Source organism: Physella acuta, unplaced genomic scaffold (assembly GCF_028476545.2).
Source record: "Physella acuta isolate Inbredline_101_S28 unplaced genomic scaffold, ASM2847654v3 ptg001549l, whole genome shotgun sequence".
NCBI classification, from domain to species: Eukaryota; Metazoa; Mollusca; class Gastropoda; family Physidae; genus Physella; species Physella acuta.
Genome location: NW_026733064.1, coordinates 17,323 through 161,501, shown reverse-complemented (window position 1 = coordinate 161,501; position 144,179 = coordinate 17,323). Strand labels below are relative to the sequence as shown.

The following is a 144,179-nucleotide window of genomic DNA, read 5'->3' as shown; positions in this document are numbered from 1 at the left end:
AGGCAAGTCTTCACCATCCCTCCTCTTCCCAAAGAAAGTCTACTGCCCCCCCCCTTACGAAATTTATATAGAAAATACTTACTTTGACCAGTGTCCAACCAGTATCAGCCCCCACCCTCCAATATCAAGTGCCCCCCCCCACACCGGAGAAAAAAGGCTGAAAGAAACACTGCCTGTCTGCCTGCCTGCCTGCCTGTCTGCCTGTCAGTCTGTCTGTCTGTCTGTCTGTCTGTCTGTCTGTCTGTCTGTCTGTCTGTCTGTCTGTCTGTCTGTCTGTCTGTCTGTCTGTCTGTCTGTCTGTCTGTCTGTCTGTCTGTCTGTCTGTCTGTCTGTCTGTCTGTCTGTCTGTCTGTCTGTCTGTCTGTCTGTCTGTCTGTCTGTCTGTCTGTCTGTCTGTCTGTCTGTCTGTCTGTCTGTCTGTCTGTCTGTCTGTCTGTCTATTCCGGGTACCGAAAATCGTACAAAAATTAAGAGGAACTTTCTTATACAATCTAATACTTAGCTTAAATGGTAATCAAGTTATCAACTTTTGAGAGACCTGAGTCAGAGTACGTTCACTTCTGGTTACCGGAAATTGCTCTAAAATTGATAAATAACTACATATTTGATACAGTACTAATATATATGAAACTAGCTGCATACCCGTGCTCCGCCACGGTAAATCTTTTTTAAATATAACATCACGACATGTGATGTGTTTACGTTTATGGTTCCAAAATCTAAAGCGATGACGGGTGGAAGGACTGACACACTACCAGCCAGATTACATTATAGATGTGTGTAACATGACTATAGTGGTACTCAAATTTCCGTGTTTACAGACACAGACGGACAATATTGAAAAACTAAGTTTTTCCAGCTCTGGAAAGTTATAAAACGTCAAATTTACATCCCCTTTACTGTTATATAAGAATACTAGCTGACCCGCGCCGTACGCATACGCCGCTATTTTGTTGTTTTATTTTCTACTTTTTAGTAATTCATAATTTGTGAAATAGACACTACATGCTGCAACTGAAAGTATTTTATATTATATCAGTAGCTCGTGAAGGGGTATTATCCTCCCCCTCCCCCCCCCACCCTAGTTAAAGCAGCCGTCCGTGACGACAGTTTACAGACGGCAATGAAAAGATCTAGCAAAACTTGTTAATACCTCCCCTTAGTTTCAAATCGTTTAAAAACTAAATTATCTGCCCCTAATAGGGCTGGTAAGTAGGTCACCAACCAGTTCTACGGCTCAATAAATCCAGCATGAGCCGTAAAACGGGTTGGTGACCTACTTACCAGCCCTATAGCAGTCACAAGTTCGACCTGGCTCTACGATTGTAAGCACGTGGCGTAAAACACATCTCACCAGCCTGTCTGTCTGTCTGTCTGTCTGTCTGTCTGTCTGTCTGTCTGTCTGTCTGTCTGTCTGTCTGTCTGTCTGTCTGTCTGTCTGTCTGTCTGTCTGTCTGTCTGTCTGTCTGTCTGTCTGTCTGTCTGTCTGTCTGTCTGTCTGTCTGTCTGTCTGTCTGTCTGTCTGTCTGTCTGTCTGTCTGTCTGTCTGTCTGTCTGTCTGTCTGTCTGTCTGTCTGTCTGTCCTGTCTGTCCTGTCTGTCTGTCTGTCTGTCTATTTTTTAACTTCATTGCTCCGTGCTCGAACACTTTTACCGGACCGATTTATTTCAAACATTTTACGTAGGCCAAGACTCGAAGACAATGTAGTGTGATATAAAATGTTAATTAATTAGCTTTATAATTAACTCTGCGAAAAATAATACAGGTTTTCTTTATAAAGTACTAATGTTCCGCATTATTATAAACATTATTTGTTGTTCATATGAGGCGCAACTTTTTACACGATTCTATTGTACTAGGCATGCTATCCAGCTTCGCTTTGGCTTTCAAAAACATTGAGAATTTGAATGCTTAATTATTTCGCCCGAGGCTCGGTCTACGACCTCATGAGTTATGAAGAGGTTCCTACGTGGACATTTTTTTTTTCGATTTATAGCTCATATAAGGCTCCGGTCAGTCGAGGTCAGTTTTGACCCCCTCATCGTAGACTTTTCGGCCAACCGGCCCCCGTGTTCTGTCGCCCCAAGGCAAGATCCTGTCAAATTTGAAGCGCCTGCGGCGCCGGGAAGTGCCCTATCGGGCACCCGACAACTTTGCTTTATATATTATAGAGATTAGCAAATTGCATAGATAAACAAAGATTTCAATAAAATAATTAAGGCCTGAAATACTTTAGTATAGAAATGTATTATTGAATAGGTTCTAGATCTAGGTAGGGTCTACATCTGTGTAAGTCTAGTTTTTCCGTAGATCTAGATCATCTAGATCTAGATCTAGAATCTCTAGATCTAGAATCCTAATAGACTTATATTTTTTTAAGTTTAGCCCGAGCAAAATTGTATTTTATAAATTTTATAGCGTACGTTACCTAAATCAAATTTGAATGAAATAGTTCATTTCTTTTTATTCTAAACACGGCAGATGACGTCATTAGTTAATGTATAAACATTAGTGACGTCACTGTTTTATGCATTCTTTTTCACAACTATAAAACGCTTTTTCTGTTGCATAATTAAAACTGTTTCTCTACTTTTGAATATGCGTTTATTTTTTATTTTTCTTCTTTAAATAAAATTGTGGTTATACATTTAAAACATCTAACATATTATTTTCAACAAAAGTCCGTATAAAAGTATCCATATATTGCTGCCGATTCTGACGTGATATCCGGCAAAAATATTTTGCGGACAGACAGAGAGAGAGCGAGAGAGAGAGAGAGCAGTTACTCAGTGATCCTATCATTGACAGATACAGAGATAGCCATTCGCATGGGGTGCAGCGAGAGAGAGAGAGAGAGAGAGAGAGAGAGAGAGAGAGAGAGAGAGAGAGAGAAGTGCGCACATGGGCTATTATATATTAGGATTAAAAATTTAAGTATTTAAAAAATTAATTTACAAAACAGGTCTTTATCCTGAATGCACTGGGGTTACCATCCCCCATAGTGTTATATAAGTATCATGAAAAATTTAAGGAAGATCACTTCCGCTTTATTTCCCCAACTAAGGAAGTGTTTTAATTTTTTGGAGCGGTTTTAAAAAAAAAATATTACGGACTATTTGCACTTTATAAAGGAAACATCGATTCAGCAAAATTTTATGTCGCAATGAATTGTACAAAAAGGAATTGTGCATCAAATGAACGTAAACATTGGCGAATATCTGAGGGAAATATAAGTACTTTAGAAAGAAACATTAAATTGTCATCGAGTCTTGAACTACGTGAAAAGTTTCAAACAAATCAGTCGAGTGGAAATTATATTTTTTGAGAAAAAGAAAATTAAGGTTAACTTCCGGTAAAAGGAAATAACTCAAAACTTGAACAAATCAAGAGCATAAGATCTTATACCTATTTGTAAAATTTCATTCATCTAACTGAAACAGTACTTATGTTATGTTTATCTTAGAAACCGAAATTAGAGTAAAGTACAACTTCCAGATATCGGAAGCAATTTAATCTTTGAGAGTAATCCAAGTATAAAATCTTATACTTATATATGAACTTTTTTTTACCTACCTGAAACATTTTTCTCAAGTTATCGTGTTTCCAAGAAAAAAAAAGCAACATACCGATTCCGGGTACCGAAAATCGTACACAAATTGAGAGGAACCTTCACATACAATCTAATACTTATGTTTGAAAATGTGTCTACCTAGCTTTAATGGTAATCAAGTTATCAGCTTTTGAGAGACCTAAGTCAGAGTACATTTCACTTCTGGTTACCGGAAATCGCTCTAAAATGGATAGAAAACGACATATTTGATACAATATTTATATATGAAATGTGTGTAACATGACTATAATAGTACTCAAGTTTCCGTGTTTAGAGACACACGCATAGACAGACAGAATTGAAAAACTTAGTTTTTCCAGTTTTGGAAGGTTATAAAACGTCAAATTTACATCCCCCTTACTGTTGTATAAGAATACAAGCTGACCCGCTCCGTAAGCATACGCCGCTATTTAGTTGTTTTATTTTCTACTTTTCAGTAATTCATAATTTGTGAAATAGACACTACATGCTCCAACTGAAAATATTTTATATTATATCTGTAGCTCCCCCTCCCTCCCCCACCCCCCAACCCTCGTGAAAGCAGTTGTCCGTGACGACAGTTTACAGACGGCAATGAAAAGATCAAGCAGAACTTGATATTACCTCCCCTTAGTTTCAAACCGTTTAAAAACTAAATTATCTGCCCCTAATAGGGCTGGCAAGAAGGTCACCAACCAGTTCTATGGCTTATGCAGGATTTATTGAGCCGTAGAACTGGTTGGTGACCTACTTGACAGCCCTATAACTGTCACTAATTCGACCCGGCTCTACGATTGTAAGCTCATGGCGTAAAACACAGCTCGCCGGCCTGGTGAGATGGGGTGGTAGATATATGCCTCGAGAGGAAGTGGTTTCCTGCATGGTCCCCCCATGAAGGGAATTATATGTATATATATTTTATATATATATATATATATATATATATATATATATATATATATATATATATATATATATATATATATATATATATATATATATATATACGAGAAAGTTTAGTGAAGATCACTTACACTTTATTTAGTAATATGAACAAAGCTGAAACGTTGGAGAAGATTTATGAATTTTAATTGGTGTAATTCAATGCATTAGAAAACAACACAGTGAACAAAACTATATCATTTGATAAATTATTATTTTAAAACGCAGTTAACATGGAAAACAATAAATGCTTTAAAAAACTTAATTTAAAAAAAATTCTTGTTTAATATACTTAAAATGATAAATGGTTTCCATACAAACTGAGAAAAAAGCTATGAAGGTCAATACCTTGAACCATCATTTGATTTCACATTTGCATTTTAGGTTTTTTAAAAAAATAAAATTGTAATTAGACGTTTTGTATTAGAACTATGTATAAGTAAACCATCTTAAATGAATGAAAGTAGGCTACATGTAAGAAAAAAGTATTACTATTGTAAATCTGTATCAGTCCTCACAAGCCGATGATGAAAACTTAAATACTAAAACGAACAAGCAAGGCAAACCGACGCTGTAAATTACATGTCGGGTCGAAAAATATAAATATAAAATAACAGCAACAGAGATATAAAAATAAAAACTTTTATGTGAATTAAATAAGCACATGAATAAATGAAACAATATGCATATTATATATTAAAATAAACTTTAAAAAATACCTTATTAATTAATTAATTAGTATGACTTCTGAAACCACAGTTTGCTGAATTTTAAAGTGTCAAATATTTTTTTTAAAACTTTACTTATAAAATTTTATATAATCTTGATTGAAACTATTTAAAATGAACCTAAAAATTTAAAAATGAACGGACCAGACTTTGCATCTGTTAAGTTTTTGTAGTAATTAAATTTTCAAATAGTCCGAGTCCCATCCCCCCCCCTCCCCCACACAGCAATTTACTCAAACATGAAGGAGGGAAAAGTAAAGATACGCCCAACAAGTTGTAAATTTTATCAGTTTAGGTTTATACAATTTTAAAATAAAATATTTTAGTAAACATTTTTTCTCAATACATTATGCATCTTAAATATTTTTTAAAATTTAATAAATGTTCAATTTCTGATGAAAGTCGAGTTAAAAATTTTGAGTATAAATTATGTCCTGAAAATATCAATTTTTTTAGTTATTCAATTTTTTAGGTTTTGTTTCGACCCCCCCCCCCCCCCAAAAAAAAACAAAAAAAAAAACGAGGGAAATGTGCAACCCATTCATCCTAACATAGCTGACACACACACCACACAAACCACACAACAGCAGGAGAGTCCCGCGATCATGTAAGCAGCATTCGTCACCCAAAAGGCAAACAAATACAAAGTCTTATGACAGTAGTGATCAGCGTTTAAAGGGTCGTAGCTCACTTCGTCATAAATACGGTAGATGTAAACACATCCTGAAAAAAAAGAAATTTAAAATAAAGTCTGTAATAACACATTATAATACATTCTATCTAATTAGAGATTGGCGTATGTTTACGTTTTTGCCTAGAGTAAACTCTACATCTATAAAATACACTCGAACCATTTTCATTCCCTGCCTCAACCAAATGAAGTCACTGCTACAGATAACTCAAAATGTTTTGTTCTTTATCATTCGATAAAATCCCTAACAACTTAATTGAGTCGAACATTACCGTATTTCCTTCGATGAAATTCCTAAAAACTTAACTGAATCGAACATTATCGTATTTCCTTCGATAAAATTCCTAAAAACTTAACTGAATCGAAATCACCGTATTTCCTTCGATGAAATCCCTAACAACTTAACTGAATCGAACATCATCGTATTTCCTTCGATTAAACCCCTAACAACTTAACTGAATCGAACATCATCGTATTTCCTTCGATTAAACCCCTAACAACTTAACTGAATCGAACATCATCGTATTTTCTTCGATTAAACCCCTAACAACTTAACTGAATCGAACATCATCGTATTTCCTTCGATTAAACCCCTAACAACTTAACTGAATCGAACATCACCGTATTTACTTCGATAAAATTCCTAACAACTTAACTGAATCGAACATTACCGTATTTCCTTCGATAAAATTCCTAAAAACTTAACTGAATCGAACATTATCGTATTTCCTTCGATAAAATTCCTAAAAACTTAACTGAATCGAACATTATCGTATTTCCTTCGATAAAATTCCTAAAAACTTAACTGAATCGAAATCACCGTATTTCCTTCGATAAAATCCCTAACAACTTAACTGAATCGAACATCATCGTATTTCCTTCGATTAAACCCCTAACAACTTAACTGAATCGAACATCATCGTATTTCCTTCGATTAAACCCCTAACAACTTAACTGAATCGAACATCATCGTATTTTCTTCGATTAAACCCCTAACAACTTAACTGAATCGAACATCATCGTATTTCCTTCGATTAAACCCCTAACAACTTAACTGAATCGAACATCATCGTATTTCCTTCGATTAAACCCCTAACAACTTAACTGAATCGAACATCACCGTATTTACTTCGATAAAATTCCTAACAACTTAACTGAATCGAACATTACCGTATTTCCTTCGATAAAATTCCTAAAAACTTAACTGAATCGAACATTATCGTATTTCCTTCGATAAAATTCCTAAAAACTTAACTGAATCGAAATCACCGTATTTCCTTCGATAAAATCCCTAACAACTTAACTGAATCGAACATCATCGTATTTCCTTCGATTAAACCCCTAACAACTTAACTGAATCGAAATCACCGTATTTCCTTCGATAAAATCCCTAACAACTTAACTGAATCGAACATCATCGTATTTCCTTCGATTAAACCCCTAACAACTTAACTGAATCGAACATCATCGTATTTCCTTCGATTAAACCCCTAACAACTTAACTGAATCGAACATCATCGTATTTTCTTCGATTAAACCCCTAACAACTTAACTGAATCGAACATCATCGTATTTCCTTCGATTAAACCCCTAACAACTTAACTGAATCGAACATCATCGTATTTCCTTCGATTAAACCCCTAACAACTTAACTGAATCGAACATCACCGTATTTACTTCGATAAAATTCCTAACAACTTAACTGAATCGAACATTACCGTATTTCCTTCGATAAAATTCCTAAAAACTTAACTGAATCGAACATTATCGTATTTCCTTCGATAAAATTCCTAAAAACTTAACTGAATCGAAATCACCGTATTTCCTTCGATAAAATCCCTAACAACTTAACTGAATCGAACATTATCGTATTTCCTTCGATTAAACCCCTAACAACTTAACTGAATCGAACATCATCGTATTTCCTATAACGTAACTAAGTATTGCATCATATCAGGTCATGCACCTCGTCGTCTATTGATTCCGAACAGAGTTGTTGATAGGCATTTCGTGGGAATAGGTGAGGGAAGGGGGGGGGGCACACAGACAAAAAGAGAAAAATATAATTTATAAAGAAATTAAATGCTATAACCAGCGCTCCCCCATCCACCAAAAGTCCCCCCCCTCCCCTCACCTCCCACCGAAAAAAAATATCTAAAAGAAACTCTTAACCTGACTACATACTACATTCCTTAGGGGGATATTATTCTAATGGAAAAAAACATCTGAAAGGAGCCTATTGGTAAGCAGTCAAGCATGTCTGACGACGATAAACATTAAAAATATAGTTATGTTTGCACCCGACCCACCTGTAATGAACCAAGCAATCATGAAACAGCTGACGACTCCTTCGAAAGATTTGGTTAATTTACTACTCTCTTCCCCCTCCTCGTTTGATTTACAACATCTTTGGACCAAGCTAAACAAGCTCTTGGCACAACCAAAACATCCTGCCACAATTAGGTAGATAGGGATCATGCGCTGAACTGGACAATCATCCAGATATAGCGCACCTGAGAGTATTATAAAACACTGTTTAAATATGATAAAATAATCATTCAATTTTAAAATATTTAAAAAAATATCTACTTTATTGATATAGGACGAAGTACATTTTTATAATTTACTTTCTTAGTCAAATAAATTACAACTTACAAAATGCACATTAGATTAACGTAAGTTATCGAGAACTAAATTTGTTAAAACATGATTTTAAAATAATCACTTACCAATAACAATCATGGAAATAGGGATCGCCATTAAAATTCCAACGATAATTGCGCAACCAACTGTGAAAAGATTATTTCAATATTTAAAATGTCAACTATTTAATGTTCGTGGGTTTAGTTTACGATTGCATTATTCCATATACCTTTAACATACGAGAAAAAAAAAGTAAAAAAAAATACAACCCCTACTTGTCGAAAAGATGATCGCCAAGAATTGAATTACGAAAATACACACATTGGTTGATTCTTGTTTGGCAGCCTTGACCCTTCCGTAGAGGGATTCATAAGATGGTGGTGCATCTGTAAGGGAAAATTTGTGGATTTAACAAACTGATGTTTTGTTGTATAAAGCTATTTAATCTTTTATTACCAACAGTAATATTTTACTCTATTATATGGGCAGAGTTTCTTCCAGGCATCTCTTTTTACCGCCCCCCCCCCCCCCCGAACGAAATGAAATTTGTATCATTTATATAGAAAATATATACTTTTAACAAGTGTCCGCCCCCCCGAAGAAAGTTTACCGCCCCCCTGAAGATTTCAAGTGCCCCCCCCCCGGAGAAAAAAGTCTGGAAGAAACACTGTATATGGGGATAAAAATGTGGATTCAACAAACTGATGTTTTGTTGTATAAAGCTATTTAATCTCTTATTACCAACAGTAATATTTTACTCTATTATATGGGGATAAAATTCAAGTGCCTCCGGTCATTGCATAGTGTATAGGGGCCAGCTTACTTATTCAAAATACCACACACGTGATACAGTGTAAATGTAGAACATAATAATAAATACCTAGAGTAAAATTATGTGGGGGACCTTCTTCAACGTTTACATTGTCTCCCTTAGAATAGGCAGGTGATGATGAAGATTCAAGATCTACATTCTGCTACAAAACATATTAGAACGTATATTGTTGGTTATATTTTAAAAACTTGTCGATGTAAACATTTTTTTTAGTAAAGACAAACTAAATTAAAATTGTTAGTATGTATGATACTACCGTGTAAAAAAAGTATTCATTTATATTTTAAAAATTAAAACGTGTCTTACGTTGAATTTTCACTTGTTTACGATAACTATGAACTATGACAACGATTTTAGACTACACACACACACATACACACACACACATATATATATATATATATATATATATATATATATATATATATATATATATATATATATATATATATATATATATATATATATATATATATATATTATTGGTTGTATAATTAAACATTTTTGGCAATACTGGAACCTAACAGTAAAGTACCGTAATTTTAAAACATAAATAAACCATGCTTGTCATATACATTAATTTTGAGTTGCTTTTGATGCTAACTACTGTCCAATAAGGCTTAAGCAGACGCATTTGTAATACTTCAGTTTAAACCCTCACTAATAAAATTAAAACAATCTTACGGGCTGAACACGAGTTTCGTCACTCTCCATAGCCAGATTATCCATTTTACGTAAACTAGTCAATCTGAGTTTGATCTTTGGTCTGTTAGATCAAGAGATCGAACACTTATTTCCCCCATAGAAATAATCCCAACTCCCTGTCTAGACCAGTGTAGTGCAACCTTACAGCGGATTGGCTGTCTTTTTTAAGTTCATATGGTTTATAAAGACTGATATAGCTGTTGCGCATGTCTGCTATACGTGGTCACGACGTTTTATTTATACGTTTCTAAGATTTGAAAGTTTCTAGGAAAATCAGGAACTCTCACAACACAACATGGACAGCTAGCAGTGGCGTAGGCATTATTTTTGTCAAGGATAGACAGCAGTGGCGTAGGTAGGATTTTCGTCATGTTTTTTTTCCAAAATACTTATACACACGCACGCACGCACGCACACACACGCATATATAAGATATTCTTTAACGTTGTTTATTACGTCTGATTAGTAAAATTATGGTTTTGCGATATTTTGTAAATAGAAGTCACAGGCTAGCTGTCGTCATATTGGGGGGGGGGGGGGGGGTTGGGGAATGGACCCCCTAAAACAATGTCAAACATCACTGAGAAACAGAGAGAAAAAGAAAAAGAGCATAGAAAAAGTGGTTGGCCTCCAATGATACCACTCATTACCAACAGCAATATGAATCTTTGAAAACATGAACATTTGGACATACAGCGTGGCAACGCAACGAATTAACTGCGTCACTAGATAGATATTATATCTGAACGTAGAAGGCTTCATTGTTGTATTAATAGCATACGTCTCCTTTAAAACTTGGAGCCTGAGGCGTCATAACGACACTTAAGAATGTTTTATCAACAAAATGCACTCACAAAATGCATCTCCACCTCATCAAAAGTCATTCTAATGAAGGGTACAATCAAAATGACTCTTTATTTCCATACCAATCTTATAAAATTTTAGAACCCTTTGGAGAGCAGATTTTGTGTCAAGGTATTTTTAACCTACACTATATTTACCGGATTTGACCGAATAATACTTGTATTTGGGTGTATAGCGTAGTACGCACTTTACGGGACTGTACTTTTTCTGTGTCAATATTTATACGGGGATATAAGGAAGTCGACAGTACGTGGAAACATTGTGTTTTGAATGTATTAATGTGAGGCAAATAGACTGCCAGTCTGGTTGTAGAACAGCATTATAGTACCATAACAACACCATAACAACATAACAGCACCATATCAGCATTACAGCACCATAACAGCATTACAGCACCATAACAGCATTACAGCACCATAACAACACCATAACAACACTACAACACAATAACAGCACCATAACTACATAACAGCACCATAGCAACATAACAGCACCATAACAGCACCATAACAGCACCATAACAACACTACAACACAATAACAGCACCATAACAGCACTACTGCACCATAACAGCACCATAACAACATAACAGCACCATAACATCACCATAACAACATAACAGCACCATAACAGCACCATAACAGCACCATAACAACATAACAGCACCATAACATCACCATAACAACATAACAGCACCACAACAGCACTACTGCACCATTACAGCACCATAAATGCAATACACATTTTTGGGCTTCTGATGAGTTTTTTTGTTGTTGAATTGTTGAGAAAGTGTACACCGCCAGGTTCCTGTATAGATGATACATTTGTTTTTAGGAAAATGAGGACGCACATTTTTGTTTACATTATGGAGGTTGGGGGAATGGGGATTGAAGGTTGGCTGGAGGGAGGTGATGTTTTAAAACTTTCTACTTCCTGTTTTTTTTAAACACTTGTGATCCACACCACAAACTATCAATACGATTTCTCCATTAAGGAATCATCTAAATAACACATCAAGTGTCTAGCGCTGTATTTTAAGCCTCTTGCCCAAACCTTCCATTGTCACACTTCGTCGCATCAGGGGATATGTATGTGTGAATCTGTGTGTAGATCCATACTGGAATGTGTGTGGGCCAGAGTCACTATGAGTGCATAGTTATCTGTGGGAATGTGTGGGGTTGTGTGTGGGTCCTGTGTGTGGGACAGTGTGGAGATGTGTTTAGGTATGTGTGTAGATACCCCACCCTCTCTCTCTTTCTCTCTCTCTCTTTCTCTCACAGACACACTGTATGTGTGTGTAACTGTCATGTTGTGTGTGACGAGCTATGCCTGGAGAAATAAACCGGGAGTGATCTCCCCTAAACTTTCTCGAATATTCTTATATGATTCAACAGGGGATGGCAACTCGGGATATAGACATGATTTTTAATCCATTTTAAATACTTAAACTTTTTAAAATAGAATAAAATCTCGTAGAAAAAAGATTTGCACACCAAGTGAACGCCAAATAAAATGTTCATAATAGTGCGGAATATTATTAGTACTTTATAAATTCACATGCGTTTTTTGAGAAATCGGAAAGAGCGAAGATTACTACTTCCGGTCAACGGAAATTACTCAAAATTTGACGGAGGGTAGAGAATTAGATCTTTAACTAACATGTGAAATTTCATTTATCTATCTAAAATAGTACTCAAGTTATAGGATTTTGAAAAATTCAAAGTAGAAAAATTTCAACTTCCGTTTATCGGAAATCGCTCAAAAGTTGATACGAATCTACGTATTTCTGAATTCACATAATCCTGAATTCGAATCTTTAAGAATTCATATCGTTGTAAAATCATGTTTCTGAATTAAAATTGTTCTGAATTTTCTTTATAAGCTTAGTTGTTGCCCTTGTTTCATTTCAAAGTTCAATCAACCATACCATTAAGTTAAGTGTGCTTGTGGGGTGGGTGAGGTGGGAGGGGAAGGGCACCTATTCCCTTTCAGTGAAGAAGTAAGTTCTCATTGAAACGGTTGAGATGCGGCTTAGTCCCACCCCCAAGCAAAGAAAAACCACACAGACTCTGATGTGAACAGGTTTAAACAAACTGAACGTATTTCAATGACAACTAATCCCGGAGATTTATAATTTTCCCGAGAATTTACTTGTCTTTTGAGTTATTTTTTATCCAGAATCGTATTGAACAAGTGCTTTTCATCTGCTTTCTATTTAAGACACAAAAAACACCCCGTAAGAAACCGTTTTAAAAATTACCTTCATCCCACAAGAATCGTTGCTTAAGTCTACTGCCCCCCCCCCCTTACGAAATGGAATTTATATAGAAAATATATACTTTGACCAGTGTCCGACCCCCGGAAAATTTAGTCAGCCCCCCGCCCTCCAATATCAAGTGCCTCCCCCCCCCCCCCCCTCCCCCCACCGGAGAAAAAAGTCTGAAAGAAACACTGCCCTCCCCCACCCCCACTCACCTCTTCCATCATGTCCCATTGATACTTCTATATTATTAATATGAAGAAAAAAGAAGGGCATCAATGCTCTATTTTTTGTAGAGTCAACTGGCCGTAGATTGTACACGTTTCACCTGATGCTCAATAGGTGAGATAACCCTCAGAAGCGTAGCGACCCCTCCCGGGGCCAAACTTTCAATTTGGCGCCCCCACCCCAGATATTTTTTATAATTATAATTCAAAACTGCAGCTAAAATGAGCCTTTAATTTTTTTCCAACCCATTTTGGCACCCCTAGTGTCGGCGCCCAGGGACATATGTACCTACCCGCTCCCCCTCCCGCGTCGCTACGCCCTGTGTCGCGTGGAGTGGTATTCCGTCCTGCTTAAAATGGTGTCTTTTATACAACCTTATTATGTTTACATTCGGTGAAGCAATAAAACCCTATGTCAAAAAGAAAACTTAAAACAGGACTTTAAAAAAAAGCTAGGACTATTACAGAGGTCGGAACTTGTATTACCAGAGGCTTGGACATAAGATAAAACTAAGCCTAATGAAACATTGAGGCTGTGAGTGAAATCCAAGTTTTAAAGACACTCCCCACCCAACTACATCATGAGCTACACATCAGGTTTTTGGCTATTGAGACCTATGATAGTCCCGTACCTAGAGGGTTAAACCAAGATGACGGCAATATGTCCAGTTGATTTTCAATGAGTTTCTAGTTCGGAAAAACGTGTATTTTGGATCATTAATGAGATTGGCGTAGTCGGGTCGGTTTAGCTCATAATTGCTGAACCGAAAAGGTCCCGAGTTCGAGCCCCCGGGTAGATGAGGCTCGTTAACTGGGGACAGCAACTCTAAGAGAGACAGCTTCAAAAACAAATTCTGCCTTGTAGTTAGTTTTTGGACATAGCAAATCCAAAAAGAAAAGCAGGCTGAAATTGGAGTTAACGGCCTTTACGACGCATAATAGGTAGACAAGTAATATTTAACAGTGTTGGAGGTACTCTGAATTACACTAACATTAAACCAAGAAGGACAGTTCATTATACCAAACCCTCACAAGACCCGTTCTTATACAAATAAAATAAGCTATTGCTCGTGTAATGAAATATTGAGTATGGGAGCGCCAACTACTCGATTCTGCTAATCCCTTTCTCCCTTCCATTCATATCCTTAGGTCCGCCGATGAACTTTTGTCGAGTGCAACTGAAAACATGGCCTTGGTCACCGTGGTCATAACAGGCTACATACTGACCCCCCCCCCCCCCCTAAAGGGTGTACTGGAACAAAGTGTTCAAATAATTGTTTTGTTTCTGCGTAGTTCAAAACCTCAGGAAATTTGATCAAGTGATCCATAAGCCTTCACATAACCAGGTAAAAAGAACTCTGAGTTTATTTACACAGCCGAGCACTAAAGCTACTATACGTCATCGTGGCGGGTATGTCCCTTGGTAAATGCGCACTTCGCTCCTTATATTAAGTCATCCAGCAAACACATCTTGTTCAGTACAACATTGTCAGGTTGTCCCATGGCTGTTAAAGTGCTGGCGTCTCAAAATGTAAACAATCGACCAGGGCGGAGCTGTAGGGTGTGCCAGGTGGGGAGGCCGCGCTGGGCGCCAAGCCAAGAAGGGTGGAAAAACTATGATAGCATCATGTTTAAAAAGCCACATTTGTGAACACCTTTCCATAGGAATCAAACGTTTGTTAGTTTCATCTTATCATCTTAGAGCTAAACTTGACAAGATACACAAGTAGCGTTGTAAGGATCTTGAGTGGGGACTATCAAGAAACGCCGTAATCGGAGGTGGAGGGGGGGGGGTGATATGCAGGCAAGTACGTCGCCCAAAGAGATGTTGATACACCTGTTACATTTAAACAGACGACACATGGTCATTATTGAAATGGATTATAAATGTTAAATTATTCACCATCAACACCAACCAAAATATATGTTTTGAAGAATTAAACAAATACTTGAAAATTAAATTCTAATATATTATTTTAATTTGTTTAATTTGAACAAAAAGAAATGTACAGTTAATCCATGCCTAGAACATACACATTATCCAAAATCTTGCAATAAGCTGTAAACATTTTGATAAGCGTTGCAACAATTCATTTTACAAATATACATAACTTTGCTCTAAGTCAAGCTTTCATTCTATTTATAAATTTTTAAAAAAAAGGTAACTGAAAATTTTATTTATCCAGATATATAACAATAATTTCAAAGAAAATATGTAGTGAAAGTTTAAACAATACATTTTTTTAGTGTCATTTCCTAAATGAAGTTAACCTGACCATTTCCACACACCCTCCCTTCGACGCATCTGAGTGCACTTACACCAACATAGTATTTGTCGGTGTAGTTATCAATAACATATTTTGATTTCATCCAACGTTGACCATCCATAACAGCCAAATATCCCACGCTCCACCAACCAACCACCTATAACATTTAACACACTTCCAGAACTTTCTGACCGTTAAGAGTAACGGCATACGTCGCTTCATGTTGGCGCATAGCCTTTGAAATGGCCTGTTGGTAGTCCCGTTCATCGGTTTTTAAATCGCACGGCAAACCTAGAACAAAAGTCTTGAGCCTCTTACACACTTGAAGGCTGTGAAAGACAATTTAAACATCTAAAATTCATCAACACATCATACCTAATTTTCCAACGTTATTCTAATGCGGATGATATGAGACTTCTGATAAAAAGCAAAGTAACATAAAAACGTCCTTTAATTTCCTGTATTCTTATTTTGATGAAAAATATCAGCTTTTTAAAATTTAGAATGTTTAAACTGTGTACCGAAACGAATCGAAGATAAAATCTAATCTTGATTGCCGAACCATGCTGTTTGTCTAATTATAGCATAATGATCCGTGACGTCACATTGTTTTCTATGATCAGAGCGACAAAACAAGTGGCCAACATGGCACGGGGGGGGGGGGGGGGAGACTGTTGGCGGCATTGCCTCCCGAAGCACGACTACCGCCCCTCCCCCCCCCCCCCAAAAAAAAACAACAACAACGAAATAGGATTTTTCTAGAAAATATACTCTTAATTTTTCCCACAACGCCCACCCCCCACCCCCTTAGGGAGAATAAACCTGAAAGAAACACAGGACGACAGGCACCCAACATGCTCACGACACACAACCAGGACAGTGAACTCACCTCTGGAAAAGTTCCCCGATGGCTTCGTTGTCTAGGCGAACTTCTGATGTCAAGTCGAGATGGTGTAGAGAGCTCTATAATACAAGGCAAACACCGATCGGAAGTTAATTTAATTACATGTGTATAGGTGTACAGGCGAGTCTAGACACATTGTCAGTGTTTTAGAACAGGTGTAATCCAGTGGCGAACCGTAGTGTCAGTACTAAAGTCAGTGGTTTAATACAGGTGTTATCCATTGCCGAACCGTAGAGTCAGTGCTATAGTCAGGTGTACAGTTGTGTACAGCTGCCGAGTCAAGGTTAAATTTAAGTGTACTGTCATGTCATGTCATGCCATTGTGTCAGTGTTGATGTCAGTACTTTAATTATGACAGTAAAATTAATCTAACTAGAAAAACAATTTTTTTAACTGTTTATCGTCGAATTGTTAATCTTTGTGTGATAAAAGCTAATAAAATGTAAATAAATCCGTCCTGAGAATTTATGTATTATCAAAGTAAAAAATATTCGGCATGGCTAACAATACACGGAGACCCAATTTAAATTTAAAAAAAAATGCATGTTAAATTTACACAGCTATTGTGATGCCTATTACCGCTGAAAAGACTAACCTTAAAGTTAGTGGCGATGTATTGGAAACATAAGATAATGTTCTCAACAGAAATAAAGCTGCCTGTGGCCCAATGTAGCCCGTACAGGGGCATTGAGGGGACGAGAATAACTTGCGGTGCTATGTCGTAATAGGACTCCTGGAAAAAATAGAGTCTAACATGATAGGTCATTGGTCTTGAAATGAACTCGATTTTTACACTTTGAAATATTTTTCAACTACACAAGATGTAAGTTATTCGAGGTTTTCCCGAAGGGAAGACCGTTTTTTTATGTTCCTCCAGATACTCGACGATGACCGCACGCTGACTTTTTTCCCCCGATATAGATAGTATAGTGTATTTTACTAGACCTTATAAAGTAGATCTATCCTATTAATATCATCATCATTTTTTATTTTCATTCTTCGCGGAGTATTTTGTCTTTGTCAAAGCTTTCCCCTCCCTGCGGTCTCCTTCCACTCTTTTGAGCTGTACCCAATGTTCTTGCCAGTGGCGTAGCGAGGTCGGGTGTCACCCGGTGCGGCACTTAATGGTGTCACCCCCCAGAGGCGTAGCGACTCTTCCCGGGGACAAACTTTCAATTTTCGATTTACACCCCCCCCCCCCCTCAAACTTTCGATTTGCACCCCCCCTCTCAAATTTTTCTCTCTATATTTTTACTAATTTTTGTCTTGGTGTCACCCCCCTAAATGGTGTCACCCCCTCGCTACGCCTCGCTACGCCTCTGGTTCTTCCTATCATTTAGACTTTAGACCTTCGGGGGGGGGGGGGGGTTCTACCCAAAGTCCTGCACGGCTCTATTGCCAGCGTCCTTCCATAGCGAGATTTATCCTATAGTCGTACGTTATTTTTATATTATGTTAATAGTAAAGAGGTATCTCTGATTATTCTTTTACCTCTGAACGACTTTTCGGCTTTATAAAGAAAACCACTTTGAGCTCAGGGAGGGATGCCGTGAGCTTCTGCCAAGCCTCCCGGCTAGTGCTGGTACCGACGTCAGCCTTGTAGGTGGCCCGAACAGTCAGCACCTGCAGTCGTAAGCTGCACCTTGATGTCCCCGCCAGATCCTTCAAGAACGTGTCACTCAAAAAATCATAGCCGACCTCTAGCTCTGAAAGTCACAAGTCTGTATGTTAAGGTTCGCTCTATCAAATAGCCGTATCGATTAAGGGGCTAGTGTTTATTGGCGGTATCTCTCTGATGGGGAGAGATACCAAGCACAACCAACCCCCCCCCTTGTCCTGAACGAAATAGAAGAATTTTTTAACCAACGTTTACCCCCCCCCCTACCCACGCCCACTCAGGAAGTTTCAAGTACCCCCCGGGAGAAAAGAACCCCTGCTCTGGGGCATAAGAGAGAGAGAGAGAGAGAGAGAGAGAGAGAGAGAGAGAGAGAGAGAGAGAGAGAGAGAGAGGGGGGGGTTTGGTAGCAGCACCGCATGTGTCTTCAAAGACAAAATGTTTATTTTATGCATCAGTAAATGTTACTTAGGTTAGTTAAACTGGGTGCATCCAAGCAAGGTTCATGGGACCATTTTGGGCATCAGTTAAGGGTTAACTCTCACCCCCCTCCGCCCCCTTGCCCCAGGTTAGCTACATCTGAAACTGCAAAAAAACTAAATTTTCGTTTTACTAACTGCTCAAAACAGATCACCAACTCCAGGCACAACATACATAAGTTTTGCTAAAGACATAGGCTTTAGGTTATAATCAACTACAACACTAGAACCAGTGGCGTCGCTAGGTTGGGTGTCACCCGGTGCGGCACTTCGTGGTGTCACCCCCCTCACTCCCCAGAAACAAAGTATATATATATATATATATATATATATATATATATATATATATATATATATATATATATATATATATATATATATATATATATATATATACATATATATATAAAATCTGTATGTGTGTGTCGGCCTATAATCTAAACATATGCCATATACGATGTTTAACTGTTATCTGTTAATAATACAGTTGGGTGTAGCATTGTTTTCTCTATAGTTAGCACTTTTACGTCATGGTATCACCCCCACCCTCTTGTAATAATGTACGATTTGTACTTTAAAGACTATTTATCTTTAATTAATCATTAATGGAAGTGGGAAAAGGCAATTTTTTCTGCACATTTTGCAATTGTTTGCCCTGGCGTCGCCCCCCTAAATGGTGTCACCCGGTACGGTCCGCACCCCCCGCCCTCCCTCGCTACGCCTCTGACTAGCACAGGCAGATACGATTGCATTTAGGGCAGAAAAGCGACCGGCTAGATCACACTATCGATGTAATTAAAGGGATGAAACCCTTTTTGTAGTGTTCATTTTAAGACATTTTGATAAAGCACCTTTGTTTAGAATTTGTACTAAATACTTTCTTAAAAAGCAATTAAAATAAATAGTAATATCCGTAACACACGCTCATTAACATGCAAGTAAACCAACCAAGAATGCTATCGCTCTTAAGGATAAGATGACAAAGAAATTTCGTTTTATTTTTATGTTAAAAAATGATCCTGCGTTTCCAGAAATAATTTACTTTCCCACCAAGCAGGCATTAACTAAGGAACTGTAAAATGTGTTTATCTATCGGCAGTGAGGTTTGAACACACGCAATTTAATAAAGTTATCAACACACTATTTTAAAAAAATGGCAGTTGTCATTTAGTAGTTTATTAAGCCTCCCCCCCCCCCCCCATAGTTAGATAAAAAGTAAATATCAAATAAAATAAAACTATCTTATTAAAATTTCACCATTAAAATTGCACAAGTGTTAGACACTTCACAGGACAAACCCGAACAATTCCTGGGGGAAACAGTTCATAAATCCAAGTACAAAAAGTTGAGAAACTGAATGATTAAAACATACCATACAGATTTTCAAAGCTGTAGAGAGCAGCCTTAAAGGCAGTTAAATCCTGTCGATTTAGTTGAATAAACCTGTCAATAGCCAACTTGTGGAGAGTTTTAGAACAGGAACGACTGGCCGCTTGCAATAGCTTCGAACCTGAATATGGGTTGAAATGTTAAAATTGTTCTGAATACACTCAATGGCGGTGCTTGATCCTACATACTGAGAAATGCCCTGGGTCCTACATATTGAGCTTTGCCCTTGGTCCTAAAAATTTAGCAATGCCATGGGTCCTATACAAAAATCCCCTGGGTCCTACACATAAATGGTCTACATCCTTACATCTCTCGAGATGTCCTTTTAATATTTAAAAGTCATGGGCAGTGTTTTAAAAATAGACTTTTCAAACTATTGGACGCATTTTAATATTTTTATTACTTTCGCTAACTAGACACAATTAAAAAGAAAAAAAAACAAAAAATAATAATATGTTTTTTTCTATTTCTCAAGATCATATAGAAGTGTAAACAAATATGGCGTAACTTGGTCTAGTTTTCTGCAAAAGTACGAGTTTCGTATTTAAATTTACCGGCAAAGTTTTAAGTAAACTGTGGGGCTGAAAGGTTAAATCGACTAAGCTAAATTCGTTGTTTTTTTTGCTACTTTTTGTTACAACGGGACACGAAAATCTTGACCACTGGCTATCCTTAAGGTGGTTTTTTGTTAAGATACCAATAATAGTTTCTTTCAGGAGCCCCCCCCCCCACCTCTTCAAAGAACGTCTACCGCTCTCCGGAGTGAAATAGAATTGATAAATATATCCTTTTACCAGTGTCCACCCCCACCCACCCCCTTCCCCCTCCCACAATGTCTACCGCCCAACCGGAATGGAATAGCATTGCTTTATAGAAATCATATACTTATAAGAGTGTCCGCCCCTCTCCCGGAAAATTTTGTCCCCCCCCCCCCCCCCCCCGCCCGAGAAAAAGTTTGAAAGAAAACTGATACTAATTACTAACCCTTATCTATTTCTAGACTGGCATTGGTAAGATCCAGCTCCCGAAGCTGTTGTTGCGCTTCCACCAGCGTGGTTATAATTCTTAACAAGTGCGACTTGGGTCTCTCTTTCCCATCATCCGAGAAGGTCTTCAGAAACTTAATGTTCTTCAGCGAGATGGTGTTGAGTTTGTTGTTCCTACAGTGGAGTAGGCTGGCTATGAACTGGTACATCAGTTCGATGCCCGGCGGCTCGCACGGACCGGGTTTAAATGGAACATCGTCGTCATTCGGCAGTTCTGTGATTAAAGAGAAAAATAGTTATAAACTGTACGGAGATGATCTTAAGACTAAAAAAAAATAGTTAAGTTCCCTTTTCGTATTTGACGGCCCACGAAGTAGAGTTCACCTGTTTCTGTGACCTAAGCATATGAAGGGATATTTTCGTCAGCACTATGCCCAGCCGCTTTTACTTCCCTTAACGTGAGTTGGGTGGACTCAGGGGTGTTCTACTGACTAGAACCCGGGTTCAACCTCCAGGCTTTTGGATTCGTAGTCTAGCGCTCTACGGCTTGGTCACGCCCGCTTACGATTGCTAACACGAAAATCTTGAGTTCGGATCTAGCGCTCGTTTGTAGGACGTCTCTGAGTCCACCCAGCTCTAAAGGGTACCCGACTCACGTTGGGGAAACTAAGGCGGCTCGCCACAGTGATGATCACACTATCCTCCTTCTGCGTTCTTAATTGTAATGTTGGGCGGTATTTGATCCAACACAATTAAGTATTACGTTACACATTGTTATGCGATATATAGGCTGTTGACTCGAATTTCAGTCTGCTTTCCAATTTGGATTTGCTGCCATGTTTTGACCATCCAAGAACAAACTACAAGGCAGCAGTTGTTTGATGGGTTGCTCTCCCGGCTGTTGAGCCTCATCTGCCCGGTAATTTAAAAAGATGATTTCTACTTCATCTGTCACCATGTGTAGTAGATTATGATGATGATGATGAAAATGAATATGATAAGATAATGAGATAATCATGGTGATGATGGTGATAATGATGATGTCGATTATGATGATGGTGATGAAGATAATAATGATGACGATGACGACGACGATGAAAATAATAATAATAATAATAATAATAATAATAATAACAATAATAATAATGATGATGATGATGATGATGAGGATGATGATGACGACTATGATGATGATGATAATGATGATGATGATGATAACGATGATGACGATGATGATGATGATGATGATGACGATGATGATGATGATGATGATGATGATGATGATGATGATGATGATGAAGATGATGATGATGATGAGGGTTATGAAATTTTATCAGCTGTATAGGATCTATAGATCAGGACACAGCAATGTGTATTTATTCTAATATATAATTAAGGGTTACTAAAACAGTCGGCGTAGACGTGACGTAGCCATTTTCCTCGTGCCCTTGCAAACAACAGCGCCCTCTTGACGTCATCCGACTGGAACAGGAAATGTCCCGTGGTAAACAAGGCAGGTACGTCTAGGAGTGGAACCCACGCCTTACACGTCATGGCCGCGTTAAACTTGTCCCTGTTGCTGAGGTTCTTAAAGATGTCAATTAGGACTTGAAACGGCAGCTGGGGCCAAACACTTTCTGTGGACTGGATAGGAAAATGGGTACATAAGCTTTCCACGTCACATAGCAACAAACAAAAAGTTGGATAATTGCGACTTGGACATCTAAACACGAAACCTGGGCAGCAAAATAAGAAAAGGCAGATGTTGCCTATGTACCCCACACAGCTCCAAGTGACAGAACGTTACCTATACAACCTGGCATCAACAATGCCGCAGGAACTGCCGATTTGAATCCAGAGTTGGTAATCTCATTGCCTAAACCTAAGGGACACTACTCAATTATGATTTCAATAATCTCTCCCCCGCTAATCAATCTCATCTGCCCGAGGGTTTGAACTTGGGACATTAAGAGTTTACAACCATGTGTTTACTGGCCCTGCATATCTGACCCCTAGTAATATCTTACCCTGCGTCCTAGCCTTAACTATTAAATTTTAATAAAATGAAAAAAAAATGCCGTTTCCAAAGGGGGACGCATTGACGCAAACGTTTTGGAATACCAAGAATCAAGATAATTACCGGATAACAGCATAGCACACAAATGACAATGGTCCTTATTAAACAGTAAATCTAATCTTGTATTTTAAAACTGATAACAGATATGGATTGCAAGAAACAATAACAGATGTTCATAATGAGGCAAAAATGCAACCAGCCTTAAAATAAAGTTTTAAATGTCCATGCTATTGCACATTTGATTGCGCATTTTCTATTACAGATCTAATTTTTTAAAACTTTAACTATTTTTAAAACTAAAGTAGAAGTCGAAACGGCTAGTCAAAGATTAAATAAAGAAAAAAAAGAATGAATACAGTTTTTAGGACAAGCTTTTATGTATCTAATAAAGTACTAATGATTGCGTTCTTCTCGTGCCAGCTGGCGTATCGATCTAGTCCACCATTTTACTGGCATCGAATTTAAATATCAATCTTGATTGATTCTGCGTTGTTTTGTGCATAGGAAGCGTCGATGGACTTAATAATAATAATAATGGTCTTAAAAACATTTTTAAAATATGGTCACTTACCATAAATATATCACGTTCGCCCATTTCCCCCCACAATTTACTAGAATTTTATCTTCAAATTGGTTTTTCAGTTTTTCTTGCTGATTTCAAAGCCACCATGTTAGATTTAGGAAGTGACGCTCTGCACATGTTTTTATGACGTTTATCACTTTGCGACTTTTCTTCGAGGCTAAAACACTAAAGGCATAATTTAGTCAAACATCTTAGAAGCGCCAATGTTGTTCTTAACATTAACTGTACCTCTATCTGCGACGTATTACATTTATTTTCGTTTTTTTTTACTTTCTTGCTTACAGATTATAGAGAAAGTATTATAATCTTGTAAAATAATGGGAGTCAAAATTTTGAGGACGAAATTTCATTTGTAATAAGTAGATCTTATTGATAGGATTCTATCAAGACTTTTGAGCGATTTCAAATGACCGAAAATAGTACCTTACTATATTTTAGGTTTCTAAAATATTGAAAACTCTAGTGCCGTTCCAATTTCGCAGAAGAAATTTTATATATAATTAGTAGAGCATATTTGTATGCCTACAATTTTTGGGGGATTTCCGATAAACGGAAATAACACTTTGTGGTATTTCTGAATTTTCAAAAGTCTTTATAAAAAAAATGATGAAGCAGCATATTCTAAGAACATTCATCCTGTATTTTTCTAAAAAAACGAATTTATATTACGCAAAAGTATTGATATATACGCAAGGTTTCAAATAACTATTGTTGCATGGCCTATGTTGTACAAAAATATTGGTAAATACACAAGGTTGTACAGAACTATTGTTGTATGTTCTATGCTTCACTAAGTGAATTCATTAAAAGAAACTTGTAAATGATGAAAAATGTGACCGGAAAAAAACTATCATTACAAGGTTTCAACGAAATGAACTAAAACAAAATATTTAAAAAAAAAAACAGCAACTGGTAAACCCTGATTAATAATATTTCAACATTGGAAAAAACTGAAGTTAAAAATTGAAAGGAAACAATTTAAAATAAAAACCAGAATTTTCAAAATGTATTTTAGCGATTTAATTTATTTTGTTTAAGGTATTTTTACTATCCGTATTTATTATTTACATGCTGATGTCTCTTTGAATGCGTCAATGCCTCCTAAAACCTCAAAACTGTGACTGCAATCGAATGACGGTTTACCTCGCTTCAGATAATTTCTGACCGTTTAAGGTAACCGCATATGTTGCTCTGTGGTTCTCTACGGCCTCTGATATGGCATTTTTGTATTCTTGTTGGTCGGTCTTTAAATCACAGGGCAAGTCTAGAGCAAACGACTTGAGCCTCTCACTCGCCTGTAATCTGTATATATATATATATATATATATATATATATATATATATATATATATATATATATATATATATATACAGATTACAGGCGAGTGAGAGGCATATATATATATATATATATATATATATATATATATATATATATATATATATATATATATATATATATATATATATACACCTAGCCAAATATGTCAACAATTCGATGTATGGCTTTAGGGTTGTTGGTGTAAGTTAAAAACATAAAAAAAAATCAACGCTGGACACTCTACAACAAAGTAAGAGGAAGTCTATCTCCGAAACCACGTTGTTGGTCTAATTATAGCACGCACTATGGCGTCATGACGTCACGTAGTCTACTACTACCAATAGGAAATGGGATCAGAAACAAAATGAAATTATTCCCATCATTAGAGCATTTATAAAAACTTACACGAACACAGTGACACGCATCCTAAGCACTCATGAAACACAACCAGGACAACCAACTCACCTTTGGAAAAGTTCTCCAATGGCTTCTTTGTCTAGGCGAACTTCTGATGTCAGTTCGAGGTGATGGAGTGTGGTCTTTAAAAAAAACAACACCAGTAATTATTAATTAGTTTAAGATTAAATTTCCCTGTCATGTCATATGGTGGGTGCTTAAGAAAGGTGTACTGATGTCAAATTACCTAGTGTACTTATAAGTGTCAATGCTTAGCTTTCGTCAGATTAACTTTTTACACGCACTAGTTGGGGTAGGCCTTTGGTGTTGTATGCAGTAATGGTTTAGTAGTTGTGTGAGCCGAATAAAATTGATTATTTATTTTTACACTATTTTTTAATAAACTTGAAAACCCGTTACTAATTATCACAGTGACATTCATTTTAATCAGAAACAGAAAAAAGCGCATCAAAAGTAAATAAACACACATTTTAAAAAAAATCTGTTCCGAATATTTCAAGATAATAAACCGGGAGTGATCTCCCCTAAACTTTCTCGAATATTCTTATATAACTTGGAATGTAGACATGATTTTTAATTACTTAAACTTTTTAAAAAATTCATAAAAAACGTTTTAATAACAAGCTTTTATGTAATAATGCACTAAAAAGTAGAAAATAAATTATAGACTACTATTTAAATAACTATAAAGAAAAGCGTGGGTCACTTTAGTATCTATTGGATACCTTTACTAATGTTAAGGAAGACACCCACGCTTTTCTTTATAGTTATTTAAATAGTAGTCTATAATTTATTTTCTACTTTTTAGTGCATTATTACATAAAAGCTTGTTATTAAAACGTTTTTTATGAATTTTTTTTTCAGTACTTTACATGTTTTATTTACAATAGAGTTAAATGACTAAAAACCATTGCGCGCCTACTGAACATCACGTTCAGTAGGCGCGCAATGGTTTTTGAACGCAGCCATTACATGATGGCGCAGCTATTGAAGGTGATGACGCGTGTGGTGTGGTTGGCTAGACATGCCTACTAATTCGGTCCAAATTTTTATTAATTCATAAAAAATTAATTAGGCATCCAATTAAGTCAAATTTAGTTTCAGATTGCATTGTCTTCATGTCTTGACCCACGTGCCAACTGTGAATCGTATCGGTCAAGTAGAACTGTCCGAATTTTCACTCCTGCGTTTCCGTCTGGACTGACGACAGAGGAAGTGAGTTAAATAAAAGCTTGTAAAAATAGAATAGAATCTCATAGAAAAAAACATTGCGCACCAAACAAACGCCGAAACAAAATGTGCATAATAGTGCGCAATATTATTAGTACTTTAAAAATTTACATTAGTTTTTTGAGAAATCGGAAGTAGCGTAAATTAGTACTTCCGGTCAACGGAAATTACTCAAAATTTAACAGAAGGTAGAGAATTAGATCTTTTACTTACATGTGAAATTTCATTTATCTATCTGAAATAGTACTCAAGTTATAGGCTTTTGAAAAATTCAAAGTAGAAAAAGTACCACTTCCGGTTGTCGGAAATCGCTCAAAAGTTGATACGGATCTACGATTTTGATATAATACTTATATATGAAATTTCATCAACCTAGCTGTAACGGTACTCAAGTTATCGTGTTTACACACAGACACACAGACACACAGACACACACACACACACACACACACACACACACACACACACACACACACACAGACATACGGACAAGATTGCAAAATTATGTTTTTCCGTATCAGTGAGGTGTAAAACGTCGAGATTTGTAAAAATCTCGATTTTTTTTTTTTTTGCACGATTACAATACTTTCTCTATACTACGTATATACGAGAAAGTAAAAATCATAAAATATTCTGTATTGTTTACTGTGATGTGCGCAAGCGCAAAAATAATAATTAAAAATGTGTCAAATATTTGTTTGGATAAAATCATAATAATTATGCAAGGCTAATCCCACTGCCGCATTTTGAACATTAGGTGGGCTGAAAATAATTACAAATGCCGAGCTGTTTAGAAAAACTGGGCAGGACATAATGGCAAAGGAATTCAAAATCGCCAACTGTGGATGGTTTTGACACACCTTATGCCAACTCGCGATATCACCAGACATGCACTAGATTGGAATCCACAAGAGCAGAGGAAAGTATGGAGGCCAAAAAAAATTTGGAAAAGATAAGTTGTCAGTGAAACAGAAGCAGCCGGAATGTCGTGGACCCAACTTGGATGAATCGCGCAGAACCGAGTACAAGGTGTGGAAAGGTGTGGTTGCGTCTCAGTGTTCTACAAGGGGTTTACAGGAATGATGATGATGATGATGCTGATGTTGATTATGATGTTGTTGATGATGAAGATCATGATGATGTTGATGATGATGATGATGTAGATGATGTTGTTGATGATGAAGATGATGATGATGTTGATGATGATGTAGATGGTGTTGATGATGATGGTGATGATGATGTAGATGGTGTTGATGATGATGTAGATATTGATGATGATGATGTAGATGGTGTTGATGATGATGATGATGTAGATGATGATGATGATGATGATTATGATGATGATGATGATGTAGACGATGTTGATGCTGTTGATGAAGAATCCACTACAGTAGGACCTAAAAATCCATAAGTATTTCATGTGTAATTTCTATCATTGTTTCAATGCCCCGATACTGCTGAAAAGACTAACCTTAAAGTTACAGGCGATGTACTCGAAGCATTGGATTATGTTCTTGACAGCGACAAGGAGTCCCGAATTCCAGTGTAACGCGTGAAGGGGCGTCGATCGCGTCAAAACAATCATGGGTATGGTGTCTTTGTACGACTCCTAGATAAAACAGAGTCTTACGTGGTAGGTTAATGACTTGGAATATCATGCAGTTGGTAGATTTTAATTGACGTTAATTATTAGGGCTACTCTACCCTCGGGTAGTTTTTAAACGCTAATTTATTTCTTTAATGTGCTGTTACTTTAGAAATTATAAAGTCGAGTTATTTTATCGTTAAAGTATCCCTTTGATATTCTGTTAATTTAGAAATTATAAATTCAGGTTATTTTTTTACCGTTAAAGTATCCTTTAATATTCTGTTACTCCAGAAATTATAAAGTCGGATTATTTTTGAATGTTAAAGAATCTCTTAAATTATCTGTTACCTCGGAGCGACTTTTAGATTTGATAAAAAAAATCACTTTGAGATCTGGGATGTCGGCTGTGATCTGCTTCCATGCCCCGGACGAGGTCATGCGCACGACGTTAGCTGTGTACGTGGCCCGAACCTTTAACACTCGCAGTGGCAGGCCGCCGATTGACGCCCTACTGAGATCATACAAGAACTCGCAACTCACACATTCATAGACGAGTTCCAGCTCTGAAACATGCAAATTATTACGTGAGGTTCCAGCGAGCAGAGGCGTAGCAACCCATTACGGCGCCCGGGGCGAACTATCAATTTCCCCCCCCCCCCATATGGTTATTCACGTTAGCGAAAAAGTACCCCCCCCCCACACACACACATCAGTCACCGTTAATAACTTTTTCACGTATCACACAAGCAACGTAGAAAGCCGTCCGTAGAACCAAGTAGCTTTCTATTTTCTTAAAATCGATGTTATGCAGCTCGGAATATGGTTATTTTATTTTTCAAACCAATTTGTCGCCTCTTTAAGGTCGGCGCCCGGGGCGGTCGCCCTACTCGCCCTCCCCTAGGTTCGCCTCTGCCAGCGAGTTGCGCTGTAGAAGGTTTGAAAGCAGGCGTCTTTAAAAGTGTATAGCAATATTGATGAAGTGTAATTTCAACAGCAAGGGTGGACTCAGTTACACGGCATTTTTTTACTGGACAGGATCCAAGCCAACCGCTCCACGCAGCGCCGAATCGCCTCGCTTACCGTGCAATTAGGCAGAAGTAGAATCACTACGACCAATTCGCTCTACGTCGCTATTAAGCAACCACTTTTACATATGGAAACTTGAATGAAATTTGTAAACTTGTATTTACATCCAGTGTTTCTTTCAGACTTTTTTTTTCTTCGGATTGGGAAGGGGGGGGGGACACTTGAAATTTTCGGAGAGGGGGGGGGGGGGCGGACTAAATTTTTCGGGAAAGGGGGGCGGACTATCGTTAAAATATATATTTTCTATGTAAATTCTATTTCGTCCGACTCGTTAGACGTTTTTCGCCCCCCCCCCCCCTCCCGAAGAAATGACTGGGAAAAAACTCTGTTTACATCCAGGGCAGCGACGGGTTTGGGCTACTTCTTTACATACAACTCAATGTAACGGAGAGTGCTACTCCTAACACCGGGATTTGACCGGTTACTTCCCATTTTAAAAGCGGGGGATTGATTCAGGCATCAGCAAATATTTCTCTCTTAAAATAAAAACAGAAATAGTTTTTGGAAAGGATCATGAAAAATTAATACATACATATAAACAAAAACTAGATGCATAAAAACGTACCCGTCAAATTTTTAAACGAAAAGAGAGCGGAATAAAATTCACTTAAATCCGAGTTGCTGTAGATTACTGCCACAAACCTATCCACGGCAAGTCTGCGCAGAGTTTTCGCGCAGGTTGAGCTGGCCTCTTCCAAGAGATGGCAGCCTGCAAAAGGGTTTCAATTATTAGAGCTGATTGGCGCTTAAGGAGGAAGGGCGGGGGCGGGCGGTAGTGAAAACACATTTTCTCAAATTATAAGATACATGCTTTTTTTAAAAAAAAAAATTGTATTAAATTTAAAATACTTTCAACATTATAACACTGTATTTATTTTGGGCCAATTTATACATGTTTAGAGAAATTTGGGGTAAAATTGAACAATTTTTAGGTACACAGTAGAAACAAAATAAATTTAAAAAATAACTAAAAACAATGCAAAATAACTTTGCACATTTCTAGTAGACATGACAAAAAAATTCATAAAAAACGTTTTAATAACAAGCTTTTATGTAAAGATGCACTAAAAAGTAGAAAATAAATTATAGACTACTATTTAAATAACTATAAAGAAAAGCGTGGGTCACTTTAGTATCTATTGGATACCTTTACTAATGTTAAGGAAGACACCCACGCTTTTCTTTATAGTTATTTAAATAGTAGTCTATAATTTATTTTCTACTTTTTAGTGCATCTTTACATAAAAGCTTGTTATTAAAACGTTTTTTATGAATTTTTTTTTCAGTACTTTACATGTTTTATCTACAATAGAGTTACATGACTAAAAACCATTGCGCGCCTACTGAATATCACGTTCAGTAGGCGCGCAATGGTTTTTGAACGCAGCCATTACGTGGTCGTGATGGCGCAGCTATTGATGACGCGTGTGGTGTGGTTGGCTAGACATGCCTACTAATTCGGTCCAAATTTTAATTAATTCATAAAAAATTAATTAGGCATCCGATTAAGTCAAATTTAGTTTCAGATTGCATTGTCTTCATGTTATGACCCACGTGCTAACTTTGAATCGTATCGGTCAAGTAGAACTGTCCGAATTTTCACTCCTGCGTTTCCGTCTAGACTGACGACAGACAGAGGAAGTGAGTTAAATAAAAGCTTGTAAAAAAATTCATAAAAAACGTTTTAATAACAAGCTTTTATGTAATGATGCACTAAAAAGTAGAAAATAAATTATAGACTACTATTTAAATAACTATAAAGAAAAGCGTGGGTCACTTTAGTATCTATTGGATACCTTTACTAATGTTAAGGAAGACACCCACGCTTTTCTTTATAGTTATTTAAATAGTAGTCTATAATTTATTTTCTACTTTTTAGTGCATCATTACATAAAAGCTTGTTATTAAAACGTTTTTTATGAATTTTTTTTTCAGTACTTTACATGTTTTATTTACAATAGAGTTACATGACTAAAAACCATTGCTCGCCTACTGAACATCACGTTCAGTAGGCGCGCAATGGTTTTTGAACGCAGCCATTACGTGGTCGTGATGGCGCAGCTATTGATGACGCGTGTGGTGTGGTTGGCTAGACATGCCTACTAATTCGGTCCAAATTTTAATTAATTCATAAAAAATCAATTAGGCATCCAATTAAGTCAAATTTAGTTTCAGATTGCATTGTCTTCATGTCTTGACCCACGTGCCAACTGTGAATCGTGTCGGTCAAGTAGAACTGTCCGAATTTTCACTCCTGCGTTTCTATCTAGACAGACTGTCGACAGACTGACGACAGAGGAAGTGAGTTAAATAAAAGCTTGTAAAAAGAACGGTTTGTTAGAGGAAAATTTTAATATCTTACAAAATTAATTTTTTTGTGTAATTTTTAAAATGATTTTTTAAAAATTTGAATGATTTTCTTTACAAAGAATTCTAACCCTTTGAACAACGTTTTTAACAATTAAAGTACAGCCAAACCCATCTGCTAATTTGTAGATACATATGTTCGTAACATACATTGGCCATTTCAAGTATTTCTGGCAGAACTGTGCAAAAAGGTTTTCATATTGAATGTAGGTTTCAGGATGTTACATCAGGAATCTTAGATGGTGGTTTTAAAAATAGGGCAGGGCAGTTATGTGAGTGTTATTATAAATTGTAAATTTATATTAGTTGTATTTCAATAGCAAATATAGGTGCGCTGGCACTAGTATTTTGCCTTAGCTTATGACCCTTTATGTTTAGGGATCGTAAAAATAAATAAATAAATAAATGCAGCATTGACAATGATTTAATATGTGGTATGATCCAATGGTTAGCTGGTTATCGTGATGACCAAGCTCGTCTTGGTTCGGCCACTTCATAGTATCTTCTGGTTTAGCAAAAACTTCCAAAACAAGAAACAGTTGCAGCAACAAAAAAAAAAAAGAGGCTGAGTAGGCCTAAACAATTTGAAGATGATACAGTGAAGGTAATGGAGGTTAGGTTAGCCTGTCGCACCTTTGGGGGGACATAGGTAGTTGACAAGATATTTCCGGGCGTCTCTTTCCTGGGCTAGTCGCATTCGTGCAAGTGTCCATTCGGGCGTTTGTCGCATTCGGGCGTTTGTCGCACTCGGGCAAGTGTCTATTCAGAAAAACGACCTTCGGGCAAACGGCATTCTGGCAAGTGTCTTTCGGGAATTAGCCGTAAACTCCTCCAACTGCCCCCGGGTGTATCTTCTTGGTATATTTTTTTTTCAGATTGCGTTTCTGTGTCTTCCTTTGTCAGCCTCTTTTCCTTTTGCCCTGTTAATTTTAGATGGCGGAGGCCAGACAGTAATGTATGGGAGATGGTTAAAACCACCGCTTACCTGACAAGTATGATTGACAGTATAATACAGTTTAATTTACCCCCCCCCCATACCACCCAATAAAGTGCACTGACCTTTGTCAGCTGTTAAACAAGAATCACTGACCTTCTTCATAGCGTAGCCAGGCATTGGTCAGATCCAGTTCCTGTAACTCCTGTTGCTCTCCCAGGAGGGAGATGATGAGGTTGACCAGGTCTGGCTCGGGCCTGGTGGGGTAAACAACCCTGTCAGAGTAGTGCTTGAGGTACGCGATATTTTTCAGGGAGATCGTTCTAAGTTTGATGCATCTACCCTGAAGCAGACTGGCCACAAACTCGTACACGACCTCTGTCCCCGGGGGTGTACGGGGGCCACGATGCTCCGTGTCAGTGTCATAGAGTTTCTCTGTAATGAACGGTGGTTTGGACATTTTTTTTCTCCGGGTGGGGGGAAGGCACTTGAAACTTTCCAAGGGGGGGGTTGACTTAAATTTCAGGAAGGAGCGGGGCTCTGGTTAAAATATACATTTTTACACACATTATTTATTTTCTTTTTTGTTCGGGGGAGGAGTAGGAAGGACGCGCTTTTTAGGGGGGGGGGGAGGGTTCCCAAAGAGATGCCTGAAAGAAACTCTGGTAATGAAGAAAACAAAAAGTCAAAATCTTTTAGCTTATACACAAAATCTATTAGCTTATACAAGGTCGGTGACTTTAAAAAAAAATATGAATAGAAACATAAACAAGACCAACGTGAACAGTCAGCGTAGATGTGACGTAACCATTTCCCTCGTGTCCTTGCAAACAACAGCGCCCTCTTGTCGTCATCCGACTGTAACAGGAAATGTCCCGTGGTAAACAAGGCAGGTACGTCTAAGATTGGAACCCACGCCTTACACGTCATGGCTGCGTTAAACTTGTCCTTGTTGCTGAGGTTCTTAAAGATGTCAATTAGGATTTGAAACGGCAGTTGGGTCCAAACACTTTCTGTGGACTGGATGGGAAAATGGGTACATAAGCTTTCCACGTCACATAGCAACAAAAAAAAAAGTTGGATAATTGCGACTTGGACATCTAAACACGAAACCTGGGCAGCAAAATAAGAAAAGGCAGATGTATCTGGTCCACTCTCTCCACACAGCTCCAAGTGACAGAAAGTTACCTATACAACCTGGCATCAACAGTACCGCAGGAACTGCCGATTTGAATCCAGAGTTGGTAATCTCATTGCCTAAACCTAAGGGACACTACTCATCTATGATTTCAATAATCTCTCCCCCGCTAATCAATCTCATCTGCCCGAGGGTTTGAACTTGGGACATTAAGAGTTTACAACCATGTGTTTACTGGCCCTGCATCTCTGACCCCTAGTAATATCTTACCCTGCGTCCTAGCCTTAACTATTAAATTTTAATAAAATGAAAAAAAAAATGCCGTTTCCAAAGGGGACGCATTGACGCAAACGTTTTGGAATACCAAGAATCAAGATAATTACCGGATAACAGCATAGCACACACATGACAATGGTCCTTATTAAACAGTAAATCTAATCTTGTATTTTAAAACTGATAACAGATATGGATTGCAAGAAACAATAACAGATGTTCATAATGAAACAAAAATGCAACCAGCCTTAAAATAAAGTTTTAAATGTCCATGCTATTGCACATTTGATTGCGCATTTTCTATTACAGATCTATTTTTTAAAACTTTAACTATTTTTAAAACTAAAGTAGAAGTCGAAACGGCTAGTCAAAGATTAAATAAAGAAAAAAAAAGAATGAATACAGTTTTTAGGACAAGCTTTTATGTATCTAATAAAGTACTAATGATTGCGTTCTTCTCGTGCCAGCTGGCGTATCGATCTAGTCCACCATTTTACTGGCATCGAATTTAAATATCAATCTTGATTGATTCTGCGTTGTTTTGTGCATAGGAAGCGTCGATGGACTTAATAATAATAATAATGGTCTTAAAAACATTTTTAAAATATGGTCACTTACCATAAATATATCACGTTCGCCCATTTTCCCCCACAATTTACTAGAATTTTATTTTCAAATTGGTTTTTCAGTTTTTCTTGCTGATTTCACAGCCACCATGTTAGATTTAGGAAGTGACGCCCTGCACATGTTTTTATGACGTTTATCACTTTGCGACTTTTCTTCGCGGCTAAAACACTAAAGGCAAAATTTAGTCAAACATCTTAGAAGCGCCAATGTTGTTCTTAACATTAACTGTACCTCTATCTGCGACGTATTACATTTATTTTCGTTTTTTTTTTACTTTCTTGCTTACAGATTATAGAGAAAGTATTATAATCTTGAAAAATAATGGGAGTCAAAATTTTGAGGACGAAATTTCATTTGTAATAAGTAGATCTTATAGATAGGATTCTATCAAGACTTTTGAGCGATTTCAAATGACCGAAAATAGTACCTTACTATATTTCAGGTTTCTAAAATATTGAAAACTCTAGTGCCGTTACAATTTCGCAGAAGAAATTTTATATATAATTAGTAGAGCATATTTGTATGCCTACAATTTTTGGGAGATTTCCGATAAACGGAAATAACACTTTGTGGTATTTCTGAATTTTCAAAAGTCTTTATAAAAAAATGATGAAGCAGCATATTTTAAGAACATTCATCCTGTATTTTTTTAAAAAAACGAATTTATATTACGCAAAAGTATTGATATATACGCAAGGTTTCAAATAACTATTGTTGCATGGCCTATGTTGTACAAAAATATTGGTAAATACACAAGGTTGTACAGAACTATTGTTGTATGTTCTATGCTTCACTAAGTGAATTCATTAAAACAAACTTGTAAATGATGAAAAATGTGACCGGAAAAAAACTATCATTACAAGGTTTCAACGAAATGAACTAAAACAAAATATTTAAAAAAAAAACAGCAACTGGTAAACTCTGATTAATAATATCGTAACATTGGAAAAAACTGAAGTTAAAAATTGAAAGGAAACAATTTAAAATAAAAACCAGAATTTTCAAAATGTATTTTAGCGATTTAATTTATTTTGTTTAAGGTATTTTTACTATCCGTATTTATTATTTACATGCTGATGTCTCTTTGAATGCGTCAATGCCTCCTAAAACCTCAAAACTGTGACTGCAATCGAATGACAGTTTACCTCGCTCCAGATAATTTCTGACCGTTTAAGGTAACCGCATATGTTGCTCTGTGGTTCTCTACGGCCTCTGAGATAGCATTTTTGTATTCCTGTTGGTCGGTCTTTAAATCACAGGGCAAGTCTAGAGCAAACGACTTGAGCCTCTCACTCGCCTGTAATCTGTTTATATATATATATATATATATATATATATATATATATATATATATATATATATATATATATATATATATATATATACACTAAGTAAAGTTGGCCTATTTCCACTAACTGAACAATATCACCAAAAAAGCAGGCTTTCGTCTACACTACCCTTTCCAACAAACTTCAGCCAGGTTAATCGATTACGATTCGATTCTATTTACTTTTCGCTATATATATATATGTATATATATATATATATATATGTATATATATATACACCTAGCCAAATATGTCAACAATTCGATGTATGGCTTTAGGGTTGTTGGTGTAAGTTAAAAACATAAAAAAAATCAACGCTGGACACTCTACAACAAAGTAAGAGGAAGTCTATCTCCGAAACCACGTTGTTGGTCTAATTATAGTACGCACTATGGCGTCATGACGTCACGTAGTCTGCTACTACCAGATAGGAAATGGGATCAGAAACAAAATGAAATTATTCCCATCATTAGAGTGCATTTATAGCAAACTACACGTACACAGTGACACGCATCCTAAGCACTCACGAAACACAACCAGGACAACCAACTCACTTTTGGAAAAGTTCTCCAATAGCTTCTTTGTCTAGGCGAACTTCTGATGTCAGTTCGAGGTGATGGAGCGTGGTCTTTAAAAAATACAACACCCGTAATTATTAATAAGTTTAAGATTAAATTTCCGTGTCAAGTCATATGGCGGGTGCTTAAGAAAGGTGTACTGATGTCAAATTACCTAGTGTACATAAGTGTCAAGTCTTAAGGTTAATGCTTAGCTTTTGTCAAATTAACTTTTTACACGCACTAGCTAGGGTAGGCCTTTGGTGATGTATGCAGTAATGGTTTTGTAGTTGTGCAAACCGAATAAAGTTGATTATTTATTTTTACACTATTTTTAATAAACTTGAAAAACCGCTACTAATTATCACAGTGACATTCATTTTAATCAGAAACAGTAAAAAGCGCATCAAATGTAAATAAACACACATTTAAAAAAAAAATCTGTTCCGAATATTTCAAGATAAAAATCATAAAGTATTCTGTATTGTTTGCTGTGATGTGCGCAAGTGCAAAAATAATAATTAATAAACCGGGAGTGATCTCCCCTAAACTTTCTCGAATATTCTTATATAAAATAACAGGGGATGGGAACTCGGGCTATAGACATGATTTTTAATCCATTTTAAATACTTAAAGTTTTAAAAATAGAATAAAATCTCGTAGACAAATTAATTGCACACCAAGTGAACGCCAAATAAAAAAGCGCATAATAGTGCGCAATATTATTATTACTTTTAAAATTTACATTAGTTTTGTGAGAAATCGGTATTAGCGTAAATTACTACTTCCAGTCAACGGAAATGACTCAAAATTTAATAGAAGGTTGAGAATTAGATCTTTTACTTACATATGAAATTTCGTTTATCTATCTGAAATAGTACTCAAGTTATAGGCTTTTGAAAAACTGAAAGTATTAACGGTACTCAAGTTATCGTGTTTACACACGGACACACAGACAGACAGACACACAGACAGACACACTGCTGAAAAGACTAACCTTAAAGTTACTGGCGATGTATTCGAAGCATTTGATTATGTTCTTGACAGCGACAAGGAGTCCCGAATCCCAGTGTAACGCGTGCAGGGGCATCGATCGCGTCAAAACAATCATGGGTATGGTGTCTTTGTATGACTCCTAGATAAAACAGAGTCTTACGTGGTAGGTTAATGACTTGGAATATCATGCAGTTGGTTCATTATAGGGCTGGTAAGCAGGTCACCAACCAGTTGGTGACCTGCTTACCAGCCCTAAAGTAACAGATGCTACAATATCGGTTATAGTTAGAAGGAATAGATGGCTGAGGTAGATTTTAATTGACGTTAATTATTAGGGCTACTCTACCATCGGGTAGTTTTTAAACGTTAATTTATCTCTTTAATGTGCTGTTACTTTAGAAATTATAAAGTCGAGTTATTTTATCGTTAAAGTATCCCTTTGATATTCTGTTAATTCAGAAATTATAAATTCAGGTTATTTTTTTACCGTTAAAGTATCCTTTAATATTCTGTTACTCCAGAAATTATAAAGTCGGATTATTTTTAAATGTTAAAGAATCTCTTAAATAATCTGTTACCTCGGAGCGACTTTTAGATTTGATAAAAAAAATCACTTTTAGATCTGGGATGTGGGCTGTGATCTGCTTCCATGCCCCTGACGAGGTCATGCTCACGACATTAGCTGTGTATGTGGCCCGAACCTTTAACACTCGCAGTGGCAGGCCGCCGATTGACGCCCTACTGAGATCATACAAGAACTCGCAACTCAGACAGATATAGCCGAGTTCAAGCTCTGAAACATGCAAATTATTACGTGAGGTTCCAGTGAGCAGAGGCGTAGCAACCCATTCCGGCGCCCGGGGCGAACTATCAATTTTACTCCCCCCCCCCCATATGTTTATCCACGTTAGCGAAAAAGTACCCCCCCCCACACACACACATCAGTCACCGTTAATAACTTTTTCACGTATCACACAAGCAACGTAGAAAGCCGTCCGTAGAACCAAGTAGCTTTCTATTTTCTTAAAATCGACAGTAATGCAGCTCGGAATAAGGTTGTTATTTTATTTTTCAAACCAATTTGTCGCCTCTTTAAGGTCGGCGCCCGGGGCGGTTGCCCTACTCGCCCTCCCCTAGGTTCGCCTCTGCCAGCGAGTTGCGCTGTACAAGGTTTGAAAGCAGGCGTCTTTAAAAGTGTATAGCGATATTGATGAAGTGTAATTTCAACAGCAAGGGTGGACTCAGTTACACGGCATTTTTTAACTGGACAGGATCCAAGCCCACCGCTCCACGCAGCGCCGAATCGCCTCGCTTACCGTGCAACTAGTCAGAAGTGGAATCACTACGACCAATTCGCTCTACGTCGCTATTAAGCAACCACTTTCACATATGGAAACTTGAATGAAATTTGTAAACTTGTATTTACATTCAGGTTTTCTTTCAGAATTTTTTTCTTCGGAGTGGGAAGGGGGGGGGGGGGCACCTGAAATTTTCGGAGGGGGGGACGACTAAATTTTCCGGGAAAGGGGGCGGACTATCGTTAAAATATATATTGTCTATCTAAATTCTATTTCGTTCGACTCGTTAGACGTTTTTCGCCACCCCCCCCCTCCCCCTCCCGAAGAAATGATTGGGAAAAAAACTACTAGTTTACATAAAACTCAATGTAAAGTAGAGTGCTACTCCTAACACCGGAATTTGACCGGTTACTTCCCATTTTAAAAGAGGGGGGATTAATTCAGGCATCAGCAAATATTTCTCTCTTAAAATAAAAACAGAAATAGTTTTTGGAAAGGATCATGAAAAATTAATACATATAAACAAAAACTAGATGCATAAAAACGTACCCGTCAAATTTTTAAACGAAAAGAGAGCGGAATAAAATTCACTTAAATCCGAGTTGCTGTAGATTACTGCCACAAACCTATCCACGGCAAGTTTGCGGAGAGTTCTCGCGCAGGTTGAGCTGGCCTCTTCCAAGAGATGGCAGCCTGCAAAAGGGTTTCAATTATTAGAGCTGGATTGGCGCTTAAGGGGGAAGGGCGGGGGCGGGCGGTAGTGAAAACAAGTTTTATCAAATTATAAGATACATGCTTTTTTTTTAAAATTGTATTAAATTTAAAATACTTTCAACATTATAACACTGTATTTATTTTGGGCCAATTTATACATGTTTAGAGAAATTTGGGGTAAAATTGAACAATTTTTAGGTACACAGTAGAAACAAAATAAATTTAAAAAATAACTAAAAACAATGCAAAATAACTTTGCACATTCCTAGTAGACATGACAAAAGAACGGTTTGTTAGAGGAAAATTTTAATATCTTACAAAATTAATTTTTTTGTATAATTTTTAAAATGAATTTTTTAAAATTTGAATGATTTTCTTTACAAAGAATTCTAACCCTTTGAACAACGTTTTTAACAATTAAAGTACAGCCAAACCCATCTGCTAATTTGTAGATACATATGTTCGTAACATACATTGGCCATTTCAAGTATTTCTGGCAGAACTGTGCAAAAAGGTTTTCATATTGAATGTAGGTTTCAGGATGTTACATCAGGAATCTTAGATGGTGGTTTTAAAAATAGGGCAGGGCAGTTATGTGAGTGTTATTATAAATTGTAAATTTATATTAGTTGTATTTCAATAGCAAATATAGGTGCGCTGGCACTAGTATTTTGCCTTAGCTTATGACCCTTTATGTTTAGGGATCGTAAAAATAAATAAATAAATAAATGCAGCATTGACAATGATTTAATATGTGGTATGATCCAATGGTTAGCTGGTTATCGTGATGACCAAGCTCGTCTTGGTTCGGCCACTTCATAAGATCTTCTGGTTTAGCAAAAACTTCCAAAACAAGAAACAGTTGCAGCAACAAAAAAAAAAGAGGCTAAGTAGGCATAAACAATTGGAAGATGATACAGTGAAGGTAATGGAGGTTAGGCTAGCCTGTCGCACCTTTGGGGGGACATAGGTAGTTGACAAGATATTTCCGGGCGTCTCTTTCCTGGGCTAGTCGCATTCGTGCAAGTGTCCATTCGGGCGTTTGTCGCATTCGGGCGTTTGTCGCACTCGGGCAAGTGTCTATTTGGAAAAACGACCTTCGGGCAAACGGCATTCTGGCAAGTGTCTTTCGGGAATTAGCCGTAAACCCCTCCAACTGCCCCCCCGTGTATCTTCTTGGTATATTTTTTTCAGATTGCGTCTCTGTGTCTTCCTTTGTCAGCCTCTTTTCCTTTTGCCCTGTTGATTTTAGATGGCGGGGGCTAGACAGTAATGTACGGGAGATGGTTAAAACCACCGCTTACCTGACAAGTATGCTATTCAGTATAATACAGTGTAATTTACCCCCCCCCCTACCACCCAATAAAGTGCACTGACCTTAGTCAGCTGTTGAACAAGAATCACTGACCTTCATCATAGCGTAGCCAGGCATTGGTCAGATCCAGTTCCTGTAACTCCTGTTGCTCTCCCAGGAGGGAGATTATGAGGTTGACCAGGTCTGGCTCGGGCCTGGTGGGGTAATCAACCCTGTCATAGTAGTGCTTGGGGTACGCGATATTTTTCAGGGAGATCGTTCTAAGTTTGATGCATCTACCCTGAAGCAGACTGGCCACAAACTCGTTCACAACCTCTGTCCCCGGGGGTGTACTGGGGCCACTTTGTGGTGTGTCATCGAGTTTCTCTGTAATGAACGGTGGTTTGGACATTTTTTTCTCCGGGTGGGGGGAAGGCACTTGAAACTTTCAAAGGGGGGGGGGGGGGAATTGACTTAAATTTCAGGAAGGAGCGGGGCTCTGGTTAAAATATACATTTTTCACACATTATTTATTTTCTTTTTTGTTCGGGAGAGGAGTAGGATGGGCGCGCTTTTTAGGGGGGGGGGGGGGGGTTCCCGAAGAGATGCCTGAAAGAAACTCTGGTAATGAAGAAAACAAAAAGTCAAAATCTATTAGCTTATACACAAAATCTATTAGCTTATACAAGGTCGATGACTTAAAAAAAAATATGAATAGAAAGAATAACAAGACCAACGTGAACAATCAGCGTAGACGTGACGTAGCCATTTTCCTCGTGTCCTTGCAAACAACAGCGCCCTCTTGTCGTCATCCAACGGGAACAGAAAATGTCCAGTGGTAAACAAGGCAGGTACGTCTAAGATTGGAACCCACGCTTTACACGTCATGGCCGCATTAAACTTGTCCCGGTTGCTCAGGTTCTTAAAGATGTCAATTAGGATTTGAAACGGCAGCTGGGTCCAAACACTTTCTGTGGACTGGATGGGAAAATGGGTACATAAGCTTTCCATGCCACATAGCAACAAAAAAGCATTGTATAGTTGCGGCTTTGACATCGAAGCACAAAGCCTGGGCAGCAAAATAAGAAAAGGCAGATGTTGCCTATGTACCTGGTCCACTCTCTCTACACAGCTCCAAGTGACAGAACGTTACCTATACAACCTGGCATCAACAGTGTCGCAGGAGCTGCCGAAAGGAATCCAGAGTTGGTAATCTCACTGCCTAAACCTAAGGGACACTACTCATCTTTGATTTCGATAATCTCTCCCCGGCTAATCAATCTCATCTGCCCGAGGGTTTGAACTTGGGACATTAAGAGTTTACAACCATGTGATTACTCGCCCGGCCACTCTGACCCCTAGTAACATCCTGCGTCCTAATCTTAACTATTAAATTTTAATTAAATGAAAAAAAAATGCCGTTTCCAAAGGGGGTCGCAATGACGCAAACGTTTTTGGAATACCAAGAATCAAAATAATTACCGGATAACAGTACAACCCACAAAAAAAACAATGGTCCTTATTAAACAGATATGGGTTGCAAGAAACGATAACAGATGTTTGTAATGAAACAAAAATGAAACCAGCCTTAAACTAAAGTTTTAAATATCCCTGCTATTGCAAATTTAATTACATATTTTCTAAAACTATTATATACCTATTTTATAAAACTTTAATTTAACTATTTTAAAAATTAAAGTAAAAGTCGAAACGGCTAGTCAAAGATTGAATAAAGAAAAAAGAATGCATACAAAACGTTTTAAGGACAAGCGTTTATGTAATAAAGTACTAATGATTGGGTCCTTCACGTGCCAGCTGGCGTATAGATCTAGATCTAGATCTAGATCTAGTCAACCATTTTAATGGCGTCGAATTTAGATCTCAATCTTGATTGATTCTGCGTTGTTTTGTGCATAGATGGCCTTAATAATAATAATGGTCATAAAAACATTTTAAAAATATGGTCACCTACCATAAATATATCACGATCGCCCATTTTACCCCCACACTTTACTATGATTTATCTTCAAACTTTAAGTTTTTCAGTTTTTCTTGCTGATTTCACAGCCACCATGTTAGATTTAGGAAGTGACGCTCTGCACATGTTTTTATGACGTTTATCACTTTGCGACTTTTCTTCAATTCAAAAACACTAAAGGCATAATTTATTTAAACATCTTAGAAGCCAATGTCGTTCTTTACATTAAATCTGTACCTCTATCTGCGTCGTATTAAATTTGTTTTCGTATTATTATTTTTTTTACTTTCTTGTTTACAAGGCATAGAGTAGAGAAAGTATTATAATCTTGTAAAAAAAATATGAGTCAAAATTTTAAAAATTTGCAATCTTGATTGTAAATTTGTGTGTGCAAACGAGATACCCTGAGGCTAGAGGACATATTTTCATTTGTAATAAGTAGATCTTATAGATAGGCTCCTATCAAGAATCATTAACGATTTAAAATGACCGGAAATGGTACTTTACTATATTTTAGGTTACTAAAATATTGAAAACTCTAGTACCGTTTTAATTTGGAAGACGAAATTTTATATATAATTAGTAGAGCATATTTGTATGCTTACATCTTTAGGGAGATTTCCGGTAAACGGAAATAATACTTTGTGGTATTTCTGAATTTTCAAAAGCTTTTATAAAAAAATATTATGAAGCAGCATATTCTAAGAACATTCACCCTGTAGTTTTCTAAAAAAAATAATTTATATTAAGCAGGGGCGTAGTGGGGGGGGGGGGGGTGCGGAGCGCACCGGGTGACACCATTTAGGGGATGACACCAAGGCAAAAAATAGCAAAATATATAGAGAAAAACTTGAGGGGGGGTGCAAATCGAAAGTTTGAGGGGGGGGGGGGGGGAGGGTGCAAATCGAAAACTTGAGGGGGGATGCAAATCAAAAGTTTGAGGGGGGGGGTGCAAATCGTAAACTTGAAAGTTTGTCCCCGGGAAGGGTCGCAACGCCTCTGGGGGGGGGTGACACCATTAAGTGCCGCACCGCGTGACACCCGACCTCGCTACGCCACTGATCTTAAGCAAAATTATTGATATATACGCAAGGTTTTAAATAACTATTGTTGCGTGACCTATGCTGTATAAAAATATTGGTATATATACCCAAGGTTGTGCATAACTATTGTTGCATGCACTATGCTTCACTAAGTGCATTCATTAAGACAAACTTGTAATTGATGAAAAATGTGACAGAAACAAATTGTCACTACAAAGTTTCAAAGATATGAGATAAAACAAAAAGATATTTAAAAAAACCGGGTAAACACTGATTAAAATAAGCAGCTCAAATAAAACAAACTGGTAATTTTAGTTTAGTTAATATCGTAATATTGGAAAAAAACTTAAGTTATATGCAATAAAAAAAAGTAAATAAACAATTTAAAATAAAAAACCAGAATTTCCCAAATGTATTTTAGCGATTTGATTTATTTTGTTTAAGGTGTTTTTATTATCCGTGTTTATTGTTTACACATTGATGTCTCTATGAATGCATCCATGCCTCCTACAACCTCAAAACTGTGACTGCAATTGAATGACGGTTTACCTCGCTTCAGATAACTTCTGACCGTTTAAGGTGACCGCATATGTTGCTCTGTAATTGTTTACGGCCTCCGAGATAGCATTTTTGTATTCCTGTTGGTCGGTCTTTAAATCACAGGGCAAGTCTAGAGCAAACTTCTTGAGCCTCTCACTCGTCTGTAATCTGTGAAAGATAATATATATATATATATATATATATATATATATATATATATATATATATATATATATATATATATATATATATATATATATATATATCCCTAGCCCAATATTTCAACAATTCGATGCATGGCTCTGGGATTGTAGGTGTAAGTCAGAGGTCGGCAACCTGCGGCTCGCGAGCCGCATGCGGCTCTTCTGATGTCAAGTTGCGGCTCTTCGGCTCCATGCACAAATATTAATAATTTTTTTTATGTTATTTTCAAAACTCATCAAATTATTGTTCTGCAACACTTGGTAATGAATTAAATAATAATAAATTTAAACAATAAACACTCGCTATTCTATTGGAATATTTAGGTACATCCTATTTTCAATGTACTTCTTATTAAATTGTTTATCCCGCATTGAAACATTCAACTATATGGTGGATATGACAAAGAAACTAAATTAGCTAAATGTAAAACTGCAAGGAAAGGAAAACTCAGCCCATGCCTTGCTTGAGAAGATGATGTTTCGAAAATAAATTACTTTTTTTGTTGAAAACACGGAGAGCGGTAGATTACTTGATTTCGAAAAAACTGAAAAAAAATTCATGAAACCAATGCAACGATTAGCATGAATTAAAAACGACTCATTTGTGGAGAGGGATATTCACAGAACTCAAGAGTAAGTAAAAATAGAAGAAGGTCCAGTAAAACATGCATGTTACGCTGCACAACTGGACAGCTGTAAAAGAAATATCGCGAGTTGAGGCACTCATACGTGACGCATGGGATAGATTTGTAGGATGGTACAGTAATGTGGAGAAGTTGACATCTGGAGTGCTGATGATCATTAGGTCAAGATATTCGTGCTAGCAAGTGTTCTCTTACATGAATACAACAAAAAGTTAAGTAAGAAACCAACTACCTAATAAAAATCTAGAGTCGTGCTTGAAACTTAAAACAAGAAGTTATGAGCCAGATATAAACAAACTTTCAAACGGCATGAAAGCTCAGTGCTCCCATTGATGTAATTAATGTAAATATTCAATTATTATAGCTATATTATTGGATTACTAATTTTATAATTTTATTTTTTTAGCAGAGCTATTAAAATACTATAATATGTATTGTGCGAAACATGTGTATTTATAAAAAAATATGAATTAATATGATTTCATATTTAAAGCTATATATTATATTATATATATATATATATATATATATATATATATATATATATATATATATATATATATATATATAGATATATATGCATATATATCTAATCCTAAATATTGAACAAAAACGTTTGTGGCTCTTTAAGAACTGGTCAATTTTGTAAATTGCATATTTTGGCTCTTCCGTCGGAAAAGGTTGTCGACCCCTGGTGTAAGTTAAAAACATGAAATTATTCCCATCATTAGAGCATTTATAACAACTTACACGAAGACAGTGACACGCATCCTAAGCACTCATGAAACACAACCAGGGCAACCAACTCACCTTTGGAAAAGTTCTCCAATGGCTTCTTTGTCTAGGCGAACTTCTGATGTCAATTTGAGCTGATGGAGCGTGGTCTTTAAAAAATACAACACCCGTAATTATTAATTAGTTTAAGATTAAATGTCTATGTCATGGCATAGGGTGGGTGCTTAAGAACAGAGTTTCTTCAGGCATCTCTTCGGGGGGGGGGGGGCCAAAGAAGGTCTACCCCCCACCCCGAAAGAAATGGAATTTATATAGAAAATATAAACTTTTAACAGTATCCACCTACCCCCCCCCCCCCCCGGAGAAAAAAGTCTGGAAGAAACACTGCTTAAGAAAGGTATACTGATGTCAAATTACCTAGCGTACATAAGTGTCAAGTCTTAAGGTCAGTGCTTAGCTTTAGTCAAATTAACTTGTTACACGCACTAGCTAGGGTAGGCCTTTGTTGCTGTATGTAGTAGTGGTGTAAACCGAATAAAATTGATTATTTATTTTTACACAATTTTTTAATGAACTTGAAAACCCGTTACTATTTATCACAGTGACATTTTTTAAATCAGAAACAGAAAAAGCGCATCCAAAGTAAATAAACACACATTTAAAAGAAAATCTGATCCAAATATTTCAAGATGAAAATCAAAAATATTCTGTATTGTTAACTGTGATGTGCGCAAGAAAAAAAAATAATAAATTAACCGGGAGTGATATCCCATAAACTTTCTCGAATATTTGTGTATAAAACATCAGGGGATGGCAACTCGGGAAATAGACATGATTTTTAATCAATTTTTAATTACTTAAACTTTTTAAAATAGAATAGAATCTCGTAGAAAAAAAGAATTGCACACCAAGTAAATGCAAAACAAAATGTGCATAATAGTGCGGTATATTATTAGTACTTTTTAAATTACGTTTTCTGAGAAATCGGAAATAAAGTAAATTGCTACTTCCAGTCAACGGAAAACACTCAAAATTTGATACAAGGCAGAGAATTAGATCTTTTACTTACATGTGAAATTTCATCATCTATCTAAATTAAGACTCAATTTATAGGCTTTTGAAAAACTTAAAGTAGAAAAAGTTCCACTTCCGGTTATCGAAAATCGCTTTTTGTTGATACGGATCTACAAATCTATATATATCTCTATATATAATTCTCTTCTGGGAGACGTTAGAAAACAAGCTGCAAGCGCGCCTTGCAGTCCTCTCTCTTCCTCTCTATCGCTACCACCCCACCCCCCCCCCACCCCCAGCCCCTCACGTGGTCAGGTGAGCTGTGGTTCACGGTAAATGTTTACATGTTACAATCGTAGAGCCGGGTTTAGTGACGGCTATTAAGGACAAATAATTTAGTTTGAAACGATTTTAAACTTAGAGGAGGTAACTAAGAGGAGGCTGCTTTCACGGGGGGGGGGGGAGGGGGAGGCGGGTTTAGTGTTTTAAAGCAAATATTTTCAGTGGCAACATTGGTACTGTCGAATTCACAAATTATGAATTACTGAAAAGTAGAAAATAAAACAACTAAAAAGCGGCGTATGATACGCCAGTAGTATATCAGGTCCCTTTTGGGTAGTATGGTGGTGGTTGAGCCGGATGCGCAAAGGTTATATAGTAAAATACTCCACCACCTGGCCGAGGGTGGTGGTTCGGAGGTAAAATGACATATAGTAAAATACTCCACCACCGGGTGGTGGTGGTGGAGAGGGGTGGTGGTGGTGGTGGAGGAGAGGGGGAGTAATGGCGGGGTGGAGGAGAGGGGTGCGCTAATGTGTACAAAAATAGAAAGTTCTTTGTGCCCCGACTTCCAACATCCATTAACGACAGCTGTTACTCGTTAACGACACCTGGCACGCATCGATCAGCCAGCGAAGTTTTTCCTTTTGACAGGGACCGGGCCGTGATAAATGGGTTTTCTCGCTCGGTTTGACAGCTCAGGTTGATTAATGGTGGTTTACTGAATGCATTTGAAAAGCGAACACCATAGGGGGTATGGTGATTAATGGGAATCCACTAAGTGCTTCTCCGCGAAGCATTTGCCAACATGCGACAGATGGCGCCGCACTTTGGCTGACCAACCGTATAAATGAACGCGAAAATTTTGTTCTAAACCACTTCGACTTCAGACTCCAAACCAAGCATCACCGTTATTTATCCAGCCTGAGACCGCCGTTGACCCGCGAGACTAAACCCACGCCAGCTTAGGACTCAAGCAACACATCTATCTAACCCTCCACGGACCGCCTACTTTGTGTATGTGTTTACGGAACCTTAGCAATTAACATTAAAGGTAAGGTAAATATTACTTTTGTTTTAAAGGCCCTAACCCCCATTAAAATAACCTTTAAATAAATCTTATTAAAATAAGTAGTCACTTATTTACTTTACTTTTATAGTGCACACCGAGGTAAGGTCAATATTACGCTTGTTTTAAGGGAGCTAACCCCACTAAGTAAAATACCCTTTAAATAAATCTTATTAAATAAGTAGTCACATATATTCCTTTTTAGTGTACAACAGCTCCATCGACACAGCCGATCCATCCATTGAACCATTGAGCTACCTACCCAGTCGATCAACCTACATCCAACTACATCAATACGGCTCGTTCAAACCAAATCGTAGGTAAGTTTAATTTTTAATTTAGTTTTGTTTTAAGTATCCCCACATAAGTTTTTAAAGTTGACAAATGTTTTTATTTTATTTTATGTAATTACTTTAATTTTTATTTTTTATTCTACAGCCAGCCACCTACCCACTCATCCAACCGATTCAACCACTAGAATAAGATGCAACCCACCCAAACAACCACCCACCCAGCCATGACCCGTAACAAGTGTGACATATGCGACCGGGTATTCACCCGCAGCAACGATTTGACAAGACATCACGACTCTGCACACGGACGACAAAGACATTCGTGTTCAACTTGCGGGAAAGTATTTACACTACTTTCCAATTTAACGAGACACTACAAGAAAGCGCACAGCAACCAAACATCACCAAGCGACACTCCATCAGCAACCGACAGACAAACCGACCAACCCACATTAGCGACCGACAAACAAACTATCCAACCCCCATCAGCGACCCAAACCGATCGAACCGCTTCCAACACTAGCCCCTTAAAGCAGGGGTCTCCAAACTACGGCCCGCGGGCCGGATGCGGCCCGCGAGGTCATTTTATCCGGCCCGCGACGATCTTTTTGTCCACTGAATAAATGTTTGTTGGATGTGGCTGCAGAGCTTTGCCCACAAATTCAAAACTATTTGAATGTAGCTTTGTGTGCAAATACAATTACTCGCCGTGTTTCAGACATTGGTGAAAATATTGCGACTGATAGCGAAAAATTCAAGCAAGTTTCGCCATTTTCCAATTGCAATGGATGAGTCGGTGGACAGCTGTTTCACCTCTCAACTTCTTTTGTTCATTAGAGGTGTGGATGCAGACCTGAACATAATACAAGAGCTGGCTTGCCTACATAGAATGTATGACACTTTTACCGAAGAGGATATCTACAGTGTTTCTTCCAGACTTTTTTCTCCGGGGGGGGGGGGGGGGAGGGGGCACTTGAAATTTTCGGGGTTCGGACAAAATTTTCCAGGTGGCGTCACTGTTTAACGTATATATTTTCTATATAAATTCCATTTCGTTCGGGGGGGGGGGGGGGGGCGGATATCTAACCATACATAGTTCAGAGACAAACAGAAAATCGCAATTTACCATATTTCACATCAGTAAGATTGCTAATTTTGCGAGAAAATTCTGTGTAGAGTATCTAAGAAAAGAAATAGGTGACTTCCTGTTGTAAAGGAAAGTCACAGCCATTATTGTCTGGTGAAGAGAGGGTATAGAAATTGGCCTCTGCTGCAGACATAACTTGTCATTTAAATTTTCTTAACCTAAAACGGCAAGAGAGGGAAATCTAGTTTCTGATCTATACACCCACCTAAAGGCCTTTAGATACAAACTTGTCATGTTTTTGGAACAAGTACAGGCTAACAACTTGACGCATTTTCAGCAGTGCAAGGTCTTTACGGCTGCAGTTTCAGTAGCGGTTTTCTGACTTGGACTCAAAAGCAGAAGAAGTGAGACTGTTTTAAAGCCTATTTGTAGCAAATGTGACCAGTTGCAAAGATAAACTGCAGCTAGAGGTCATTGAATTGCAAGAAAATGACTTCCTTAGAGACACTTTCAAAGAAGGGAGGATGGGTTTTTATAAGTTTTTGCACAAGGAAGACTTTCCTAACATTAAAACTTTTGCATCAAAGTACCTTTCAAATTTTCGAACAACATATCTGTGTGACAAACATTTTCAAGAATGAAATACGTGAAGAACAATTTGAGAGCAAACGTGGACCTCGGGTGGGGTGTGGGAGTGGACACTTGAAATTTGTATATATTTCTATATAAATTATTCTTCGTTGGGGGAGGGGGGAGGGGTGGTAGACGTTCTTCGGGGGGGGGGGGGGGGCACCACGACCCTGAAGAGATGCCTTAAAGAAACTCTGGCCCCCGAACTGATATTTGATAGTTAATGCGGCCCTCGGGCTGAAAAGTTTGGAGACCCCTGCCTTAAAGCGACAAAGGTCATATGACGACATAGCAAACAACAAACGCGTAAAGACTAACAACGACAGTAACCTTAATTCACACACCGATATTTTTCCTGTAGATGACCTAAGGGGAGATGCGGTAGACTTACACACGACCACAGACAAAGCTTTACCTACATCCTTCTTACAGACATTCCTGACTTTATTAAACATAATCACTCCATTAACATGTTACAAAAGGATTCAAATTCAAAATCCTACACAGACAATTTAATTTCTCCTTTTTTAGATGTTTAACCAGACATTACATAGCACCCGTAAAAGATCTTAGAATTCCAACATTAAATCTCGCGAAACAGTGGCAAGCGCACCAAGGTCTCGGGACCTTGTCTAATTTTAGTGGGGTTAGTTTGGTCGAAATCCCCCTCTTAGAGTCCTGTTTTAGTTTAAACATAGACATTTTTGAATTTAACGAAAATCTGGTCCTTTCTCCGAAACTTAGAAGTAGTGATAGGTTTAGGGAGACCGTGTATCTTTTATTTTTTTCAAAATCAGTTTATGTACATTAATAATATAGGTGGGGCGGGTCACTCTTTCGCGTGTTCTATGTGTAAAAAATTATGGCCCACCGTTAAACAATTGAACAGACACGTGAAAGATCGTAATGGGGGCAAATCTGTAGATAGGTATAAGGGGGGGGGGGGGGCTTAATAACACACAGAAAACAATCTGGGAGTTTTTAGCGTCATACGGGGTAGATGTAGATAGTAACTTTGTTTATCCCTTCTGAGCAACTTATGATTTCGAATGTTATTTCGACCATACCAATTTACCCACGTTAGGTAGAGTTACAATAAAATACTTAAAAAAAACTTTTTAAAAAACCACGTTTTTCTTGTAGACTAAAAAGTAGAAAATAACTATTTACATACATTTGATGACAAAAAAACGTGGGTACGTTCACCATCAAATTTCCCGACCCATCTGCCCGACCCACGTTTTTTGTCATCAAATGTATGTAAATAGTTATTTTCTACTTTTTAGTCCACAAGAAAAACGTGGTTTTTTAAAAAGTTTTTTTTAAGTATTTTATTTTCTCCTTTTTAGTCCGTTGCTACACATGAAAAACGTGTTTTTTAAAAAAAGTTTTTTATATAGTTTATTTTCTACTTTATCCAATGACTTGATTAAGTATGAATTGACTAAGTGTTTATAAATACACGGACTAAAAAAAACTTGAGCGACCAGGATTCGAACCTGGGTTGTCGCGGCCAGCGCGCTCACATCGATTGGGGCCGAAGTAACTGTGTCAATAAGCCTCCAGTCTTGTCGGTATCTTTAGAAATCATGTCCTCAATTTTATGGTCCTTGGGGCGTAATTAAATTAAGCTAATTACGGTCTCTAATTGCTAGTTTTTATGATTGCATCTGAAATTGTTAGGCAAAAGTAACCTGCATGCCAAATTTCAGATCTATAGAGCAATCAGAAGTGGGCTAATTTTCGATGTCAATTTTAACAACAAACACACAAACGCGAAGCTGAGTTAATAATAAAAAATACTTAAAAAAAACTTTTTAAAAAACCACGTTTTTCTTGTGGACTAAAAAGTAGAAAATAACTATTTACATACATTTGATGACAAAAAAACGTGGGTACGTTCACCATCAAATTTCCCGACCCATCTGCCCGACCCACGTTTTTTGTCATCAAATGTATGTAAATAGTTATTTTCTACTTTTTAGTCCACAAGAAAAACGTGGTTTTTTAAAAAGTTTTTTTTAAGTATTTTATTTTCTCCTTTTTAGTCCGTTGCTACACATGAAAAACGTTGTTTTTAAAAAGTTTTTAATATAGTTTATTTTCTACTTTATCTAATCACTTGATTAAGTATGACTTGACTAAGTGTTTTTAAATACACGGACTAAAAAAATCTTGAGCGACCGATACGCTTTAAACAGAGAAAGGGTGTAATTTACGTTGCTGGCGTGGAGATCTACTCACGAATCCCGTGATCAAATCTCCCATAAACAAACAAATAAACGCGAAGCTGAGTTAAGGAAAAACGTGTTTATGTGTATTTTAGCATGCCCAGCGTACCAACCGTGTCACCGTTAACAATGTGTTAAAGTGTCCGTTCTCCTTTTTAGTCCGTTGTTTTTTTTTTTAAAGTTTTTTTTAAGTATTTTATTTTCTCCTTTTTAGTCCGTTGCTACACATGAAAAACGTGGTTTTTAAAAAAGTGTTTATAAATACACGGACTAAAAATCTTGAGCGACCAGGATTCGAACCTGGGTTGTCGAGGCCACAACGCGAAGTACTAACCACTATACGATCACGGCCAGCGCGCTCACATCGATTGGGGCCGAAGTAACTGTGTCAATAGGCCTCCAGTCTTGTCGGTATCTTTAGAAATCATGTCCTCAATTTTATGGTCCTTGGGGCGTAATTAAATTAAGCTAATTACGGTCACTAATTGCTAGTTTTTATGATTGCATCTGAAATTGTTAGGCGAAAGTAGCATGCATGCCAAATTTCAGGTCTCTAGAGCAATCAGAAGTGGGCTAATTTTCGATGTCAATTTTAACAACAAACATCCAAACAACCAAACAAACAAACGCGAAGCTGAGTTAAGAAAAACGTGTTAAAAACGTGTTAAAAAAGCGTAGCCAAGCAAGGTTCTTTGTCTTGCTCTGTGGCCTCAAACGTAGATGGGTTCGTCGAACCCATCTGTTTTATTTTGACTGGTGACCCCCAAGAGCTAGTGACTAGAGTTATTGACAGACTGCACACAATCGCCGAGGGAGCTTATGGAATATTTAGAAAACAGTTCGATCCTATTTTTAAGCAAATCAGGAAGCTATTTCCACCTAAATCTAGGGGTAGCGATAATAAGTCGAACGACAAAGGGTTTGAAAGGTTTCTTAGCGGTAGATTAGAACAGTATTTGCGACAAATGCCGGTTATAGGGTTTAATTCAGGAAAATATGATACAAATCTCGTTAAACCGTATTTCATTCAGTACTTTTTAGCTTATTCAAATACAGAAGAAGGGTTAGAAGAGGGAACTAGTTGTAACGATGATGAAGAAGACGTAGAAGATAAACAAACACCGTTTAAATATGTAGTTAAAAGAAATAATAATTTCATGTGTATATCAAATAAATTAAAGTTTTTAATACCAAACGGTCACTAGATTGGAATCCCCAAGGAAAGAGGAAAATAGATAGGCCAAAACAAACATGGAAAAGATCAGCTCTCCGTGAAGCGGTCGGAATGACGTAGGCCCAGCTTGGATGAATCGCCCAGAGCGGAGGACAAAGGAGAGGTAGGGTTGCGTCCCTATGCTCCACATATGGTCAACATGATGATGATAATGATGACGACAATGATGATGATGATGATAATGATGACGACAATGATGACGATGATGATAATGATGACGACAATGATGATGATGTAGATGGTTGTTGTTGCTGATGATGATGATGTTGATGATGATGATGATGACGATAATGATGATGATGTAGATGGTTGTTGGTGATGATGATGATGTTGATGGTGATGATGATGTAGATGGTTGTTGGTGATGATGATGATGTTGGTGATGATGATGATAGTGATGATGATGTAGATGGTTGTTGTTGGTGGTGATGATGATGATGATGGTGATGATGTAGATGGTTGTTGGTGATGATGATGATGGTGATAATGATGATGGTGATGATGATGATGTAGATGGTTGTTGGTGATGATGATGATGATGATGTTGATGGTGATGATGATGATGAATCCACAGCACTAGCACCTAAAAATGCATCAGTAATTTATGTGTAATTTCTATTATTATTTCAATGCCCCGAAACCGCTGACATGACTAACCTTAAAGTTACAGGAGATGTACTCGAAGCATTTGATTATGTTCTTGACAGCGATAAAACGTCCCGAATTCCATAGTAACCTGTGCAGGGGCATCGATCGCGTCAAAACAATCATGGGTACGGTATCCTCGTAGGACTCCTGAATGAAACAGTTTTACGTGATAGGACAATGACTTGGTCGGTTCATTATAGTAACAGATGCTACAATATCGGTTATATTTAGAAGGAATATATGGCTGAAGTAGCTTTTAATTGACGTTAATTATTAGGGCTTCTCTAGTCTCGGGTAGTTGAATTTAAATAATCTCTTTAATATTCTGCTACTCCAGACATTATAAAGTCGAGTTATTTTTTAACGTTAAAGTATTCTTTAATATTCTGCCACTCCAGACATTATAAAGTCGAGTTATTTTTTAACGTTAAAGTATTCTTTAATATTCTGTTACCTCGGAGCGACTTTTAGGTTTGATAAAAAAAATCACTTTGAGATCTGGAATGGCGGCTGCTATCTTCTTCCAGGTCGCACTCGAGTTTGGGCGCACGACATTAGCTGTGTATGTGGCCCGAACCTTTAAAACTCGAAGTCGCAGGCCGCCGATTGACGCCTCCCTGAGATCATACAAGAACTCGCAGCTCACACATTCATAGTCAAGTTCCAGCTCTGAAAGACACAGATTATGACGTGAGGTTCCAGCGTAGTGCGCTGTAGAAGGTTTGAAAGCAGGCGTCTTTCCTGTTGTGGAACACTTTTGATGAAGTGTGTAATTTCAACAGCAAGGGTAGACTCAGTTACACGGCATTTTTACCTGGACAGGATCCGAACCCACCACTCCACGCTGCACCTTCTTCTTTTTTTTTCGTTCTTAATTTTTAGTGTTGGAAGGGATCGAGCCTTATCTGCCAGAGGGTTTGAACTCAAGACTTTTTTTTTCGAATTTATCAACCATGAGCTTTTTGCCAACTCGACCACGCCTCCATCACAATTAAGGATACGTGTCAACTGCTTATGCGCCATCGAGGCCATTGACTCCGATTTCAGCCTGCTTTTCTTTTTGGATTTGCTTCCATAGCCTTTGTCCAACCAAGAACACAAGGCAGCAGTTGTTTGATTTTGGAGTTGTCTCTCCTAGAAGAGTGGCTGTCCCCAGCTAACGAGCCCGAGGGTTCGAACTCGAGACTTTTCGGTTTACCGACTCGACCACGCTGCACCGAATCGCCTCGCTTAGCAAGCATCTGGTCAGAAGTGCAATCATTACGACCAATTAGCTCTACATCACTATTAAGCAACCACATTCACATATGAACACTTGAATGAAATTTGTAAACTGTATTTACATCCGGTGTTTCATGCATACTTTTATCTTCGGAGTAGGGGGTGGATGGGGGGGCACTTGAAATTTTTGGGTGGTAGGGGGCGGACTAAAATTTCCAGGGAAGGGGGGTGGACACTCGTAAATTTATATATTTTCTATGTAAATTCTATTTCGTTCGGCGTGGGGGTGGGGGGGGGGGGGAGGCGGTAGAGTTTTTTCGCCCTCTACCCCCCCCCCCCCCCACTCGAAGAGGTGCCTGGAAGAAACTCTACATCCAGGACAGCAACGGGTATGGGCTACTAGTTTATATAAAACTCAATGTAACGGAGAGTGCTACTCCTAACAACTGGATTTAAATGGTTACTTCCAAACAAAAGTGCGGGGATCAATTCAGGCATCAGCAAATATTTCTCTCTTATTCTCCAAGAAATGCTCCATCGTATGAGAACAACGTGAACGAATACGGATCTAGACGACCTCCGTAGTATACAATTTATACATTTTGTAACTACTCGAAACACGTCAACCGCTCTCAGATATAACAAACTTGAAACATAGTTTGAAAACCTGCCAAGAATTTAAAAAAAAAATTACTACTTTCACTTTTTTAGAAATGTAAACTTTCCTATTTCTGTAGTTTGGGATTTTGAGATAAATGATTAGTTCACTAAAATATAAAACATTGTATATTGCGGTGACTTTTGCTCAATAGCCATGTAAATAAAAAAAACAATGCCATCGAATACGAGTTTTTTTTTTAAAAAAACACATTGTCCATTATATTAACCAGATGCACATCAAAACTTGATGGGCTAAAGAACAGAACTCAACACTTCGCGATTGTCCTCGGTTTCTGCCCCTCGGCTACGATTTTCCCAAATTCATGATTTTTTCCCGACAGACAACTCTGTTTTCCCTTGTTTGATAAAAACAATCGTAAATACAATCAGATTCGGTGTTATATTCTCATCATACAACTTTACACAATGATTTCAAAATTCACATGTGAAAAAAAAACAACGACATAAATAATTTTTGGAAAGGATCATGAAAAATTAATACATACATATAAAAAAAAAACTAGATGAATAAAAACTTACCAGTCAATTTTTTAAACGAAAATAGAGCTGAATGAAAATCACTTAAATCCGAGTCGCTGTACGTTACTGCCACAAACCTATCCACGGCAAGTCTGCGCAGAGTTTTCGCGCAGGTTGAGCTGGCCTCTTCCAAGAGACGGCAGCCTGCAAAAAGGTTTCATTTATTAGAGCTGTTTGGCGCTTACTTACGTCAGGACTGTGCAAAAAAAGTTTTCCTTTTGAATATAGGTTTCGTGATGCTACATCAGGAATCTTCCGGGCCGGCGCTACCTATAAGGCGAACCAGGCGGTCGCCTAAGGCGCTGTCCGTATGGGGGGGGGGGGCGCAAAAATGTGAAATCGCAATTATTTAAAAGTACCTAATAATTTATAACTTTGATTAGATTACGTTAACTATATACAAAGGCTTAGTGATCTATTTAGGTGCCCAGGACGAACTATCAATTTTGCGCCCCATCTTCAAATTAGACCTATAATTAAGTATTCGCGTTGTTGAAAATGCGCCCCCACCTCCCTTATTTGAAAAGGTCGGGGTGCTTTTTAGCAATCGTTTCTTCTCGACTTTTCTCTCTGTGAGGGGGGGGGGGGGGGGGCACTTGAAATTTTTAGGGGGTGGGGTGCGGACTAAAATTTCAGGGGGTTGGGGCGGACGGGATACTGTTAAAAGTATAAATTTTCTATATAAATTCATTTCGTTCGGGGGGTGGTAGATTTTCTTCAGGGGGGGGGGGGGGGGCTAAGAGATGCCTGGAAGAAACTCTGTTTTTAACAGTCACTTTGCCTTTTTACTTTCTCGTATACTGAGTATAGAGAAAGTATTGTAATCGTACACAAAAAGCACATGAAATTTTGACAGTTTTCACCGTTTTACCAGAGTTTCCTCCAGGCATCTCTTCGTGGGGGGGGGGGGGGGGGCTTTTACCACCCCCCCCCCCTCCCGAACGAAATGAAATTTATATAATTTATATAGAAAATATATACTTTTAACAGTGTCCGTCCCCCCGAAGAAAGTCTACCGCCCCCCCGAAAATTGTAAGTGCCCCCCCCCCCCCACCCGGAGAAAAAGTCTGGAAGAAACACTGCGTTTTACCCCTTAGTACTTCATCATATACGGAGTAAAGGGGACTTATATTAATCTTGAAAAAATCATAAATTCAGATATATCAAAATTTTGTAGTGTTATTTAAGAATATTTGAGAAAGTTATTATTATTTTAGTGTCACACAATTGATGTAGAAAACAATTACATAAGTCTTTTGTTTTAATGCCAAGTAGCAGTCCACATTCTTTATTTCGACTGTATATAATCCAGTAATAAGCTCTTTATATTAGTACCTATCACGTTTGCGGCCTTTTTGTGTCGGCGCATAACGCAGGCCGTTTAGGGAGGGGGGGGGGACAAAATCCGACAATAAAGTATATAAAGTATATTTTTTTGCACTTTGATAGACTAGTGGTTATGTAAAAATAAAAACTAATCGATTGCAGGAGTGATTGTTCTACAGTAACTAAAACACTGTTGCGTAGAGAGAAAAACCTGTATAAGTTGTAGTAAAAAAAAATAGGCAAATCTTTAAACCACTTCCATGACTTATTTTCTCCTTTAGATAGTCGAATCGGGGTGCCGATAAAACTAATTAAAATAGTTTATTTACTATGCGAATTAAAACTATAAATTCTTCTCTTAAGAATTATTAAACTTCAGCATCCTGAAGAATGCCTAAGCTATAAAAAGGAATTAATTCCAAATTAATAGTATTAATGATTAAAAAAAAAAGAAAAGAACGCGGGAAACCATCACACATATCAAGTTTTTTTTTTTATTCATAGTCTTCGGCCGACTTGTCAAATAAGAAGGAACCTATTCATAATTTTAGTTGAGCGTAAATAAGAAATTTAAAAACTTGATTATTCCAAGCCAGAAATGGCTTCGAGCGTATCTTGTGTGATGTGTTGTCTCACGATGGATATATTTTGCTATGAAATGATTTAATTTAGAATTTAGAGAGACAGTATTCTAATATATATATATATATATATATATATATATATATATATATATATATATATATATATATATATATATATATATATATATATATATATATATATATATATATATATATATATGATAAATGATCTCAGGACAAATGATCTCAAAGTCAAATGATCTCACTGACAAAAAATACTAGGACAAAATATATCAGGACAAATGATACAATGGACAAAATATCTCAGACTAAATGTCTCACAGCAAAATTTTAATAGTATGTGCGATGATTTTAGTTGATTTGACCTTTTTTTTATTGACTCTCAATATGTTTTTTTTTTATTTTTTTACCCATAATAATTGTGAATAAAATGAATTTGTTAAAACTTAACAAACAATGAAAAGATACATTAAACTTAATCTTTGTAGTAGCATTTGATTTGAATTAGTAAAAATTAAAACAAACTTACTCTTTTAACCTGAAAGGTATAATAAATGATAATGTATAACACAAATAAAGTAACGATAGCTATACAACATTAATGTTCATATCACGCGAAATATTTTTCAAAAATATGAATGGGTTTTCAGGTCAAACGTTAAACTATTGTTTATATTACATCATCAACACAAACATAACGCTTACGTTTCTTTGCTGGCAGGTACATCGTTATGATAACATCTCTCCAATACTATGTGATCATGTATTGTGGGAACTCCTGCTCGACATGTTCTAACTTCACATTTCCGAACCTCTTTGCCTGCTGCACCACTTCTGGCTTTTATGAACAGAAATTCACCAGAAACTAATGTCTTATACCCTTTCTGTATGGTACCGAAAGAGGCCATAGCAGAGTAATCACCACCAATACTGCTTTGTTTGCATGCACACTTCGACAAACTTAGCTTCGCAATCACCGTTGCCGTTTACATAAGCTTTTGTCATCTGATCGGTGATGTGTGACCGACGCATAACTATTGACTTTAGATGCTATTTGTATTGTCCATGGAGGACTGTTGTCTTCCCCTAAAGGCATGTCTCTGCCATCAAAGTGGGCGGCCACCTTGATACGAAGGTGTGTCTTTATTGCTATTTCATTACTTTGATCTAGTTTCGTCCACCTGACAATGTAGGATTGTCAAATGTTTGGCAAGCCCACCTATGTTGTCTATCGAAAAATTTCTTTAATCTTCGCATACTATATTAGTAATCTTAATGTTAAAATGTTTAGTGCAAAATGACAAATTTATGCGGCAAACATTTCTCACAATTGTTATTGAGGCCTATAAACAATATTAAATATAGTAAATAAGACCATTTGACTGTCAATTAAAAAATGTTCAGATCAACTAAAATCATACAATACACCATTAAAATTTAGCTGTGAGATATTTTGTCTGAGATCATTTGACCGTAATATCATTTGTCCTGATATATTTTGTCCTGGTATCTTCTGTCCGTGAGATCATTTCACCTTGAGATCATCTGTCCTGATATCATTTGTCCGTGAGATATTTTGTCTAAGATCATTTGTCCAGTCACCATATATATATATATATATATATATATATATATATATATATATATATATATATATATATATATACATAAGGGGGCCCGAAAAATTGCGGGGGGGGGGGGGGCGTTTTAATACGTTTTGCCTAGGGCGCTTAATAACCTTTTCAAAATAGGGCAGAGAAATTATGTGAGTGTTATTATAAATTGTAAATTTACATTAGTTGTATTTCAATAGTACTTTGCCTTAGCATATGACCACACGCCTTTATGTTTAGGGATCGTAAAAATAAAATTAAAATTAAAAAATGCAGCATTGACAATGATTTAGTATGTGGTATGATCCAATGGTCATCATGATGGTCTGCTTACGTTCGCTAAAAACGAAAGCTCGTTATGGTTCGGCCACTTCATAGTATCTTCTGGTTTAGCAAAAACTTCCAAAACAAGGAACAGTGGCAGCAAAACACAAAAAAAAAGGCTGACAAAGTAAACAATTGGAAGATGATACAGTTAAGGTAGTGGATGTTAAGTTAGCCTTTCGCGCCTTTGGGGGGACATAAGTTTCCCTTTCAAACCTGACGGTCTATGGGGCAAGTGAAGTAGAGTTCACATGTTTCTGTGACCTCGGCATATGAAGAGATAGTGTGGTCAGCACTATGCCCAGCCGCCCTTTACTTTCCCTAACATAAGTTAGGTACCCATCAGAGTTGGGTGGACTCAGGGACGGTCTACTGACTTGAACCCGGATTCGAACTCGAGACTTACGGGTTAGCAGTCCAGCTCTCTACCGCTAGACCACTCCGTCCTTGGGGGGGGGGGGGGGGGGGGGACATAGGTCGCTGAAAAGATATTTCCGGGCGTCTCTTTCCTGGGTTAGTCTCTCCAACGGTTTGTCGCATTCGAGCAAGTGTCCATTCGGGCGTTTGTCGCATTCGGGCGTTTGTCGCACTCGGGCAAGTGTCTATTCCGAAAAACGGCCTTCGGGGTAAACGGCATTCTGGCAAGTGTCTTTCGGGAATTAGTCGTAGACCCATCAAGCTGCCTCCAGGTATCCAATCTTCTTGGTATATTTTTTTCAGATTGCGCCTCTGGGTCTTCCTTTGTCAGCCTCTTTTCATTTAGCCCTGTTGATTTTAGATGGCGGAGGCCAGAGCGTAATGTATGGGAGATGGTTAAACCCCCGCTTACCTGACAAGTATGATTGACAGTATAATACAGTTTAATTTACCCCCCCCCCCCCCCCACCCATACCACCCAATAAAGTACACTGACCTTGGTCAGCTGTTAAACAAGAATCACTGACCTTCGTCATAGCCTAGCCAGGCATTGGTCAGATCCAGTGCCCGTAACTCCTGTTGCTCCTCCAGCATGGAGCGTATTATGTTGACCAGGTCGGACACGGGCCTGGTGTAGTAATCAACCCCGCCAGAGTAGTCCTTGAGGTACGCGATATTTTTCAGGGAGATCGTTCTAAGTTTGATGCATCTACCCTGAAGCAGACTGGCCACAAACTCGTACACAACCTCTGTCCCCGGGGGTGTACGGGGGCCACGATGCTCCGTGTCAGTGTCATCGAGTTTCTCTGTAATGAACGGTGGTTTGGACATTTTTTTCTCCGGGTGGGGGGAAGGCACTTGAAACTTTCAAAGGGGGGGGGAATTGACTTAAATTTCAGGAAGGAGCGGGGCTCTGGTTAAAATATACATTTTTCACACATTATTTATTTTCTTTTTTGTTCGGGAGAGGAGTAGGATGGGCGCGCTTTTTAGGGGGGGGGGGGTGTTCCCGAAGAGATGCCTGAAAGAAACTCTGGTAATGAAGAAAACAAAAAGTCAAAATCTATTAGCTTATACACAAAATCTATTAGCTTATACAAGGTCGATGACTTAAAAAAAAATATGAATAGAAAGAATAACAAGACCAACGTGAACAGTCGGCGTAGACGTGACGTAGCCATTTTCCTCGTGTCCTTGCAAACAACAGCGCCCTCTTGTCGTCATCCAACGGGAACAGAAAATGTCCAGTGGTAAACAATGCAGGTACGTCTAAGATTGGAACCCACGCCTTACACGTCATGGCTGCGTTAAACTTGTCCCTGTTGCTGAGGTTCTTAAAGATGTCAATTAGGATTTGAAACGGCAGCTGGGTCCACGCACTCTCTGTGGACTGGGTAGGAACATTGGTACATAAGCTTTCCACCTCACATAGCAACAACAACAAAAAAACGTTGGATAATTGCGACTTGGACATCTAAGCACAAAGCCTGGGCAGCAAAATGAGAAAAGGCAGATGTTGCCTATGTACCTGGTCCACTCTCTCTACACAGCTCCATAGACAGGACGTCACCTGTACAATTTGGCATCAGCAGGAACTGCCGAAGGGAATCCAGAGTTGGTAATCTCACTGCCTAAACCTAAGGGACACTCCTCATATTTGATTTCGATAATCTCTCCCCGTCTAATCGATCTCATCTGCCCGAGGGTTTGAACTTGGGACATTAAGAGTTTACAACCACGTGATTACTCGCCCGGCCACTCTGACCCCCTAGTAACATCCTGCGTCCTAACCTTAACTATTAAATTTTAATTAAATTAAAAAAATTGCCGTTTCCAAAGGGGGGTCGCATTGACGCAAACGTTTTGGAATACCAAGAATCAAAATAATTACCGGATAACAGTATAACCCACAAAAAACAATGGTCCTTATTAAACAGATATGGGTTGCAAGAAACGATAACAGATGTTTGTAATGAAACAAAAATGAAACCTGCCTTAAACGAAAGTTTTAAATATCCCTGCTATTGCAAATTTGATTACATATTTTCTAAAACTATTACATACCTATTTTATAAAACTTTAATTTAACTATTTTAAAAATTAAAGTAGAAGTCGAAACGGCTAGTCAAAGATTGAATAAAGAAAAAAGAATGCATACAAAACGTTTTAAGGACAAGCGTTTATGTAATAAAGTACTAATGATTGGGTCCTTCACGTGCCAGCTGGCGTATAGATCTAGATCTAGATCTAGATCTAGTCAACCATTTTAATGGCGTCGAATTTAGATCTCAATCTTGATTGATTCTGCGTTGTTTTGTGCATAGATGGCCTTAATAATAATAATGGTCATAAAAACATTTTAAAAATATGGTCACCTACCATAAATATATCACGATCGCCCATTTTACCCCCACACTTTACTATGATTTATCTTCAAACTTTAAGTTTTTCAGTTTTTCTTGCTGATTTCACAGCCACCATGTTAGATTTAGGAAGTGACGCTCTGCACATGTTTTTTATGACGTTTAACACTTTGCGACTTTTCTTCAATTCAAAAACACTAAAGGCATAATTTATTTAAACATCTTAGAAGCCAATGTCGTTCTTTACATTAAATCTGTACCTCTATCTGCGTCGTATTAAATTTGTTTTCGTATTATTATTTTTTTTACTTTCTTGTTTACAAGGCATAGAGTAGAGAAAGTATTATAATCTTGTAAAAAAAATATGAGTCAAAATTTTAAAAATTTGCAATCTTGATTGTAAATTTGTGTGTGCAAACGAGATACCCTGAGGCTAGAGGACATATTTTCATTTGTAATAAGTAGATCTTATAGATAGGCTCCTATCAAGAATCATTAACGATTTAAAATGACCGGAAATGGTACTTTACTATATTTTAGGTTACTAAAATATTGAAAACTCTAGTACCGTTTTAATTTGGAAGACGAAATTTTATATATAATTAGTAGAGCATATTTGTATGCTTACATCTTTAGGGAGATTTCCGGTAAACGGAAATAATACTTTGTGGTATTTCTGAATTTTCAAAAGCTTTTATAAAAAAATATTATGAAGCAGCATATTCTAAGAACATTCACCCTGTAGTTTTCTAAAAAAAATAATTTATATTAAGCAGGGGCGTAGCGGGGGGGGGGGGGGGGTGCGGAGCGCACCGGGTGACACCATTTAGGGGATGACACCAAGGCAAAAAATAGCAAAATATATAGAGAAAAACTTGAGGGGGGGTGCAAATCGAAAGTTTGAGGGGGGGGGGAGGGTGCAAATCGAAAACTTGAGGGGGGATGCAAATCAAAAGTTTGAGGGGGGGGGGGGGGGGTGCAAATCGTAAACTTGAAAGTTTGTCCCCGGGAAGGGTCGCAACGCCTCTGGGGGGGGGTGACACCATTAAGTGCCGCACCGCGTGACACCCGACCTCGCTACGCCACTGATATTAAGCAAAATTATTGATATATACGCAAGGTTTTAAATAACTATTGTTGCGTGACCTATGCTGTATAAAAATATTGGTATATATACCCAAGGTTGTGCATAACTATTGTTGCATGCACTATGCTTCACTAAGTGCATTCATTAAGACAAACTTGTAATTGATGAAAAATGTGACAGAAACAAATTGTCACTACAAAGTTTCAAAGATATGAGATAAAACAAAAAGATATTTAAAAAAACCGGGTAAACACTGATTAAAATAAGCAGCTCAAATAAAACAAACTGGTAATTTTAGTTTAGTTAATATCGTAATATTGGAAAAAAACTTAAGTTATATGCAATAAAAAAAAGTAAATAAACAATTTAAAATAAAAAAACAGAATTTCCCAAATGTATTTTAGCGATTTGATTTATTTTGTTTAAGGTGTTTTTATTATCCGTGTTTATTGTTTACACATTGATGTCTCTATGAATGCATCCATGCCTCCTACAACCTCAAAACTGTGACTGCAATTGAATGACGGTTTACCTCGCTTCAGATAACTTCTGACCGTTTAAGGTGACCGCATATGTTGCTCTGTAATTGTTTACGGCCTCCGAGATAGCATTTTTGTATTCCTGTTGGTCGGTCTTTAAATCACAGGGCAAGTCTAGAGCAAACTTCTTGAGCCTCTCACTCGTCTGTAATCTGTGAAAGATAATATATATATATATATATATATATATATATATATATATATATATATATATATATATATATATATATATCCCTAGCCCAATATTTCAACAATTCGATGCATGGCTCTGGGATTGTAGGTGTAAGTCAGAGGTCGGCAACCTGCGGCTCGCGAGCCGCATGCGGCTCTTCTGATGTCAAGTTGCGGCTCTTCGGCTCCATGCACAAATATTAATAATTTTTTTTATGTTATTTTCAAAACTCATCAAATTATTGTTCTGCAACACTTGGTAATGAATTAAATAATAATAAATTTAAACAATAAACACTCGCTATTCTATTGGAATATTTAGGTACATCCTATTTTCAATGTACTTCTTATTAAATTGTTTATCCCGCATTGAAACATTCAACTATATGGTGGATATGACAAAGAAACTAAATTAGCTAAATGTAAAACTGCAAGGAAAGGAAAACTCAGCCCATGCCTTGCTTGAGAAGATGATGTTTCGAAAATAAATTACTTTTTTTGTTGAAAACACGGAGAGCGGTAGATTACTTGATTTCGAAAAAACTGAAAAAAAAATTCATGAAACCAATGCAACGATTAGCATGAATTAAAAACGACTCATTTGTGGAGAGGGATATTCACAGAACTCAAGAGTAAGTAAAAATAGAAGAAGGTCCAGTAAAACATGCATGTTACGCTGCACAACTGGACAGCTGTAAAAGAAATATCGCGAGTTGAGGCACTCATACGTGACGCATGGGATAGATTTGTAGGATGGTACAGTAATGTGGAGAAGTTGACATCTGGAGTGCTGATGATCATTAGGTCAAGATATTCGTGCTAGCAAGTGTTCTCTTACATGAATACAACAAAAAGTTAAGTAAGAAACCAACTACCTAATAAAAATCTAGAGTCGTGCTTGAAACTTAAAACAAGAAGTTATGAGCCAGATATAAACAAACTTTCAAACGGCATGAAAGCTCAGTGCTCCCATTGATGTAATTAATGTAAATATTCAATTATTATAGCTATATTATTGGATTACTAATTTTATAATTTTATTTTTTTAGCAGAGCTATTAAAATACTATAATATGTATTGTGCGAAACATGTGTATTTATAAAAAAATATGAATTAATATGATTTCATATTTAAAGCTATATATTATATTATATTATATATATATATATATATATATATATATATATATATATATATATATATATATATATATATATATATATGCATATATATCTAATCCTAAATATTGAACAAAAACGTTTGTGGCTCTTTAAGAACTGGTCAATTTTGTAAATTGCATATTTTGGCTCTTCCGTCGGAAAAGGTTGTCGACCCCTGGTGTAAGTTAAAAACATGAAATTATTCTCATCATTAGAGCATTTATAACAACTTACACGAAGACACTGACACGCATCCTAAGCACTCATGAAACACAACCAGGGCAACCAACTCACCTCTGGAAAAGTTCTCCAATGGCTTCTTTGTCTAGGCGAACTTCTGATATCAATTTGAGGTGATGTAGAGTGGTCTTTAAAAAATACAACACCCGTAATTATTAATTAGTTTAAGATTAAATGTCTATGTCATGGCATAGGGTGGGTGCTTAAGAACAGAGTTTCTTCAGGCATCTCTTCGGGGGGGGGGGCAAAGAAGGTCTACCCCCCACCCCGAAAGAAATGGAATTTATATAGAAAATATAAACTTTTAACAGTATCCACCTACCCCCCCCCCCCCCGGAGAAAAAAGTCTGGAAGAAACACTGCTTAAGAAAGGTATACTGATGTCAAATTACCTAGCGTACATAAGTGTCAAGTCTTAAGGTCAGTGCTTAGCTTTAGTCAAATTAACTTGTTACACGCACTAGCTAGGGTAGGCCTTTGTTGCTGTATGTAGTAGTGGTGTAAACCGAATAAAATTGATTATTTATTTTTACACAATTTTTTAATGAACTTGAAAACCCGTTACTATTTATCACAGTGACATTTTTTAAATCAGAAACAGAAAAAGCGCATCCAAAGTAAATAAACACACATTTAAAAGAAAATCTGATCCAAATATTTCAAGATGAAAATCAAAAATATTCTGTATTGTTAACTGTGATGTGCGCAAGAAAAAAAAATAATAAATTAACCGGGAGTGATATCCCATAAACTTTCTCGAATATTTGTGTATAAAACATCAGGGGATGGCAACTCGGGAAATAGACATGATTTTTAATCAATTTTTAATTACTTAAACTTTTTAAAATAGAATAGAATCTCGTAGAAAAAAAGAATTGCACACCAAGTAAATGCAAAACAAAATGTGCATAATAGTGCGGTATATTATTAGTACTTTTTAAATTACGTTTTCTGAGAAATCGGAAATAAAGTAAATTGCTACTTCCAGTCAACGGAAAACACTCAAAATTTGATACAAGGCAGAGAATTAGATCTTTTACTTACATGTGAAATTTCATCATCTATCTAAATTAAGACTCAATTTATAGGCTTTTGAAAAACTTAAAGTAGAAAAAGTTCCACTTCCGGTTATCGAAAATCGCTTTTTGTTGATACGGATCTACAAATCTATATATATATCTCTATATATAATTCTCTTCTGGGAGACGTTAGAAAACAAGCTGCAAGCGCGCCTTGCAGTCCTCTCTCTTCCTCTCTATCGCTACCACCCCACCCCCCCCCCCCCCCCCCCCACCCCCAGCCCCTCACATGATCAGGTGAGCTGTGGTTCACGGTAAATGTTTACATGTTACAATCGTAGAGCCGGGTTTAGTGACGGCTATTAAGGACAAATAATTTAGTTTGAAACGATTTTAAACTTAGAGGAGGTAACTAAGAGGAGGCTGCTTTCACGGGGGGGGGGGGGGGGAGGGGGAGGCGGGTTTAGTGTTTTAAAGCAAATATTTTCAGTGGCAACATTGGTACTGTCGAATTCACAAATTATGAATTACTGAAAAGTAGAAAATAAAACAACTAAAAAGCGGCGTATGATACGCCAGTAGTATATCAGGTCCCTTTTGGGTAGTATGGTGGTGGTTGAGCCGGATGCGCAAAGGTTATATAGTAAAATACTCCACCACCTGGCCGAGGGTGGTGGTTCGGAGGTAAAATGACATATAGTAAAATACTTCACCACCGGGTGGTGGTGGTGGAGAGGGGTGGTGGTGGTGGTGGAGGAGAGGGGGAGTAATGGCGGGGTGGAGGAGAGGGGTGCGCTAATGTGTACAAAAATAGAAAGTTCTTTGTGCCCCGACTTCCAACATCCATTAACGACAGCTGTTACTCGTTAACGACACCTGGCACGCATCGATCAGCCAGCGAAGTTTTTCCTTTTGACAGGGACCGGGCCGTGATAAATGGGTTTTCTCGCTCGGTTTGACAGCTCAGGTTGATTAATGGTGGTTTACTGAATGCATTTGAAAAGCGAACACCATAGGGGGTATGGTGATTAATGGGAATCCACTAAGTGCTTCTCCGCGAAGCATTTGCCAACATGCGACAGATGGCGCCGCACTTTGGCTGACCAACCGTATAAATGAACGCGAAAATTTTGTTCTAAACCAATTCGACTTCAGACTCCAAACCAAGCATCACCGCTATTTATCCAGCCTGAGACCGCCGTTGACCCGCGAGACTAAACCCACGCCAGCTTAGGACTCAAGCAACACATCAATCTAACCCTCCACGGACCGCCTTCTTTGTATATGTGTTTACGGAACCTTAGCAATTAACATTAAAGGTAAGGTAAATATTACTTTTGTTTTAAAGGCCCTAACCCCCATTAAAATAACCTTTAAATAAATCTTATTAAAATAAGTAGTCACATGTATTTACTTTACTTTTATAGTGCACACCGAGGTAAGGTTAATATTACGCTTGTTTTAAGGGAGCTAACCCCACTAAGTAAAATACCCTTTAAATAAATCTTATTAAATAAGTAGTCACATGTATTCCTTTTTAGTGTACAACAGCTCCATCGACACAGCCGATCCATCCACTGAACCATTGAGCTACCTACCCAGTCGATCCACCTACATCCAACTACATCAATACGGCTCGGACTTAGACGTTCAAACCAAATCGTAGGTAAGTTTAATTTTTAATTTAGTTTTGTTTTAAGTATCCCCACTAAATTTTTTAAAGTTGACAAATGTTTTTATTTTATTTTATGTAATTACTTTAATTTTTATTTTTTATTCTACAGCCAGCGCCCTACCCACTCATCCAACCGATTCAACCACTAGAATAAGATGCAACCCACCCAAACAACCACCCACCAAGCCATGACCCGTAACAAGTGTGACATATGCGACCGGGTATTCACCCGCAGCAACGATTTGACAAGACATCACGACTCTGCACACGGACGACAAAGACATTCGTGTTCAACTTGCGGGAAAGTATTTACACTACTTTCCAATTTAACGAGACACTAAAAGAAAGCGCACAGCAACCAAACATCACCAAGCGACACTCCATCAGCAACCGACAGACAAACCGACCAATCCACATTAGCGACCGATAGACAAACTATCCAACCCCCCATCAGCGACCCAAACCGATCGTACCGCTTCCAACACTAGCCCCTAAAAGCGACAAAGGTCATATGACGACATAGAAAACAACAAACGCGTAAAGACTAACAACGACAGTAACCTTAATTCACACACTGATATTTTTCCTGTAGATGACCTAAGGGGAGATGCGGTAGACTTACACACGACCACAGACAAAGCTTTACCTACATCCTTCTTACAGACATTCCTGACTTTATTAAACATAATCACGCCATTAACATGTTACAAAAGGATTCAAATTCAAAATCCTACACAGACAATTTAATTTCTCCTTTTTTAGATGTTTAACCAGACATTACATAGCACCCGTAAAAGATCTTAGAATTCCAACATTAAATCTCGCGAAACAGTGGCAAGCGCACCAAGGTCTCGGGACCTTGGCTAATTTTAGTGGGGTTAGTTTGGTCGAAATCCCCCTCTTAGAGTCCTGTTTTAGTTTAAACATAGACATTTTTGAATTTAACGAAAATCTGGTCCTTTCTCCGAAACTTAGAAGTAGTGATAGGTTTAGGGAGACCGTGTATCTTTTATTTTTTTCAAAATCAGTTTATGTACATTAATAATATAGGTGGGGCGGGTCACTCTTTCGCGTGTTATATGTGTAACAAATTATGGCCCACCGTTAAACAATTGAACAGACACGTGAAAGATTGTAATGGGGGCAAATCTGTAGATAGGTATAAGGGGGGGGGGGGCTTAATAACACACAGAAAACAATCTGGGAGTTTTTAGCGTCATACGGGGTAGATGTAGATAGTAACTTTGTTTATCCCTTCTGAGCAACTTATGATTTTGAATGTTATTTCGACCATACCAATTTACCCACGTTAGGTAGAGTTACAAAAAGCGTAGCCAAGCAAGGTTCTTTGTCTTGCTCTGTGGCCTCAAACGTAGATGGGTTCGTCGAACCCATCTGTTTTATTTTGACTGGTGACCCCCAAGAGCTAGTGACTAGAGTTATTGACAGACTGCACACAATCGCCGAGGGAGCTTATGGAATATTTAGAAAACAGTTCGATCCTATTTTTAAGCAAATCAGGAAGCTATTTCCACCTAAATCTAGGGGTAGCGATAATAAGTCGAACGACAAAGGGTTTGAAAGGTTTCTTAGCGGTAGATTAGAACAGTATTTGCGACAAATGCCGGTTATAGGGTTTAATTCAGGAAAATATGATATAAATCTCGTTAAACCGTATTTCATTCAGTACTTTTTAGCTTATTCAAATACAGAAGAAGGGTTAGAAGAGGGAACTAGTTGTAACGATGATGAAGAAGACGTAGAAGATAAACAAACACCGTTTAAATATGTAGTTAAAAGAAATAATAATTTCATGTGTATATCAAATAAATTAAAGTTTTTAATACCAAACGGTCACTAGATTGGAATCCCCAAAGGAAAGAGGAAAATAGATAGGCCAAAACAAAAATGGAAAAGATAAGCTCTCCGTGAAGCGGTCGGAATGACGTAGGCCCAGCTTGGATGAATCGCCCAGAGCGGAGGACAAAGGAGAGGTGGGGTTGCGTCCCTGTGCTCCACATATGGTCAACATGATGATGATAATGATGACGACAATGATGATGATGATGATAATGATGACGACAATGATGATGCTGATGATAATGATGACGACAATGATGATGATGTAGATGGTTGTTGTTGCTGATGATGATGTTGATGATGATGATGACGATAATGATGATGATGTAGATGGTTGTTGGTGATGATGATGATGATGATGTTAATGATGATGTAGATGGTTGTTGGTGGTGGTGATGATGATGATGATGATGTAGATGGTTGTTGGTGATGATGATGATGATGTTGGTGATGATGATGATGATGATGGTGATGATGTAGATGGTTGTTGGTGATGATGATGATGATGATGATGATGTTGATGGTGATGATGATGATGAATCAACAGCACTAGCACCTAAAAATGCATCAGTAATTTATGTGTAATTTCAATTATTATTTCAATGCCCCGAAACCGCTGACATGACTAACCTTAAAGTTACAGGAGATGTACTCGAAGCATTTGATTATGTTCTTGACAGCGATAAAACGTCCCGAATTCCAATGTAACCTGTGCAGGGGCATCGATCGCGTCAAAACAATCATGGGTACGGTATCCTCGTAGGACTCCTGAATGAAACAGTTTTACGTGATAGGACAATGACTTGGTCGGTTCATTATAGTAACAGATGCTACAATATCGGTTATAGTTAGAAGGAATATATGGCTGAAGTAGCTTTTAATTGACGTTAATTATTAGGGCTTCTCTAGTCTCGGGTAGTTGAATTTAAATAATCTCTTTAATATTCTGCTACTCCAGACATTATAAAGTCGAGTTATTTTTTAACGTTAAAGTATTCTTTAATATTCTGCCACTCCAGACATTATAAAGTCGAGTTATTTTTTAACGTTAAAGTATTCTTTAATATTCTGTTACCTCGGAGCGACTTTTAGGTTTGATAAAAAAAATCACTTTGAGATCTGGAATGGCGGCTGCTATCTTCTTCCAGGCCGCACTCGAGTTCGGGCGCACGACATTAGCTGTGTATGTGGCCCGAACCTTTAAAACTCGAAGTCGCAGGCCGCCGATTGACGCCTCCCTGAGATCATACAAAAACTCGCAGCTCACACATTCATAGTCAAGTTCCAGCTCTGAAAGACACAGATTATGACGTGAGGTTCCAGCGTGGTGCGCTGTAGAAGGTTTGAAAGCAGGCGTCTTACCTGTTGTGGAACACTTTTGATGAAGTGTGTAATTTCAACAGCAAGGGTAGACTCAGTTACACGGCATTTTTACCTGGACAGGATCCGAACCCACCACTCCACGCTGCACCTTCTTCTTTTTTTTTTCGTTCTTAATTTTTAGTGTTGGAAGGGATCGAGCCTTATCTGCCAGAGGGTTTGAACTCAAGACTTTTTTTTTCGAATTTATCAACCATGAGCTTTTTGCCGACTCGACCACGCCTCCATCACAATTAAGGATACGTGTCAACTGCTTATGCGCCATCGAGGCCATTGACTCCGATTTCAGCCTGCTTTTCTTTTTGGATTTGCTTCCATAGCCTTTGTCCAACCAAGAACACAAGGCAGCAGTTGTTTGATTTTGGAGTTGTCTCTCCTAGAAGAGTGGCTGTCCCCAGCTAACGAGCCCGAGGGTTCGAACTCGAGACTTTTCGGTTTACCGACTCGACCACGCTGCACCGAATCGCCTCGCTTACCAAGCATCTGGTCAGAAGTGCAATCATTACGACCAATTAGCTCTACATCACTATTAAGCAACCACATTCACATATGAACACTTGAATGAAATTTGTAAACTGTATTTACATCCGGTGTTTCATGCACACTTTTTTCTTCGGAGTAGGGGGTGGATGGGAGGGGGGGGTGCACTTGAAATTTTTGGGTGGTAGGGGGCGGACTAAAATTTCCAGGGAAGGGGGGTGGACACTCGTAAATTTATATATTTTCTATGTAAATTCTATTTCGTTCGGCGTGGGGGGGGGGGGGGGCGGTAGAGTTTTTTCGCCCTCCCCCCCCCCCCCACCCCCCACCCTAAGAGGTGCCTGGAAGAAACTCTACATCCAGACAGCAACGGGTATGGGCTACTAGTTTATATAAAACTCAATGTAACGGAGAGTGCTACTCCTAACAACTGGATTTAAATGGTTACTTCCAAACAAAAGTGCGGGGATCAATTCAGGCATCAGCAAATATTTCTCTCTTATTCTCCAAGAAATGCTCCATCTTATGAGAACAACGTGAACGAATATGGATCTAGACGACCTCCGGTATATACAATTTATACATTTTGTAACTACTCGAAACACGTCAACCGCTCTCAGATATAACAAACTTGAAACATAGTTTGAAAACCTGCCAAGAATTTTAAAAAAAAATTACTACTTTCACTTTTTTAGAAATGTAAACTTTCCTATTTCTGTAGTTTGGGATTTTGAGATAAATGATTAGTTCACTAAAATATAAAACATTGTATATTGCGGTGACTTTTGCTCAATAGCCATGTAAATAAAAAAAAACAATGCCATCGAATACGAGTTTTTTTTTTTAAAAACACATTGTCCATTATATTAACCAGATGCACATCAAAACTTGATGGGCTAAAGAACAGAACTCAACACTTCGCGATTGTCCTCGGTTTCTGCCCCTCGGCTACGATTTTCCCAAATTCATGATTTTTTCCCGACAGACAACTCTGTTTTCCCTTGTTTGATAAAAACAATCGTAAATACAATCAGATTCGGTGTTATATTCTCATCATACAACTTTACACAATGATTTCAAAATTCACATGTGAAAAAAAAACGACATAAATAATTTTGGGAAAGGATCATGAAAAATTAATACATACATATAAAAAAAACTAGATGAATAAAAACGTACCAGTCAATTTTTTAAACGAAAATAGAGCTGAATGAAAATCACTTAAATCCGAGTCGCTGTACGTTACTGCCAAAAACCTATCCACGGCAAGTCTGCGCAGAGTTTTCGCACAGGTTGAGCTGGCCTCTTCCAAGAGACGGCAGCCTGCAAAAAGGTTTCATTTATTAGAGCTGTTTGGCGCTTACTTACGTCAGGACTGTGCAAAAAAAGTTTTCCTTTTGAATATAGGTTTCGTGATGCTACATCAGGAATCTTCCGGGCCGGCGCTACCTATAAGGCGAACAAGGCGGTCGCCTAAGGCGCTGTCCGTATGGGGGGGGGGGGGGGCGCAAAAATGTGAAATCGCAATTATTTAAAAGTACCTAATAATTTATAACTTTGATTAGATTACGTTAACTATATACAAAGGCTTAGTGATCTATTTAGGTGCCCAGGACGAACTATCAATTTTGCGCCCCATCTTCAAATTAGACCTATATATAAGTATTCGCGTTGTTGAAAATGCGCCCCCACCTCCCTTATTTGAAAAGGTCGGGGTGCTTTTTAACAAGTGTTTCTTCTCGACTTTTCTCTCTGTGAGGGGGGGGGCACTTGAAATTTTTAGGGGGTGGGGTGCGGACTAAAATTTCAGGGGGTTGGGGCGGACGGGATACTGTTAAAAGTATAAATTTTCTATATAAATTCATTTCGTTCGGGGGTGGTAGATTTTCTTCAGGGGGGGGGGGGGGCTAAGAGATGCCTGGAAGAAACTCTGTTTTTAACAGTCACTTTGCCTTTTTACTTTCTCGTATACTGAGTATAGAGAAAGTATTGTAATCGTACACAAAAAGCACATGAAATTTTGACAGTTTTCACCGTTTTACCAGAGTTTCCTCCAGGCATCTCTTCGGGGGGGGGCTTTTACCACCCCCCCCCCCCCCCGAACGAAATGAAATTTATATAATTTATATAGAAAATATATACTTTTAACAGTGTCCGTCCCCCCGAAGAAAGTCTACCGCCCCCCGAAAATTGTAAGTGCCCCCCCCCCCCCCCGGAGAAAAAGTCTGGAAGAAACACTGCGTTTTACCCCTTAGTACTTCATCATATACGGAGTAAAGGGGACTTATATTAATCTTGAAAAAATCATAAATTCAGATATATCAAAATGTTGTAGTGTTATTTAAGAATATTTGAGAAAGTTATTATTATTTTGGTGTCACACAATTGATGTAGAAAACAATTACATAAGTCTTTTGTTTTAATGCCAAGTAGCAGTCCACATTCTTTATTTCGACTGTATATAATCCAGTAATAAGCTCTTTATATTAGTACCTATCACGTTTGCGGCCTTTTTGTGTCGGCGCATAACGCAGGCCGTTTAGGGAGGGGGGGGGGACAAATCCGACAATAAAGTATATAAAATATTTTTTTTTTTTGCACTTTGATAGACTAGTGGTTATGTAAAAATAAAAACTAATCGATTGCAGGAGTGATTGTTCTACAGTAACTAAAACACACTGTTGCGTAGAGAAAAAAACTGTATAAGTTGTAGTGAAAAAAATAGGCAAATCTTTAAACCACTTCCATGACTTATTTTCTCCTTTAGATAGTCGAATCGGGGTGCCGATAAAACTAATTAAAATAGTTTATTTTCTATGCGAATTAAAACTATAAATTCTTCTCTTAAGAATTATTAAACTTAAGCATCCCGAAGAATGCCTAAGCTATAAAAAGGAATTAATTCCAAATTAATAGTATTAATGATTAAAATAAAAGAAAAGAACGCGGGAAACCATCACACATATCAAGTTTTTTTTATTCATAGTCTTCGGCCGACTTGTCAAATAAGAAGGAACCTATTCATAATTTTAGTTGAGCGTAAATAAGAAATTTAAAAACTTGATTATTCCAAGCCAGAAATGGCTTCGAGCGTATCTTGTGTGATGTGTTGTCTCACGATGGATATATTTTGCTATGAAATGATTTAATTTAGAATTTAGAGAGACAGTCTTCTAATATATATATATATATATATATATATATATATATATATATATATATATATATATATATATATATATATATATATATATATATATATATGACAAATGATCTCAGGACAAATGATCTCAAAGTCAAATGATCTCACTGACAAAAAATACTAGGACAAAATATATCAGGACAAATGATACAATGGACAAAATGTCTCACAGCAAAATTTTAATAGTATGTGCGATGATTTTAGTTGATTTGACCTTTTTTTTATTGACTCTCAATATGTTTTTATTTTTTTTATTTTTTTACCCATAATAATTGTGAATAAAATGAATTTGTTAAAACTTAACAAACAATGAAAAGATACATTAAACTTAATCTTTGTAGTAGCATTTGATTTGAATTAGTAAAAATTAAAACAAACTTACTCTTTTAACCTGAAAGGTATAATAAATGATAATGTATAAAACAAATAAAGTAACGATAGCTATACAACATTAATGTTCATATCACGCGAAATATTTTTCAAAAATGTGAATGGGTCTTCAGGTTAAACGTTAAACTATTGTTTATATTACATCATCAACACAAACATAACGCTTACGTTTCTTTGCTGGCAGGTACATCGTTATGATAACATCTCTCCAATACTATGTGATCATGTATTGTGGGAACTCCCGCTCGACATGTTCTAACTTCACATTTCCGAACCTCTTTGCCTGCTGCACCACTTCTGGCTTTTATGAACAGAAATTCACCAGAAACTAATGTCTTATACCCTTTCTGTATGGTACCGAAAGAGGCCATAGCAGAGTAATCACCACCAATACTGCTTTGTTTGCATGAACACTTCGACAAACTTAGCTTCGCAATCACCGTTGCCGTTTACATAAGCTTTTGTCATCTGATCGGTGATGTGTGACCGACGCATAACTATTGACTTTAGAATAGATGCTATTTGTATTGTCCATGGAGGACGGTTGTCTTCCCCTAAAGGCATGTCTCTGCCATCAAAGTGGGCGGCCACCTTGATACGAAGGTGTGTCTTTATTGCTATTTCATTACTTTGATCTAGTTTCGTCCACCTGACAATGTAAGATTGTCAAATGTTTGGCAAGCCCACCTAAGTTGTCTATCGAAAAATTTCTTTAATCTTCGCATACTATATTAGTAATCTTAATGTTAAAATGTTTAGTGCAAAATGACAAATTTATGCGGCAAACATTTCTCACAATTATTATTGAGGCCTATAAACAATATTAAATATAGTAAACAAAACCATTTGACTGTCAATTAAAAAATGTTCAGATCAACTAAAATCATACAATACACCATTAAAATTTAGCTGTGAGATATTTTGTCTGAGATCATTTGACCGTAATATCATTTGTCCTGATATATTTTGTCCTGGTATCTTCTGTCCTGAGATCATTTGTCCGTGAGATATTTTGTCTAAGATCATGTGTCCAGTCACCATATATATATATATATATATATATATATATATATATATATATATATATATATATATATATATATATATATATATATATATATATATATGTATGTATGTATGTATATATATATATATATATATATATATATATATATATATATATATATATATATATATATATATATATGTATATATATATATATATATATATATATACATACATAAGGGGGGGGGGGGGAGCGTTTTAATACGTTTTGCCTTAGGGCGCTAAATAACCTTTTAAAAATAGGGCAGAGAAATTATGTGAGTGTTATTATAAATTGTAAATTTACATTAGTTGTATTTCAATAGTACTTTGCCTTAGCATATGACCACACGCCTTTATGTTTAGGGATCGTAAAAATAAAATAAAAATTTAAAAATGCAGCATTGACAATGATTTAGTATGTGGTATGATCCAATGGTCATCATGATGGTCTGCTTACGTTCGCTAAAAACGAAAGCTCGTTTTGGTTCGGCCACTTCATAGTATCTTCTGGTTTAGCAAAAACTTCCAAAACAAGGAACAGTGGCAGCAAAACAAAAAAAAAGGCTGACAAAGTAAACAATTGGAAGATGATACAGTTAAGGTAGTGGATGTTAAGTTAGCCTGTCGCGCCTTTGGGGGGACATAGGTCGCTGAAAAGATATTTCCGGGCGTCTCTTTCCTGGGTTAGTCTCTCCAACTGTTTGTCGCATTCGAGCAAGTGTCCATTCGGGCGTTTGTCGCATTCGGGCGTTTGTCGCACTCGGGCAAGTGTCTATTCCGAAAAACGGCCTTCGGGTAAACGGCATTCTGGCAAGTGTCTTTCGGGCATTAGTCGTAGACCCATCAAGCTGCCTCCAGGTATCCAATCTTCTTGGTATATTTTTTTCAGATTGCGCCTCTGGGTCTTCCTTTGTCAGCCTCTTTTCCTTTAGCCCTGTTGATTTTAGATGGCGGAGGCCAGAGCGTAAGGTATGGGAGATGGTTAAACCCCCGCTTACCTGACAAGTATGATTGACAGTATAATACAGTTTAATTTACCCCCCCCCATACCACCCAATAAAGTACACTGACCTTGGTCAGCTGTTAAACAAGAATCACTGACCTTCGTCATAGCCTAGCCAGGCATTGGTCAGATCCAGTGCCCGTAACTCCTGTTGCTCCTCCAGCATGGAGCGTATTATGTTGACCAGGTCGGACACGGGCCTGGTGTAGTAGTCAACCCCGCCAGAGTACTCCTTGAGGTACGCGATATTTTTCAGGGAGATCGTTCTAAGTTTGTTGCATCTACCCTGAAGCAGACTGGCCACAAACTCGTACACAACCTCTGTCCCCGGGGGTGTACGGGGGCCACTTTGTGGTGTGTCATCGAGTTTCTCTGTAATGAACAGTGGTTTGGACATTTTTTTTCTCCGGGTGGGGGAAGGCACACGAAACTTTCCGGGGGGGGGGGGGGATGATTGACTTAAATTTTAGGAAGGAGCGGGGCTCTGGTTAAAACATATATTTACACACATTATTTATTATCTTTTTTGTTCGGGGGAGGAGTAGGATGGACGCGCTTTTTAGGGGAGGGGGGGGGGGGGGGTCCCGAAGAGATGCCTGAAAGAAACTCTGGTAATGAAGAAAACAAAAAGTCAAAATCTATTAGCTTATACACAAAAACTATTAGCTTATACACAAAATCTATTAGCTTATACAAAAAAATCTGTTAGCTTATACAAGGCAGGTGACTTTTAAAAAAATATGAATAGAAATAATAACAAGACCAACGTGAACAATCAGCGTAGACGTGACGTAGCCATTTTCCTCGTGTCCTTGCAAACAACAGCGCCCTCTTGTCGTCATCCGACTGTAACAGGAAATGTCCCGTGGTAAACAAGGCAGGTACGTCTAAGATTGGAACCCACGCCTTACACGTCATGGCCGCGTTAAACTTGTCCCTGTTGCTCAGGTTCTTAACGATGTCAATTAGGATTTGAAACGGCAGCTGGGTCCACGCACTCTCTGTGGACTGGGTAGGAAAATGGGTTCACAAGCCAGAGGCGTAGCGAGGGGGGGCGGGGGGGGGGGACATATGTCCCCGGGCGCCGACCTTAGGGGGGCGCCAAATTGAAAGTTTGAGGGGGGGGTGCAAATGAAAAGTTCGAGGGGGGGGGTGGTGCAAATGAAAAGTTCGAGGGGGGGGGGCGCAAATCGAAAGTTTGTCCCCGGGCGCCGGGAGGGGTCGCTACGCCTCTGTCACAAGCTGATGTGGTTTTTCCTTATTTGGGCCAGCTGTTGCAGATTTCCGTACAATGCAAAGAACTGTAGATATTGTCTTCTACCCGGCTTACGCTTAACTAAAGGGCAGTTCGAATAGTATAATAATTGTATGCATAGTTGTTAAAATTTAAGTGATTATAAAACTTTGCTTCTATGTTTTGTATTACTCTTGTACTAATTCGATCTATTCCCCTCCCCCCTTTAAAAAAAACCTAGATATCATACTACTAATTAGACTATAGGCCTCCTTCGCTTAAAGTTTTAGAACTAGATTCTAATTCTAGAAGCGTACATAGATCTATATGTTTTTATTTTCAATCCCATCTTATGATGCCTCTGACACAACTCATTATTAAAAGAGTTCGCTTTTTAAAATTATCCCACTAATATTTCCTGATGCAACCCCAAGCTAAATCAGTGTGTACAGTCTTGTAGCAGTCTGTTCTAAAATTACGTTCCATTATATAGAAATTAAGCAATACAGCTCAAAGGGAGGCCCAAACTAGATCTAGCTACGCCTCTGTGTCGAAATCTATCACCACTCACCTGCTCTTCTTCGATTTTTCTTTCTTGTGTCCTTGCAACTTTAACGCTCGTCATGTTTGAGTTAGATATGTTGTTTTTTTTTAAAATATTTTCAATATTAAATTTCTACCGCCAATACACTAGAAATAAACACGGTGATGAATTTCACTTTGTTTGATGACGTATTTCTCATAGATCTAGATTCAAATGTACGCAACTAAAGGAAAAATGTATTTGAGAATTTGTTTTCAAACGTAGATCTTGTAAGCTTTAACAAGATGTGTTGGGATAAGCTTTGAGATAAGCACCATATTCTACATAACGTCGGTGTATGCCCTAAGCTGTAATTAAGCTTCAATATATGCCATATACTGCTCAGATATCTTTGGAAATACTCTATGCTGTACATCTATCTATCTATCTATATATATAATTCTCTTCTGGGAGCCGCTAGAAAACAAGCTGTAAACGCGCTCCCTACCTCCCCACCCCTACATGGTTTTAGTGAGCTGTGTTCACTCTAAATGTTTACAAGCAGAGCCAACGATTTTAAACGTAGGGGGGGGGGGGAGAAGGAAGGGAGGTTATGGTCCTTAACGAGCTACTTATAGTGTTTTAAAGAAATATTTTCAGTGTCAGCGTTGGTACTGTCGAATTCACAAATTATGAATTACTGAAAATTAGAAACAACTAAATAGCGGCGTATGTTATGCCGCGGGCCGGCTCGTATATATATAATTCTCTTCTGGGAGTCGTTAGAAAACAAGCTGCAAGCGCGCCTTACGGTCCCCTCTCTTCCTCTCTATCGCTACCACCCCCACCCCCTCACATGGTCTGGTGAGCTGTGGTTCACGCTGTTTACATTTTACAATCATAGAGACGGGTTTGGTGACGGCTATTAGGGGCAGTTAATTTAGTTTGAAACGATTTTAAACTTAGAGGAGGTAACTAAGAGGAGGCTGCTTTCACGTGGGGGGGGGGGGGAGGGGGGTTTAGTGTTTTTAAGCAAATATTTTCAGTGGCAGCATTGGTACTGTCGAATTCACAAATTATGAATTACTGAAAAGTAGAAAAAAAAAAACAACTAAATAGCGCAGAGGCGTAGCGATGGGGGGGCAGGGGGGTACATATGTCCCCGGGCGCCGACCTTAGGGGGCGCCAAAATGGGTTGTAAAAACAAATAAAAATGTAATTTTAGCTGCATTTTTGCATTATAAATAGTTTGGCGGGGGGGGGGGGGGGGTGCAAATCGAAAGTTTGAGGGAGGGTGCAAATCGAAAGTTTGAGGACTGCAAATTGAAAATTTGCTCCCGAGGGGGGCGCCAAATTGAAAGTTTGTCCCCGGGCGCCGGGAAGGGTCGCTACGCCTCTGAAATAGCGGCGTATGATACGCAGCGGGTCGGCTCGTATATATAATTCTCTTCTGGGATCAGTTCGAAAACAAGCTGCAAGCGCCTCCTTGCAGTCCCCTCTCTTTCTCTCTATCACTATCACTACCACCCCCACCCCCCCCCCCACATGATCTGGTGAGCGGTGTTCACTCTGTTTACATTTTACAATCACAGAGACGGGTTTGGTGACGGCTATTAGGGGCAGATAATTTAGTTTGAAACGATTTTAAACTTAGAGGAGGTAACTAAGAGGAGGCTGCTTTCACGTGGGGGGGGGGGGGGTAGTGTTTTTAAGCAAATATTTTCAATGGCAGCATTGGTACTGTCGAATTCACAAATTATAAATTACTGAAAAGTAGAAAAAAAAAACAACTAAATAGCGGCGTATGATACGCAGCGGGTCAGCTCGTATTACATAAGAGAGCTAGGCTGTGTAAAAGCTTTGATATAGGGATACGTTGTATAGAATTTAAGATGTGGCTTAAGCTGTATAGAAAACTTGGGATATGCCATAGACCAGGGGTTCCCAACCTTTTTTTTTTACTCTAGAGCACATTCTAAAATATCGGTAGGGTGGCGGGCACCACCCATTTTAAATCGACAAACTCCTTCCAGAGGCGTAGCGACCCTTCTCGTCACCCGGGGACAAAACTTTCCATTTGCACCCCCCCCCCTCCCTCAAACTTTCGATTTCCATCCCCTTCAACCTTTCAATAATGTATATGAAAAAAAATCTGTCTCTGTCGAATAGTGAGAGGCGGGCACATACGAATCGTTCGGCGGGCGCCATGGCGCCCGCGGGCACGGGGTTGGGAACTCCTGCCATAGACTATATGGATTCTCTGGGATATGTCTTGGCAGGCCGTGTCCCAGAAAAAAGCGCAAACAGAAAACTGCGCAAATGCAAATTAATTATATTATAATACACTTTAATTTTGTCAAATTTCGGGTAAAACTGTTTTATCATGCTAAAGTGTACTTGTGGTAATTCTTTGCTCATGTCTAGCAATGCTCGATTCACGAAAACATAAATGGCCTTTCCCCACTTTTTGTGCGCTGTTTTCTGTTGCGCATTTTACGTTGCGTATCTTTTCGGTCAAGCCCTAGGCCATGGGCTATATGGAATAAGTAGGATTTGCCATATACAAAGCTCTTTCGCACCACACTTACCACACAAGTTGGACTTTGGGAATGTAGTTTTAATACTTTTAGATTTTCCCCAGTGTTATCAAAATATTAATATTTTAATCACAAAAATGATTATGTGTTTGTCATCTCTTTTTTTGTTTAATTTTAAAATGTTTTTAGAATATTTTTACAAATTCTGCGCGTGTTTTTGCAATTTATACTTAGACAAATAAATATTAGTTCCTATATACAATATATTAAGATAAGTAAATAGAAAACAACTTAATAACAACAAAATTTTAAATGCATCGAGAAAAAAAAACTTTCTTTCTACAATAGTAGTTAAAGCGTTGATCGCTAAAACGTAATAGGTAGGCTATTTCCATGAGTGACCAATTGAAAAAAAAATAGTCATATAAGTCTTTGGCCATAGGTTGTTTTACTTTGTCGTCGACATTTTTATATTACGAATATAAAATGAGTCGATATCAATAAGTTGTAGAAGTTAGGATCGCGAGGGTTGATGGTAAGTAGTGGGCGTCGAGAGCGGTGGGTGAAGAGATCTGGAAGGCGTTTGTAGAAGAATGGTGACTTGGAGTGCCATTGTATCAGTCCATTCCCACAACAACTGTAATCAACGATGACGCTAATCCTATGTTAAAAATGTAAACGGTTAAGGTTTTTGGATTTAGGAATATGTTTTTGTGAGTGTGGAACTGAAAAAGAGTGTTAAAGAATTTCGTATTAGGGGTATGTGGAGTTTCTTAACACCCCCCCCCCCCCCCACGCTACGCCTACACCACTGATTATATTTGTGTAAAAAACTTCTGACGACTTTAAAAAAAATAAGGCTGGTGCTCGTACACCAGTCTTGCGTCTAGTTAGCTCAGATGATTAAATTCTCTAGGTTTGACGTTAGTAATATTGCATCAACTTTTACAACCAGATAAATAGTAAACTGTTATTTTTGTTTGCTTTGCTTATTATACTTTTTTTTGTCTGTAGCTTGTTTCGTTTTCAAATTTCCTTTTCCTGTTCTTTTTATTTACAAACGTCTACGCATGCGTGAATTGTATTCTAAGATGGCGTCAATGGTGAATAGTAAATGTGTTGATAGTTTTCAGGAAATATAATTTTAACTCTTTACATGTTTTAAAATGGACAGCACTGATTCATTAATCGACCCACAATCTGAAGTTAAAAAACTTCAAGAACTGGTAAAAAAACTAGAAAAACAAAATGAAGTCCTGAGAAGCAAACAAGCTGGCGTAGGCACCCAACAGAACGGAGAGTACGATCGAGTAAACAAAAACAACAATTTAAATGACGACGAAGAATCCATTGACATTACAAAAGTTAAATTCAAAGGAAAATTAGCTCTAGATGACTACGAAGATGTCAATTTTTCAGATCTACCGGTTGAAGACGATAGTTGGTAGGTATTGGCCTCTGCATATTTCTCAATATTGAGTCAATTCTGCCTGTCTAAAAAAAAGTCTTAGTCAGACAGTTCCTTTCTTTCCTTTTTTTTTTTTTTTTTAAATTCAAGACTGAGAATCTTACCAGTTGGACTGGAGAAGTCCATTGATGTTTATTAACTAGTTCAATTGTTATGGCCTAATTAATAATTATGCTAAACTATACATCAAAGAAGGTCATGCTGATGTTTAACAGCAGATCTATTATGTTTAGCCCTATCACTATCAGGAATGATCGATCAAGACAGTGGTCACAGAGTGGTGGACAGAACTGAAATCATGACCAACGATTTATTTAGCCAGTCATACTAGAATTCATAATTTACTTAGTATGTCTTTGTTCGTGAAACATCCGGTTAATAATAATGATATGTTGGGTTGATTTGATGTAGGCCTATGTCTCTGGGCCAAAGTAAACAAAAATGTTGTAAAACATTCCTAAATTTCTTCATTTTATTCAAGTGTGTTGCCATAGGTATGAGGATAGGATAGTTTCAACTTCATTTCATAACAGTAGCCTAGGTATATTGGTTTGTAACTTCTGGGGGTGTTATTTTCCACTTCATGCTAGTAGCACATTGTAAAGTATTTATTAAGCTAATTTCTGGAGGAACAGTGCTTTTATAGCAAAGTATTGTCCTGTCAGTAGACCAGGCAGTGATTTAAATAAATGTTGTTCAAAAAGACAGCTATGGTGAACGTTGCTCTTTATTTTTCAGTTTTAGTTTTAGTCTAGTTAAATAGATTATGATTAATAATAATACATTAGTTAAGTATTAGGCCTGCTACTTAATTTATAAATATTGGCTAACCAACTATGTACTATAGGCCTAATTACTAACTATAATTCTGATCACAAACAAATAAGCCTAATAGTTCTGTCATTCATGATACATGACACCATTAAATTGTTATCTGATTTTAATTGCAACAGTTAGATGTGGCTTAGTACTGGAAAAAAGTGTTTAAGAAATCAATCAGTTGACATGATTTAGGCCCATTCATTTTTTATTTAGGTCAGGTCATGTGTAAAAAAAAATTTAACATTTGCTAACTTTCTTCATATGTACTGTTTTTATTGCATTTTTGTTGAATGATAACTTTTACTAATTCATATCATTCTAATAATATATCTATACATTTACTCGTATCTCCATATTTTTATTATTATTTATTTTTAACTTTTTGCTTTTTAAAAAAATATTTGCTCTACCCATAGGACTATTCTTTTATATTTGTAAAATTGGTTTGTAAATTTTGTTTTCATTTGATTGTTTCCTTGTAAATTTATCAAAAACTTATTTTTAAAAGAAAATATTTACTCAGTACCGTTCAACATTTTTTTCTCTCTCTAGGTTGTACTCATCTCCTAAAGCAGTAACTCCTCAGCAGTCCAAAGAACAAATTATATCCTGGGTGCGACAGGACTTTGACCACCCGAGTCCAGAGGTTCAGTCATCTAGAAGAGCCCTTATAAGCAAGTTGGATGAAGTGGCCCGAAGTAAGAAAGTCCCAGCTATAGATTTATTTTAACATGGCTACCCCTGACAATCTTGTAGAGCCATTATGCTTTGCTCTACAATCAAAGATGCTTTCATCTTCTAGTAGTATCACTAATCTTAACCAAACCAGAATATTTAGTTATTATAACATAGCATAAAAGCTAGGTTATGAGCCACCATCTTTGTAAGATTAGATAAGTACCGTTTTGAGCCTTGAAGTCCATGGGGCAGGTGAAGTAGAGTTCACTTGTTTTAGTAACTTTGGCAGGTGAAGGGTTTAGTGTGGTCAGCATTATGCCCAGCTACCTTTACTTTCCCTAATGTGAGTCTGGTACCCATCAGAGCTGGGTTAAGTTAACTCAGAGACATCATACGGACTCGACTGCAGGATCTGAAAGCGAGACTTTCAGGTGAGCAGTTGAACTATTTGACCACACCGTGCCAAATCGTTACCAGATTAATATGCTGAAAATAGTTTTAAATGTCAAAATATCTAAGTAAGAATAATGTACAATTAATAACTTTTCTTACTTTGTTAAAGATGAGTATTTATAATAAACCAAACTTTGAAAAATCTGTTTAGTGAAACACAGTTCCAGCTCACCAGTCATTGGAAGCCAGCCTTATGCAAGCAGATCAGCCTTTGCACTTAGTCGATCCACAGAAGAAGGAAACAATGCACCACCACCTATTAGAAATGCTGTGCCCAGAAAATCTGGGCTTGCACCGCCAGGTAATTTTAAATTTAAAAAAATATTTTAACTTACATTTTATGACCAGAGGTTTGAAGTGGTTAAGTCTTATTTATTATTACGGATAAAATTGCTATATTCATTTTGAAAAAATGGTCCATGCTCAAAACACTTGGGGCAGATGAAGTAGAGTTAATTTGTTTCATTGACTTCTGCATAGTGTGGTCAGCACCATGCTCAGCCAACTTGGTTACCCTAACGTGTCAGGTACCCATCAGAGCTGTGTTGACTCAAGGCTGTATTTGCAGGCTTGAACCCATGATTCAAGCTTGAGACTTTTGGTTTAGTAGTTGTAAGAAAAATGCAATAAACAATTAAATATTTAACCTATGGTTAAATAACTGTTTACACAGTTCTTCAGAATGTGTTAAAAAAATATCAACCATGAGAAAATGGGGGTTGAACTGGTTTCATTGTGTGCAGGTTCTGGAAAAATGGCTTTTGATACAGGTACTTTTACCAGACCAAAGAGAGTGAGCGCTCCAATGCATGGCGAGGGAGACCAGCCCCAGGAACCAATTACGATACCCAGCACCACAGACATCAGTGAAATAGAGACTCTGGCCAAGCAACAGGAAGAGAGTTAGTTTTTCACTTGTTCTTGTTTGTGATGTAGTTGGTTTGTAGACTGATGTTGTAAGTTTAGAGTAAAATTGTAAGAATCTGTTGCTCTGCTCTAAGGGTGGATCTAGCAGGGGTGTAACTTTTCCTAATTTAAAAAATTATTTTTTCCCTTTTGAAGTAAATATTCTACTGCGTAAAATGGTTACATTAAAAAGAAACCCAGTAATTTCATTTTAAATTACCCTAACATTTAACTGAATGCAATGTCTCCTAGAAAACCTGCATGTGCTTATATTTTTTAAAATGAAAAGTAGCTAAGCACCCTGTGTCTAGCGTGGAAAAATAACCTTTGTTAAATCTCTCATCAGTTCCAATCTTATTTTTAAGATTGTAATGTTACTGTACTAGCTGTGGTGAGATGAAAAAATAAATGAAGCACCTTTCAGTTCAGAATTTCATGTTTTATATTTAAATGGTAGTTATCTAGAATGTCATCCAACATGGTTGTTTCTAATGTTGGTGCCCCATTCATTTGGCTATTATTTACAAAATAAATTTAAAATGAATAGATAGTAGGCCTACTTCACTGACAGTTTTTAAGTTAGAATTAAATATTATATTTTCTATACCTTCTTAGGTCTTCGGCAAAGCATAACACCTGCAAATAGAAAAGGTAACTCAAAGCTTAGAAATTATTTACCACATTAATTATGATTATGTTTTAATATTGTAAACTTACCTCTTGTAATACATTGATTGAATATAGCTAGGTTGAGAAAATATATAATTGCAATTTATTATAAATTGTTTTAGCTATGAGAGCAAAGCAAGCATTGATGGAAGGGGAGAATGGTACAAGGCTGAGCCCTAGTCGATTTGACTGTAAGTATAGTTTAGTTTAGTATCAATCAACAGCTGTACAAACTGCACATTGAAAGAAATTGGTAGATATTAATATTTGTGCAAAATAACAAGGTTATTCACTGGATAGAGCATGTTAAGACTGCAAATTAGAGATGCGACACATTTTAGTTTAGAAATGTTTATTTATTATCTTAAATAATTTTCTAATATTGGTGTATTTTTTTGTTTGTAGTGGAAGGTGCATACATTTCACAGCACAGAGGTAGTTTGGGTTCTGATCATAGTACACCACCAGACAGCCCACATAATAATCAGCATTTCCAGCTAAATAATGTCAATGGTAAGTTGTGTGAGCTTCACACAAGATAGTGGGGGGGGGGGGGGGGCTTGTGATGACAAATTATTGAGATAGGATAATTAAATTTATTCAAAAAACAAAAGTTTTAGAGGAATCTTGAAGAATTGTTGTATGATGTAATAATAATTTGACTCGTGTATATGTTTAAACAGTACATATACATTTAAAAATTATAACTATTCAACTATTTATAATTTTCTGTGTTATGCTTTTTGTTGTTCTTGTACTTATTTTGTCAAGATACAAAATAAAAAACATTTTAATATTTGGTTGTTGATTTGACAGATTCCAGAGGACGTCGCAGTCTCCCGTCAACCCCAGCCCTCCAGTACAAGTCCCACAACTCCTCCGACTCTAGCCTGGAGCGCCACAGTGTCAACAGCGACGAGATGAACCTGGCACCTGAAGCCAACAGAACAATGTCGTCAAGGCTGCAGCAGCCCAACTACCGACCCAATGCCAACACGCCTAAAAGAGCAATATCAACTGGACTGCTGCCCGGGCTGGCCCAGCAACAGCAACAACGGGGGATGTCCCCGCAGCGCACATCTGGTCTACCCACCCCAAGAAGACAAATAATGAGACCTTCGTCTGCTTCAAGGTCATCTTTACCTACGTTTAGAAGGTTGGTGGATTAATTGTTCAATAAGATTGTTTCACCTTTATCTGTCAGTCATCTTTACCTACGTTTAGAAGGTTGGTGGATTAATTGTTCAATAAGATTGTTTCACCTTTATCTGTCAGTCATCTTTACCTAGAAGGCTGGTGGATTACTTTTCAAATAAGATTGTTTCACCATTCAGGTTGTATTTAGATGTAGTAATGTTTCCTTTTGAGTGTGATGGTCCATGGGTCAAGTGAAGTAGAGTTCACCTGTTTCTGTGATCTAGGTATATAAAGGGATAGTGTGATCAGCATTGTGCTATGTGGACTCATGTGTTACATAGACTTGAACTCTAGGCTTTTGGGTTAGCAATCAAATGCTCGACCATTTGAACACATTTCTTTCGATAACGTGTTATAGGAATATGCTATAAAATATGAGCCTATAATTTGTACATGATAATATTTATTATTCAAATGTTTAACAGATAGATAATTATTATGCATTTATTATTAACAAAATTTACATTGAACTTGAACTTTTCCTCAGGGCCAATGCAGCGTCGCCCAAGCCTACAAATGGATTAGAAGAAAATTGGAGAGATGGCTGCTTTTGATCATGCTGTCTGTGTGCATGTGTAAGTGTGAGTGTGTGCTGTACAAAGCAAACCATTGACAGTAATCATCATGTGATATTAGATTAAGTTGACTACTAGTTGAGTGTGCAGATGGTGTCCTGAAAATATTTTTTTTTTAACATGTCTCAATGCAAATATGATGAAGTAACTCTATGTGTCTGATTGTCTCTCTTGTACTACTAACCTATAAAAAAATTGGTTGGGGCTAATGAAACTACCAAGTGCCGAATTGACGTTTATCATTGATTCAATTCTGTGATTTTTATTTTGTTTTGCTTGCACAGATAGGCATTTATACAATTTTTATTTCTACTTGTAAATATTGCAAAACAAATTTTGCATAAAAGAAAAATAAAGGAGATAGTAGCATTTTTTTCATTGTGCTTGTTACGCTTTTTATAAAGTGTATAAAATCGTCATAATGTTTGATTTAAAAAATAAAATTGAAGTCAAGACAAATAAGTTACTTCTTCGGTACATGATTTTAGTTTTGGCACAATTTGAAGCAATTTTTGTTTGTGTTTTGTTCAACTCTCTTTATTACAACAAGGTCAGTTGTACTGTTTTTATAAGTTGAGTTGGTATGTCGTTGCGCATTTTTGGTGAGTTTATTCTGTTTTAAAGAATCTAACTAGTTGCCACAACTTTATGGCCTTGTTTGTAGTTCTGTTTTATTCCTTATCACTTGTATGTCATGTCTCTCCTTGTTTTAAAACAGATCATTGTTACGTTAGAAAAGCTAAGAAATGTTAAATAGTAAATATTAAAGTAAAATTCTTTTTTGTTGTCCTTGAAGTTTATTTTACATTCTCAGCTTCACTGATACAATAAAACATTTTTTGTTTGAAAAGTTTTCTTTCCCTTTATAATTAAGGACCTGTGCCCAAAGGTCAGAATGTTATACAATTGTTATGTAACAGGAGAATAAACAATTTTCAGTCAAGATTTTTGGGCATTTTTATTGTTGTGATTTAATTTTTGTCTCAGAGTAGTCTGTCCTGTAAAGTGAGTTATCTAACTTTGACTTTACTTGATGTAAAGTAAAGTGAACCGGCTGGAGGTAATTTTTTTTTTTAAATTCTGTATCCTTAACTGATTAAAAGGAAGTGAGATCTATGAGTAGTATGAGCGAAAAAATATAACCATCAGTCAACTAATAATGTTTAATAGATAATTCATTAAAATTAATAAAATGACATATGCAAGATTTTTATGATGAATTTTTTTTTTAACCAACCGATTCATATTAATACACAGATTTTATGATAAGCCTGCATTTTAATAAGTAACTTTAAGTGAAGTTTAAAGTGTAATTAATTAGTAGTTTTCTTTTTTTTTTTTTTTTTTGTTGTTGTTCAAAACAACACAGTCTCAATGTTTGACTTGCCATTAAACTCTTGCATTTAGACTCACAATCCTTGCCCGCACAGTTGGTAAACAAAACAAAATGTCATTCATGATCTGTTGTCATTTTTGTTTAGATTCTATAAAATTAATGTGAATAAAGCATCATAATTCTATTTATTTAGAAGTATTACATTCAATTGTATCAAATAATTAATTTAATTTATTACACGAATTCTTTAAAAATCCATTAGTTATTGTTGAATCTACAACTTTTTAATGTGTTATTGCACAGCCCAATGCTGTTAGTTTTAATTTTAATTTCAACCTTATAACTGCATATTTTCATCCAATATTCATATAGATTTAAATAAACTACACTTCTGTTAATTAGTTTCAGTTTTGTAGCGGAAATTGTCTCAATATTGGCCTTAATCTATGAATTAAAATAGTAAGAATAAATTCTAATGTGGCTTTGATTCTGAATTAAGAAAAACATAGCTAAATTTAAAAAATTATTAATGTGCACTAAAAGTGCATATTTTGCGTAATTTGACTTTGAAAACATTTATCAGAAAAAATGTTTTGGATGTGGCTTGATCAGTACGCGCATCTTATTGTGTTGTGCATTAAGATTTAATTACGTTTGAAAAATGCTAAAAATATCCTAATTTGTATATGCAGTTAAGCATACAATGTTGTGTGAGAAATAAGTGCTCACTTTAAGTACCTACGTGTTATGTGGTTAACATATTGTTTGTACATAATAAACTGCTAAATGTTTTCAAACACCTGCAAACTACCTGCAGAAATGAGAAAATACTGAATGCGCTTTCTCAATCATTCTTCTGTCACAAAGATATTTGCTAATTATATTAAGTATGGTGTGACTGATTGATGTGGAAATCTGTTTGTAGAAAAAAAACGAGGTGCATGTTATTTTAATGTTTTTGTGGGAAAAACCCGATTTCAAATTGTCCAGTTTTAATTTAAGTCGTCTAATATTAAACCAACATCAAATGACAGTGTTCTAATCTGGTTTCTCCTATCTGTAACATAGTTTGTGGATTGCAACATGAAGTTACGAATGTACATATTTTTTTTTTTCAGTTTTCAATGTTCCACGCACTTTAACGATCTCATTTTATTTATTTGTCGTGTATGTCTTGCTGTACAGCAGGTGCCTTTACTGCAGGGGAAACAACCCTTCCTCTAATTTATTCAATCCAGGTGTGTTAGTGGTCTAAATTAGTACCTGCCAGTGTAAAAATAAACTGCATTTGATAAATGTTGTGAGATGCCAAGTTCCATTTACATGTGTTATGGTTTAGTTATCATCAGATGTGTGTAAAGTACTGAATCAATTTTTTTTTCAGTACATCTTGTTTTACTACGCTTTTTTAGGCTATTATGCTTATTATTATGCTAATTTCACATATAATTTGAAATATTTAGAAAATAACCAGTACTTTTTACTATTTTTAAAATGAATACTTACTCAAAAATAAATATTTACATAAACATTTACTAGTACTACCAAAGCCCTTCTTATAAAAATTGCTTGTAAAATTGATATTTTGAAAGATTAATGCCAGTGCTATTTAATTAGTTTATAATTAGTTCATCCCCAGTCTAGTTTAAAAATTTTACAAGATGGTTGTTCAATTAACACAAGTCTTTAAAATAATTGTAGTTCATATGATTGTTTTTCCTCTAAACTAACTTATTAGAAGTTCATCAATTAGATTATTGTATTTAAGTGTTCTATTTTTTGTGCATTCGCAAAAGTCAGTTGTCTGCACTTCTGATTCCATATCATTGTACTCAATAACAATACCCCTGAGCTGTTTTGTGTTAAGGGAAACTACTGCACAATTCATAGAAGTCACACTCTTTTTTATATTTCATTTTATTAAATGATCCGTTTTGTATAACGATTATAGTTTTTCTAGAATTTTCCTTGAGTTTTTATTTTATCTGTTCTAACTTGATATTTTAAAAAACAAAACCCACTTTATTTAAACAATGAAGGTATAGTATCTGTTTCTCATTTTTTTCTAAAAGAATATTGAGTTTAAAAAAAATTCATTTCAAATCAGACTATTTAAGGTTGATAATGAAAAAAACCACAGGCTAAACCAGTGAATTATTTTATTGTATGCAATGTGCTGTGTTAGCTTTAGTGTTAGTGATTAGTGCATCATTCCAATTTCTATAGGCACAGTATTTAAGAAGTTGTATCAAGGGTTATAACTCATTTTCCCCCTATATTTTCCAACTGGTCATGGGGAATTTAGTTTGGTATATTAAAATTTTATGGAACAGCAGAAATTGAAGGTTAAAACAGGAAGTTTTCTAGTAAAATTGATCTATTAACAATCATTGATTGAGAAAAACGATTTGATCAAAATGGCTATAAAGAGAAATGTCTGAAATATGCATACTAATTTTTCTTTACGATAACTTTTTTCTATTAATAAAGACAGAAATTACATCATAATTACAATAAACTGTATTTTTTTTGTTTGTTTATTTTATCATCCAGTGATCTTTATGAGGAGCCATGCCATTGTTTTTTTTCCTAACAACTGCATATTCTAGTGCAACATTTAATAACAGTGGTCTCGTAAAAGAAAAAATATATAAGTGGTATTTGTTTTCTTAGTGTGGTTACTTTGAGAGTGGTTTTAACATTTGCCTATTTTGGTGTCTTGCTTTTTGTTTAGGATTTCCATATATTTAACTATTGATTTAACAATCGTATATATACTTGCGTTTGTGTGTATGTTGTGCCTGTATATACTGACCGAGCCAGTACTATGGCCATTGTATAGACGGAGTGCTAGAGTGTAAATACTGATTCAGTTTCAAGAATTTAAAATTAGAATAACTTGATAAAGTGAAGACATTTTTTTTATTGAAACTTTAAAACAATTGTTATAGCAGAAAGATAAATTAAAATACATAGTGGGTTTGTGGAAATAAGTTTCTTCATGTCCATAATAGTGGGATAATTTAAGTGTGAGGGTACTTTATTTCTATATGAAGCATGCAGATGAGTTATTTAGCCTTTACACATGCACTTATGCATACAAGCACACCCTTATTAGTCTGCATTCTCTACATGTACATGTAAACACATTTACATATGCACCACTGTATGTACACACAACCTTGCCCCGTAGTACACATACACACCTACTGACACACTGACCTTTTTGTTTTAACTTATCTAGTATATATATAACAGTAGTGCAATATAGAAACTATAAACTATAATACATCTGATACAATATAGTGTCACTTATCTATTATTAGGCAGGGCTATAATATTTAGGCTTTCTTTATATCTAGCATTTTATTTTCATAAAAAAATATCAAACATAGTTTATACAATTTAAAACATATTGCTTTTGCCATGTATATTTTTGTATATTATCTGCATAAGGTAAACGGTAGTGGATAGTAAACCAATGGACAAAAATGAATGCAATATTTATATATGCATTGTACAGGGAACTTTAAATTGATAGGTTGTAAGCAATGGATGTATTTTTGTTGCTGTTTCGGCAATTGACTATCATATTGTAATTATCTTTGATAACTGCTAAGCCATGGATTGGTTTCACGAAATAAATGACTTGCTTGAAATTTTTTAATGGTATTTTGTTGTTTGTGTGTGTGTGGGGGGGGGGGGGGGGAGGTTAAATAAATCAGTAATGCTAGATACTTTAACATATTATTATTAACTTCATTGAGAGTACTGTGTTTTAAAACATCAAGGGAATTAACCAGATAAATTATCATTTCTATAATTATCATGGTTGCGTCCCTTTGAGTAATACATTCGTCGATTTTATTTCTGAGGACGGTAATTGTAATGTATTTATTATTAGCATAGTGCTGACGATAATATCCCTTCATATGCCCTGAAACAGATAAACTCTACTTCATCTACCCGATGTGTCTTGAGTACAAAGGGAAAAGATGATGAGGTGGTTGTATTTTTTTTTGGCAAAATATTGAAACAAAAATAATACTCTTCAATAGAAATTATACTTGAGATCAGTTCTGCATAACAAATGATTAACCCAAAAATAATTACGCCATAACGTAGGTGTGACGTCTCTTTAGGCGGGGGGGGGGGGGGCTTGAGGGGGTCTGACGTTTTTGTGAAAAGTGGAAGGGGGCAGGTATAAAATAATATTTTATAAAGCGTGACGTTTGTTGAGACATGAACCCTTAGGTGTAATTTTTTTAAAACACGGGATTAATCCTGGGTACCAGTTGACAGCTGCTGGTAAGTGACTGATATGTTGTGAATTCCACCAGACAGACACGACGGGAGGGGTGGGGATGGATTAAATGACATCCGTGCAGATTATCTACCCCCCCCCTTTTACCCGCTATCAAGCTATATGCAGTTTATGGTAACCCCCCTCCTCCAACCCCCATGACATGTAATCCCCTCCCCAATACCAATGTTGTATTCGTTATTATGTTTGTTTTTTGACGTCTTGTTCTATAGTTCAACGTACCATTTAGGTACGATAATCTGATTATTACCATGAAGCCAAGGTTACGGCGAAGACTGCGCAACAGCCTAATAATTATTGCATGTACATAATACAAAGGGAGATAATAACTTGCAGAGTACACGAGTTGTCGTCCGTTGATAGACTAAACAAATAATGAATGAGCACTATCGTCACGAACTCACATCAAACAATGGCTCCATTAATAATAATGTAATACTACCCCGGGCTCGTAAATTGCTCCGACATGTCGGAAAATTTCCGCCGCATTTAACCCTGCCAGTAATTATGATATTACAAGCACGTACGGATCGTAGTCAGCTAGTTAGAGATTCTTCTGCTATGTTGGATAATTGCTAAAGAAGGTAATCTTCTACCATTGACCTGCACGATGTTGAACTTCACGATTTGACGGTAGACCTGTGCGATAGTTTGTATAAGGTTATATAAAAAATTTAATATTTTTCGTTGTAATTAGCAGAGGTAAAATTGATTGCACTAATGAGGATGGTACTGTTTAACCTGCATGAGAAATGCGAAGCGTGCAGTTGTTTGAAGGTGTATTGAACGTCCGTAGTAGTGGGTATGTGTGTGGTGTAGTGGGTGTGTGTGTGGTGTAATAGTGGGTATGTGTGTGTTGTGTGGTAGTGGGTGTGTGTGTGGTGTAGTAGTGGGTATGTGGGTGGTGTAGTAATGGGTATGTGTGGGGTGTAGTAGTGGGTATATGTGAGTCGTATAGTAGTGGGTATGTGTTTGGTGTAGTGGGTATGTGTGTGGTCGTGTAGTAGTGGGTAATAATGGGTATGTGTGAGTGTTGTAGTGGGTATGTGTGTAGTGTAGCACAGTGGCGTAGCGAGGTCGGGTGTCACCCGGTGCGGCACTTAATGGTGTCACCCCCCCCTCGCTACGCCTCTGGTGTAGCAGTGGGTATGTGTGTGTTGCAGTAGTGGGTATGTGTGTGTTGTGGTAATGGGTATGTGTGTGGTGTAGTAGGGTGTGTGTGTGTGTGGTGTAGTAAAGGGTATGTGTGTAGTGTAGTAGTGGGTGTGTGTGTGTAGTGTAGTGGGTATGTGTGTGGTTGGTCTAGTCGTGGATATTTGTGGATCGTGTAGTGGATATATGTGAGTAGTGGATGTGTGTAAGTGAAATAGTGGATATGTATGTGATGGATGTAGAGCATACAGATGAGTCGTGTAGCAAATATGTGTGAGTAATGTAGTGGAAATATATGTTAGTGCTGTATACAATAGTACAGGTGTATACGTCTTGTGCAGTTCCAATATAAGAATAATTGATTAACCGTTGCTGTTATGCTAATTAAAATGTTCTAGTCATTTAGCTGTACCGCTGCGCATAAAGGTTATCTCATTGTAAATTTTTAAAATGCCAAGTCTCGCAAATGTCAAGGCCTAACTCAAACCTTAATGATATCCAACGCTAATTTTTTTTTTTTTTTTTTTTTTTTTTTTTTTTTTTTTTTTTTACAGTGGAGAACTTAAATCCTGGTTCGATCAGAACACTTGTATATTGCTGGCAGGATTATACACAGCTGAAATGGGTTCTTAGCATGAGTTGGTTAAAAAAAACACTTGAAAGAAAAAAAAGATGATTTTATTACTTAATTTAATTTATTTTTAAACGAAAATTAATACTAGTAATCCTCTTTCAAAATATTACAAGAAATTTCTCGAGTAAACGGAATCAAATTAATCATGAAATCTCGCCAAAACGACCGACAAATTTGAATGTCAGTGATATTTGTTTTTAAACCTCCACTTTTTCATCCACTGACAGCAGAAGTTAACAAATGACATTCTTCCTGTGCCGGGTTTATTGTTGAAAACAAAGTCTTGAATATCAAATGACAGGCTGGCCACATTGGCTTTTGTACGAGTTGAGACACCTTTTAAATATTTTCGTTGGGCTTCTCAGATCAGGTTTTGGCGATAGACGATACTGGCTGTAAAGGAAGACTGATCCGAAAATTAAGACAAACGATGATCCGAAAATGGCTTTTGTTGGCTTGTAGGAGGGGAGTAGGGATGGGACTGGGGGGGGGGGGGGGGGGGTTCGGTACTGTGTCAATGGTCGCCGCCTTTAGTCAGGTTAGCATGACCACGCCTTTTGTGTCCAGACGTTTAAAATTGGTGGATCAGGGGTCTTGTGTGTGTGTGTGTGGGGGGGGGGGAGAAGGGGGGCAGCATGGGGGTAGTGGGGGTGTAACGTTTAGACTTTTTGAATGATCGCAGTGATACGAGCAATAGGAGTCTAAGAGGGCTTGGAATCATCTTCCGGTATATTGACGGAAGCAGGGATTCTTTCAGTCATTTTTTTTATCCCAAGGGAGGGAACCTTTGCAATCTCCGGGGGGGGGGGGGGGTACATGAAATTTAAAATTATTATAGGGGTTGGGATACGGAAACATACTTTCTATGTAAATGATACGCTGTGTCTATCTCTTCCTGGGGACTGTGGAAGTGCTCCAAGTGAGTGAGTGTGTGTTGGGGTGGGGGTGGGAGGGTGTGTGTGGGGGGGGGAGGAATGCTTATTTACGTATATATATATATATATATATATATATATATATATATATATATATATATATATATATATATATATATAGGCCCTATCCGTACATAAAATCTTGGTGTAAGTAGCTAAGAACACCAAGTTCGATTGTCCTCAACTTGTCTGTTTACCTTGAAGACAAAATGAGCAGACAAGACAAGGAGACACTAATGACGACAGCTGACCTATCGGTTACCGCCTGCCCACGGCATGGGACAGCGCAGACGTCCGTCAGGTGACGCCACAGGTCATGTCTTTGTGCAGTAACAAGCTGTGGGAAACCTGGCTCACCTTGGTACTTTGACCCGTCAAGGTCGTGTTCTTTGAAGGTCGGTGCTAGATCTGGTTTGAATAAGAAAACGAGGTGAAGCTGTTTTAGTTCAATAGCAGAGAAAACAAGTAATTATACATGTGTCGTTATACTTTTTTAAAAAGAACACGGTCATGCTTATAAAACAGGAAACATTTTCTTAATGAGTTCACACACTATCTCTTCGTACGCCGATGACACAAGAAACAGATAAACTCTACTTTATCTGCCATTTCGACCGCCCAGTCTGAATGTGTAACCTTCTTTCTTTTTATCAGATCTGAAGTAGGTAATATTACTTTTCCATCAATAAGAATTAAATGTTAAAAAATAAAACATAGGCCTACACTATTTAATAATGAAGCAGCAACAATTAATTAAATACCAAAGCTTTGATAAGAAAAAATCTATAATTAATACTACGAGGGCAACTACTCCTATAGACATCTTGTCCGTACAGTGAATAAATTTTTCGTTTCGAAGCTTGTAAATTGTCTTGTTTGATGATTGTCATTTTTCATTTTAGAAGACTGTATAGAATGAATTAAGTATTGAGTAAAGTTATTCCAATACTTCACCCTGTCAACTTACCTTATCCGAGGGTTAAGGTAACCCTAGCTGTAATATAAACTCCCTACCCCCTAACGCAGTAGAATAACATACAGCCTGAATTTCTAACCTAAACACTAATCGTTAGCTTTGACAAGTATGGATAATGAACAACGGAGGCTGTAAAATACACCTCTAGTAATACCATCAATTCAAGATTCACTTATAGTGACTTATAGTACTGAGGATTTAGTTATTATGTGTACTGCCTTCTACACTGTTAATGATCCTGGTACGTATCTTTATGAACTCATTTATTCTGAATTTTCAAACATTGGGTCCGGTAAAAACACTTAATTTTGTGGAATTTTGGGATCTTAAAATCAGTGGGTTTTTTTTTTTTTTTTTGAAAAAAAAAATTTGAAAATTCATAATAAATTAGTTTGAAGATCTGAGCTTCGAGTTTTTGGCTGAGTACACCAAAATATGGTAGAAGATCATGAATTCATTCCATATTGGAACTACTTCCTTAAAGACTAAAAATTGTGTTGACCCTAGCTGCAACCCGATCAACCCCCTCCCCCAAATCAACCACTGATTCCTGCCATATACCAACGGTTCAAGCCCCACACACGGAAACTGTAGGTAGGTACGCGTTACAGACGTTTGTAAAGACGAACTTGACAGCTGGCTATCGCCACAGTACGTCATGACGTCGTGACGTTTGATCTGAAGAGCACCCGGATGTTCCCTGCCAGGCGAGGTACGAAGCAGACGATAACCAGACGAGCGGCAAACTCACTCGGTACTGCTAGCCTGATAACTATCGCACCCCCCCCCCCCCCCATCCCTGCACCTTTTTATTTATCAGCCGCTTCACATATGCCACAGTTGTTCAAATATTTTATTGTGTTTAAAAATACATATATTTTTCTGTATATTGGTCTTTGTTTAAAAGTATAAATATTTTTAGCGCAATTTCCATTCTGGAGAATTGCGTTTATTAACTCGTCATTTCTGGGAATGGATGGATGGATGGATGAATGTGTGTCCGGGCTTTAAGTCGTATCTCCTCCTCAACGAAGCAATATCGATGACTAGTTCCAAAAGCAATTATGTTGAGCAAGTTACGAGAATGAGCATAGGCCATAAAAATTCCGGGTTTCTTTCATGTATTTCCCGTAAAAGCCAAAAAACCTCGAAAAAATGCAGTTTTTGTCCCATATCTCGGCAACCAGACCACTTAGCGACTTGAAACATGTACCAATCGATTCCTGCCATAATTTAGAACAGTATTGCCGAAGAAAGTTTTCAAAAATATCCTCTCGTTCGGTCACAAATTTTAAAATTACATAAACACCTACAAACCGATCGCTCTTCAAGCTTGAACGCACCCAATCATTATACGTCAGAGCTATTTTTAGATAACATAAGGAAATTGCGCATAAATGTCACTAGACTTTTTTAATTAACTTGTTTAAAATATGGAAATTTAATACATTACAAAATTTAAAGGATAATTTTAAAAAAATAGTGAAACATAATGATAATATTTAAAAGATAAAAATAATAATGATGATAATGACAATGACAATGATATTGATACTGATGATGATAATGATGATGATGACGACGACAACAACGATGATGCCGATGAGGTTTATGTTGATGTTGTTGATGTTGATGATGATGTTGATGATATTGATGATGATGATGATGATGATGACAATGATATCAATAATGATGATGATGATGACAATGATATTGATAATGATGATGGTAATGATCATGATAATGATGACGACGACAACGATGATGATGATGATGTTGATGATGATGACAATGATATCGATAATGATGATGATGAGGATGATGACAGTGATATTGATAATGATGATGATAATGATGCTGGTAATGATGATAATGATGATGAAGATGATGTCGATGATGATGACAAAAACAATAGACCTGTATAATAGAAGATGATAAAATAATAATACTATCGCGGACACCCAAAACAACATCCCCTCTTGTGATATGTTAATGTTAAAAAAAATACAAACAAGAAAAAAAAAATCCTGATTTTTAGGAGACAACTCACTCACAAGCCCAGTTCCTAGTTCTAAAAGGCCAGGGGCCATTTCATCTGTAGCGGTCAGTGTGGGGGAGATTAATTAATATATCTCATTCCAAACTAGACAACCGGATCACATGACCACTCGAAGACTTGTCTCCCCTTGGAATAGTCTCTCTTTCTTCTCCCTCCCCCCTTCTCTCCCCCTCCCTCAATTCCCCATAAAACCGACATATGTCTAGATCAGTGGCAGGACACTAGACTATTGAATTAGTCGAGCTACGCATAACTAATATTTAGGACAGAATCTTTTGGTTATCTCCCTTGATCTGATGTTTTTAACTTACTGGGCGAGCACTCATTTTTATACGATTATCTCCCCCTTTTCAATTTTGCTTTTACAGTTTAAAGTGGTAAATTTAATAATGTAATTTTTTGATATTTTTAAAAGGAAAAACTTAGTGCTAGATGGACTTTTTTTACAATTTGCGTTAACTCATTTCAATTTTGCTATCGCTAGTCTTAATCAATCAACGCTGCAAACCCTTATCATGACGCTAATCCTGATCTATTCCCTAATCCTGATCCTTAAAGCGATACCGGTAAAAAAAAATTCTCGATCCGATTATGAAATGCCTTGCTGTCATTTTTATAATAAAATCAGAACCAAAATTTTGCAGCGGTCTCAATCTAAGGCGGGCATTTTCAAGGGCGGACAGATGGCCTTAAAGGGGACAGAACTCTGGTGGTTCAAATCTCACTATCAGAGCGTTTTGTTTGACCACACCGTTCACGGGCACCCTATCATTTGGCCTGGACCACTGACCAGGCCGGCTAATCAACGAATTTGCCTGGGATGCAATTAGACAATCACGCCCGTATTGAGCGGCCATACACGGTCGATTCAATAGGAGGACGTCGGTCGATGTTCGGAACGTCGCTGGACAAGGGGATTGTTTGCGCAAGCGCGGGGAAATTATGGGAATTATCTCTTCCTGCGGACAAGGCTCTTGTGAATGAGAAAGTTGAAAAGGTCACAGCTTTAGCACTTCCGGGTAGAGGTGGGCGTGGTTCCTGTGGTCAGAAGGCGGTGAATTTTTTTTTTTTTTTTTTTTTGTTGTCGCTGTTGTTGCGGCTCTGCATGGGTTGTGTTTTGTCGTCTGCAGAATGCGGGGTGAACTTTGACATGTGTGTGTTGTCACGCGCTGGTTGAAGTGAGAATTTGGGGAGTGGGAGATGCGAGGGGAGGGGGGGGGGGGGGGACGGGGGACGGGACAACGAAGTAAAAAAAAGGCGCAGGACATTTTCATTCGCAGTTTGGAGGAAAATTATTTTCTTTTAACACACTTGAGCAAAGAAAGAAAGAAATTTTATTCTAACTGAAATTAATTTATTAATTCGTGGGCGTCTTCTTGGATGGGGGGGGGGGGGGGGGGGGGGGGGGGAGTCTTCAGGGGCGTGGTTGGGTGAGACGCTGGTCGTGTAATGAATTTTCGCGAAAATGATTTTGTTGCACAAAAAACAAACACGATCCAACGCTTCGAGGTCTTTAAGTTTTCCCCTCTATAATCCAATTGCATCCAACCTCCTCATATCCACGTGCCCTTCCCTCTTTTCCTCCATCCCTAATTTATTTTCCACCTTCCTATCCAAAACAAATCCACACCTCCCCCCACATCCACCGGATCCACTAACTTCTCCCCACCCCTCGCCCATACTGAGGTTATTTAACGCTTCATGTTTAACTTACTTTGTTAGAATTAATTTAGTTTATAGTTCTGAAAACCTTTAAAATCAGACGCCCACTCTCTTTCCCCAGTAAACTTACAGACATTGTCTGATTATTTTCTAAATATTATCTCCCTTGATATTTTCCTATTAAATGTCAATGCGTTCATCAAGCTTAGGGGCGATAATTTAAAATATTAAATGCATTTGTTGCCTCTTCCTTGGTAATAAATATTATGACGTCAGACGATAATTTTGCTGTTGTTATTATATTAAGCTAATGACTTTAATTTTTAACAATTGCCACGGTAAAAACGTTTGTGACAAAATAAATAAACAAATAAATAAAAATAAAAACAAAAAACAAGCCTCATTTTCGTTTATTTAGAACGTTTCTAAGCTAATTCAACAAAGTAGACTACTTCTTAAGCTTTAAGGCTTTATTCCTAAATCTTGATCTACCACTTCCTACAATGTGAACTTTTGACTCCACAGCTAAGGACTGAGCACAGTAAACTAAGCAGTGAAGAGAAACCGAGTTTGCACACCTTATTTTAGTCTAGTCCAGGGTCGGCAACCTGCGGCTCGCGAGCCGCATGCGGCTCTTTTGATATCAAGATGCGGCTCTCCAGCTCCTTGAACAAATACTAATAATCTTAATAAAAAAATAAAATATTTGAAATAAAAAAATGTTAGTGGCTCTTTAAAACCAGGGAAATTTTGAAAATTGTAACTTTTGGCTCTTCCGCTTCAAAAGGTTGCCGACCCCTGTCCTAGTCCAACTTAAAGCGTATAGGCGGGAGCAGGCAATATTCGTTTTTTTTTTGTTTTAAAAAATCCAAATATAATGAGCAGAAACTAATTACTCCCTATAGGGCTGGTAAGTAGGTCACCAACCCGTTTTACGGCTCAATAAAACCTGCATGAGCCATAGAACTGGTTGGTGACCACCTACTTACCAGCCCTATACGCCATTATTAGTTGTTGTTTTTTTCTAGCAATATGTATTTCAAGGGAGACAACACCAAATTAAATTAGAAAATTATTTTAAAAATATGTAACCAACGAAAGAGTTGACCGAGTTAATAAACTTGCATTAAGTATTTATAATGTAATATTACATAACTACCTCAAAAAAACTGTATTTTTTACATTAAAAAATCACAATTTAAAATTACGATTAATCATAGAACTCAACACATTGTCGGTAAAGTATTCCTATAATTTTAAATATAAAGTTTCCTTTTCAAATTATGTTGCAAGAGTGCATCGTGTGAACAGGTTTTATCTATATATATAGTTTAGTCTAGTTCTTATGCCATTTTATTTTCTCCATTTGATTATTATATATGCAATTGATGTTCAGGTCTTTGATGCTGTGTAAAATCTATCAAATAAATAATTATTACTGATTTAAAGGTTTAAAACAATTGAATTAATAAAACAAAACAAAAAATAAAAAGGAAAAAAAAAACGAATTGAGGACTGTATAGATATAGTTGTTTGAAAGGGAAGAGTGTTTGCTTTTACGTGTCTCATTGTAATAACATAACTTTTCCGATTGCTTAAAATTTGTATCATTTTAATTCTGTAATCCCAAATTCATTTCAGCTCTACTTTAAAAAAAAACAAATTCCCCCTCTCCCCCCCCCCCCCCTCGTCCCCTCAGCCCACCACGCCGAGAAAAAAAAATCCCTTGAATCATCATTTAATTTTAATTACACATTTGCATTTTCAGTTTCAGGTTGGTTTTTAATTTTTAATTTTTCTTTATATTTAGACGTTTTGTATTACATCTATGTATATGTAAACCATCTTAAATGAATGAAAGCAGGCTACAAGTAAGAAAGAAATATTACTATTGTAATATATTGTAATATATTGTATTACTATTTCGTTTTCATTTGATGTTCGAAATTATGTAAGAATTTGATGTTGATGTACTTGTTTTAAATTGCAAATAAAAGTATTTAAAAAAAAAAAAAAAAAAAAAAAAAAAAAAAAAAAAAAAATTTAAAAAAAAATAATAATTCTCTTCTGGGATCAGTTAGAAAACAAGCTGCAAGCGCGCCTTTGCAGTCCCCTCTCTTCCTCTCCATCACCATCACCACCACCCCCACCCCACCCCCACATGATCTGGTGAGCGGTGTTCACTCTGCTTACATTTTACAATCACAGAGACGGGCTTGGTGACGGCTATTAGGGGCAGATAATTTAGTTTGAAACGATTTTAAACTTAGAGGAGGTAACTAAGAGGAGGCTGCTTTCACGTGGGGGGGGGGGGGGGGTAGTGTTTTTAAGCAAATATTTTCAATGGCAGCATTGGTACTGTCGAATTCACAAATTATAAATTACTGAAAAGTAGAAAAAAAAAAACAACTAAATAGCGGCGTATGATACGCCGCGGGTCGGCTCGTTTTCAATATATACCTAAAACCCCACAATCCCTTTAACCAGGGGTCGGCAACCAGCGGCTCGCGAGGCACATGCGGCTCCTTTGATATCAAGATGCGGCTCTCCAGCTCCTTGAACAAATACTAATAATCTTAATTAAAAAATAAAATATTTGAAATAAAAAATATGTAAGTGGCTCTTTAAAACCATGGGAATTTTGAAAATTGTAACTTTTGGCTCTTCCGCTTCAAAAGGTTGCCGACCCCAGGTCTAGTCTTATGCCATTTTATATTCTCTCTTTGATTATTATATATGCAATTGATGTTCATATCTTCGATGCTGTGTAAAACTATCAAACAAATTATTATTACTGATTTAAATGTTTAAAACAATTGATTAAAAAAAAAAAACAAAAAAAAAAAAACAGCAATTATTTGAGGACTGTATAGATATAGATGTTTGAAAGGGAAGAATGTTTGCTTTGATGTGTCTCGTTGTAATAACATAACTTTTCCGATTGCTTAAAATTTGTATCATTTTAATTCTCTGTAATCACAAATTTATTTCAGCTCTACTTAAAAACCCAAATTCTACCCCCCCCCCCCCGCCCCCTCTATCCTTTGAATCATCATTTAATTACACATTTGCATTTTCAGGTTGTTTTTTATTTATTTTTTTAATTTTTTTATATTTAGACGTTTTGTATTAGATCTATTTATAAGTTAACCATCTTAAATGAATGAAAGCAGGCTACAAGTAAGAAAGAAATATTACTATTGTAAATCTGTATCAGTCCTCACAAGCCGATGATGAAAACTGTAATACTAAAGCGAACACACACAACTGACGCTGTAAATTACAGGTCTGAGGCAAATAAAAAAATAATTTATCAACCACTTCAGTTGAAGTAACCAATTTTTCTTTCACTTTTAATGTGAAGGCGTTTATTGTAATCAGTTATGTTAAAATTTGACTGGAAATTATTGTTTTGTTTTAATCAACGCTCTTTATATCCTAATTGGTGTAAATATAGGCTATGTTCAATTTTATTCATTTTACTCGTACTGTTTATTATAAATATTTTTATGCATTCTAAGGCTAGTTGTGTAAACAATTATTCTTTATCTTTAAATTATTTCATCATTAAAAAAAATGATTGTAACAAAGAATGCTTAGTTTTTGTTTGTTTGTTTCAGATATGCTGGGTATATCGGAGTAAAAAAAAATAATGTAAAAATTGCACGTGAAATTGGCTACTATGTAGGCCTACTCATGTATGCGTTCTACCAACGTATTTTACGTTTATGGAAAGTTTAATGTCGATGTAAAAGTAGAGCTGATTGGCTGAAGTGGTCTGACGTAATGCATAGAAGGCAAGGCGATGTGGTGCCGCGTGGAACGGTTGGTTCGGATCCCGCTTGGTTAGAACTGCTCTATGTTAACTTGGACTATATTTATATTGCCATTTCAGTAACAACGCCTGCTTCCACCCCACTACATATAAAAGGAAGTAAAGAATCCTCTTTAGACCTAGCGATCCATTGGGCAGATGAAGTAGAGTTCATATATTCATTGATCTCAGCATTGTGCCTAGCCGCCTTTACTTTTCCTAACATGAGAGGACTCAGGGACGTTCTACCCTCTTTGACCTGGATTCGAACTCGAGACATTCGGGTTAGCAGCAGTGGCGTAGCGAGGTCGGGCGTCACCCGGTGTGGCAGTTAATGTTGTTATGAGGCGTAGTGACCCTTCCCGGGGACAAACTTTCAAATTTTCGAATTGCACCACCCCCCCCCCCCCTCAAACTTTCGATTTGCACCCCCCCCCCTCAAGTTCGTCTCTATATATTTTGCTATTTTTTTGCCTTGGTGTCACCCCCTAAATGGTGTCACCTGGTGCGGTCCGCACCCCCCCCCTCGCTACGCCTCTGCCTAGCAGTACTTGGCAGCCTAGCGTTCTACCGCTAATGCCACACATATATGTACTACGTTAATATCTACCAATAAAAATATCAAGAAAGTTTTAAGAAAAATTGTTACAATTTTAACAAAAAAATTATAACCAGGTCGAGATAACGATCAAACCTCGCCTCAAATGTGTGCTTATGTATTTATTTAAACTTATCAAAATCTAGCAGGCGAGCAATATCGACGACCATGCATCTCGTTAAACAAGTTAATTAAAAAGTCTAGTGACATTTAAGCGCAATTTCCTTATGTTATCTAAAAATAGCTCTGTCGTAGCGTAAATCAAGAACAGGGTTAGTAAAACCATTGGTTAGTTATTAAAACGTTTTTTATTAATTTTTTTTCAGTATTTTACATGTTTTATTTACAATAGAGTTACATGACTAAAAACCATTGCGCGCCTAGCTACCGAACGTGATGTCGCAGCCATTGAACGTGATGGCGCAGCTATTGAACGTGATGACGCGTGTGGTGTGGTTGGATAAAAATACCTACTAATTCGGTCCAAATTTTAATTAATTAAAAAAATTTTTTGTGACCGAACGAAAGGATATTTTTGAAAACTTTCTTCGGCAATATTGTTCTAAATTATGGCAGGAATCGATTGGTACATGTTTCAAGACGCTAAGTGGTCTGGTTGCCGAGATATGGGCAAAAAACTGCATTTTTTCGAGTTTTTTTTTGGCTTTTCCGGGATATCCATGAAAGAAACCCGGAATTTTTATGGCCTATGTTCATCCTCGTAACTTGCTTAACATAATTGCTTTTGGAACTAGTTCTCGATATTGCTTCGTTGAGGAGGAGATACGACTTAAAGCTGCGGACACACATACATTCATCCATCCAGAAATGACGGGTTAATAAACGCAATTCTCCAGAATGGAAATTGCGCTAAAAAATATCAAAGGACTGTAAAAATGGAGCACAATATTATTAAGGAACGGTAGTCTTTGCATGGTAGCTATTTAAAAGCTTTTTTTAATTGAAAAGGTTATTCTAGACTATCGGTTTATGTTGATCAAACTTAAAAAAAAAAAAATGCGGGTTTATTTTTTATTTTATTTTTTTACAAATTATTGAAGCCTATGTTTACACGAATGAAAAATACATATGATTTTCTTCTAAAGGAAACAATTGGATTATTTTAAAACGAATGATGAGTTTAAAGGAATCGTTGAAAATGGTCTTCATCTATATTGTGTGTACCGCCAGGAATCGAACCGTTATCAACTGGTCAACTGACGTATGTTTTTACGCACGACCACAATCGAGGTACAAACTCGAGGTACAAACTAAGATATATAACAGCTTTTAAATACCTACACTACACAACTTGATATGGTTTTTGTTAATATTATGTTATAAATTAAATTGTATCTTTTCCTAGTAGTTGTAAAGTTGTTTTCTTCAATAAGTTAAAGTTATCTTTTTCAAGAGTTAAATATTTTCCATTAATGTGTACATTATTCCAGACTACCCTATCTTGTACAGTGTTTCTTCCAGACTTTTTTCTCCGGGGGAAGGGGGGGGGGGCACTTGATATTTTCGTGGGGATGGGCGGTCACTGGTAAAAGACTTTCTTGGCAGTAGACTTTCTTCGGGGGGAAAGGGGGATGGGCTCTTGGAAGAAACTCTGATCTTGACAGTGGCGTAGCGAGGTCGGGTGTTACCCGGTGCGGCACTTAATGGTGTCATCCCCCCCCCCTGAGGCGTAGCGACCCTTCCCGGGGACATACTTTCAAATTTTCGATTTGCATCCCCCCCCTCAAACTTTCGATTTGCACCCCCCCCCCCCCCCTCGAGTTTTCAATTTGCACCCCCCCCCCCCTTCAAACTTTCGATTTGCACCCCCTCCTCAAGTTTTTCTCTATATATTTTGCTATTTTTGCCTTGGTGTCACCCCCCTAAACGGTGTCACCCGGTGCGGTCCGCACCCCCCGCCCCCCCCCTCGCTACGCCCCTGGATCTTGTAATACATATGTGATCTTTGGCAGAACTACACCATAAGTCCTCAGTCATAGGACACATATTTAGTGTAGGAAGAAACTTTAAATTGTGTGCACTAGAGCCTACCTTGTTGGAACAAAACTCACCCGGGGAGGTGATGATTTATTCTGATCAGTAAAATGACACCTTTACTGAGGATAACTAGCTAGGTCAGGATTCATTTTGTCGCGTCATTGTGTCTCATTCGTTGCGTCCATATATCTATGAGGGGTCCATAGGAACGATGATGACGATGAGAAAGACGATGATGATGATGCAGCTGCTGCTGATAATGATGTTGATGATGATGATGATGATGATGATGATAATGATGATGATGATAATAAATAAAATAACTTTCGCGAAAAGCACAACAGCAAACGATATCTTTGTTGCAAATCTGATACAAAGGCACTCTCTGAACTAAAGTTTTAATTTACGATGCCATAAAAAAGAACCCGTAAAGCTTTCATACTATTAAACGTTTAATGCGCAGCCGCGCATGCAACTGCGCATGCGCACGTGTGACGCGTTCATTTATTTAAAGATCACTATTTTGATAAGTCATGTAGGCTGCCATTTTTTTTAATTTTTTTTTTTTAAGACTCAAACCAGACTCCAGATTTTTCATGTCACAGCGGGATGGTTGTGCCAGATACGCTATCGTCTGCTTGTAGTCCTGTCCTAGTTTTACTCTGTTGGGAAACATCTCCTAAACTTTGACCTTTTGTTCTTTTTTTTTTTTTTTTAACATAGCTGATACCCACCCCTCAACCCCCTCCCCTCATATCTGCACCTAAACACCGGCTGCACTGTACATCCGACGTCACACCCAGGGGCATTAATGCTGTAATCTTTTTACGGCGTCTGTTTCTAGCGGGGGTCGATGCGTTTGTTGACTAGGGTGATATTTTAAAGGGAAAAAAAATATAGACTAAAAGTTTCTTAATGATTTAATTACTTGTTCGACAAGGCATCAGAAGACCTCGTATAAACGTGGGGCAGTTATTTGTTATCGAGAGTTATCGTTATTTCTTTCAAGGTTTCACGTGAATCTTATTTGTCCAGTGTTGGTCTAGTTTAGATAGCTTACATTAGTTTATCAATATTTACTCGCGGGTGAGATACGAAGCCTTGTATTTTAGATAGAAAACTACAGAGGAAAAGGACGTGAAACTTTGTACTTTGTGACACAATATTATGCTCTCCTTTTGAAAGGTTTTTTTCTTTTTTTTTTCGATTTTGTTTAGAGAGAAAGGGTTAGATTGTAAGTTATTTTGTTTATCAGTTTGCATAACTTTTTTCTGTACCTTCAAATAGTGCATCTTTGAGCAATCTTCTTGGGTATAAACGCACTTTTTCTTTGTGATATAGTATGTTTACGGAAACAGCAGCAGATAGAAAAAAAAGCAACAGTAACAACAACAACAAGAGATAAAATAACAACAACAGTAACAACAACAACAGTAACAACAACATCAACAACAATAACAAAAGCAATAACAAAAACAAAAACAAAATGAACAACAGCAACAAAACCAGCAACAACAACAGCAAGAAAAACAGTAACAACAATAGTAAAAACACCAACAACAGCATCTGTAACAACAGCAGTAGGAACAAGAGCAACAATAACAACAATAGTAAATCAACAGCAACATTAATAGCTAGAATAACAACAGAAATAGTAATAACAGCAACAATTACAACAACAACAACAAAAGCAACAACATAGTTTTTAGCTGGGTAAACTAAAAACTCGTATTTTTATAAAGCTAGTCTCCTTCGATCATCAAATAGATGAGTAGACATGACCAAAATCTAAAACACATGTATGACCAGACTTGGAGTCAAGAATAACGTTTTCTGCCTTGGGAAACAGAAAGGCCTTATTACTAAAAAAAAATGATTAAAAACTTGCTTGTTTATATTTAGTTAGTCGATATAACAAAGAATAAAACTTTTATTTGAAGAAAATTAAATGCATGTAGTTTATCACGTATACTTTTTCGTTTTGAACATCATCACATCCGCGATAGTGTTCAGTTGAGTCTGATGAACAGGCAATTCAATTTAGTGTAAATATAAATATAAGTAAAACCGCAGATTTTAACTCAGGACTTCGTTTTAAGAAATTTAAAAAATAAAAAGCCACCAACCTAATTGCGGTTTTTAAATCTTAAATTAAATAGAATAGGTTTTAAATTTTATTACTTGATTTTTAAATCAACATTGTTTAAATGTTTATTTTTTTTTACTCTTTTGAGTAGTAACGCCTTTAGCTAGAATTTAGCTACTACATTTTTAAAAAAAATAGACTGAGTCATACTGTCAAGTCAATATCGAGGTAAAATTTGATTCGCTTTTTCTATAAATAAACGGAACTAAAATTTCTCCAGTTCGTTTCCAACGCGTAGGAAACTCTAGAAATCAGATCGAGGTGTAGGCTGTTTAAATTGGAGATGTGCGATAGTCTCAACAGTTTAAAACACCGGCAACTTGAACCGGCTTGAGCACGCGGAAGACCGGAAGAAAGAATTTCTCTCAACGATTTTTGGATTAGATATCACCCGTGCCAGACCAGGGCAGCCCCGGGAAAATGTTTACAAAAATTTGGTGCGGCGTAATTAAATTTAATTAGATCGATAAGTCGAATGGCATTGTTAGGTGCGATTTTTTGGGACTGGGAATGGGGAAAATAGAGTAAATACAAGATGTAGATATGGCGAGAAAGTTGTGACAGGGCTTATAGCCTAAGGTGATTTGTGTAGAGGGGGGTGATGCTGGAAATACGTGTGTTGTAGTCGGGTAGGGGGGTGAATGGGGGTGAGTGGTATTGGAAGTTAATTAGGCGAGATAGGAGAAAACATTAAATTAGTAGCCCGCGTTAACGTGTCACTACGGCTCTGTTACCACAATCACCCCCCCCCCCCCCCAAAAAAAAAAAAGCGCCCACTTTGACGTGTACATACGACTCTGTTCGACAAGCCAAAAAGAAAAAGGAACCACTTTTACGTGTCGCTGGGTCCCTGTCCATAAATGATTAAGCCCCCAAAATACAAAGCCCACCTTCATCTTTATGCCACTCTCCCCCACCCCCAACCATAATTTTTTTTAATCGAATATTTGAAGTTAAACAGTGGACAATATAATAAATCTACTAATCGCTACCCTTCCCTACCCACTGGTCTATTCTAGACAGGGATCTTTACCTGAAAGTCGAAGTGTCCATCTAACGACAACATATTTAGAACCTATGTAATCATAGACACTGGCAGACCCGTCAAATCTATTAACTTAGTTAAATTATCACTAGAAGTGCAATCAATATCAACAAAAACACATTTCAAGCTCGTTTTTAGCATCACTCACATTTTTTTAAATTTTGTATATTTTCTTTACACCAATGTGCTGCTTGTAAATGGCTTAGGTATTCCCGCATCTCAATATTGTATATATATATATATATATATATATATATATATATATATATATATATATATATATATATATATATATATATATATATATATATATATATGAGTATGTATGTCAATAGGCGACTTGTACCGTATTAGTGTTCAGCTATCATTCCGATAAACTTCACAGACAACCTACATCTTTGTGAAGATGTTAAAAACTCAATTTCGTCTTTCTTGTCTTTTTTTTTAAAAGTCCTAATTTTCCAATAACCGTGAAATGAAATTACGTTCAAATTGATCGTTCCTCTGATGTCCCTGTCCGCGCCCCTGTCTTCATCTTTATCTAAATAAAAACCAACTCCCCCTCCCCGGGATATTTTTAATTACACCCTGCTACGTGCCCTGGTCTGCGGTATCAACCGCATCTCCCCCTCGTTCCAGTTCACAGAGGGTGACTCGATAAGCCGTCGGCATTGTGTGCGATCAGTCTGCAAACACAGGAACAAAATGTACAGGTCTACTTTTTTAAAGCGTACACCGGCTCCACACAATCTGATAGAACACCGTAAAAGATGTGACGTGATTATTTTCACCGCGCGTCAGAAAAAAGGGGAGGTAATCCTGTAAAATGTTTAAGTGCTGAGGGTACACATACTCAGAAATCGAATATTTTCCCTGCGAAAAGATGGCTGTCTACATAAAGTCGTTATTTGACGTAAAAAATATTATTACGATGAGGACATATTTCAAGATATTTGCTATACGGACGAGGGGGATCGAATTATAATTTTACAGCAGAGCACGAATACGAACCCGTAACGTAGTTATCCCTGTGTGGGTACGTAACGAAGAAGCAGACATTTTAGAATAAGTTCCGGGTTGTTTCCCCTTATACTTTTGTCGTCTCACGCACGCGAAGTTCAAAAACAGTAGGACACACTTAATGACTAGAGTTGTAATGTCGTTTTAAAGTATAGATCTAGAACTATATTTTGTCTTGTTTCATAAAATTGCGAATTTGAAATACCATTAAAAATTTAAAAAAATACTCGGCTGTATTTCTTGTGTGTAGATTTTATGATAAATCAGCAAAATTTTCTTTATTCACTTAGTTTAATCTTGCGAATGGCCTATATAAGGGTGGTTTTTAACCGTTTTGGACGTACCGAACCCCACCGAACCCTTATTATTAGGAGTATCCTCCGCACTGACAAAATCCGATCGTGAAACATATGAGTGGGGTGTGTGTGTCTTGACCAAAGATCCCTTTAAACTGTGCGGTTGCGCGGCCGCGCACTACTTTTGAGCTGAGGCGCTGTCATTTTGTAAAATACCTATATATCCTTGTATAAGACCTTTAGAACACCGCGCACACAAAATACACGTTGCACACATCTTTTTACTTAAAAAAAAAAACCTTGGTCTTGACCTCCGACGAACCCAAGAGACCGACTCACCGAACCCTTGATGTTCGATCGAACCCAGGTTAAGAACCACTGCTCTATACCTTGGGTTTTTATATATTCAAAACTGTGTACCAGCATGAAACAAACAGGTTGTATGTAAGTGTAAACTGGTTGTAATGACTCTGCCTCTCCACCCACTCTCTCCCGAATATTATGGAGCCCAAAAATGTGTCAATGATAAATACAAACAGTTCTTGTTACATATTAGTGTCACAAACACCCGAATAATTGGGAGACAGGCAGGGGGCCCTCCGACTTTCATGGAGCCTAACATTGTGTCTTCTAGCCATAACAATATATAAGTTTCTTCTGATAATAACCTAGACTCACACAATGTTATCGGTCTGGTAGAGGCCTGTATAGTTATCAGCCGGACATGGGTCCACAGCAATAATTAAATGGAACCCGATTTGTTATCAGCCAGAAAAGGGACCCATACTGTTGTCAGCAAGGCCGAAGCCCAAACCTCACATAACCTTACCCAAGTTTAAACCCAAACCTCACATAACCTTACCCAAGTTTAAACCCAAACCTCACATAACCTTACCCAAGTTTAAACCCAAACCTCACATAACCTTACCCAAGTTTAAACCCAAACCTCACATAACCTTACCCAAGTTTAAACCTACACCAAAACATTGTTACAAAATTCTAAACCAAAACATTCTTAAAAAATCTTAAACCTAAACCAAAATATCCTTACAAAACCTTAAACCTAAACCAAAACATCCTTATAAAACATTTAACCTAAACCAAAACATCCTTACAAAATCTTAAACCTAAACCAAAACATCCTCTCAAAATCTTAAACCTAAAGCAAAACATCCTTACATAATCTTAAACCTAAAGCAAAACAGCCTTACATAATCTTAAACCTAAACCTAAACCAAAACCAAAACATCCTTACAAAATCCTAAACCTAAACCAAATCAACCCTACAAAATCTTAAACCTAAACCAAAACACATAACTGCCAACCACTACAACCAACCAACAAAACGGAACACATCATCCTACAAAATGCTAATCGTGAGCCCCGTAGTCCTACAACATCGAAAATTAACATGGCGCATCCGAAATTAAAGCAACGTCCAGGGAAATCTTGACCCCCCCCCCCCCCCCATACTGACGTCGCTGTTCTTCACATTCTTGTCTATAGTGACCATCCGCACCATGCTATAAAAAAAATCTATGAATATTCAAATTCTATTTGCTCGCTCCAGTATGTCTGTAGTGGAATAAAATCTATTCTCAAATGGCGCGGAGCCAATACATTTATTGTGTTTCTATACATGTATATGTACATATATAAAATACTAGCCGTCCCGGCCAGGCCCTGCTCTGGCTTCTGTGAAAAACCTTTCTGTTAAAGACCATTACCTGTGTGTTTAGTAATCATCATAAACCCGGCATTGCCCACCCAAACCACAACCAACCAAAACCAAAACAACAAAACGCAAACATAACGCTAACACAATTACAAATACAAACGAAAACAAAAACTTAACAACAAACACAACCACACCCACAAACACCAATACATACACAAATAAAAAACAAACAAAAAAGCAAACGAAAACAAAAACCTAACAACAAACCCAACCACAAACACCAATACCAACAAAAAAAAATCAACGAAAAAAGCAAACGAAAACAAACCAAATCCAAACGCAAAACCAACCAAAAACACAAATACAAACCCAAACAAAAAAAAAAAAAACACAAACAAAAACGAAAAAAGAAAGAACAAAAACGAACCAAATTAAAACGCAACCACTAACGCAAACCCACCTAAACACAAAGAAAACACTAACGCGAACATAAACGCCCGGGGCGGAATCACCTGTTTTAGCTTAATGAACGACTATAGTACCCCAACTTATTCACAGTCTTTTGCACTCACTTAAACGAACGCGCCTGTTTCAATTTAATAAACAATTTTAATACTCCAAGCTTATCCGTAAAATACCTACATTTGCACTTGATTAATCCCCGCTAATTATGTAATTATTTTTTTTCCCAACACCAAAACAAAGTAATTAAAAAGTAAATTATTTTCACGGAATGCAATGGTTTTATAAAGTTATAAAGGGAAGTAATTGTGTTTTTCCTAATTTATCAAAGGGAAGTAAGTGCTATAGGACTAAATAAAGACATAATTAGAATTTTTGTAAAAGATGATATTTTTTTTAAAACTTGTGTTTAATGAACATGCCGACAATTATTACTATAATTTGAAAAATGAAAATTATTTCCCAACACTTTCAATAGTAATTTTTTAGCTCATAAATTTAGACAAATGCGCACGATAATTTTCTAACTTTTAAATTCGTACACTTCCAACGACATACAAATGCATTACATATAGAACTGAGCTTTATATATTAGATACATAGCCATTCTTATTTGTAGACTGTCTCTCTCTGTATATATATATATATATATATATATATATATATATATATATATATATATATATATATATATATATATATATATATATATATATATATATATATATAGGCTATATATATCCAATGCGCCAGTTGTTCAACAGGACATGCCTTTAAATATGAATTTAAATTTGACCTGTACTTTTCTGTGTTATGTAAGATTCTGCACGCCCCCCCCCCCCCCCCGACCCTTCCCCCACCCCTTTTCTCTCTCTCCTATCCCAGTATGGGTTCCAAGAAGAAATGACGAAGGTAGAAGTTTTGTTGACGTCTGTATTTCATCGCACGCAGCCCACAGATAAGGGGAAGTCAGCGGAGAGATTGGGCGATGAAATGCTGCAAGGGAGATAAGTAGAAGCAAAAGGGGAAATCACCCCTGGCGCTTGAGACGTGTAGTGTCTGTCTGCTTGCCTTACGTAGCAGAGCTGAGATAATAAATGTATAAAAAAAAATATTAATTTCAAAGATTTATAGAATTTATTTTATGCAGACTTATGTATTAAACCAAATGTGTGAAAAGATGGGATTATATTGTGTAAACAAAGTATTTTGACTACGCCGAGAGTATTTTAAGGCATCCTTTGTACACATAGATGGCAATGGTTTGACTATGATAAAGAAGAGTGTTCTTAAAAGTAAGTGATAGAAATCGTGGTATTTTGCTCTACCGGCAATAACATTACGAATCCGCATACTTGGGCAGTCGACATTTCCAGCTACGGAGTTAAGGGTATTAAAAGTACAAATTGGGGACAACATTTTACTGTTTCTGATGTGGTAATAAACCAACATTGTTCCATTATTTCACCAATCGGTCCATTGGTCCAATATTGAATCACTCTGTCACACTATTGGTCCATTATGCCACCATAAGTCCAATACTCGCAGGGCCGGCGCTACCTATAAGGCGAACTAGGCGGTCGCCTAGGGCGCCATACCTAGGGGAGCGCAATTGGTTTAATCGCTATTATCAAAAATTACCTAATAATGAATAACTATTATAAAGGAGTAGCGATCTATTTCGGCGCCAAGGACGAACTATCAATTCTGCACCCCAACTCCAAAATTAGGTCTATATAGGCGTATATTTATTCGCAATGGTGAAAATGCAACCCCACCTCCCTAATTTGGAAGGTCGGGGCGCTTTTTACCGGCCGCTTTGCCTTTTTAATTTGGTGTCACATAATTGATGTAGGAAACGATTAAATAAGTTCGTAATTTAAATTGCGAACATGTTAATAGGGCTTGTAAGTCTCGTTTTCTCTGACGTTGAATTAGAATTCTTTCCTGGTGTATAGAGTTTTGTAATTAAGGGGTGTTCAAAGTATTGTACTTGTTTGGTAAGTTTTGATGACTCGTTTAGATTTGGGAGTAACGGCGGAAGGCTGTTGTTGGTATAGATTCGTAAAGTATCTAAGTGTTAAACTGTCGTATTTTTTATTTGGCTGTTGTGTAGTTGAAGGTCTAGTGGAATCTGATTCGTAGTAGAGAAATGAGAATGCAGGTGATGAAGTATCGTAGTTCTGTGGTTCGGGAGTATTGATTCTTGTGGTATTAAGGTATCGAATTAGTGTAGTAGTAGGTCCAGTGAAATCGTTGTTGATTGAGAGTACCATTTGTAGAGCTTGGTGAAGTAACCGAGTTGGTGTCGTAGTTCTGGAGCATCCAGTCTACTTATGTTTAGGTCTACTTATGTTTTGATATGTGTTGTGAATGTAGTAGAGTATATCGAGTAGTCGGGTTTATCTTAAGTTAAATTATTTAAATTCAGGACGGAACACACTACAAAGAAAGGTAGGCGTTCTCTAGTTGAAAAATCTTTAGTTTTTTAGGAATCTATTTTACCACTTAAAGTATTAATATTTATTAAATAGGATGGAATTTATAACAAACCGTAAACTTTGTTTTTTCAAAATATATTTTTTTTATATTTGATCAACAAATTAGTTCTAGCAATGTCTGAAACAGTTACCCGTGTTTGATTTTTACTTTCTCGTATATACGTAGTATAGAGAAAGTATTGTAATCGTGCAAAAAAAAAAAATCGAGATTTTTACAAATCTCGACGTTTTACACCTCACTGATACGGAAAAACATAATTTTGCAATCTTGTCCGTATGTCTGTGTGTGTGTGTGTCTGTCTGTCTGTCTGTCTGTCCGTGTGTAAACACGATAACTTGAGTACCGTTACAGCTAGGTTGATGAAATTTCATATATAAGTATTTTATCAAAATCGTAGATCCGTATCAACTTTTGAGCGATTTCCGATAACCGGAAGTGGTACTTTTCCTACTTTGAATTTTTCAAAAGCCTATAACTTGAGTACTATTTCAGATAGATAAATGAAATTTCACATGTAAGTAAAAGATCTAATTCTCTACCTTCTGTTAAATTTTGAGTAATTTCCGTTGACTGGAAGTAGTAATTTACGCTACTTCCGATTTCTCAAAAAACTAATGTAAATTTTTAAAGTACTAATAATATTGCGCACTATTATACGCGTTTTTATTCGGCGTTTGCTTGGTGCGCAATGTTTTTTTTATGAGATTCTATTCTATTTTTAAAAGTTTAAGTATTTAAAATGGATTAAAAATCATAACTATATCCCCAGTTACCATCCCCTGTTGTTTTATATAAGAATATTCGAGAAAGTTTAGGGGAGATCACTCCCGGTTTATTTGAAAGACATCCCTTTATTTAAGGGATCCAAAATTTTAGTTTAGAAGTAGATTAGGCCGCAGTTATATGTATATTTTTATGTCATTAAAAATTGAATAGAAGTATGTTATAATAAAGCTAACGTTTTTAGACTTTCAAACAAAACGTACAGATAAGTATTTAATAAGTAAAATATATTGTTTTCACAAGGTTACATAGCTAATATGGAAGATTTGTTATAAATATTACGTAATGAAATTTAGAGCGTTTTATTGTGTTTTTTAATCGTGTCTTAGTTACACCTGGTTAATTTAGCAATTCTTTTGAAAGTTATTTCCCTTGAATAAAATTTTGTTATTTGGATTTTAAAATCGGAGATAATTCGTTGCTTAACTTTACATTCATTTCAAATTCCTGCACCTTAGGTTGACCGCTTACATATAAATACAACTTTAAGTTATTATTTGCTACTGTAAAAATTATATAGAGCTTAAGTTCTAAACAAAATAGTTTGGTAGGTTTTTTTTAGCATTATCAAGATAAAAAACAAATACATTAGTTGCCGTTGTAGATTGCCATACTTGTTTGTAGACAATGTTCTCTCTAAGGACCAAGAGTGTGTGTGCAAAAAATATGTTGTGTGCGCGGTGCTAAAAATGACTTGGGCAAGTTAATATGTATTTTTAGTCTTGCAATTAAGCATAATAATGAAGGCATGCATTTTGATAAATTAATAGTATAATGTGTGTGACTTATGAAACGAATGCAATTAAATGGAGATACGAATACCATCAAAATAAATAAAAAACTAATAAAAACTTTCAGAGTTATACTTAGACAACAAGTTATATGGTCGACTTACTATGTTAAAGTAAGACAGTCATATGGTAATAATGCTAATACCATAACGGTAATACAAACACAATAGTTTAACATATGCAACATTTAATAAAGCTGACTTAAAAACAAATATTAGCTAACCTTTCAGGGGCATTTATTGCAATTTCTCGCGTCTAACCTTGCATTGCTTCCACACCTTATATGCTTTGTTTAAATCCACATCCTCTCCAACATGTAGATATAATTTAGTTTGCATCAGATTCTCCAAATGTGTGGCTTCAAGTCTATTTCGTGCTTGCACTTTTATTATGTTAATAAGGCTAAAACCTTGTTAGTAATCAGCACTGCATGCGTGAAAGGTACAGTAATGTCACTTAACTTTGCCAGTGAGCTAAAGTTTGTTCTTTGTTTTGACAAATCTTGCATATTCAGACATATAATTTACAGAAACAGATTTGAGTTTTTTCACTTTATCGAAATTTGAATTCATTGTATTGGATGATAATTAACTGATCATTTGTTGTATGTAACCCGTCTTTGTACTTTACGCACAGTTCTTTGATATCTTTGACGCCCAACTCAGATGCACATTTTTTAAAACCTGTAGCATAAAAAAAGATGACCAAAACTGCAGTTCATCTCCTGGAAACCTAACATTTTAATGGTCGCAGACTGATTGTATGTACTGTGTGGTTTGCCTTGTGTCGATTATTTCGTTTAACTCACACTTTTCTTGGCTTTAATGTTCAGTGTAGTGCTGTGTTACGGCTGTCTCCAGAGCTAATGCATCACTTACAATAAGCTGAGTTATTCCACTAAAAACGGTTTTGTAGAATACAGAATTGACTGGACGAAATTTAAAATAAAGGATTAGCATTATATGTACTTTTATGCCATCAACTATAAGCGTGTGGAATGATGCTGCTCGAAGTTCTGTCAGTATGTTCTTTACAACAACTTCGTTGATTACTTGAACAAACTCAAAGGCGTATTTCTTACTTCGCCAACTGTCTGGTATTGAAACATACTTCCCCATGTGGTTTTGAATCAGTTGTACCGACAGCATCGAGGCGTTCATCTTAATGATATGAAGAAAATTATCCGTTAGGATTCGAACTTGATCCTCGTTTGATCGCTGGCGCTCGTTTTGCTCAATTAGTTTTCCTCGCTCAATGTAAGTTTCAACCAGCAGACGTTTAAGGTCAGTTCCATGTGAGCTGTTGTACGAAATCGCAACATTTCCTACGTAAACGAGAGACGATAGTTGACGTTTACAGTAGTCAAGCGCCCATGATTCCCAGAGCTTTCCTGTGACCAATACGTTGTTTATGTTGGTTTTGTTACAAGTAGTAGCAGCACAGAACTTACACTTCAGTCCAATCTCATCTGAATATTCGTAGATGCTTTCTAATTCAACCGAAACATTATTTGATATGGCGTATCGGTTGTTACTATAACTTTGAGCCATTCCAGTTTAAACGAATCTATCGCTTTTTTTTTGTGCCACATTGTTATACTGCTTGTTACACACATTTTTCTTTTCAACATTTTCAAATAGCACACAGTAGTGGACATTTATTACTGATTTACCTAACCAGTCTGTGAATACTGAAACAGTTCGATCCAGGTGCCCGTAATAATCCCAAGAATTGGATATATAGTATATAAATCCTTAAACCAAACAGAAAAAAAGACATCCACCTTTAGTAAAGTAGATTTTACATCTGACTTGGGTAAACCGTCTTAGTATCAGGAGGTGGGTGGGGGTTGGGAGATGGGGGAGGGCAGTGACAATAGAAAATAAAACCTTGCATGGTCAGCTAGTAGCCACAGTCCCTTTCCGGTATTAGGTGTCAGTAAACCATTAAATCAAGCAGAGGGAGGGTCACCCAGACATCACATCGGTACCCGCCCCGCTCAGTTTAGAGTGAAGTCATTAACTGAACCTGTGGTATGACAACCAAGGTCACCCCCCCCCCCCCCAAGTCAATGATACCCCTTGGTTTCTGTTTATGCATCAAAACACAAAGACTGTTCGTTTAACAAAACAGGCAATAAAAATGTCGCTTAATTCAAACCACTGGCCACTTTTTTTCTTGTGAATCAGGCTAGCCCGACGTTCTGATAATCTGTGCGCGGGGTCAGAAAATGTCTGCGCGGCACATTTGAAAGTACTGCGCGGCCGCGCAGCCGCGCAGCTTAGAGGGAATACTGTTTGTAGACATACAGTCTTAGTCGTTAATTTAAACGTACGAAGTGTATGCAATTGATAATAAATTAATATGTCACATTTAATGAATTGTTTTCTTACACATATGTTTTAGTAATTAATTTTTGTGAAAGGGGGCGTTTAATAAGTTTTGCCTAGGGCGCTAAATAACCTGGCGCCGGCACTGAATACTCGTCCATTAGGTCAGCAATCTTGAATCTATGTTCCCTCGCAGTCATTTTGTGAAATACATGTACCTTTAATATAAGACTTTTAGAACAGCGCGCAAAAAATGCACGAACCACGCGATCTTTTCCCTTTTAGAGGGAACCTTGTCAACAATACGTCAGAAATATGTTCATAAGTCCATTGGCCCCTTATGTCATCAATATGTCCATAAGTCCAATATTGGCCCCTTATGTCATCAATATGTCCATTCGTCAAATATTGGCCCCTTGTCATCAATATGTCCATTAGTTGAATATTGGCCCCTTATGTCATAAATATGTCCATAAGTCCAATAATGGCCCCTTATGTAATTAATATGTCCATAAGTCTAATATTGCCCCCTTATGTCATTAATATGTCCATAATTCCAATATTGGTCCCTTATGTCATCAATATGTCCATAAGTTCAATACTGGCCCCTTATATCATCAATATGTCCATGAGTCCAAATATGCCCCTTATGTCATCAATATGTCCATTCTTACAATATTAGCCCCTTATGTCATCAATATGTCCATTCGTCCAATATTAGCCCCTTATGTCATCAATATGTCCATTCGTTCAATATTGGCCCCTTATGTCAACAATATGTCCATAAGTCCAATATTGGCCCCTTATGTCATCAATATGTCCATAAGTCCAATATTGGCCCCTATGTCATCAATATGTCCATAAGTCCAATATAGGCCCCTTATGTCATCAATATGTCCATAAGTCCAATATTGGCCCCTTATGTCATCAATATGTCCATAAGTCCAATATTGGCCCCTTATGTTATCAATATGTCCATTCGTCCAATATTGGCCCCTTATGTCGTCAATATGTCCATTCGCCCAATATTGGCCCCTTATGTCATCAATATGTACATAAGTCCAATATTGGCCCCTTATGTCAGCAATAGGTCCATCAGGTCACCTATTTCAGGACATGTGGCCACTTTTGAGGATAACAGGCCACTTCTGAGAGACACTGGCCATTCTCCATTTAACCCAAAAAAATGTAAACAAACCCCACCAAGGTATAAATGCGCATGAAAAAATGGCCTTAAAAGTCTATTTGAAGATTGTCCTACACACCACCTAGTATATGCAATCTAATCGAAACCTCTGACAGAATGTCTATAAACAATCGCCAACAGTGCATTGAAACCTTTCCTCGTCCTTCCGTCCTCTTCTTTAAGAAAAGGAAAACAAAGACAGAAATAGGTAAAAATAATAACTTTTGAGAATGATTCTTTAAATACAATTATTTTGAATAAAGCATAATCCCATAAGCCTCACAAAAAACATAGGATTTGCAAGTGCCAAGACGTTAAAAACTGAGGGGGATTACAAACTAATCCACGAGAATAAAGTTTTAACTCTAAATGATTGCGACAACTGGTGAATTTTTTTTTCAAATTATCTTTATCCTAAGCAATATAGATAGGAATGTGGGGTATAGGATGTAGTTACGTTGTTGGTAGCTGGCTGATGAAACAAATGGTATGATGGATTAGAGTCACGGGCCCTTAGATGGATGGCCTAGCCTGGCTCAGGAAGAATCGTAAGTAACTCTTGTTTAAAATATTGCTTGAGAGTGATCTCCCTTGCCCCCTTGAAACTACGCATGGGCAAAGCGGTGTAAACTCAATGTGAATACGAACTCACCGAAGCGCTTGTGTTATTTCCCAATCATAAGTGTTGTGCTTTTAAAAAAAAATATTTAAAAAATCGGACCGGAGTCTTGAAGATGAAACAATTACAGGAGTAGAGTGCGCAGCGTGCGACGAAGAAGGGAACAATTTCAACCCGTTTCATTCATGTCAAGTAATTACGCGAATTCTGGCATCTGGCCCGCTCCGTCTTAACTCGATGAGAAATTTGAGACTGTCAAATTATGAGGTTGCCATCATAGACATTGGAGTTGTTGAGTTGTCTACAAGTGTGATGTTTATCGAGGATCGTTTCCCTTGTAACTGTTTGGTGTAAGGGCCGCAGTTTCGTTTCTTTTTTTTTTTTTTTTTTTTTTTTTTTTTGCTGTCTTGTAAGGGGAGGTAATAAAACTTGGAGGGGAGGTAATAAATATGCGAGTTGTTGAGGGAGAGGAAAATTTGAAAGCTGAGATTATGGATGAGGTAAAGGGAAGCAACTTAGTTTACTGTGTGAGGAACGGCGAGCTCTTAAAATACAAGAAAAAAAAGTATTGTTGTAATAGGGCTGGTAAGTAGGTCACCAACCAGTTGTATGGCTTATGTAGGTTTTATTGAGCCGTAGAACCAGCCCTATTGTTGAGTATGCGCTCAGTGGAATCCTTGAACTAGCCGTTTTATCTATACTCGCCATCTCATCTTTTAGTCTCCATCTGTTCATCAAATTATGGGGCGGCGTGGCCTAAGCGGTAGAGAGCTAGACTGCTAAACCGAAAGTCACGAGTTCGAAACTTAAGTTGTAGAAACTAAAGACGGCCGGGCAAAGTGTCCCTTCATATGCCGAGGTAAAAAATTGCATGAACCCTACTTCATCTGCAAAATCCCTATCCTAGGTTTATGTCGTTTTTATATAACAAATAATTATCATTTTTATTTTGTTAAAGTTATGAGCTAACATAATGATCTTAAGGATTTGATGGTGATTTTTTTGTCAATTATTTGCCACTGTTAATTCATCATCATTTCCCGTTCGTGCCCATGACACATGGGGCAGATGAAGTAGAGTTCATCTGCTTCGGTGACCTCGGCACATGAATGGATAGTGTGGTCAGCACTGTGGTCAGCACTATGCCCAGCCGCCATTGTTTCCCACTAACGTGACATAGCTGCCCATCAGAGCGGGTGGACTCCGACACCACTTAATTGAACCCATCCCCGTTGCCAATTAATTAGTTCCAGTTTTTTTTTCCAATATCTGTCATTTATTCGCCTTGTCTATTTTTGTTAATACATTCCATGTACTTACATTGTTCACTGTTTTCAATATGTGAATTATTTCTTCCCGCTTCGTATGTCATGAACCACTCTTTTCATAGTAAATTAAAGTTCCTTTAGGAACCTGATGATTCCAGCGACAGGTGAAGTAGAGTTTACCTGTTTCTGAGACCTCGGCATATGAAGGCTTAGTGTGGTCAACACTATGCCCTTTACTTTCCCTAACGTGAGTCAGGTACCCATCAGAGCTGGGTGGACTCAGAGGCATTCCACGGACTTGAACCCAAATTCGAACACGGGACTTCCTGATTAGCAGTCGTATGCACTACCATTCGACCACCATACTGTTTTCCATATCTGCAGTTATTTTCTCTGTCCTTCACTAATCTCCGTTTTACTTACTAGTTCCATCTTTGTATCAAAATGGCATTTCAACAAGTTCCAGAATTTTCCATATTTGACATATTCCGTTTAGCTTTAGGAACATTTGCACCTCATACTTATTGATGAGAGTTCGTCGCTACTTACCAATGATCTTATCTCCTATTCGAAAGTATGTTTTGTAAAAAGTCTACCCTTTGTATCATAGTGACACTTCACGAAGTTCCATATTTGACATATTCCGTTTAGCTTTACAACTATTTGCACGCCAATCTTGTTGATGGAAGTTTATCGCGACTAACTAATCTTCTGATCTCCTTTTCCAAAGAACGTTTTGTAAAAAAATCTACACTTTCTTTCCTTTGCTTAATTTAAATCAATCACGAACAAAATTACTCCCCTTGAACCGCATAAATCAATCAGAATCCTAAAATTGAAAACAATTTTTGTTTTGTTTACTAACGCCCCCATAAAATTTCGCGCGGGAAAAACACCCGGGACCCCGTCTGACATTTTTACATGCACCAAACAACTCCAGAACAAGGGGAGATAATTGAACCCATCCGCGCGCCAAAACACCCGGGCTTACGTCTGCTCCGTTCTACGATACTGCTGCCGTCTGCTGCATGGGTTTCTGATCAGCTATAAAAATTTGCAGACGTCCTGGGGATTGTCTTTAGCAGATATCGTCTGATTGCGCCCGCGCGTGGGCTTTGTTTTGGAAGGGTGGGACGCATGTCCGAAGACAAGGGACCTGACGCTTTTGTCGCCGTAACTTACAATCTCGTGACGTTATACAGCCATTCTGGGACTTCTAATATGGTCTTTTTTACAATGGGAAAGGGAGAAATGCGTCCAAGTTTTTAAAAAAAGATTTAAAAAATTCGAAGTCCGAAATTGTTTGCTATAAATAGATATCTGGCCAATGCCCACTAACATTAACATCACTATTAAATAAATCGCCTTTCTAATTTTCAACCACATTGAAACATAGCTCTGGGATTTAAAAAAAACAACAACCAAGAAATACTTTAAAGTTTATAGAGTAAAACAGAACCCTTAGGTAAAACACGCAATGAAACAATTTTTATGGCGCCCATTTGGTCTAAAATTATACAGGCAAAACAAAGTGTTGCTCATCAGCCCCCCCCCCCCCCTTTGTTTTCTACATATCTCAACAACGTATTGCAGAGGCGTCGCGAGGCGGGAGCGGGGGTACATAATGCACCGGGTGACACATTTTAGGGGGTGACACCAAGTAAAAATGTGCAGGATATTTAGAAAAATTATGTTTTAGCCAGTTCAATAAATGGTTAATTAGGAGTTAAAAATATTTTAAGTACATAATGATAATCGCCACATGGGGGGGGGGGGGGGGGGTGGGGGGGGGGGCACGACGGGATGGCAACATGACGTAAACATGCAACTATAGAGAAAACAATGCTAAACCCAGCTGTATTAACAACTGACTACAGATAAACATCATACATTCGTATTAAATGTGAACACTTTAAAGATTTTACCGGGGGAGTGGGTTTACACCAAATGCAAAATTTACAGATAAAATTGGGGAGGGGGGTGACACCTGACGTAACGACGCCACTGAGTATTGTAACTTAAAAATAAAAAAAGAATATGTAAGAATAAGTAATTTTTTTTTAATTAGTTACAGCGTAACGTAATAATAACTTTTTTAAAATAAAAATTATTATAGAATAGTCAACCCCTAAATGAAATAGTTTAATAAACCCATTTTCTCCCTGGCTCTTTCATGAAGCTGTGCTATGTATTACTATCTAGATGAAAGTATGGATATGAGATCTTGCAATCCTAACCTCTGACCCTATTGCGATGGATCCTGGGGCGGATTAGCTAGCGGAAGGTTTTTACGGCTGGTACCACACGTGACTTTGTTATCCAATCACAAACGTCGACACATAAAAAGAAAATATACGGCCATGGTTTGGTGGATATCAAAACAAAGCTGATTCTAAAAATAGTTTCATGTACCAACATAAACACGACTAAGGTTCCTATCTAGCCGCTTCTCCTACGTGAAGTGAAAAAAAAAAAGAAATAGAAATAGAGTTTGTTTCAGGCATCCCTTCCCTCCCCCGGGGCATGTCGACTACCCCTCCCACGGACGAACAAAATAAAATGTATATAGGAAATATATACTTTTAACAAGCACCCGTGCCCCGGGCAATTTTAAGAACGCCCCCCCCCCCCACACCCCCCCCCCCCTTTACCCCTGGAGAAAAATCAGTGATTGAAACCATCAAAGGAAAAAAGGTAGAAATAATTCTAACAAAATCGTTTTGGGCAAGTAATTTGAAATAGAAAAAAAATTAATCCTTTAAAAAATTATTTTAATACTTTTTGTATTTATAGGTGATTCACCCACTAAATTTTTTTTTTTTATAAAGCTGAATTAAACGAAAGTAACCATGACATTAAAAAAAAAAACGAAACTAACCATGGAAAGTGGAAAACGAAATTGAATAAAACGAACGCAACAAACCAAGACATTTCAGAAAAAAAAAATAATTTAATATGAAACAGACCAAGAAAGGCACTTTTTACTAAAGGGCTACACATATTTTTTTTTATTGTTTTTAACGCATGCGCGTTGACTTTGTTCTATTTAAAACCGCAGCATCAAGGGAGTTACAGCGAGCGGCAGACGGGATTTAAAACGTAAGAAAACACAAAGTCCACAATTAGCATCGTTAAGGGCTAACATCACAAATGACCGGACGATCACGTAACTCAACCTAGGTCAAGGACGAATCAAAGTGGTTAGCATGATCAGAAGGCACTGGCCGCTAGTTAATCCCGCCTAATCCCTACCCCCGTCCAGCTCTCCCCCCTTGAATAATCCTAGTCCTGTATAGTTTTGTGGAGAAAGGGGAGAGAACACACGCCGGGAGAGAGACAGGGGCAAATATTGACATCACACTAACTAGGTGTTACACCGGGGATCAGCTTTGTGCCTGGGCGATATTTGTGGGATACTTTGTTGGGGGGGGGGGGGAGTGATACAGTTGTATGTGGTTCTAAGGGGGGGGGGGTATTACAGTTGTAGGTTGTTCTAAGGGTGGGGGTGATACAGTTGTAGGTTGTTCTATGGGGGGGGGGGGAAGGTGATATAGTTGTAGGTTGTTCTAAGGGTGGGGGTGATACAGTTGTAGGTTGTTCTATGGGATGGGGGGAAGGTGATACAGTTGTAGGTTGTTCTATGGGGGGGAAGGTGATACAGTTGTAGGTTGTTCTATGGGGGGGGGGAGGTGATACAGTTGTAGGTTGTTCTATGGGGGGGGGGAAGGTGATACAGTTGTAGGTTGTTCTATGGGGGGGAGGTGATACGGTTGTAGGTTGTTCTAAGGGGGGGAGGGTGATACAGTTGTAGGTTGTTCTATGGGGAAGGGGGGAAGGTGATACAGTTGTAGGTTGTTCTATGGGGGGGGGGAAGGTGATACAGTTGTAGGTTGTTCTATGGGGGGGGTGATACAGTTGTAGGTTGTTCTAAGGGGGGAGGGTGATACAGTTGTAGGTTGTTCTATGGGGGGGGGGGGGGAAGGTGATACAGTTGTAGGTTGTTCTATGGGGGGGGGGAAGGTGATACAGTTGTAGGTTGTTCTGTGGGGGGGGAAGGTGATACAGTTGTAGGTTGTTCTATGGGGGGGGGGGAAGGTGATACAGTTGTAGGTTGTTCTATGGGGGGGGGGGTGATAAAGTTGTAGGTTGTTCTAAGGGGGGGGGGAGGGTGATACAGTTGTAGGTTGTTCTATGGGGGGGGGAGGTGATACAGTTGTAGGTTGTTCTAAAGGGGGGGGATGATACAGTTGTAGGTTGTTCTATTGGTGGGGGGGTGATACAGTTGTAGGTTGTTCTAAGGGGGGAGAGGGTGATACAGTTGTAGGTTGTTCTAAGAGGGGGAGGGTGATACAGTTGTAGGTTGTTCTATGGGGGGGGGAGGGTGATACAGTTGTAGGTTGTTCTAATGGGGGAGAGGGTGATACAGTTGTAGGTTGTTCTAAGAGGGGGAGGGTGATACAGTTGTAGGTTGTTCTATGGGGGGGGGGAGGGTGATACAGTTGTAGGTTGTTCTAAGGGGGGAGGGTGATACAGTTGTAGGTTGTTCTATGGGGGGGGGAGGGTGATACAGTTGTAGGTTGTTCTAAGGGGGGAGGGTGATACGGTTGTAGGTTGTTCTAAGGGGGGGAGGGTGCTACAGTTGTAGGTTGTTCTAAGGGGGGGGGTGATACAGTTGTAGGTTGTTCTAAGGGGGGGGGGGGAGGGTGATACAGTTGTAGGTTGTTCTATGGGGGGGGGGGAGGTGATACAGTTGTAGGTTGTTCTGTGGGGGGGGTGATACAGTTGTAGGTTGTTCTATGGGGGGGGGGGGGGAGGTGATACAGTTGTAGGTTGTTCTAAGGGGGGAGGGTGATACAGTTGTAGGTTGTTCTAAGGGGGGAGGGTGATACAGTTGTAGGTTGTTCTATGGGGGGGGGAGGTGATACAGTTGTAGGTTGTTCTAAGGGGGGGGGAGGGTGATACAGTTGTAGGTTGTTCTAAGGGGGGAGGGTGATACAGTTGTAGGTTGTTCTATGGGGGGGGAAGGTGATACAGTTGTAGGTTGTTCTAAGGGGGGGGGGGAGGGTGATACAGTTGTAGGTTGTTCTAAGGGGGGGGGAGGGTGATACAGTTGTAGGTTGTTCTAAGGGGGGGGGAGGGTGATACAGTTGTAGGTTGTTCTAAGGGGGGAGGGTGATACAGTTGTAGGTTGTTCTATGGGGAAGGGTGATACAGTTGTAGGTTGTTCTATGGGGGGGGGGGAAGGTGATACAGTTGTAGGTTGTTCTAAGGGGGGGGGAAGGTGATACAGTTGTAGGTTGTTCTAAGGGGGGAGGGTGATACAGTTGTAGGTTGTTCTATGGGGAAGGGTGATACAGTTGTAGGTTGTTCTATGGGGGGGGAGGGTGATACAGTTGTAGGTTGTTCTAAGGGGGGAGGGTGATACAGTTGTAGGTTGTTCTATGGGGGGGGAAGGTGATACAGTTGTAGGTTGTTCTAAGGGGGGGGGGAGGGTGATACAGTTGTAGGTTGTTCTAAGGGGGGAGGGTGATACAGTTGTAGGTTGTTCTATGGGGGGGGGCGGGTGATACAGTTGTAGGTTGTTCTAAGGGGGGAGGGTGATACAGTTGTAGGTTGTTCTATGGGGGGGGGGGAGGGGTGATACAGTTGTAGGTTGTTCTAAGAGGGGGGAGGGGTAATACAGTTGTAGGTTGTTCTAATAAGGGGGGAGGGGTGATACAGTTGTAGGTTGTTCTAATAAGGGGGGAGGGGTGATACAGTTGTAGGTTGTTCTAATAAGGGGGGAGGGGTGATACAGTTGTAGGTTGTTCTAATAAGGGGGGAGGTTGGGTAGAGGAGAGGAGAGTTGGTAGAGGGAGGTTTAGATGAGAGTTTGGTAGAGAGGGGTTTAAAGGTGGGTTGGGTTGGGTGGAGGTGGCTTGGGTAGAGGTTGGGCAAGTAGAGGTATGTTGGTATGATGTGGGTTGGGGTAGGGGTGGGGGTGGGTTGGGTGGGTGTGGATTAGGTTGGGTTGGGTTGGGTTAGTAGGGAAGGATTGTGAATGTAGAAATTTATTGTGATGAAAACGAAATCATACATTTGGAATAACCTAAGCATTTGCAAAGCCGCTTTTTAAAACTTTTAATTATAAAGGGATGTGCAGTTTTAGTAAAACATTTTTACAAATTAATGTTAGCATTACTTCAATGGTGTTCTTTATTAGACCTAAAGTATTACTATCAGTCATCTGAGCGCGTGCTAATCCAAGCTATAACCCTAGCCCTAACAAGAATATTCCTCCAAATTTGTGGACACTAATTATAGATAATGATAGTCGACCGCAAACGGTACCGTGTAACGGTAAAGAATCGAAGTTCCCCACACTTGGAGTGTAAATAATCTCTGATTAAATATTCAAGTAAATGAATCAAGGTTAATAATACGACTTGGGTAGTAGAAGACTTTTTTTATTTGCCTCTGGCATTCGTCGAGAGTAGTTTCCCTTACTAGATCTAATTCATAAAGGCCACCTACGTTGTCGTATTATCAGACCCGATATATATCTCTCTCTCTCTCTCTTTCTATCCATCTCTCTCTCTCTCTCTCTCTCTCATTCTCTCTCTCACACACATACACATATATACAATGTTCCTCCCAAAATTGTTATATTTTAAGGCTGGGTAGGTAACTAAGCCACTCACCCTAATCCCACACACGATCAAATCGTTCCGAACTTGTTCACAGAATTCCTACTGATTAGTCGATCTAATTTTAGAATACTACAGTACAAAAAATGCATTTTTTAATTGAAAAAAATTACACATACAATAAAGGTAGTGTTAAAATTTTAATAAAAGAACACAAAAAACCCACAAAACAAAAACAAAACAAAACAAACTAAATTAAATTGAGTTTCGGCCAGAGGTCTTCGTCGGATCAACACCATATTGTCTTTTTGTTCCACTGGGTTGTCTCCCTTTACAAAGACGAGTCTGTATCTAAATTGTTATTGGGTAAAACAACACCTAAAGACCGAAACACAACCAACGGTCATTGAATCGGACGACAAGAAAAGAGCGAAACACAACCAACGCTCATTGAATAAAACGACAAAAAAAGACCGAAAACAAACACAAACAAGGCGAGAGCTGAGCTTAAGCTAACACCGACATGCGTTACCCTCTCAGCGATTGTCTTGACGGCGATTCTAAAAACGGTGACTCTAATACCGGTGACTCTCATGCCGGTGACTCTAATGTCGGTGATTCTTGTACCGGTGACTCTTATACCAGTTACTCTTATACCGGTGACTCATATGCCGGTGACTCTCATACCGGTGACCCTCAATACGGTGACTCTCCTGACGGTGACTCGTGTCGTGACTCTCTTGCCGGTGAATCACATGCCGGTGACTCTAAAGTTGGTGACTCTAAGCGGCGATTCTCATGCCAGTGACTCTTCTGACGGTGACTCATGTCTTGACTCTTTTGTTGGTGAATCACATGCCAGTGACTCCCATATTAGTGACTCTCATACCGGTGGCTCCTGCCAATAACTCTCATATCAGTGACTCCTGTCGGTGACTCTCATACCGGTAACTCTCATATCGGTGACTCTCATGCCGCCGACTCTCAATACATATTCTATTTTTGCGTCTTCGCGTGGCTACCTACATAAATACATAAATACATAAATGCAGAAGTTTTTTTGGGTTCGTCGTCAGGTGAGAGAGTTGATGATGGCTAACTCTAAAAATTCCGAGTTCGGATCTTGGGAAGGTGAGACACAGTGACCCATCTAGACGAGGTAACTCCTAAAAGATAAAAACAAATCTACTTTCTTGTAGATGATTCTAGGGTAGAAAAAGGCTATGGAAGCAAACACCGAATGAAAAAGGATGAAGTCGGAGTAAACGATCGATAAAAAAAACCTTACTGTAATTAACTAAACCTTCATAATCCTTGTTTGCTGTTTCGCATTTTTCTCTAATTTTTACTTTCTCGTATATACGAAGTGTAGAGAAAGTCTTGTAATCGTGCAAAAATAAAAAAAAAAACGAGATTTTTGCAAATCTCCACGTTTTACACCTCACTGATACGGAAAAACATAATTTTGCAATCTTGACCGTATGTCTGTGTGTGTGTCTGTCTCTGTGTGTGTGTAAACACGATAACTTGAGTACCGTTACAGCTAGGTTGATAAAATTTCATATATAAGTATTTTATCAAAATCGTAGATCCTGATAAACTTTTCAGCGATTTCCGATAACCGGAAGTGGTACTTTTTTTACTTTGAATTTTTCAAAAGCCTATAACTTGAGTACTATTCAAGATAGATAAATAAAATTTCACATGTAAGTAAAAGATCTAATTCTCTAGCTTTTATTAAATTTTGAGTAATTTCCGTTGACCGGAAGTAGTAATTTACGCTATTTTCAATTTCGCAAAAACGCATGTAAATTTATAAAGTACTAATAATATTCCGCACTATTATGCATATTTTTTTTTGGCGTTCGCTTGGTGCGCAATTCTTTTTTTCTACGAGATTCTATTCTATTTTTAAAAGTTTAAGTAATTAGAAATCATGTCTATTTTCCGAGTTGCCATCCCACGTAGTGTTATATAAAAATATTTGAGAAAGTTTTAGGGGAGATCACTCCCGGTTTATTTAATTGTATTTTTCTTTAACTTTTGTGAAAAATTAAGATGGATTATTTGTTTAGATTTATTTAGAGTTATTATTATTATTATTATTATTATTATTATTATTATTATTATTATTATTATTATTATTATTATTATTATTTAATGAGCTGAATTAACAATTTTGTTGTAACACATTAGTTTTTTTTTTCTTCCTGTTGTTTCTTTGACCTATCTAACGGTAACACATTATAAGGAAAATATTGTAAGAAATATAAATTTAAAAAATACAGGTAATTAGTGATAACGTACCTGTAAGGTTTTTATTCACTTAATTAATTAGGTAGTTAATAGAAAACCTAATTAATGATTTATTTACTTTAGTAATAATCTTATGTTATATATATATATTTTTTCAATCAAGATACTATTACGTAATTAATAATTTCAGATGAGGTCAAGGGGTGGGGTGGGAATGGGATAACGGACGTTAAGTTGCAATTAGAACATGCATTCAAAATTAGTTTAAAATTTTTTTTTTAGGCAGGCACAAAAATTAAGGAATGTCAAGGGCGATAATCAGTGACCACTTAATTTTAATCCTGACACAAAGCCTGAATGCTAATGAGATGGAGAGATTTCTGGGTAATCTTGTTTGTTGACGTAAATCACGTGATACGGGTTATACATTCCCAGCGCTTAACGGGCATACATGTAAGGATCTACCGTTTTAACGAACACCGGATTAAAAAAAAAATATTTGGCCAACGGATTATGCAGTGACCTAACAACGTACGCCTAGCCTAAACACTTCATTCCTAAATATCCCGTCAAAATAAATAATTGAAATACCTTTAAGACATGTTGTTTCAAAAACAAAATGTCCCTTAATTATATATATATATATATATATATATATATATATATATATATATATATATATATATATATATATATATATATATATATATATATATATGTGTGTGTGTGTGTGTGTGTGTGTGTGTATAAATATTCATATTTATGTGTTTATTATGAATAGCCCTTATGTTTGGATTTATGTTTTCTAGGTGACGCATATCTCAGGACGTTCATCTAATGTGTTTTATACAACTGTATTGAGATACATTTCGTCTGAGTGAAAGTTAATGTAGGTATACTTGAGGCTAGTAAGTGCAAACGACATTGTGGTCAAATTAATTGTCCTGGCAACTTCCATTCTCCCGTCGGAGACAGGGCTGTGACGTATACATCATTTCTCTCACCTGTCATAAATCCCTACGCTGTGGCCGACGACGTCACGACAGCCCAGGTAAAGCCGACGTCACGACAGCCCAGGTAAAGCCGACGTCACGACAGCCCAGGTAAAGCCGACGTCACGACAGCCCAGGTAAAGCCGACGTCACGACAGCCCAGGTAAAGCCGACTTCACGACAGCCCAGGTAAAGCCGACGTCACGACAGCCCAGGTAAAGCCGACGTCACGACAGCCCAGGTAAAGCCGACTTCACGACAGCCCAGGTAAAGCCGACTTCACGACAGCCCAGGTAAAGCCGACTTCACGACAGCCCAGGTAAAGCCGACGTCACGACAGCCCAGGTAAAGCCGACGTCACGACAGCCCAGGTAAAGCCGACTTCACGACAGCCCAGGTAAAGCCGACTTCACGACAGCCCAGGTAAAGCCGACGTCACGACAGCCCAGGTAAAGCCGACTTCACGACAGCCCAGGTAAAGCCGACGTCACGACAGCCCAGGTAAAGCCGACGTCACGACAGCCCAGGTAAAGCCGACGTCACGACAGCCCAGGTAAAGCCGACTTCACGACAGCCCAGGTAAAGCCGACGTCACGACAGCCCAGGTAAAGCCGACGTCACGACAGCCCAGGTAAAGCCGACTTCACGACAGCCCAGGTAAAGCCGACGTCACGACAGCCCAGGTAAAGCCGACTTTACACGTCTGAAAAGCCGGACAAATGGTAGCTCCGGTCCAGGTGAGCTGGGGGGTGATATATGGGCTGGTCAAGCGGAGGAGGGGGTGCGGGGAGGTTTAGGGGGATGGTCATTCGGAGACAAATGGACTATGTCAGTGGAATGAGAAATTTATCAAGAAATTTTACGACATGTTGAAGTGTGGGCTATTCATTCGCTGGAGGGTTAGGGACTATGTGGTTGGGGGAGGGGGGTGGGAGGGCGTTGAGGACAGGGTTTGAGAAATATGATACTGTCTCAATTGTTTCTGTTGACCAACGCGATCTATTATTGCCTACACTGACTCTTTATTTATATTCTAGCCCTGTCAACACGGAGTCACGGTTGTCGCTGACGCTTGTTGTGGGCCAAGAAAAGATGAGACTGACGCCCCTGACTCTGTTCCCTTCAAATTTATGACTCAGGGTCACTCAGAGGTACACTACTCCAATAACTCCACTGCCTCCAATCAAATTGCTCTAGTGTGTCCTGAAGCCTGATGTGTCGTTGTGTCTCTCCATTATTTCATTGTGTCGCATTGTGTCCTAAGGTCCCAGAGGTGTGTCGCGACACAGATTTACATTCGTCGTCTGCTGCTGTAGTGAGCTCACAAGCACGATGTTGTAGTTTTAATACACCACTCAATGTAGTCAAATAGGCCTATTTCATCATTCACATAACACATCACCCAATGTAGCCAAATATTTGACTATCCAAGTTATAGCCACATAATACATCACATAATGTAGCAAAATAATTCATAACATAAAATATAATCACATAATTCATCACTCAACATGCAGCCACATATTTCGTCGCTCAAGATATAGTCACAGAATTCATCACTCAGGATATAGCTGCATAATTGATCACTGAAGATGTAGCCTTATAATTCATCACTCAAGATGTAGCCACATAATTCATCACTCAAGATATAGCCGCGGAATTCATCACTCAAGATTTAGACATATATTCATCACTAAAGATGTAGACATATAATTCATCACTCAAGATATAGTAACAGAATTCATCGCTCAACATGTAGGCTAGCTATAAAATTCATCCCTTAAGTTTTAATCACTCAAGATATAACCAAATAATTCATCACAAGATATAATCACATAATACATCACTCAAGGTACAGCAACATAATTCATCACTCAACACATAACCTCATAATTCATCACTCAAGATGTGCCCACACAACATTTCACTCACCCTCGCTGACGTCACACACCTAAAATTCGGCGATAAATAAACCGGTGACGTCACTTCTATAACAAACAGCCCAAGAAATAAATAGTCCCTTTCCCCCCACACTCAAACAGATTTTTATACAAGTTATACGCAAACAAGACCGTTACGTTGAAGTAAAAAAAAAATCGAAGGACTATCATAAACAGTTATGTTAACATCTCCGACCTAAATGGGTTATTTCAGGTCGTGACGAATCAAAGTAATGTTAAAAGGTTTCGTTTTTTTTTTGTCCAACGAGCTTGATATTAAAACGATAAAGCTTAAACCATGTAATTAATAGGATGTATCTTTTACTATTAATATAAAGAACATACTACAAGTCAGCTGTAAGTATGACTTTTATTTAGAGTTATCTCTCCTAGATGGAATTATTGTTCCATCATCTGGCCAGGGATTCGAACTCGGGACTCTTCGGTTAAGCAACCGTGAGCTCTACAAGCCCGACCACGCCGACCCCTTGTTTGATGATCAATTTCTCTAAGCTAAAGCGTGCAAGCTTGTACTTACAGTAGAAAGAAAAATGACAAGTGGGGAGAGAAAATACCAACAGAAAAAAAAAGAAAAGAAAAACAACAAAAACCTTAAAACAAAACATAAAATTCTAAAAAAAAAAATCTAAACCCAAAGTGTATCATTCCCATAGCTACCAGACTAGTAAAAACACTTAAAGAACTTCAAATCGATCTATCAATACTAACGATAGGCCAATTAATATTACCCCAGTGAAGAAAAAAAAACATTTTATGTGCGAGAGAGGGACGAAACTGTCCATAAATGCTTGAGAGTTATGGGAACTACCTAAAGGGCGATTATCCATCAATCGGGAAACTCCGCAAACGCTACTAATATTTTTTTCTCCTCTTGGTGTCCACAAAGAAAATTGCGCTATAAAACACATAAAGCAGTATCAACAAATGGAAAATGTCAGGGCCGGCCATCGGGTGACCCCACTCAGACGTTCTGGAGCTGGACAATAAATCCACGACTCGACGCGCTAAGCGAATCATTGCGTACGGAGAACCGAATAATGGCGTTCAAATGCTGGCTTAGGTGCTAAAAATAGACACGAGGGTTGTGGAGGAATGCGGGTTTAGGAGATAACATAAAAATAACACCTATAAATAAACCATTTGTTTTTAAAGTAAGAAGTCTAGATATGAAAAACATGACATTAGCTGCTAAAAGAAATAATTACCAAAAACAATGTAATTTAATTTTTAAAAAATATACTCTTTAGATTTTGTTTCATTAAAAATCTGAAGTAAAAAAATTAAAATAAGAATAAACTAAGAATGTTATAAAGGCGATATCCCATGGCTGATTCCTCTTGGCATGGTGAAGTAGAGTTCACGTGATGTGTCTCCAGCACTTTAGGATTGTGTATTATAACAGAATGTCCACATAATATTTATCGACCACCAACTAATGTTGAGTACTCATTAACAGCCAATACAAGGTTTAGCTCTGATGCTTCGTGAAAGCTGTCGACAGTAAAAACTTTAAAGAAAATGTTTTTAAAAATCCTTGCACTATTCGAGAATGTTCTGTTTTAGACAAGTATAATATCCACAAAACCAAATTTTTAAAATAATTTCTAGGCCCTTAATGAAGAACATTAAAAAAAACCATTATTAAATATATTTAAAATAGGAAAGAGGACTCTTAAAATTATCACAGAGAATGACATCAACCAGCTAAAATTTAAACTTAAACCAATAACTTCTCTTTGTTTTGGTATGGTTATGTCGTAATGTACCTATAGTGAAGCTTAAAAGAAATTAAAACGAAACTAAAATCCTATCGGAATATGAAGAAAATATTTTTACTGCAATCAAGTACACAATGGATCTCAATCAAATACCAATCTCCAAGTTGTCGTCTCGTCTTTGTAAAAAAAAAATTAAATAAAAAAAAATACCGCGAGATTCTCGTTTTTGTAAGGTCAAAGTTTGCTACAGTTAAAACTGAGATGGAACAACAGCACGTGCATCTGGCATCTGTTTCCTGGCATCGTCTTATCATTGTTTCCCCCCCCCCTAACGTTTTTTTTTCTGCGTGTGGAAAACTCTCGGGTCATTGTAAATTTCACTTGGCTTTTGTTTGATTCTTTGGAGAAGATAAACATACGAGAATCTTCTCTGCTCTGCCCCCCCTTCCCCCCCCTACTTCAGCGAATCTGACACCATTGCAACTTTTTATTTAAACTTATCCCACACTACCCATTTCCTTGTTTACCACCCCCCATCATATTTTTTTCACTCCATTTATTGGCTTTATCCTAAACTTTATCCATACCGCCATCCCTTTTTCTAAATTATTCCCAAATCCCTTCTACCTTAATCCCAAACTAATCTGGTTCCTACAGGAAAATATTGTATAAATCCTTTATCCTAAACTTAATCCATTCCACTATCCCCTTTTTCTAAATCCTTCCCCAATCTTCTCTATCCCTAATCCCAAACTAATCTAGTTCGGTCAGGAAAATATTTTATAAATCCTTTATCCTAAACGTAATCCATACCACCATCCTCTTTTTTTAATCATTCCCCAATTTACCCCTATCTCTAATCCCAAGCTAATCTGGTTTGGTCACTAAAAGCTTTTTATATAACATGTGCACACTGTCATGTTGATGTATTTTGATAGATCCCACTTTCTGTTGGTGGATCTCTCCCTCACCCCCCCCCCCCCCCACACCCCTACGCCACTACACTCACCCCAGCTCTACAGCTACTAACCGCTAAAGTGTCGATGCTATAAGATACAGTGTCCAGTGAAAAATGTATTTCTGCCGGGATTCATGGTCAGGGGATGGGGTGGGAGGTGGATGATAGGGGGTTGGAGGGTAGTATGGTGCTAAGTTAGAGGATGGTGGGTAAGCGTTTGTTTTGTTGGGAGAAGGGGGGTGGGGGCAAGCAGCTGGTGTTTAACTGGGTTGTGATAAGGGGGGGGGGGGCAGCTTGTTTGGTGGTTCGCTTCTGAGAAAGGGGTTGCTGGGGTTGGGTGTTGCTTGTGACACCAGAGTTGCTTATGGGGAAATCGGCTCGTAAGAAAGGGGGTCGATGGTGTGGGGGTTTGTTTGTAAAAAAGGTGGTTGCTAATTTGGGGACAGGTTCGCATGTGAAAAGTGGGGCGGGGGGTGGTTTGGTGGGAAATGGGGTTGGTTAAAAGGTGGTTGCTAATTTGGGGAAACATCGCTGGTGAAAAGGGGGGTGTTGGTTTGGATAGGGGGGTTGGTAAAAATGTGGTTTCTGTTACCAACGTAATGTTGCTCTTTATGTATGGGGGTTATTGGGGAGGGTGTTGAGGGGAAGGGTTGAGGGTAAGGGTTGAGGGGAGGGGGTTGATAGATTGTATGTAGCTATCCAGTGAATCAACCGACGTGGCATAAGAAATCAACCATAAGACGCGTAAAAGATGGGTTTTGCGCGAGTGTTCATGGGATCTGATTGTATCTGAGTGTGTATCTGTGCCGACATTTTACCGGAAGTGTCAAAATTCTCTTTGATCCTGATTTGAATAATTTTATATCTTCTCTTTCTTTCTTCTTCTCCTTGAACCTCTCTTCCCTTCAGTGTCGCTTTTTTATGTCGTATGTTTGTATTTATCTCTTCATCTTTGCTCCTGTTTATCTGTCTGTAGTTTACTCATCGATAAAGACAGCGCTATAGATTTGTTCAATATTTAAGTGTGTGTACGCAGACACACACATACACACACATACACACACATACACACATATAGACACACACATACACAAACATACACACACGCATGGATACACACACACACACATACACGCACACACACACACACACACTCACACACAAACATACACGCACACGCACACACACACACACGCACACACACACGAACATACTCACACACGCACACACACACACGCTTGTAATAACAGCACCGGCTAGAAATGATTCCTCAAATCGATCCCCACCGACTCAGCACTAAAGCTCCACACAGCAGAAAAAAAGATTTGTCGCCCCCTCACTTCACAGATGTGTCTGCCGTTAGTCCATAACCAGCAATCCATCACCGTTAGCATTATGTCTTTAATAGTATACACATCTAAACAAATTTTATGTCCCCCCTTTCCCCAAATACATGGGGTAGAGGTGGATTTTTTTTTTGCGTTGCATTGGGGGTAGGGACACCGGTCTGAGACTTTGATTATGTGATAAAATAAATGAAAAATAAGAACCAAAGTTCCTACTATACTATTGAGCTGATAATTATGTTGATGCTGAACTTTTGCTAATGACGAATAATTAATTAAGTAGCTACGAAGAGGATTGGGTAATGGCTCGTCGCGGTAGAGTGGGGGGGGGGGGGGTAATTTGACCCATGACCCATTTTTCGACCGCCCATTCATCTACATCTTGATCCTATTTAATTAACGTCGCAAGCAAAAACCGCTAATTACTTTTCCCCCGTTCAATGTGAATTGAAGTAATTAATCAGATGTAATTATTTTAAGATTATTTTATTCTTTTTTTATTTTATTTTCCAATTATTTTGTTATTTTAAAAAGCTTTTCCTTTCTCAAAATACGAAGCGTTTTTTTCCTTCTAATTTATATGAAACAAATGTTTGTTTAATTTCAGACCCGCGAAACGGCTCTGTATCATAAAGAGCTATTATATCATTTCCACTTGTTCCTAAATGCATTTCTATTTACACATAAACATATAAATGTAAAAAAAAAACCGTCAATCTCAACAAGAACGATACGAAATGAAACGAATCAAATTTTTCATTTCATTATATAAGAAAATGTTGTGTTTAAATATAGCACTTGCTATGGGCCTGCATGTAATGTAGATGTGATAAAGTTCCCAGCTGCTAAAGATTTGTTCACATAAGCAAGTTGATATATATATATATATATATATATATATATATATATATATATATATATATATATATATATATATATATATATATATATATATATACGCAGTACCTTTGATGATATTAAGGGAAAATAAAATTTAATAACGATGACTCTTTACAGCAGAATAAAACACATATCAAATAGCCTCCCCTCTAATAAAATGAAAAGGGAAGTAACCTTCCCTCTAAGGTTTCGGCATTTCTATCCCAGTATAAATTATACATCAAACACCACAACGCGCAACAGCTGATGATGTCATGAAGCCAAAACAAACTTGCCAAATTGCACTAATGAAGTCAGACTTACGTTTTTTTAAATAAAGGTTTGAACACAAAAAATTGGCTTTGATTTAAGAAGAAGGCGGGGTCTACGTGTCAAGGATAAAAAAAAAAAGAGTTTTGTTTTTCTTTCTATCCACTGGGGTGTTTTGATCTCGATTTAGAACAATATTTTTTTTTCTGATTGTTTATTTAAGGGAGATAAGAATGAGGGGGAAAACTCTATAGGGCAAAACTGCAAAGCTTTGTTTGAAAATAATGAGGGTTTATTAAGGTGTAATTACTTCCATACTTTTAGAACATTTTTTTAGGGTTAGTGTTATGGATATCTTACGTTTTGTAAGGTCCTCTTTACTCTAGCGTATTAAACTACATAGCGCAGATAAAGAGTTTAAAATGTGCTACTTTATACTCAGCTTAAAAAAAGGAATTTGTGGTCAGCACTTTACAATGCTGGCCTCACTATTGTCCAACACGAGCCAGGTACCCTTTAAGGCTGTGTAGACTCAGGGAACTCCTACCTTCGCCAGCCTCTATTATAATCATCATCTTTTCCCTTCCGTGCCCATGTCACATGGGGCAGATGAAGTAGAGTTAATCTGTATCACTGACCTCGGTATAATAGTGGTAAGATAATAAGATTTTGAGATGGTACAAATGTTAGGATGATATGATAGCCAGATGGTACGATAGCCAGATGTTACGATGGTCAGATGGTACGAAGGTTATGATGGTAAGATGGTTAGGCGATAAGATGACAACTAATGATGTGGGGCAATGGGTACACATTTTGTTGAATTCAAATAAATTACTTGGTTCAATTGTTTTCTTCCTGCTTATTTGTATGTGGTCAATCCTAACTAAATATAGATCCATTTACAATGTTTAAATTTGCACATCAGCTCTAGACACCGTGGTCGAGTGTTCGTGTCTCGAGTTTATGTAAGGTCTCGAGTCCGTTCGTCGACCCTGAGCGCACTCAGCTGTAATGGATACCTGACTCAAAATCAGGAAAAGTAGAATCGACTATATCTTCAAATGCCGCGGTCACAGTAACAGGCTATCTACAGGCCAGAGAAGGTACGTTCCACTTACATAACGATCCATAGTCACAGTAACAGGCAACCGTCAGTTCTGGAAGGGTAAGTTCCAGTTACCTAACGCTTTTCTATATAAATCAGAAATGGCTATTTAAAGATAATAAAACTAATGAGTTATTATAAGATTTTTAATGTGTTTATTTGTTTCTTACCTCACGATTCGAGTGTGTATTTTGTAAACATAGCCTTACACTTTAACCCGGAGAAAACAAAAACAATCGTTTTTATTTTAAATAAGTGATTAGGGGGTCGTCTATATAATGACGTCACTTACATAAGGTGTGGGGGGGGGGGGGGGGTGTTATGAGCTTTCAGACGATGTATAATGAGAAGTGAGAGGGGTGAATCAGGAAGATTTAAGACTTTTGCACACAATTTTCTTGAAACCCAATTTAGCAGCTATTTCGTATTCACTATACAAACTTATAAAATGCCCAAAGCTGACTGGTTGGGTCTGTATTAAAAAAAAAC

The 144,179-nt window shown here is 37.5% G+C and overlaps 5 protein-coding genes across 7 annotated transcripts in view; 1 reads left to right on the top strand and 4 right to left on the bottom strand.

Moving 5' to 3' along the window:
* The window catches only part of LOC131928790 (transmembrane protein 272-like), a 55,133-nt gene extending 44,900 nt beyond the window's left edge, over nt 1–10,233 (bottom strand). Inside the window, exons 1-4 of the mRNA XM_059284921.1 lie at nt 10,110–10,233; nt 9,474–9,567; nt 8,869–8,979; nt 8,680–8,739 (exon numbers count right to left, since the gene is read on the bottom strand). Of these exons, the coding sequence (XP_059140904.1) occupies nt 8,680–8,739; nt 8,869–8,979; nt 9,474–9,567; nt 10,110–10,154 (310 nt within the window). The 5' untranslated portion in view covers nt 10,155–10,233. The remainder of the gene's footprint in view (nt 1–8,679; nt 8,740–8,868; nt 8,980–9,473; nt 9,568–10,109) is intronic.
* Nucleotides 10,234–15,521: 5,288 nt separating this feature from the next.
* Nucleotides 15,522–34,830, bottom strand: LOC131928786 (F-box only protein 39-like). 2 transcript variants are annotated; one of them, XM_059284915.1, is made up of 8 exons: nt 34,754–34,830; nt 22,525–22,765; nt 21,120–21,395; nt 20,119–20,256; nt 18,144–18,358; nt 17,248–17,385; nt 16,638–16,711; nt 15,522–16,077 (listed from the first exon to the last, which is right to left on the bottom strand). In XM_059284915.1, exons 1-8 carry the CDS (start codon nt 34,775–34,777, stop codon nt 15,915–15,917), a joined length of 1,269 nt encoding a protein of 422 aa, XP_059140898.1. In that variant the 5' UTR covers nt 34,778–34,830; the 3' UTR covers nt 15,522–15,914. The 2 variants fall into 2 exon arrangements, with proteins under 2 accessions (XP_059140898.1, XP_059140897.1); XM_059284914.1 differs by lacking the exon at nt 34,754–34,830 and adding an exon at nt 23,770–23,878 and having other exon boundaries at nt 15,523–16,077.
* Nucleotides 34,831–35,787: 957 nt separating this feature from the next.
* Nucleotides 35,788–43,036, bottom strand: LOC131928785 (F-box only protein 39-like). Its single transcript, XM_059284913.1, has 8 exons — nt 42,922–43,036; nt 41,687–41,927; nt 41,064–41,336; nt 39,491–39,634; nt 38,222–38,436; nt 37,645–37,782; nt 36,645–36,718; nt 35,788–36,066 (listed from the first exon to the last, which is right to left on the bottom strand). Exons 1-8 carry the CDS (start codon nt 42,943–42,945, stop codon nt 35,904–35,906), a joined length of 1,272 nt encoding a protein of 423 aa, XP_059140896.1. The 5' UTR covers nt 42,946–43,036; the 3' UTR covers nt 35,788–35,903.
* A 1,401-nt stretch (nt 43,037–44,437) lies between these two features.
* On the bottom strand, nt 44,438–80,759 carry LOC131928784 (uncharacterized). Its single transcript, XM_059284912.1, has 15 exons — nt 80,706–80,759; nt 79,668–79,908; nt 79,000–79,272; nt 74,437–74,580; nt 72,473–72,687; nt 72,028–72,165; nt 66,898–66,971; nt 63,723–63,843; nt 62,433–62,673; nt 61,811–62,089; nt 56,999–57,142; nt 55,032–55,246; nt 54,587–54,724; nt 46,168–46,241; nt 44,438–44,678 (listed from the first exon to the last, which is right to left on the bottom strand). The coding sequence occupies exons 1-15, from the start codon at nt 80,757–80,759 to the stop codon at nt 44,516–44,518; spliced, it is 2,514 nt and encodes an 837-aa protein (XP_059140895.1). The 3' UTR covers nt 44,438–44,515.
* Nucleotides 80,760–84,268: 3,509 nt separating this feature from the next.
* Nucleotides 84,269–91,166, top strand: LOC131928789 (SLAIN motif-containing protein 2). Of its 2 annotated transcripts, none has more exons than XM_059284920.1 (9): nt 84,269–84,638; nt 86,037–86,182; nt 86,767–86,916; nt 87,386–87,517; nt 88,137–88,172; nt 88,313–88,381; nt 88,596–88,703; nt 89,007–89,346; nt 89,875–91,166. In XM_059284920.1, exons 1-9 carry the CDS (start codon nt 84,361–84,363, stop codon nt 89,939–89,941), a joined length of 1,326 nt encoding a protein of 441 aa, XP_059140903.1. In that variant the 5' UTR covers nt 84,269–84,360; the 3' UTR covers nt 89,942–91,166. The 2 variants fall into 2 exon arrangements, with proteins under 2 accessions (XP_059140903.1, XP_059140901.1); XM_059284918.1 differs by having other exon boundaries at nt 87,359–87,517.
* The last annotated feature ends 53,013 nt before the right edge of the window (nt 91,167–144,179 follow it).

Bases quoted from the DNA above. Each gene is read 5' to 3' on its own strand.
- LOC131928786 (XM_059284915.1), bottom strand. From the start codon at position 34,777: ATGGGCGAACGTGATATATTTATG. The intron at 21,396-22,524 runs GTAACCCTTAAT...CTTTAATCACAG, and splicing joins CGTCTACGCCGACTGTTTTA to AACTGCCGAATGACGACGAT. The intron at 16,712-17,247 runs GTTAGTCTTTTC...CTTGTATTATAG, and splicing joins ACATCGCCACTAACTTTAAG to AGCTCTCTACACCATCTCGA.
- LOC131928785 (XM_059284913.1), bottom strand. From the start codon at position 42,945: ATGGGCGATCGTGATATATTTATG. The intron at 38,437-39,490 runs GTACGTTTTTAT...TGCATGTTTCAG, and splicing joins TTCGTTTAAAAATTTGACGG to AGCTTGAACTCGGCTATATC. The intron at 37,783-38,221 runs GTAACAGATTAT...TGTTTTATCTAG, and splicing joins AATCTAAAAGTCGCTCCGAG to GAGTCATACAAAGACACCAT.
- LOC131928784 (XM_059284912.1), bottom strand. From the start codon at position 80,759: ATGACGAGCGTTAAAGTTGCAAGGACACAAGAAAGAAAAATCGAAGAA. The intron at 62,674-63,722 runs GTTTGAAGATAA...GTTCCTACCCAG, and splicing joins GAAAAACTGAAAAACTTAAA to TCCACAGAGAGTGCGTGGAC. The intron at 54,725-55,031 runs GTAACAGAATAT...TGTTTCATTCAG, and splicing joins AACCTAAAAGTCGCTCCGAG to GAGTCCTACGAGGATACCGT.
- LOC131928789 (XM_059284918.1), top strand. From the start codon at position 84,361: ATGGACAGCACTGATTCATTAATCGACCCACAATCTGAAGTTAAAAAA. The intron at 84,639-86,036 runs GTAGGTATTGGC...TTCTCTCTCTAG, and splicing joins CCGGTTGAAGACGATAGTTG to GTTGTACTCATCTCCTAAAG. The intron at 88,704-89,006 runs GTAAGTTGTGTG...TTGATTTGACAG, and splicing joins CCAGCTAAATAATGTCAATG to ATTCCAGAGGACGTCGCAGT.